General features: G+C 46.1%; 2 protein-coding genes and 1 long non-coding RNA gene across 4 annotated transcripts in view; 1 reads left to right on the top strand and 2 right to left on the bottom strand.

Annotated features, from left to right (window-relative positions):
• Positions 1–12,454: 12,454 nt before the first annotated feature.
• GOSR1 (golgi SNAP receptor complex member 1) lies at positions 12,455–89,134 on the bottom strand. Of its 2 annotated transcripts, none has more exons than XM_066599540.1 (9): positions 89,074–89,134; positions 78,594–78,708; positions 76,558–76,645; positions 71,698–71,805; positions 66,451–66,542; positions 62,700–62,774; positions 35,069–35,098; positions 25,729–25,811; positions 12,455–16,189 (listed from the first exon to the last, which is right to left on the bottom strand). In XM_066599540.1, exons 1-9 carry the CDS (start codon positions 89,102–89,104, stop codon positions 16,065–16,067), a joined length of 747 nt encoding a protein of 248 aa, XP_066455637.1. In that variant the 5' UTR covers positions 89,105–89,134; the 3' UTR covers positions 12,455–16,064. The 2 variants fall into 2 exon arrangements, with proteins under 2 accessions (XP_066455637.1, XP_066455636.1); XM_066599539.1 differs by having other exon boundaries at positions 78,588–78,708.
• Positions 89,135–122,408: 33,274 nt separating this feature from the next.
• BLTP2 (bridge-like lipid transfer protein family member 2) overlaps positions 122,409–144,179 on the top strand; it is a 75,420-nt gene continuing 53,649 nt past the window's right edge. Inside the window, exons 1-4 of the mRNA XM_066599542.1 lie at positions 122,409–122,454; positions 131,179–131,290; positions 138,413–138,545; positions 143,722–143,771. Of these exons, the coding sequence (XP_066455639.1) occupies positions 131,223–131,290; positions 138,413–138,545; positions 143,722–143,771 (251 nt within the window). The 5' untranslated portion in view covers positions 122,409–122,454; positions 131,179–131,222. The remainder of the gene's footprint in view (positions 122,455–131,178; positions 131,291–138,412; positions 138,546–143,721; positions 143,772–144,179) is intronic.
• Positions 126,810–131,180, bottom strand: LOC136625393 (uncharacterized). The gene is made up of 3 exons (XR_010792543.1): positions 130,670–131,180; positions 129,709–129,816; positions 126,810–127,275 (listed from the first exon to the last, which is right to left on the bottom strand). It is a non-coding gene; the product is annotated as an uncharacterized lncRNA (long non-coding RNA).

Raw genomic sequence — 144,179 nt, forward strand, 5'->3', positions numbered from 1 at the left:
AGTCACATCATCTTTTCATTGCATGTAGCAAAATAGAATTCGTAAGGATTCATGTTGTCACCCCAAGAGAAATGCAAAATCCAGGTTTTCCTGTCATCCCTCTGCAACCTCTTGGTGGCAGAAAATCTACAGATGGTACAGATGAACTGTAAGGCTGGGTTCACACGGGACGGAAATCCCGCGAAAATGTTGCGGCTTAGCCGCACTGAAAAACTGCAAGATTTCTGCGGGAGAGCCGCAGCTTCAAAACCTGTGGCATTTCCCCGCGGGTTTTGGAGCGGTTCAGATGCCGGCATTCCACTGAGACTTTCACTCCCCATAGAGAGGAGTGAGGCCGCAGCGGACAACAAAAGGATTGACATGCTGCAGAATTCCGCACCGCATGTCCGTTTCCACCCAGCTTTTCCGCAACAGATCAGCCGCCCCATGTGACGAGATTTTAGCAAAATCTCATCCACATGGCTGGCTAATCCCGGGATTAGGAGCCATGGGCGGAACTGCCACCCGAAAATTCCATGGCAATTCCGTCCTGTGTGAACCCAGACTAAGGGCGCCCACCCACTGGCGTTTTTTTTTCCCTGCGAAATTCGCAGCATTTTTTTTCTGCAGGGGTCTATGGGACTTGTAATGTTAAAATCGCGATCGCACAAAATCGCAATTTACCGCGATTCGCGGTAAATTGCGATTTTGCGCGATCGCGATTTTAACATTACAAGTCCCATAGACCCCAGGAGAAAAAAAAAGGTGCGAATTTCGCAGGGAAAAAAAAACGCCAGTGGGTGGGCGCCCTAAGGGTGGTTTCACACAGGCAATAAAATTGCGCGATGCGAGAGTGAGTAAAAACGCAAAATTATGAAACCAATGATTTTCAATAGGTTCCTTCACATTAGCAATGTTTTCTCTGTTATGTTGCAAGAAAAAAAAATTGCAGCATGCTCTATCTTTTGCGTTTTGCGATTATTTTTATTTTTTTTATCTCCAATGTTTTCCTATGGACCCTTCTTTTTATCACATCACAAAGCATGAACTTCCAATTTTTGTGCAATGCGATGCGTTTGTAACATGAGAAAGTCCTATTGACTTCCATGATAAAGAATCGCACAATTTTATCGCAGGCAGCAGCGATGTGATACAAGAATATTCTTAAGAAAAAGCATCTCTGATGCTTAAAAATCATGGGAACAAAAATGCGATTTTGCCACGATTTTCTTGCGGCAAAATCGCGAGCGCCTGTTTTAACCAGCCTCAGACTGCTCTCACTCAGCCCAATTTTTACATCTTTTTGCTGAAGTGGCAGAACCGCAATTCTGATGCAATTTTGCTGCGTATTCTCTGCAGATTTAATTCCCTTAATTATGTGAGGGAAATTATATCTTATATGATTTAGTTTAGTATTTCAGTCTAATTTCGACTATGTCTGCAGGCAGAATTTTCTGCAGAGGAAATTCTTCAATCTAATGATAATGCAAATTTTATCTTACAATGTTAATGCAAGTGTTATCATTATTTACCATCACCTAAGAGAAAGAGACAAAAACACCAAGAGACAAGAAAAACAAGTCTATTATCAGCACAATGGAGCCAGCAGAAGAGATGAGTCACCAGAGCGTGATCATTCTTTACACTTCATAGGAAAACCAATTTGAACCAAATAAATGATGTAACTAAGTTTGGCTTTGTAACACCCCTTTCTGTTTTCCCTCCAGGCCGACTTATTTGGTGTATAAAAAGTTGTGTGAATATACAATAAACCAGATAATCTCTTGGTAACACATCCATCCCATTGTGTTGTGTAAGATGATTTTCCCCAAGCTCCTACCAACCACATCCAATATGGCACCCACAGTATATCTAGGAGCACGGTTGGGCTAACAATTAAATGAGTGAAATCCATAGGGGATGAATACAATTTTGTGTGGTTCTGCCACCATTGATTTGCTGCAGATTTTCCCATTGCAGAAAATCTGTAGCGGATCCACCATGTGTGAACATACCTTAAGGCCATCATCACACATACAGGATGCACAGCTGAAATTCTGCAGTGTTTTCAGTACAAACCAAGCGGAAGGGATTTAAAAAATCCCCTTCACATCTTACAGATATTTTCTGACTAATCCATTTATGTAAAATGCGGCGGATTCTGATCCTGCAGCATGTCTATTTAGGCTGCGAAATCGAGCTGCGGAATTGAACTCTTAAAATAGAAGGGTTGAATTCTGCAGCTGTTACATAAATGAAAAAATGGCTAAATTCAGACCATTCAGGTACGCATTTGGTCACTGTGGAATACATGCAGAATTGATTATAATGCAGAATGCCTGTAGAGATTCTGCCACATGAGAAGGAAGCCAAGGGTGCCTTCACACAGTCGAGTGTGATATGGGTTCAAGAAACTAAAGAACGATATTGCACTCTTAAGGGTGCCTTCACACTGGCAATAAAATCATGTGATTTTCTCATGATACAAGATTGAGTGAAAATTCAGAATTATGAAACCAATGATTTTCAATGGTTTCATTCCCATTTGCGATATTTTCACTGATGCTATGTTGCAAGGAAAAAAAATCGTGGTGTGTTCTATCTTTCTGCGATGTGCTATTTTTTATCTCCCATGTTTCCCTATTGAGTTTATCGCATCCCACGAACTTGCGTTTTTTTGTGTGATGCGACCTTAATATTAGAAACTCCTATTGACTTTCGCGATAAAAAATCATGCAATTTTATCGCGGGCGGCAGCGGTGTGAAGCGAGATTATTCTCAAGAAAAAGCATCAGTGACGCCGTAAAATCACGGGAACAAAGCTGCGATATTGCCGTGGTTTTGTAGCGCCGATATCACGGTCGCCCGTGGGGGAAAAGGCCAGACTCCTATTGTCTATTGCGAGAAAAATGCACAATAAATCTGCAGTGGCAGTGATATTTCTGCAAGAAAAAGCATCACTGATGCTTAAACATCTCGTGAGCAAAACTGCATTTTTGCCGCAATTTTCTGGTGGCAATGGAAGCCGACTGTCCCGCAGATATTCTGCAATCATCATTGCAGAATGGCCGCAGGAGCTGCATCATTGCCATAGCGATGGCGCGGCATCCTCCCAACTGCGCATGTGCCGGTCAGCGCTCTGGCTGGTACATTTGCAGCAGAGGAGGCCACGCCCTCGCCATAGCGACAATGCAGTGTCCTCTGTACTGCGCGCATATATCTATGTTACAAGTTCAGCACTATGGAGCAATTCCAGCAACCTCATTGGTTCTGATTCACAATTCCAGCAACCTCATTCATTTTGATTCACAATTCCAGCAATCTCATTGGTTGTTTGGCTTGTCTGATTCAACCTCATTGGTTATTTGGGTTCCCTGATTCAACCTGATTGTTGAACTGGTTGTTAGTGCCGAACTTGAGTGTAATATAGATACATGTGTACTGAGCATGTGCCGGCCGGAACATTTGCAGCAGAGGAGAAGACACCGGACAGGTAAGCTGAGGTCACCAGCTGGACACCGGGTCGAACTCTGCTGCGGGAATCCCGCATGCAGGTTCCGACCCACCCGAGTGCAGGTGGCTTAAGGCTGTGGTGTTTGTAGCGGATCTGTTGACAGATTTAACCCTTGTATTTCAAAGTTTGAATTTCGCAGCATAAACGGACGTGCTGTAGATGTAGAATCCGCAGCATTTTTCAAAAGCATTGCAGATTTGTTCCCAGATATCCTCTAAAGCATGGAAATGCGATTTTAGAAATCTCCTCCGCATGCCTTACAGTGCAAGTGCTGCGAAGTTTCCACTGTGCTTCTGACAGCAGACATTCTGCAACATTTCCACTGTGCATAAGGTTGGCCGCATGATTTTCACCTGATGCGAGAGTCAGTAAAAAAAGCAGATTATAAAACCAATGATTTACAATGGTTTCATTCCCATCTGCGATGTTTTCACTTGGACAATGTTGAAAGAACGAAAAAAAAAATCGCGGCACGCTCTTTTTGTGATGTGCGATTTTATCTCTCGCGTTTCCCTATGCAGCCTCCTTTTTATCGCATTGCAAGAATCGATACGATGCGAGATTATTCTTAAAAAAGAAGCAAAAAACATCGCCGTTACCCAAAAATCATGGGAAAATAGACGCGCTTTTGACGTGATTTTTTTTTTACGGCAAAATCGCGATCGCCCGTGTGAACCAGCAGTAAATCAGCACCTAAATGGTGTGGATCAGCTGCAAATTTTAACCCTTATACTTCAAGGGTTGAAATCCATAGAATAAATAGACAGGCTCCGGATTTAAAATCCACATTTTTCAAAATCACTGCGGATTTAGTGTGGAGATTTCCTGCTGCATGCGCAGGTGATTTCACTAATCTCCTGCAACGTGGCTTGTACTGTACGTGGTACAAAATTTCCGCAGCATTTACACTGTGTGTGAAGCCACCCTTAAGCCTCCTGCACACGGGCGGGTCGGACCCCACATGCGGGATTCCCGCAGTGGAGTGCTACCCAGTGCCCCGCCGGTGTCCCCTGCGTACCTGTCTGGTGTCTTCCGTCAGCGCTGCAGATGTGCCGAACGGAACTCCATTGCGCATGCACAGTAGCCGTCGGCGCTAGGCGATGACGTGGATCCCGTGATACTTCCGCAGTGCTCACTGCGGAACAGACGGCTTCCATTGACTTCATTGCTTTGTGCATTCACTGTATGAATTGGCTAGTAGCGGTGAGCTATGGCCACCGTTCAGCCAATTAAAAAATCCCTCCCCCACACAGAGATGGCTGTGAGTTTCCTTCCCCCTCCCTTCCCCCCAAAGCAGGGTAGGGCTTACTATCAGGGTAGGTCTTGCTTTCAGGGAAAGTTACAGAGCAGAAATTCTGCTGCAAATCCACCCAATTTGTATCCTCCCCTACTCCCGTCTGGATGACCAGGTTGCATTAACTCAAGAAAGATTAGATCATGTTATTGTAAAAACCGGTGAGAAGAATGAAGCTCTCCAATTATCGGAGCATTAACGCGGCGTACATTTTTGTAAACTATCCTATTAAAAAATGGCAGACAATTAAAATGCTCAGTTCTCCATTATCGTCAGAAGTGTTTTCTTCTTCTGCACGTTGCATTCTCCACTTCAGATGTTGATTCTGCTGAAATATTGCAGAAGGTCAGCGCCGCAAAGACTCAGTGGTGGTTTAAAAGGCTGTAATGAAGACAGACTACGGTGACATTTCGCTTTTGCATGTGTTACGATCAGATGAAGTCATGGAAAGGCTAGGCATCTATCTTGTGCCGTGTGCACTACTGGTGCAAGAAATTGATGTTTAAGGTCGAAGATCCTGAACAGACGCAGGCCCTTGCTTACAATATTTCTCCTGAATGTCCTTCTGGGATACAGCCCCTAAATCCTGGGGTCTCAGAACGGTATACCAGGAGCTTTTAGAGCCTATTAGTTTTGTTTTTTTTTGCATCCTACAGAAGTCAATGGCTCGCAATAATTTGTCATAAAGAAATCTGGTCACAAAGGCTAGAATAAAGCACCAATAAGTACTTCTCATGAGGTCTATGCAACAGGGGCTCTGGTTAATGAATAGTTGTGTGTACAGGCTATACCGTATAAAATATTGCTCTGCATTGCAGTTCCAGGATACCATCCAACCGCTGCGGCCTCTGATCAGCTGCAGTGGTAGGCGGTTTTCACAAGACCAGGAGGACCATGGGGATGCAGCGCTGGATCAACGGTGCCGAGGGCAGATAAGTAGTAGTACTTCTGTTTTAACACATTTGGATCTATGTTTAGAAAATGGTATCGCATCCGGACAACCCCATTAAGGGAATGATAGAGGTAAAAAAAATTAAGGACACTGTTCCACTGTAGCTGGGGTATCCATAGGGCATTCAGTTTCTCTGAACCCAAGTCCTCATGTACCAACAGAGCATGATTTCCTTGGTTGTGTAATCTTTGTCAGTGCCTCTCGAAACGACTTCTCTCTATAAGATATTCCCAAATGAAGACTTGTTCGGGGTACCTGATGACTTGAAAACCCTGTCGTAGTAGAGTCTAACCCTTCAAAGCAAGATGTGAATACCATCACCACTAGAGATGAGCGAGCGTACTCGGTTCGAGTGTTTTTGCACTCGACCACCGCTTTTTCCGAGTAACTGACTACTCGGACGAAAAGATTCAGAGGGGAGTGTGGGGGGGGGGGGGGGGGAAATCTCCCCCCTGTTCCTCACTGCTACCCCCCACTTCACCACGCCGCCCCCCGAATCTTTTCGTTTGAGTAGTCAGTTACTTGGAAAAAGCGGTGCTCGAGTGCAAAAACACCCGAACCGAATACGCTCGCTCATCTCTAATCACCACCAGAAGAATAGTTCAATTTAGAAACACAACGTCTTCCCATAAACGCCCATTGGATCCGATGCAAGTAACTGAAGAAAACGAGGAAAAAGAAAACAAGGAGAAACATGTAGAACTCTAGTTTATTATTAAATTACATAACAAAGCTTTTTTTCTTTATTACAGACAGGATTTGCACATTAGGTGCAGAAATGGGAAAATAATTACAAGAGCAATAAAATATAATTAGTTTCAATGAGCAATTTGTAAAGCAAAAAAATAAGAAAGTGCTATAAGATGGGAAAGATTATATACAGGTGGATACTTTGGGTTCGGCTATCCCTTCTTAATGCCAACACTAGGATTGGTGAATAAATTAATTGTCACCCTTTATAGGAGACCACACACATACATGGTACATTGGATTACTTCTACCATTTGTGCCAAGCTATAGCCTTTCATTTCAATAAGAGCTACTATATAGGACCTGTAGGTTCTTGCACATTAGCATTTTGTAGGGTCGCTTCACATATTATATTTTAATGGGGATTTCCCTCCAGGATAAATGGAAGAAATTCCAAGATTTGTTTCCCTACACTTTTCTTCTTTATATGAAAACTGATCCACAAATAGCTTCACTATTTGTCAACCATTAAGCTGCTGTTACACGACCACTAGCGTTTTCCCGACAACTGCTGGGCTGATCCTACAAGAGCAGGTGCAGCCCAGCAATTAGCGCTATTACACTAGCGTTAATGGCACTTGTGTAATAGCACTCTTAGGATGCATTAGGTGAAACTATTAGTTGTTGCTAGATTTGAGTAGCTGAATCGATCAACCTATTGATTTCTACAGACTGGGGAATCTGCAAATCAAGCTGGTTTCAGATAGTTGAAATACGGACCTCCAGGAAGTTCTACTAAACCAAACTTAGTTCACTTTAGGCTTCTCTGGTAATCAAAAATTGGGTCACTACAAGAGGTCTGGGTATTGCAGTTGTAATACATATGCTAGAATGTGGTTATATTATGGCTATATGAAACTGGCCAAAATTCTATTGGCAAGCGTATTCATGAAGCAATCTGTATTGTTGACCTTAAAGCAAACCTGTCACTATGAAAATACAGTCCTATCTACCGGCATCACATTACAGAGCAAGGGGAGCAGAGAAGATGGATATATAGTTTTGCGGGAAAAGATGTAACATAACTTATAATGAACTGATTGAGCTCCCTTTCTATGCTCACGAGTCCAGTGATCACTCTTACTCAATGATTGACAGATCTCTCTCTATGGCTGTACATACATAGATAGCGGTCAATCACTAAGTAGGACCATCCACAGGGCTCCTAAGCATAAAAAGAGCAAGAATTTCAATCAATTAAAAGTTACACTAAATTGTTTCCCACAAAACTTTGAACCTACTTAGCTCCTCCTGCTGTATACTATTCTGCTGACAGATTGGACTGCATGTTCAACGTTTCCTTCAAACAGTATTCCCATCTCAGCCTTTTATGGCCAAGATGGGAAAACATAGCCGCTCTGTTACAACAATATGTCAGAAAGATTTGAACAATTCTGCAGTGAATGGGAGTTTCAGAAAATCGGTAGGCTAAGCTTTATCCATAGACTCTGGCCAGGTGGCCAGGGCAGGGGTTTCCCATTTTGGCAATGAAAAAGCCCAAAATGGGAATACTCCTTAAAGGGAATATATTGCAATCCCTCCCATGTTCCCCTCCTTATTAGGGCTTATTCATATGCATTATGGCTCAATTATCTCTCATACAAATGATGACATCCAATGACATTTTTGGAGCTTAATATAAGGGTTTCATACAGTTCAGTAATACGCCTGTCGGAAGACTCCCTTAAGTAGTACAAGCGATACTACAATCCCATAAACCTGTGGAGCTTCCATAAGATCCAGTCATAATATTTCTAGGGCACTACTACCATCTTGAAAGAATGAAATGTATTGATTTGAATTTGTACTTCTCTTACAATGTTGAAATTCCAGTGGCAGGTAATAACTTTAGCATGTTTTACTCTTGGTCTACTTAGTCTGTTTAACGCGGCATTCACAATTTCTATTCACCTTTGTTCTTGGGTCAGTTCTCATATTTGATAGAAAAAAGAAAAGTGTACAGAATAGAGGATTTGCTGAACACTATGTGAAGGATGCCTGATAGGGAGTAGTATGGCGGCTTGTGTCAGTTCTCCTTGTACTTCACTACAGTGCTGCAGTTTACAAATGCCATAAACACTTGGACATAATACAAGTTACAGGTCCCTATACATGGTGGCAAAAGAAACTATCTTAAAAAAAAAATTTATACTACAAAATTGTAATCTCTCCCCCCCCCCCCCCAAAAAAAAAAAGTTTTACGTTTTTGGTTGACAATCGCTTTAATTTTTTACCTATTCCACTCCCCTCTGTTGAAATACTGGGATGCTTAAATCAGACATTGAAAATTTGGTCACATTTCAACCGAAGTCCCTCGACAATGTCCATGCAGGGATACAGTGAATTATTGCCTTCACATTTAATTGCCTACACAAGCTACCACTAGATAGCACAGGACAACAGAAGTGAAGGAAGTTTTCATTTATGCTCACCCATATAGCAATTTCTGCCTTATGGTGTCCAGTGCCAAAAGTGGCCAGGGCAACGCTGTAATTTCAGCCACGTGATCCCTATTATACGAGTTTGTGTAAATGAAGACCACAACATGGCTTGCTATCAACTATTCAGGATAATCGCAATTTCTATAGGATATGATTGTCAAGTGATAGAATTGCATGAAGTGAAAGTTGCAACCAATATTTGGTGGCAGATGTAATCCAGCTAAAATACAGTAATGGAGCACAGCATGTTTGGCTGCTATCAGTTTCTCCCATACAGCCATCTTCAGACATTTCTATAGCCACCACTCACCTAAGGCTGCATGTACACTATGAAACTTCAGTTTTCTCCGATTTCTAATTACCAATATGAGAACAAACTGCAGTTCAGGGAAGGGAGACATTCCCACAGAAAGTTTTTTAGGAACTTGTTTCTACCCCTTGCAGGGTGTTGTTCCAATATTTGGTAATTAAGGACCCAAGTGCCCATGAAGTCTAAGGCTAGGGCTACATGGCAACTTTGGTCCCGCAACATCATGTATAACGGCTTATAATGACTAATGCTATTAGACTATTAGCTTCATTCTAGAGAATGGTGAAGACCCCAAGACCCCCAATCACCGAAGAAAATTTCTGAAAGATCTATACATCACCACAAAATTTCTTTAGCTGGAGAGCTTTAAAAAAAGGGTTATTAAGGGATTGTAAAAACTCACCTAAAGTAGGGGAATCAGAATAGCCACTTCCGTCTGATTTCCGAAGAGCGATCTTGTGGTATTGTGGTTCCCCCGTTGTCAGTGACATCATCAGTGAAGGTCTGTTTCGATAGCCCCCTTCTATCATGGATGATGCAGAGATAGACAGAGGATCAGGCTTAGTTATTACAGTATAATGAACTGACAGCCAGGCCTTCAGCGATGACGTCATCAACAACGGAGAATCCGTAATACCTTGTGTCCGCTCGTTCAAACTTAGCCGGAAGGGACTATTCCGACCCAACTACTCTAGATGAGTTTTCACAGTCCCTGGATGACCCATTTAAATCTCACGTTTTCTTGAAGCTCTAATGTTCACAGTCACAGTTGTAATTAAAAAGATTCTGTCAGCAGTTTTACTGATGCCAAACTGCTGATAGATCTAACTAGGGACAGGGGAGAGCAGTGTATTCATACTTGTGGCCACCATTTCATTGAAAGCTGTACCTAGAAATAAAAGTTTTAATCATCCATGGGACGCTTCGGGAATTGCTGTGAGAGTGGGACTACTCTCTGAAGAGCCCATCGCTCTATCAGATCGATAGATGTAGCAGTCTCCAGACTGGACGATACAGCTGTCAATCAGAGCTGTTCAGCAGCTCAAATGACAGAACAGAGAGCACTTCAAGAAGTAGGTCCGACCTCATGGTACTTCCCAAAGTGATGTGTGACAATTAAAACTTCAGTTTTTCGGTTCAGCTTCTACTGTAGTTCTGGACACAAGTATGAATAAATCCCATTCCCTGGCCCCTTACCTAGAGCTGTCAGCAGTTCTGTATCAGCAAAACTGCTGACAGACTCCCTTTACCAGGGTAGTCCGGGCATTTATTCACTTGCAGTACTGATGACCTATCCTCAGGATAGGTCATCAATAGTTCATTCACTGCAGCAATACCGGATGTCCCTATTGTGGGTTGCAGCTAGTAGTGCAATAGAAGGTATAGCTCAATGGGAGTTATACCTTCTATTGCACTACTAGTTATAACCCACAATACGGACGTCCAGTATTGCTGCAGTGAATGTGGGGACGGAGATCAATATGTCCGTATTGAGGGTTGCAGCTAGTAGTGCAATAGAAGGTATAGCTCAATGGGAGTTATACCTTCTCTTGCACTTCCAGTTCCAACCCCAATGTGGACGGATCTGTCAACATCCGGCCCGGCTGAAGTGAATGCAGGGGCTGGGGTTTCCGAGGGGCAGACCCTGTCACTACTGATGACTTATCCTGAGGATAGGTCATCAATATTGCAAGGCGTTAAATGCCCAGAATACCCCCTTTAAAAATAAATTCACATTGACAGGCTACTGTACGAGAATAATGTAACCGGAGACTTCAGAACTTCTATGTCCCCACATAGCCCTAATGGCTAATGATGGTATAAGAGCGATTTACTTATTTTCTCTGTTACATCTAAAAATAAAAAAGCAACTTTACAAATGGCTCCGTACAATTCTGGGCGCACAGCCCCTATGCAGACTAATGTGTCTTTATGGTGATAGACTACAACTAAGACCTGTGTACACTGAACCTGCATTTATGTGTTACTCCCCTACATCAGTACCTTCTCCTACCAGAGGACGACTGGAATCACATATGCAGCTTTTTGAGCCAGAAGCAGATCGAAAAAGATGGAAAAGATTAAAGAAAAGACATTTTTCCATTTTGTATCCACAACTATATTTGGAGCAAAAAACTGCATGAAAAATCATGTATTATTTCAGCCTAAGGCTATAAACACGTGCAACAAAAACATCCATTTCCACACTACTTGAATAAGCCCTTCCACATGACTGCAGGAAAAATTTGTTTGTAGTCTGTAGCCATAGAAGCACATAGAATGGCATAGGAGCTGTATACCTAAAAGAGAAGTATCTGACAGGATACTAGATCACCTCAGCTTAGCTACAAAGCATTCTACTAGTATTTGCTTTTGCCAACAGCTGGCTAGAAACAAATCTATTTGCTGTTAGTATAAAAACTATATCAGATTCCAAAGGACATTTTCTCTGGAGTAATATGGAAGCAATGTGTTACTATTACCAATTTTTGGTGAACTTTATCATAAATGAGCCTAATGGAGATGTGATTTTTAGTTTGGCTACTAAGGACATATATATGTTGATCTCAAATCCTCATTAGTTGCGCCAAATTAAATAACACATAGATGGTTTGTGCAAAAGCTCAATTATCACTCAAACGATTAAATAAGTTGTCCAGTCTAAACATGGCCCATTTAAGATAAGAAAAGGAATGCTTTTTTTTTTTTCTTTTCCGGACACAGCGCCATACCTGTTAATCAGTTGTGTATGGTATTGCAGGTCAACATAAATTTAAATTTATGGGGTTGGGTCAGAGCTGAAAAACACAACATATAGCCCAAGGACATGGGAGGAGGAAAAAAAATAGATCCTTTTATCGAATAGTGGACAACCCCTTTAAAAGGGAGTCTGTCAGCTTGAAAATACTGTGCAAACTGTAGACGTCATGTTGTAGAGCAGGAGCGGAGCAAACCGATATATAGTTTTATGGGGAAAGAGTCAGTAAAACATGTATTTTACTAATTTAAACCTCTGCACCTTCTGAGGTGAACAGTCCAATGGGCGGCGCTATCAGTGATTGACAAGAACCTGTGCACATACAGGGGTAGCTGTCAATCACTGATAGCTCCGCCCATTGGACTGTTCAGCTCAGAATGTGTAGAGCTTTAAATGAATAAGACATAAGTTAAACTGACTCTTTCCCCCATAAAACTATATAACAATCTGCTCAGCTCCTCCTGCTCTATGACATCATGCCTGCAGTTTGGATGGTAAATTTGAACTGACAATCCCTTTAAATACAGGGAGGGGCACATTATTTTTAATCTTCTGGAGTGTCAAATCTACTTTGTATTAGGTTTTATAGATTTTGGCACTGGAACCTCTGCAGGTTGCTAAAATGAAGGGTTTTCTGCAGCAAGTCTTCAAACAGGTATACATCACATGCAAGAAGAAAAAGAAAAAAAATTCCTTTAAAACTGCCCCCCTGTACCACAATCATCTCCGTGTGTCTCTAGGAATGGCCAGTCCTCTCTGCAGAACTAATTAGTTATATGTGCTTAGTATCTGGGTACAATGAGCCAGTGAACACTCTGCTAGTAGAGTACCGAATCTGCTGGAGTAAACTTAGCCTCTATGTATAAAGCTTGACAATCAATAATCTAAACTTAAGGGGAAAAATATAATTTATTACTGTGTTTTATGCAACTTTCATATAAGTAGTTGCGCTCTTTAGGCATCCTGGAGGCACGGGGACAGATACATTAAATTACCTCTTTGTCTAGGCTTGAACAGATACAGAACATTCCTTCTTACAGGCAGCACATCATATAGCAATGTAGGTTTGCTTCTGTGCTTTCAGCTAGTCTTGGAGTTAGTCTTTCAATGATACATGTAGATCTATTTCTCTCCATGCAGATCTTCACAAATTAAAACAAACGTGGTCTGAATCTAATCCCTCAACCTAATGCCAATTTATTAAAGGACAGTAACATGAAAGCGCTATATTAATGACCAAATACTTGGAACTCCTGTAGTTTTACTAAACGGACCTTACATCACCATAAGGCTCTGTAGTGGCAAGTGAAATATTGGCCCGAGTTTCTAAGCCCGATATCACGCTCACCCGTGTGAATGTAGCCTTAAAACGACACTCCAGTTTTAGGACGGTTCTGTCCCAGGACTGGAGGCTGAAGGGGTATCTTAACGATACTTTATCTTCTTGTCCTGCCCGTCTTCCACTGGACCGTGCTTTGTTTTCGAGTGGCCATCATGTAATAGACCCTGTGAAGTGTTCAGCGCCGATCATAAGAGCAACTACAGTGATCTGGTAGTCCCAACACGACCAGTGCACTACAGATGCTCTGGTCATCTACAGATAGCTTGGCCACCTGAAAAATGGAACCGGTGGAGCGAAAGGCCAGGAGGAGAAGATACAATATTGACAGGATACCCTCCAGTCAGAGATCTGTCCCGAAACTGGAGGGTAAATTTAATATGAACACTAAAATGTAGCATCTGAAATACCCTAAACTTGTCTACAAGAGAAACACATAAATAGCTCTGTAATACACTTTAATTTTGGAATAGCATCCATTAAGGGACACCTATGCAGCATTATAGAATACCCAGGTTTGTCTTTTTTTTCCCCTTAACTTTTCCCCCCAAAAAAAATATATCCCAGAGGGAAGAAATCTGCCCTCTAGTCCAGCCGTTCCTTTGCTGGAATATATGCATGTTTTGGGCAAAAAGAAAAAAAATACATAAAAAACAGACACATGACTTTGTGCAAATGCTCTTAAAAGAGGTTACTCCACCAAAATCATTTCTAACCTATCCACAGTATAGGTAATAAAGGACTGATTGCTGGTGGTACAACCAACCACTGGGACCTCCAGGGATCACGAGAAAGGATCAATGGAGCAGCAGTGTAATGAGTGACCACTGCTACATTCACAGTCTATGGAGAGGGCCGTGCGGTATGCTTGGCCATCTCCATCAGCCCCATAAATGTGAATGGAGTGATGGTCCCACATGCATACCGCTGCTCTATTCACAATCTTATGGTGTGCTGTTTCTGTGATCCCTGGGCGACCCAGTAGTCGAACCCACAGTGATCATATGCTTACAGGGGTTTTGTAACTTTTGATATCCTCTGGATAGGTCATCAATAGCAGATCGGTGGAGATCTGTCCACTCCCATTGATACCAACGGGAGTTAAGCCATCTATTTCACTTCCGACCTTGACCACTGACCTGGACATCCAACCCCGTGTGTCAGGGTGGGAAGTATAACTGAAATCAATAGGTGCAAAGCTGTCTATCGGAGTGAAGCCGCCTATTACACTTCCAGCCTTGTGGACATCTGGCCCCGCTGCACTGGCAGTGTATCGGAGGATCCGCTGATCGATGGAGATTTTGAATGACGGATCCCTGACGATCTGCTATTGATGACCTAACCTGACAATAGGTCATCAATAGTAAAAAGTGCCAAAACCCCTTTAACATTTATCCTGTGCATAGGCGGTAAATTATTTGGGGTGGTAAATTATAACATCCTTAATAAGCACCGGTGATCCAACAGTAGAGCAACTAATAAATCGGGTTCACTGTTGCTTCCCTACACCCTTTCAGAATACACTGTTTTACAGCAATTTGAGTCGGAAGCGCCAAAGAGAAAAAATAACCTGCATTTGGCTGACAGATTAACAAGGCAATTAGAAGGAAATTGTATTTCCCATTTCCTATTACGCACTAGTATTGCAATGGCCGTAAAGTAAAAATGTAATGTTACCAGTTTTCCACCAAGATGATTATTAACATACATTTTTAATTAAAATGGGTATAGTTACTGTACATTTTTACTTCTGTAATGTCTGGTCAAACACGGACTGTATGGTTACAGTATAAATAACCGATATCTACTATCTCCTGGAAAAAAAAAATCACTAAAAGGAGAACTAAGCCAAAACAATGGCGTCGACACCATTACACTGTGCCTCCTCTGTCACCACAAATACATATAGATGATGTTCCCACAAATGACGTAATCTGTGATGTGTGGATATTGGAGACTGCCATGTTTGCTCTGCATGCTTTGGTAAGAGTTTTAGCAGTCCTTAGTAAATTGGTTATATACAGGTCTGGTATAATTGGAGATATCCCCATACACCTCAATAAGATTTGCGCTAGTAATATTAGTCATGAGGCTACCTACAGAACCTTACCGGTCTGCCTGCCATACAGTACATTATAAGAGATGTGTCCCTAGTTTAAATGGCAAATTTAGACGCCATAAGGACTAAGACTACATGGTGACTTCGGCTGCAACCAAAGATCGCAGTAACCTTATGATATGGCGATCTCATAAATGTCAATGCAGGTCGCTGTGCAACTAGCAAGTAACTGTGAATGCAACCACAGATGGCGAACAATCCAACTGTGACTTGCATTGACTTTATCGAGATTACTAGATTGGAGGATTGCACTGCGATCTTTGGTCACGTGACCCCAAAGCCACTGTGTATTCCTAAGCTTTACATCGGATTAGTGGTCCTTCAGGGTACGATTTCAACCATTTCCTATCACAGACAACAATGAGCCTCTTACAAATTGCAAAATTCGATACGTACGTAGAAGGTTAGATGACAATGACTATGTACAGCTACTGGTCTGCAGCATGGACGCTACCAGTACTATAGCCTGCCAATATAAAAGGTAAAGTATTCCTGTAATATCCCCACTCCCTTATGTACAGTTGGTGTGTGCAGAGCTGCAACTTCCATGGTTTTCTCCATCCTGACGTTGCTGCTCCTCTGGTTTGTGGCAGAGTCTGTGTCAGTTATCAATGGAAAGCATAAAGTAGCAGCAAGATAGTGCAAATGCCGATAACAGAGCCCAAGATGAGAGAATCCCGACGCTTCCGGAGGTTAATCCTCTGGATGAGACTGTTCACTGCAGGGAAACGATCTGTGGAGCGGGGTTAAGGACAGCAACTAGAAACAGGCATCAGGCATTAGACATGAATGGTTCTAAGACATAAGTTGTCCACACTGGTTTCCATAATACTTACTGTACATGCACTCATCAAAGACACTAAGGTCCTAACAGCTGGACGTCTCTTTGATGCACTGGTACATATAGTATCACCGTACATTAAATTGTCATGACAGTCAGCACTTCCAACAAATAAAACAAATGTGAAGGTGCTATAGCTGCGACAATACAGTAACAAAAACATGCTTCAATACTCTTACACATTTAATATCTGAATAAAATTGCACAACTGTTGTTTATACCAAGCGCATAAAAATGTAATTTTGATCAAAGCATGTGGGCCCATCTCAGGGGCTTACCTAAAGGCTCAGCGGCCCGGGTGCAAAAGTTCAGCTCCCCCCCGCATGTGACAGCAGCAGCACAGGCAGACACAGCAGCTTCCGTTCAGCAGGTGGCAGGGGCAGCACATGATCACATGATCACTGCCGGCCCATGTGACTGCCTCCCTCCTCCACCCTCCTGCTCTTCCCTGCTTCCTCTCAGGCTGGCCGTTCTGCCTACTTGTGATTGGAGCCTTGCTGCAGACAGAATGGCCAGCCACTAATGCGCTGAATGTGCATATGTGTATAGCGGAGGGCGACCTCGGGGGCCCCCTGAGGGCAGGGGCTGGGTCGCCACTGCGACCCCAGCAACCCCTAACGCTACACCTATGGCCCATTTGCTACATCCTTATTGGATGGGTTGGTGTACCTTCACATTTAATTTGTTGGAAGTGAGGTTGTTGCGTGTACATTGTAGAGCAGTGGCTGCCTTCACTTTTGCCGTGCACCCTATTTGCCCATCTGTCCCAAGTGCTTTAGTGAGAGTATATAGACAGGTATCCTGCTTTCACATTCATTTGAAGGCTTTTTGTCAAAAGAGAGGTATCTTTACTTAGGAATGCATCTATTAAAGTTTACCTGGACGCGGCAGATGGTCCTCAGTTTTGATCAAAATGCAAGAATCCTGCATTTTTATATGGTTGGTGGAAATAACAGTTGTGCAATTTTATTCAGAACCCCCAAATACATCTGTTTTGGTGCGGCTGATACTGTGGAGTTTGCCATCTATCCATCTGCATACAATCAAACAATCTCTGAAGACAAATACATTTTCATCCCTCATTAAGTATATGAATGAAAAAGTGCAACTTTGCTCGTGTTCTGCTTCAGTGTTGCTCATCATATCTTTCCTAATAGTGGTGACAGGGAACTAAAAGGGAAGAATAGCACAGTGGAAATACGTCGCTGGTTACTGTTCAGTACACTTTCCCATTAATAGCAAAAAAAAAAAGAGGTGTCAGCAAGACAGCTGCTGAAATATTTAGTACTTTTCCTGGATCTCCTTTCATTAACATGTTTAGGAGTAATTAAACCTATGACTCCTGACTCTCCATTGATTAGTCTGCTCACGTGCCAAGAAAAAAAACTCAAAAAACAATAAAAGCCACCGATGAGAACATTTGTGTAGTAGTAGCAAAATTTGTATATGCAATATAGCATTAAACAGTAATTACTACATACTAAATAACTGAAATGGTGGCTAACTTTTTAAACAACATGTGCTTATATGATAGCCAATGTGATAACTAGAAAAAAACTATTCTTTAATCTATAAAGGCGATTTTGTGCTGAAAAATCCTTAAAGTGCTGTCCACTAAGGATTTCACCTCCTCCTAAGTTGCTGCCAGCTGTGAAGTGTATCCCTGTAGCCAGCTGAACAGGAAGTGGAGGAAGTGGGGACAAGTCATCCTGTTCGCTACAGTCTAATGAGAGCAGTGGGGAATAAGAGACACTTGCAATTAGATGTTCTGCTGTTGCTAATAGTGAGTTATTAGATACTATTTATTCACATCTCCACTGCTCACTACAGCTATACTTGGTCCTCCCTGATAGAGAGCAGAGTCTGCAGTTCTCTGTGCATAGCCTATGGAAAACAGCATAACAAGAAAGGCTCCACCAGTTCTAAGAGACCAGAGAATTACAGATATAGGATGTAAAGGGGGAAAATGGGAAAAAAAATAGAGGATAGAAGTCATATAATGGCCAGAAATAGTGTTATTTATATGGTGCATATATATGGCAGCTTAGTTTTAAAGTCATCTTAAAAGGGGTTTTCCAGGCAGCGCCCATTGTCAGTGCCGGGAAAACCGGTTTGGAGCGGAAGCCACTGCTCTGACCTCTGTGTAGTGGCCAGCGCTTGAAATTGCAGCGGGCGCTGCCAGGATAACTCCTTTTAAAATCAAGAACTGTACACTCAATATTTGTTGCCTCAGCATCGCTATCATTGCAGTCTGAGTCTGCGGATATACCTGTAAGCTTTGACATCTAGGCACTGAATTTTCTTTTTAAATCTATTTTCACATTCTCTATTGGATTTGGACTTGGCTAGTCCAGGATATGACGATTGTTATTTTACACCACTGCAGTCTAGATCTGGCTTTATGTTTGGGAGATATTTTGTTGAAAAATATACGTCAGTTCTCTTGCAGACCGCAGCATATTTTTGCTGTATTCTGTTTACCTTCTACTTGCAAGCTTTAAAGAGTACCTGCACTTTGTCTGCAGTGTTCAGCACCTCCTGACGACTAAAGATGGCGTTATATGAGGGGAGGGGGGGAGTGCAGGCACTAGAGATGAGCGAGCATACTCGCTAAGGGAAATTACTCGACGGAGCATTGCCCTTAGCGAGTACCTGCCCGCTCGTAAGAAAAAGTTCGGCTGCTGGCGGGGGAGGAACGGAGGGGAGATCTCTCTCTCCCTCTTTTCCCCCCTGCTTACTGCCGCAACTCACCTGTCACCTGCGCCAGCAGCCAAACCTTTTCTTCCGAGCGGGCAGGTACTCACTAAGGACAATGCTCGATCGAGTAATTGTCCTTAGCAAGTATGCTCGCTCATCTCTAGCAGGCACTCCTTAAAGTGCAACTGTCATAAGACAAATGCTCCTACCATTTTTTTACCTTTAGTCTAAGCCTTCCTTACAATATTTTTCATCATAACATGCACAGATATTTAGTACGATGCACACAATTTACCTTAGTGAAAATTGACATTGTTGGAAATATCTCTCTTTTGCACAGAAATTATTATTGAACCACTTCCCTACCAATTACTTATCACAGCTAATCCTAGTAACATGCCACAATATTATAAGATAGAAAGACTCTTAAAACCTTCCTGCCTTAAGGCATATATGTACGCCCTGGGTGAGAAGGTGTTCCTGCGAATGGGCATGCACTTACCTTGTATGGATGGTGAGAGCTCAGAGGTTGAACCCATGGCATCCGCAGCAGGAGCTGCGGTGACTGACAGCCAACCTCACGCTGCAACAGCTGGGATCAGTGAGAACACCAATCCCCGCTAACAAACCCCACAGACCCAATGTCCACAAGCAAAATGGATTTAAGAAATCCGTGCGGGTGTTCCGCACGCGTGATCCGCACCCATAGGGAATCATTAGACACCCGCTGGTAATTAAATATCTGCAGATGTCATTTTTCCCTGGCGCACGGATTGCACGTGTGGGAAACCACCCACTGCATGCTCCATTTTCTGTGGGTTTTCCGCACGGACAGCCCCTGCGGCTTCTATTGAAGCTTTTGGAGGCCGTCAGGTCCCGCGGCACACCTACAGCTGTCAATGCATCCGTGGGACCGCGGGAGTTTAAAAGGAATGTGCACGGCGCATGTGCACGGCATGCTGCCGCCGCCCCCCGAGCACATCTGCCGGGCCAAGGAAAGAAAATCCGGCAGCAACGGAGGGGAGAACCGCAGCATCAGGAGAGGTGAGCATAATCGATTTTGAGGCCTCATGTCTGCGGGAAAAGAGGGACCCACTGCAGGATTCTGCATGGAGAATCCGTGTGGGCCCAAATTTCCCTGTGGACACGAGGCCTTACATGGCACGATCAATGTTGATTATGGCATGTAAATAGTTCACAGAGGGATGGCTCTCCCTCTGTGACGTCATCAGCCCTCTGTCATATAATTATGAAAAGCCTGATGGGTTGCCATGGCAACTAGGCACTAGTCAATGGCGTCTGGGTCTGCCATGGCTTGTGATCGCTATGATAAGTACTGCAGTGTACTATCAGAGCGATCACAGCGTTGCAAATTCAAGTCCCTTACAAAGACATAGAAAGAAATAAAATACTTTCTTGCACACTTTCTCTTGTTTAAAAGAAAGAAAAAAAAAGTTAAACATACACACTTACTATCATGACATCTGTAAAATCCTGTACAATAAATTGAAAAAACACAGCAAATGCCATGAAAGAGAAAAAAAAAAAAAACAAGCTACAAGGGAGCAAAAATGCTCATTTCCCCTCTCCACCAAAAAAACGCAATAAAAGCAATAAAAAAAGCCATACGTTCTCCAAATGGTGCCAATAAGAACTACATCTTGCTCTAAAAATACAAGCCCTTGCAGGGCCATATTGAAAAAAAATAAAGTTACGGCTTTTGAAAAGTAGAAATGAAAATCCACCAAAAATAGTCACGTCCTTAGGTCCAGAATAGGCCGTGTCACTAAGGAGTTAATGATGATCACTATCCCTGACTACAGTTTACTCTTTAATAATTGTTATGCATATGGTAATATCTGTAAAATTCTATAGAACCAAAAAGAGAAAAGTGCAATATACTAGAGATGTACAGCAAATGTCTGAAAGGCCAATTTGAAGTGTGAAAATACAAAATGTACATTACTGTCAGAACAGCATATATAAAAGTTATATAGTTATGCTATAGTTGTGGTCAAAAAGATTTCGGCTGACAATGCAATTTGTGAAACTGCTTACTAACACTCTGAATGGAAAACGGCTCCCTGAAGGCTTATTTTCCACCAACCATATGTGAGGGATTGAGAGTGCAAGAGAAAGACTGAAAAGTCATTTCATAGAAGCAGTGCAATCTCTGAACTACCTCGAGTCACAATGTTCCAAAACAAGGCATTCATTGCCGGAGTTACTGCTGCTGATGGCTACTGAAACCAAACTACAGAGCAACTGTTGGAGCGTGGCAACACGTGTTTGATGTAAAGTGTGCTGGTTTTAGGTCTGTGTCACTTAAAATCATGTGAAATCTCTGCTTATTTTTATTTAGATTTGTGTTTTATATCAAGTCACAGTGGGTTTATAGCTTATACATTGTAGCTAGATTTGTCTTTCCTAGAGTTTTGGAAGATTATCCTGTTATACCCCGTTTCCCTGAAAATAAGAACATAGCATGATTTTCCAGAATTTTTGAGGATGCAAAATGATTTTTCAGGCTTTTTGAGAATGCTTGAAATATAAGCCCTACTCCAAAATTAAAGGGGTTGTCTCGCGGCAGCAAGTGGGGTTCAGCACTTCTGTATGGCCATATTAATGCACTTTGTAATATACATCGTGCATTAAATATGAGCCATACAGAAGTTATTCACTTACCTGCTCTGTTGCTAGCGTCCCCGTCGCTATGGATCCGTCTAAATTCGCTGTCTTCTGGCGTTTTTAGACGCGCTTGCGCAGTCCGGTCTTTTGCCTGGTGAATGGGGCCGCTCGTGCTGGAGAGCTGGTCCCGCGTCATCGTAGCTCTGCCCCGTCACGTGTGCCGATTCCAGCCAATCAGGAGGCTGGAATCGGCAATGGAGCGCACAGAGCCCACGGTGCACCATGGGAGAAGACCCGCGGTGCATCGTGGGTGAAGATCCCGGCGGCCATCTTGGAGAAGGAAGAAAGAAGTCGTTGCACAGCAGGGATTCGGGTAAGTAATATATATATATTTTTTTTTAACCCATCCCTTGGGTTTGTCTCGCGCTGAACGGGGGGCCTATTGAAAAAAACAAACAACCGTTTCGGCGCAAGACAACCCCTTTAAGCCCTGCTAACAGTTAATTAAAAAAGTCAATTTAAATAGTGTCCAGGCAGCTATACATGTAAAAAAGTTAAGCCTTTTTGAAAACAAATTAATATAAGACAGTGTCTTATTTTCGGGGAAAACGGGGTATTAAAAGTACCGCATATACTTGAGTACAAGCAGAGATTTTCAGCACAAAAAATGTGTTGAAGAAGCCCTCCGCGGCTTATAATCGAGGTAAAAAAAAAAAAGCAATACCCACTTCTCAGCCAGCGTCTGTGTCCCCGGAGGTGCGGCAAGCTACTTCAGACTTCTCCCCGCCGTCATCTCCCTGGCTTGGTTTTCAATTCCCCCGCCGTCAGCTCTGTTTAACTAAGCGCTGTGATTGAATCGAGCGCCAGCCAATCACAGCCGGCGCTCGATCATTCACAGCCATTCAGTGAATGACATCACTGCATGGCTGTGATTGGTTTATCAAGCGCCGACTGTGATTGGCTGGCACTCGATCCAATCACAGCGCTTAGTTACACAGTGCTGATGGCGGGGGAATTGAAAACCGAGCCAGGAAGATGACAGCGGGGAGAAGTCTGAACCAGCTTGCCGCACAGCCAGGAAGAGCATCGCACCGGGGACACAGACGCCGGCTGAGAGGTGGGTCTTGCGTTTTTTTTTTACTTAGTATATACTCGAGTATAGCTAGACTTATACTCGAGTCAATACGTTTTACCAGTTTTTTGTGGTAAAACTTATTGACTCGGCTTATACTCGAGTATATACGGTACATATATTGTTACATTTAAAAAAAAAAAAAAAAAAAAAAAAAACTGACTTTGGTATTGTGTTCGATCTCTAGTGGCCTGCATAGGTGATTAATTAAGGGCAGGGTTACCTAATTAAGGTCTGATAAATTGCACTTGCTGAACTTGCTGAGTCCTTTCCAAACAGAGGATTCATTGCAGGAGTTACCATTTCAACAAAACAACAGAGTGACCGCTGGAGTGCGGCGACATGTGCTTGATGTAAAGTGTGGATGTTTTTAAGTGTGTGTAACTTAAAAGTCGGGGGACTTTAAAAGTGAGTCACATATCCATGTACTGCTATTTTTCCCTTAATTTTTACTTAATTACTTAATTTTTATCTGTACGATCCCCAATTAGAATGCGATTCATGATTGACAATGTTGTCCAGTGTACATCTTGCGCCATGTACGCAGTCGTTGAGAACAGCGATTTCAGGGTGTATATTGCTCTATGAAATGGGAGCATGTTGCACATTTGGAAGCCCAGGTTCTGGATCTAAATGTACAGCTTGCATGATGGAGATTTATTAGCAACCTGGAAAAGGTTTTCTGCTCATTGAGCAGGGACTCGCTGAGGCAGATGTGGGGCTCAATGGTAGTATGGAAGTGCAGGCAGCTAGTTGGGTGACAGTTAGAAGGAAAGGTGGAGGGAAGAGTGCCAGGGAGGCTAGTCCTGAACTGGCACACACCAACAAGTTTGAAAAGTTGGCAAATGAGGGGAGAGCTATTACAAGATTAGCAATACTCCAGCATGACATTGCCTCTGACCGCCAGGGGCATGTCTACTCTAGTACAAAGGGGAATAGGAGCGCAAGGCAGACTAGACAGGTCTTGGTAGTGGGGAACTCAATTATTAGGGGGACAGACAAGGCAATCTGAAACAATGATCGGGATCATCGGTGTGGTGTCTTCCTTGCGCTTGAATTTGACACATCACCGGGAAGGGCTGATGAGGATCCAGTAGTCATGTAACCTATTGGCACAAACTACAAAGTTAGAAGTAGGTGTAGGGTCGTAAAAAGGATTTCAGGGAACTAGGATGTAAGCTTAGGGCAAGGACCTCCAAACTAGTATTTTCTGAAAATACTATCTGTGTCACACCCAGGAGGTTGGGGATTTAAAAAAGGGTCTCAAAAGTTAGAGTAGGAAGGAGGGATTTGGGTTCTTGGAGAACTGGATTTGGAGACTTTGTTGTTGGCTACAGGTTTTATCATTGGGATGGGCTGCATCTCAATGGGGAGGGTGCAGCTATGCTGGGGGAAGAAGGTTGAAGGAGTGTTTAAAGTAGGGACTGGGGAGGGCAACCCAAGAGATAGAGCAGAAGACAGTGTAGTGATCTGAGACTTAGTAATGACAATGAGAGTGGATCAGTGAGAGGAGTTAGTAGAGTTAGAACTGTCGGGATACACTTAAAATAAAAATTACCAAAACTTTCTCAACTGTATGATGACTAATGCTAGAAGTCTGACCAATAAGGTTGACGAACTGGAAGTAATTATGTCTGAGGAAAACTATAACATAGTGGGAATAACAGACACCTGGTTGGATGAAAGCTGTGAATGGGTGGAGAACTTAAAGGGGTTGTCCCGCGATAGCAAGTGGGGTTAAGCACTTCTGTATGGCCATATTAATGCACTTTGTAATATACAAGGTACATTAAATATTAGCCATACAGACGTTATACACTTACCCCCTCCGGTGCTGGCGTCCCTGTCTCCATGGCGCTGACCAAAGCCGCCTTCTCCCTGGATTAGACGCGCTTGCACTGAAGGGGCCGCTCCGGCAAACAAATGGGAATTTTTTAGAAGCATCTTAAATACTCACTGTGAGCAGTTCATACCTTACAGGAGTAAAAGGGTTATGAGTAGGAGAAAATGAATGAAGATGTAAAGGGTGCAAAAAACAGCAAAAAGAAAGTGTTTAAACTACTAAAACAAGAAGGCAGTGAAAAAGCACTGAAAAGCTTTAAGTAAAAATAGTCAGAGAATGACTGAGCAGTGTTTCACCCAACTAATAAGCCGCTCCTAAAAGAACTTTTCCTCTATATCGTTGCTTGTGAATTGTGCCAGACATGGGTAACCGTTAAATATTTAGCTTTTACTCAAATTCCACTTTAAGGGCACCTTCAGACAACCGTATATCGTCCAGGTGCCGATATACGGTGTCCCTCTCTACAGGGGGAGGAGACTGGAAGAGCCGGGAGCAGTGCACTGAGCTCCCGCCCCCTCTCTGCCCCTCGCCACTATTTGCAACGGGAGGGGGCAGAGCTAAGTTTTGTAACTTAGCTCCGCCCCGTTCCGCCCATTCCCATTGCAAATAGTGACGAGGGGTGGGAGCTCAGTGCACTGCTCCCGGATCTTCCAGCCTCCTCCCCCGGCAGAGAGAGACGCCGTATATCGGCACCCGGCCGATATACGGTCGTATGAAGGCGCTTTAAGGCCTCCAACCCCTAGCGATATGTTTTTTTTTGCGATACGAGAGGGAGTGAAAACACATGATTATGAAACCAATGATTTGCAATGGTTTCATACTCATTTGCATCGTGTAGACTCAAGCCTCGCAGCGCTAAGAAAAACCTGCGCTACTGCCCACTGTATTCAATGGGGCTGGCGGCAGCGCTGGCCCCATTGAAAACAATGGGCAATAACGCAGGTTTCTCTTTGCGCTGTGAGGCTTCATTGCACACAACACAAATGAGTATGGTTTCATAATCATGCGTTTTCAATCAATCACTCTCGCATCGAAAAAAAAAACCTATCGCTAGGGGGTTGGAGCCCTAATGTGGTTGTTCACCTGTACAAATATGGATATATACAACTATTATCATGCTCATAAGGATACTAGCCAACGTATTCATCCGGCTTTGTATGGATTTCAACAGTCCCCTCTGCGATGTCATATTTTCTTTTGTAGCCATTGCAATGCTGCAAAGATAAAGAAAGCATTTTATCTGGCGAAATAATTATTCATTTAGCACGAAAGGAGCAATTATGTGAAAATGCTTCACTTGTCAGACAGAAAACGATTCTATAGCCTGTAACAGAATTTATCTCAAGACAGATCCAGAAGCAGTAATGTGCAAGGTTGTATCTTCTAGCAGACATCGATGGCCAAGTGTACAATATTACAAAAGATCATAAAGGGTTGTCCAGTTTAGAAAACCAAATCATTATTGAAGGAATCTTTCTAACAAGTAGGGATTATCTAAAAGGAGAACCCCTTCGAATAGGTAAGAAATTATTAAACTGTATTAAATTAAGTATATGGATCAGATGTATGGTTCATAATGTAATAACTATATAGTTAGGGTGAGGTATAATGTGAATTCAAGCAATGCTGCAGAAGTACTTTTTACTCCTTGGATAGACATCAACATAGTGGCCCACTTATACAGTGCTTCCCCAAAAATAAGACCTATCCCGATAATTAGCCCTACCCTGATTTTCAAGGGGTGCAATCTTCAGGCTATCTAATCCACCGCAGAGCATTGGTAGTGTTAGACTACCAATGCACTATACCTGCTCTCTCTTATTGGCCAGAGCTGTTCATGTGAGTGGCATTGGCCAATCAAAGGGCAATGCACAGTGTGCATTGGGTACATAAAAAAAATTGCTGCAGACATCTTGGACGGTCGGAAACAGAGCCTGAAACCAGTGGATGGGAGGGGAGGCAAAGAAGAACAACTACAGGTAATATAACCACCTTCCCCTTTGGTCCTGTGACAGAATTTGGTCCTAAAACCGGAAAGTTGCTCAAAGAGAAAGGATGGAGAAAAGGAGAAACTGTCAATCAGACAAAATAACAATGGCAAATGTATGGAAGTTTGGAAACAATCAAAATACTAACGACTACCTCTGTCCGTGAGTGAGTTACAGGTTACTAATATAATACAGTGAAAGGGATTGGAGTTGGTCACAGTTTCTAAACCAGCAGAGCCGTGAGCTTGCAGGACCTGTGAGGAGGTCACCATCATGTGATCAGTCACCGGGGCTCTGAGCTCCGCTCCTGATCCCATGGCGTTCACATCATCACAGGTCCTAAACCAGCAGAACCAGACAGCAGCCATGTGCTTACAGGACCTGTGATGAGGTCACAGTCATGTGATCAGTCAATGGGCCTCTGAGCTCTGCCCCCGATTACATGGCGGCAATGTCATCACAGGTCCTTCATCCCTGTCCACTGAATGAGGCATTTCCTATGGTCAGTCACCGGGGCTCCACATGTCTGCTGTCCAGCTCTGCTTGTTTAGCACCTGTGATGACGTCACCTACATGTGATCAGGAGCGAAGCTCAGAGCCCCGGTGACATCACATGATGGTGACATCATCACAAGACGGTGACATCATCACAGGTCCTGTAAGCACACAGCTGCATTCCGGCTCTGCTGATTTAAGACCTGTGATGACGTGACCGTCATGTGATCAGGAGTGAAGCTCAGAGCCCCTGTGACATCATCACATGACTGTGACATCATCACAGGTCCTATATGCACACAGCTGCAGTCCGGCTCTGCTGATTTAGGACGTGTGATGACGTGACTGTCATGTGATCAGGAGCAAAGCTCAGAGCCACGGTGACCTCATCACAGGTCCTGTAAGCACACGGCTGCTGTCCGGCTCTGCTGGTTTAGCAACTGTGACCAACTCCAATCCCTTTCACTATATTAAATTAGTAAGTGGCGCATTGCGCCACCAGAAACATTGGTGCTATAATTTCCTAATAATTACTAGTATGTTACCATATAGAACAAATGAGGATTTGAATAAACTACTGTACGTAGTGTATATATTTAATTTATCCTGATTACAGCACAAGAACTGCTTAATCACCACTACAGAAAATATTTAGGGCTGCATTTAGCTTAAACCCATGCCAGGACAAGTTGCTACGGGCGATATCTGCAGCCAAGTTCTTCCACATAATAAATGACCTAAATCAAATGTGTTCTTGACTTCCACTGGCCAGCAGTTATTCTCCCAGCTAATCTCTGCAGTGTCCCTGGACTCATTACAGCAGTTATCATTGTAGCTGAACAGGTCTGCCCAGCTTGGATCCAGAGTGCTGCTGGCTTACGTAAAGAGCACCCCAGGGACACAATTATAAAACCTCATTAGGAATATATCCTGGGAGGGAGTGCTTTTAACATCTGAAAAGCAGAGCTCAATAAAGTAAGGCAGGCAAATGCTTGTAGCTTTCAAGCCCGTACATTAGGGAAGGGGATAGCTTTACTTTCTGCAAAAAAAAAGTGCAACTTCTCATCAAAAAAGGAATTACTGAAGAAAGGGATGTGCGCAGTTTGGGAACAGAGCAGCATTGGGTAGAATACCTAATAAGCAAAGCCTTACATAGTTGGAATTCCCAACCGTATGTTGTGCTGAGCAATGTGCGTACAAATTATCTCTGACCATTTAGCATCCTCATTGTCTACACATCTGGGAATCGGCAAACTTTTAAAGTGTGTTAACTCCTTAGCCCAGATCTTTTTTTTACATCTCTTTTCTTTAAGAGCTGCTAATGATCAATTATATGATGTGATATGAGTGAGATGATTTGTAGTATATAAAATTAAAGTCTCTTTGCTGACCAATGACTTTGGCAAATGTGCATTCGGGAAGGCTACTTAGCTTGAAGGGATTTCCCATAAAGAATAATTATTACCTACCCACAAGTAGATGATAAAATGATAAGATAGCTGGGGCCTCCACTAATTACTAGTACACAGGGGTCCCCTGCTCCTCCTCACCAGTATTTTTGCAGGGTTTCCATAAATCCTATAGTTTAATGGATTGGCAGTGCGCAGGAGATGTGCCAGGAAGAAGGGACGGGGGACTCAGGGTCCTGTACTAGCGGCCTAGGAGGGACGGGGGACTCAGGGTCCTGTACTAGCGGCCTAGGAGGGACGGGGGACTCAGGGTCCTGTACTAGCGGCCTAGGAGGGACGGGGGACTCAGGGTCCTGTACTAGCGGCCTAGGAGGGACGGGGGACTCAGGGTCCTGTACTAGCGGCCTAGGAGGGACGGGGGACTCAGGGTCCTGTACTAGCGGCCTAGGAGGGACGGGGGACTCAGGGTCCTGTACTAGAGGCCTAGGAGGGACGGGGGACTCAGGGTCCTGTACTAGCGGCCTAGGAGGGACGGGGGACTCAGGGTCCTGTACTAGCGGCCTAGGAGGGACGGGGGACTCAGGGTCCTGTACTAGAGGCCTAGGAGGGACGGGGGACTCAGGGTCCTGTACTAGAGGCCTAGGAGGGACGGGGGACTCAGGGTCCTGTACTAGAGGCCTAGGAGGGACGGGGGACTCAGGGTCCTGTACTAGAGGCCTAGGAGGGACGGGGGACTCAGGGTCCTGTACTAGAGGCCTAGGAGGGACGGGGGACTCAGGGTCCTGTACTAGCGGCCTAGGAGGGACGGGGGACTCAGGGTCCTGTACTAGCGGCCTAGGAGGGACGGGGGACTCAGGGTCCTGTACTAGCGGCCTAGGAGGGACGGGGGACTCAGGGTCCTGTACTAGCGGCCTAGGAGGGACGGGGGACTCAGGGTCCTGTACTAGCGGCCTAGGAGGGACGGGGGACTCAGGGTCCTGTACTAGCGGCCTAGGAGGGACGGGGGACTCAGGGTCCTGTACTAGCGGCCTAGGAGGGACGGGGGACTCAGGGTCCTGTACTAGCGGCCTAGGAAGGACGGGGGACTCAGGGTCCTGTACTAGCGGCCTAGGAAGGACGGGGGACTCAGGGTCCTGTACTAGCGGCCTAGGAGGGACGGGGGACTCAGGGTCCTGTACTAGCGGCCTAGGAGGGACTCAGGGTCCTGTACTAGCGGCCTAGGAGGGACGGGGGACTCAGGGTCCTGTACTAGCGATCGGTGGAGCACCAAGTGATATAACAATTTTGCAATTTGTGAAAAATACACTAGGTCCTCCAGCATACTAGTATTTGTTTCATCCATTTGAAGTCCGATTAAAACAAGACCGTATACACACCACAGAGTATTCTAACGCATACAAGGACTGCGAGAAAGCATTCATGGAATACACTATTTTACCAGATCTATGGATGAGATTCACCCCAATCGATCAATGGGGTTACAAAAAAAACGTTGCAAAAAAACGGACAGCCTTCAGATGCCATCCGTGTGCAGACTTTGTGTTGTCTGCTTTTCTTAACCCTTTCCAATCCAATTTGTATCCTGGTTTTCCTAGGGGGGCTTACTCTTTTTCTGCTGTTATACAACAGCACTATCTGCTGGCTAAAGCCAGTACTGCATGAGGTGACACGTTGGATAGGCTCCGACAGCAGAGAGGTTGGCAATATACAGTAAGAGAACCCCGACGGACGTCTTCCAACATCGGAGCTGTACAGCCTTAAATCATAATGTCTTTAGATGTCGAACAGTGGATTGGAAAGGGTTAAAGGATGCAAAAAAAAAATTGGGTCAGTATCAGTTTTGTTGTTTTTTTTTTGCAACTGTGAAAAGTAGATGACCTAGGGCTACCAACACACGGGTGAGCGCGATATCTGGCCAAGAAACTCAAGCCAGTATCGCGCTCGCTTGAGTACGTTTTCATGCAGATGCGAGGCGTTTTTCGGGCATAAACGTCTCGAATCACTTCTGTGAAATAGCCCCCGTCACGGCTTGCAGACGCGTTAGAGGATTGGCAAGTGTGTCCCATTGATTTAAATGGGAACCCTTGCATAGCACGTTGTGCGATGTGTTTTACTGTCCCGTTGAAAACAATGGGCAATGCGTTCCGAGGAAAGTGAAAAGATAGGGCATGCAGTGATTTTTTTCCTCCACACAGTGATGTGGGAAAGCATCGCTCACATATATGACTCCATTATAAAGAATGGGGTTCATGTTCACATGAGATCTGTGCATAAATCTCACTCACGTTTCTCAGCTCTGTGAAACCGGCCATACCAAAGTAAAAAAAAAAAAAAAAAAAGACGACACAAAGTGCATGCGGATGCAAAACGATGGAAAAAAACGTGTTTTTTTTGTTTGCAAATGCAAATACTTGTAAAGACTTAGTGAACAAAACAAGCGACGATGCATAAAAGTTACACTAAAGTCGCATGCACCAATGAAACCTACGACTGGGAATCAGAAATATCTCTGAAAGCCTACCCTTAGACTCATTCGGAAAACAAGACAAAAGTTACAAAAAAATGGAACAGACTCTAAACAGTAAAAGATATTATTTGACTTATTGGGGCAAAATTTATCAGAAACTAATATTAATTAAACATCAAAAATTGGTGATAGACGCAAAAGGAGATGCCTACTTGATGCACGGAGAAAAATCTATGCTTTAGGCCTCATGCCCACGGCTGTGACAGACTCCACCAGTGGAATATCGCAGCGGAGTCCGCCACAGGCTGGACTAGGTGGACATGGTCTTCATTCGGCCTTACAAACTATGTTACGACGCTCCCCAAAACCCTCATACTCACCCCATCAGATCCGCTGCGTGAATCCTGTCTGCCAGCCAGTGCGCATGTGCAGTACAGCGTATACGTGCCTGCAGTGGCCAATGATGCGGCTGGTGGTGGGCGGAGACAGGTATTCACACGATACTTCCACTGTGCTTACAGCCGAAGTATAGCATGATGGCCGGCTTCCACTGACTACAATGGAAGCCGGCTGTGCCTATTCCCGCAGCAAATAGAACATGCCACGGTTTCTTTCACGCTGCGGAATTCTGCAGTGTGAGCATTGAGCTATTCAGTTCATTAGAACCTATAGCTCTGGGATAAAGCTGCGGATTTCCGCCACATAAAACACGACAGAAATTCGGACGTGGGCATTAGCCCTTACAGGCTGCAGAGATGTAAATCTTTAAAGGGGTTGTCCCGCGCCGAAACGGGTTTTTTTTTTTTTTAAACCCCCCCCCCGTTCGGCGCGAGACAACCCCGATGCAGGGGTTAAAAAAACAACCCCCACAGCGCTTACCTGAATCCCGGCGGTCCGGCGTCTTCATACTCACCTGCTGAAGATGGCCGCCGGGATCCTCTGTCTCCATGGACCGCAGGGCTTCTGTGCGGTCCATTGCCGATTCCAGCCTCCTGATTGGCTGGAATCGGCACGTGACGGGGCGGAGCTACACGGAGCTACACGGAGCCCCATAGAGAAGAGGAGAAGACCCGGACTGCGCAAGCGCGGCTAATTTGGCCATCGGAGGGCGAAAATTAGTCGGCACCATGGAGACGAGGACGCCAGCAACGGAGCAGGTAAGTAAAAAACTTTTTATAACTTCTGTATGGCTCATAATTAATGCACAATGTACATTACAAAGTGCATTATTATGGCCATACAGAAGTGTATAGACCCACTTGCTGCCTCGGGACAACCCCTTTAACTGCATCCGACATAAAGCCACACAGAGATATCAAATAGAATAAATAAACTCTGTGCTTTGTATACAATGAAGTATTCCATCAACAAAGAATTGAAACTGACCCTTACTAAACGGAGGGGTCTGATGGACCTACAGAACCCCCAATGTGGAAGCCAGAGGTAGAAGGACCAGGGTACTGGGTAGATTTTCATCAGGGAATACTTTAACCCTTTCCAGTCCAATTTGTATCCTGGTTTTCCTAGGGGGCTTACTCTTTTTCTGCTGTTATACAATGGCGCTATATGCTGGCTAAAGCCAGTAGTGCATGAGGTGACACGTTGGATAGGCTCCGACAGCAAAGAGGCTGGCAATACACAGTAAGAGAACCCCCAAGGGAAGTCTACCAACATCGGAGCTGTACAGCCTTAAATCATAATGTCTTCACAGGTCAGACAGTGGATTGGAAAGGGTTAATAGCGACAGGCAACATACAGGTAGACAAACCAGGTGGACATGCAACACATTTCGGGGTACATATCCCCTTTTTCAAGCATGAAGTTTCCATTCTATGTTGATGGAATAGTATATTGCACACATAGCACGGACCTGAGGGCAGGAGTTTATTTATTATAGTCAATATCTTGCCATCTGGAACCATTTGCTTTGGATTTCAGCGCCTCCCAGACTTCCTACCCAGTTTGTGGACACTTGAGGTCTCCCAAGTGCTTCCTCCATTTGGCATAGAGGGACTATAGGTGTGGTCCAGCTGGTTCCCCCTTGGGTCCAGCTTCCCCACCAGGTGAGTCCCCACCAATATATTTCTTTTTTAACATCTACTTGCATTATTTTATACTTCCGAGTCGCTGTCTTAGTTACATAATGTTTTTTTCTTGCTACACATAGCTATTAGACTGAAGTTAATGAAAATGGGCTATTTCAACCAAAACGATTATTCCCCAGGTGAAATGTAGCAAAAACCATCTGGAAAGGAGTCGAGCCCATCTGAAATTTTCCTCTGATAACGAGATGAAAGAGTTTTCATGCAGTAACGATCTTCCTTTGATATAACGTTGTCAGAAGGATCTTTCATCCATTGTCCAGTGACATTAACATGTATGGCTAGTGTAAACGGCCGTGAATCGGAGGATGTGGCCCATCTATCCTGCTAGAAAGACTAAGGCGCCGGTCCACGGCAGTGTATTCACCGGCGGTAAACCGCCGGCCAAAGCTTTCCATAGCATTGCTATGGAAAGCGACGGCCCCTGTCCCCGATTCTCCGCAGCCAGCCTATCAGATAGGGATGACCGGCAGAGATTTGGCGGCAGCTCCTGCTCCCGAGAGGTGACCTGCCGCAGGACTTCGCAACGCCAGTGGACTGCCGGCCTACCAGGGAAGGAATATACATGAAACGGAGACCAAAGAGGTCTCCCTCGCACATATTAAACTCTAAAGTTCCTACCCAATTTTGCCTTGGCTTAGGTCTATATTCCATTGTCTGCGCAGAAGAGAGAAACTTAGGAGGGAAGCAGCGCTGGACAGCATGGAGGGTGCTGAAGAGACAACCCCACTGTATACACAGCGGGTTTCGGCTGTCCTTGACAGCCGACTACCGCCCATGACAGCCGCGAGCAGCATTCACACTGAAAACAACTGTTAACCCCGTTCAATGTTGCTGTTAATTCTGTCAGCGGCATTAAAATATCTTGATTAGATGCCCCCCTCCCCACAGTGAGATTGCCGTTTGGTTGTCAGGGCAGCCTGAGGCACATCTCGAGAGACTGCAGTATAATATATGTTTGCAAAAAAAAAAAAAAAATTTGTAGAAATGAGTAAAATAGAAAAAAAATTTAAAAAAGGTAACAAAACGAAAAACCTTTCCCTATATTTATGATAAAAAACAAAAACACCTGAAAAACATATTTGACATCACTGCGTCCATGATAAAAGATCTATTAACCCTTTCCAATTCACTGCCTGACATCTTCACACATTCCAAAGGCTGTACAGCTCAGATGTCAGAAGACATCCGGCAAGGTATACTTATTGTACATTACTGGCTGCTCTGTTGTCGGGGGCCTCTCCAGCATGTCCCATACTGCAGTACTGGCTCTAGCCAGCAGATGGCGCCATTGTATAATGGCAGAAAGAGAAAGCCCTCTAGGAAACACTGAATCCAAAATTGGATTGCAAAGGGTTAAAGTAACGCATTAATTATCCTGCACAGTGAACATGGTCAGAAAAAAAAATACACAACACCAAAATTGTGCTTTTTTTTTGGCCACCTCATCTGCAAGAAAAATGTAATATAGAGTGATCAAAAATGAATATAAACTTTAAAGTGGTACCAACAGAAACATATGGAACATCCAGCAAAAAACTAGCCTGCATACAGCCCCATCAATGGAAAGATAAAGCTATGGCTGTCAGACGATGGCGGCAGAAAATAATTTTATTATTTTCAAATTATATTTTATTTTTTGAAGTAGTACAGCGAAATAATTTTTAAAAAAGCTATAAAATGGGTCAACACCGTAATGGTACTGACCCACAGAATTAAGTTATGTCATTTTTCTCACAGCGTGCAGCTTGTACATATATAGCCGTACAGGCCCATAGTAGGACTACAGGTTTTTCCCTAATAGGCAATTACAACAAGAACGTTGCCAGATTCGGAGGACCTCGTCAGATTTTGGACTATGATGCTCCCGGGATCAGTGATCACCATTATAAAGGGCACTTCAGTACTGAAGAGGTTAACTGCATTGCTAGTGGTGGTACATGGCGTACATTTTTATCATGGGAAGGGGTTAAAGCACATTAACATAACACATCGGGATACTTTACTTACCTTATAGTTTCTTCTATAAGACGATCAGAACTGTAAAAGAAGAACAAAATAAAACAATGATTATTCAAATGACATTGATTCCTCCTGTAAATTAGGTTTTTGGATAAAAATGTATTGTGGTATAAAAAGAGGTATATCAGGTCCAAGAATGTGATGTAAACCGCGCTTTACTCTGTCCTGGAGTTTTGTTATTTTCCCGGTGATCTAATAAAGTTTTCTTGTCATTACACAACTTATAAATAAAGAATAAAGACCACTTCTTATAAAGGATTTCTGACAGAATATTGGTGATTCTTAAGCTCCACGCACACCGCCTTTTTTCCTTCCGATTTTTGGACCAAAAGGAAATAGCGCATCCATTAATTTGAATAGGTGTATGCATATGGGATGGTTTGTTTTTTTAAACGCGGATGAACAGTCCGCATTAAAAAAAAAATGTATAAAAAAAAATTTAAAAATTTGCTGCATGTCCTATCCTTGTCTCATTTTCGGACAGGAATAGCATATGTTCTCCCAGACATTACGCAAATGGGATGTCCGTATGCTGACAGATGCGAGTTACGCCCAAGAATCTCAGGAGCAACTTTTTTAGTAGTCTATGCACCCCTAGAGTAGGACATTAAACACTAAAACAAACAATTTTTAATATGGTTTCCAGCAGCCAGACCAATGGCAGAAGCACACGAAATACCATCATCATCATACAGTCCTCCTTGAAGGCAGTAATATGCATGCATGAATCCGGCAATAGGGGCAAATCCCTGGCTCAAGCAATGGATTACCCTTTTGCCCAAACCCTAGGGGATCCCAAATAAAAGGCATCACTTAAATCACTTGATCATCATTGTGGCACTTAGATGCAGCATCATAAACTTTCCTTTTAGGGGTTTGTCCAGTCGTAAACTATTGATGGCCTATCTGCAATACCAAACCTCACCACTGCGGTCGGAACGGAGCAGTCTGCAAAAGTCCCCTCAGTGCACAAGCGCACTAGCCCGGATAACAGCTGATCAGCGGGGGAAGGGGGGGGGGTTCTCTGGCGACAGATCCTCACCAATCAACTATTGATAGCCATCAATAATTTACAACTGGACAGCACATTTAACGATGTTGTCTGACGAGATTGAAGACAGTAAAATAAAAAAACTTTACTACCACTTAAAAACAAATGCAAAAAAAAAAGTTAAGCAGCAATTACACCAAACGTGTGCTGAAGAAATTCAAGTTCCAAAGTTACTGACAAGCAGAAACAATGTGTTTTATGGGTTCTCCTCGCACCAAGACTGCTGACGTCTAATAATCAGACCGAGCAGGAACTACATGATGGCTTTCTACCGCATGAGTGTATTTAAGCTTTCTCCTTGTCGGTCCAGCAGTTGGTAAGCCTATCCCATGTCATTTGCTATGCAGCAGCCCATTGCAAGACGGTGAAAGTATGCAGGCAAAAGGCATTACTGAAAGTCATTAACATTAACCGCAATGGTTCTAGCCATGCCAGGAACAAACCTAATGGATTCTCTTACCCCTCTAAGGTAAAGGAATTAACATATGCAGCTGCAACAATAGGAACGTCAGCTGCACTTAACTATCTGGTGATCGGGAACTTTCTGAAACAATCTACCTAGAAGCTAAATCATCAGATATGTCCACAGTGAATGGAGAGCTTCAGGGATAGCATTACATGCAACCTGGCAAGCATAAAGCCCAAATGCACTAAACATTAGTTTCTTAGCATTTTTATGAAAGTATGTAAAAACTGATGATTTGCCAAAATAAAATCAATCAAGGTAAAGAAGATTTTTTTATCATTAGTGTGTATTTTCCTCTTGCAGGCAGGGGGAAAACCTATAGAGAATGGCCAACACTAGAGATGAGGGGGACTTGTTATTTGTATAGCGCCAACTTATACAAACTTATTCCGCAGCGCTTTCAGGTAATTTATGTATTACCCGCCAGCCAGGTACTCATTTTATCGACCTCGGAAGGAAGGAAGGCTGAGTCAACCTTGAGCCGGCTACCTGAACCACGCAGGGATTGAATTCGCAACCTTCAGGTCGTGAGTGAGAGTTTAACACTCTGCGCCACACGAGACTCCTAATAGTCACGATTATTTAAAGTGCATCTACAATCCCGAGAATGCCAAACTACAACTGCCAGCATGCCCTAACAGCAGACGTCACCAGCTTTATCGGCCACATGTGTTTCATAAATTTATAGTACATGCCAAGATAATAAACATTGTAATATAATGCAAACTTTTTTCTCCACTAAGCAAATGCCTCATCCTCCCTATATCCGGCACCTGCATTGTAACTATCCAGAATCTCTGCGCTCACTGAAAACCCACAAGGGCACTATAAAAGGGAGTTTTCACTGAGGGATCAGGTTACATAGAGCAGTGCTTCAGAGCGACTGTATGAAAAGCTCCAGAGAAATAAAAGATTGAAACTAACCTGGAATAGTGGACTCGCTCTATTATAGGGTGGTTCATACCAAAAGCCAGGTATGCTTATATGTAGAGTCTCTGTTGGGTAGAGGAGAGACCGCAGGTATGATAGTCCATTTGCATGCATTAGCAAATAAGCAACTCAATCTGAGCACAAATCCATGTTTTGAAGTGTAACTTTGATTCTTAGTGCAGGTGGCTTTCCGTTGCACAGGTCAGTTCTGGTTCTGGTCCAACCTGCACGCCAACTACAACCTTGGCGGCATCCTGGGTGTTTGTTCCCTTTTTTCTTATTTCTATCTCGCACTGGAGAAAGCTACTCTGACCCTTGAAACACGTTGCAGTATTATGCCCATTGTACCTCCTATTGTATATAGGTCTACTTTAAGAGGTGCCGAGCGCGGTCTCTTTTATTCCCATTTCACGATAGCGCTAAAACGGGGCTGTCTAAGCTTGATACTTCCTGGTCCAAGCTATTAGGTAGGGCTCAGGAGCAAAATCGGCTGCTTGAGTAAGGAAGAGTACTACACATACTGTAGCGGTATAAGAGCTCTCATAGTATAGAAGTTTTATATTTTTGAGGAAAAAGCAAAACTGAGTGTGGCTGCTTCTCTTTACTAAAGGCATAGCTGTAGTTTGTCACCTGATCTTGTTGAAACCAGCAAACCATCAGTAATCATCTAATATTTATAAGCGTCTAGCACACTGACAGTACCATTCCATAACCACTCTATTTGTACTCACTTAAGTAGCCATCCATAGATGCAATGATTTAAAAGGCAAAGTTCCCTTGCCAGTCCCTTCTAGGCACAATTAGCACTTCATATAAACTTCCGTGACAACTATAGTTCTGAGGGGGTGGAGATTAAACGTCACCCAATGACTAAAGTCATATTCAGTGTGTCAGAATTGGACAATCCCATTAAAGGCTCATTTTCATAAATCAAATCACTTAGATTTAAGCAATTATGAGCATTAGTAATCAAGAAATTGATTTAAACAGATATAGTGTAATTCTCTGCTTCCTCTGCGGAGGCACTATAGGGAAACTAAAGATTTACCATCAAGTTTCCCAACAGATTACACCTGAGGGTGACCCTTTGTGACCAGCTTATTGTCAAGGGACCCTTCCAACAACAAGGGATTGTCCAGTGCAGCTGTCTGTATATAGAGGTCTTCAACTTATAGAGAAGATTCAGGTTTGGCTTATATCTTCAGTCACGTTGGAAGCCTTGTTAGACGGTCAGAAATGTACATATAGGGAAGCTACCTTCCAATAGACGGGACGGTAGAGATATTACACCCTTTGCACACCAAATTTCCCCAGGGGAGCATTGGATGGTCGACAAGCCTCCTTACTCCTACTTGGCACTCTTCACAGGGAGCAGTACCCCTCCCAACTTTAGCCTAGTCATCACACAGGGCAGAGTGTGGCAAAAGGCCAGACAATATGAACCCTAAATTTGAGTATATTACAAACATTTTTTTTCCCTAGCTAGCATCTACAACATATAGAACTGAAAACCTTCCCCTGCCTTTATCGTTAACCTGTTGCAATAAAGCAATTTAGCAATTATAGCTCTAAATGGAGAGCTGGTCAGTTTTAAACTTTAATGGACGGCGTACATTTAACCCTCATTTCCACAGTTGAGACATAAATGGACAAACACTTACAGAGTGAGCCCGAGCTAATTTGATTTCTGGTAAAATTCTGCACAGGTTCTAACCTGCTAGCAGCGCTGTAGTGCTGTGGACCGCGGCCAAGTATGGAAGGAGATGGGAAGAAAAAGGATTAAAAATATAAGTGTTGACAGGTCAGTGCTTCTAGCTCTGTGCTCCGCAAGGTCCAAGATGAAGCAGATGGCCACAGCTTGGAATCTGCAAGCGAGTGACCTGTAGATCAGCAATGCAGCATTTACTTGGTAATAAATGTGATATACAAGATCTGACACCTGGCGAAGCTGTAATGAAGCAAAGGAGGAGGCAGGATTATGTTAATCTATAAAAAAAGAATAAAAAAACATCAACCTTAGCAATAAAAGTCTGGAAAAAACTCTTTGGAATTTTTTTTTTCTCATGACAGGGCTAAAATTATGTAAAAATTCCATCCATGCAGTATCAATATTTGGGTAAAAGACCTTGATCCCCAATTAAAGGGAACTTCTCAGGGAAGCATAAAGTAGTGATATTTTTCAGAACTTAAAGGGTCCTTTTATGTGAGATGATTGTTGGGCATTAAGGGACAAAATAGTCGTCCTGACGATAGTCATTATCACACAGCAGCGATAATCGTTAAATGAATGGAGGCGGAGCGGGCTGTAGATCATTCTGGCCACCCGCCTTCATTCACAGTAAACAGGCAGTTGCTCATAGATGAACGACTGTCTGTTCACACGGGCCGATCGTCGTTTGATTCTTGTGCCTGCAAAAACTGAACGACGAATGAGAAGCAAGAAATTATTGTTTGTCGTTGATTTGCTGGCACTGCTTACACGGAACGATTACTGTTCAGATTGGCCTGATTCAGTGATAACCTGAACGATAACGATTACATGTAAGTAATGAAAACTAGCGGCACTTTACCTAGTAAGTGACAGACCACTGGAATCAGCATGCGTGTCCCTACCTCATGTATCACTTCAGGGAAGGGGGTAAGTAAGGTATGAAGGACGTGACAGGTTCTCATTAAAGGGGTTGTCTCACGGCAGCAAGTGGGGGTATACACTTCTGTATGGCCATATTAATGCACTTTGTAATGTACATCGTGCATTAATTATGAGCCATACAGAAGTTATTCACTTACCTGCTCCGTTGCTAGCGTCCCCATCTCCATGGATCCATCTAATTCTGATGTATTCTTGCTTTTTTAGACGCGCTTGCGCTGTGCGGTCTTCTCCCCTTCTGCTCGGTCCAGGCACGAGCGGCGTTCTGGCTCCTCCCCCTTCTACGCATCATCGCGTAGCTCCGCCCCGTCACGTGTGCCGATTCCAGCCAATCAGGAGGCTGGAATTGGCAATGGAACGCACAGAGCCCATGGTGCACCATGGGAGAAGACCCGCAGTGCACCATGGGAGAAAACCGCAGTGCATCCCTGGGAAAGGACCGGCAGCCATCTTGGGAGAAGATTTTTTAAAGTCCTTATTCGTCGGATCGGTAAGTAGCAAGCAGCTTAAAAACCGCTTGCTACTTACCGATCCGACGAAATAAGGGTAAGGTAAAATTTTGAGGTAAGGTAAAATGTTGAGGTTTGCCGCGAGACAACCCCTTTAAAGACTTAAAACAAACAGGTTCTTCCCGGCCCCTCCTCCATACACAAAGACAAAACTCAGGTACAAAAAAACTCATTAACAAAAACCTAATAAATAAATTCGAAAGAAAAAAAAAGGATGTTATCACCATCAGTTTGTGGGATAGAAGAGGTCACAAAATGACAAAATTAGCCGAGTTTTTGCAAGTGTACCAGTCGTAACAGAAAATCAACCATGTATTAGTCAGGACAGGAAAGCAAGCTGTTGGGGAGGCTTGTGTTGGTGTTTTATCTGCTCTTCTGTAATTTGGGTGCTGCCAAATTCCAAACTTTGTACAAAATGACCCATTCTGGCAATCTTATCTAGCCTGAACAGTGACAAATATGTTGATTTAAATCGCATACTAATACATGAGCACATAGCCAAAGCATGGAAACTTGATGTGCAATGTAAGGGTGTCCCATATATGGCAGCGAAAGGAAGGCAAATCACCCGTTTTCTGCTAAATATAAAGAAATAACTTATGGATGACAATGTCAGACTGATTCGGGGCACCGTATTGATAATGCTTAGTTGACCATTTTTTTAAATACATTTTCAGGAGGAATAAACACAAATTGAATAATGCAAAGTTTTAAAGGGGTATTTCCACAATTGACTTATCAAGTATCCTCCGGATAGGTGATAATCGTGTGATTGATGCGGGTCTCACCGATCCCACTGATCCTGGGAATGTAGGCCCAATGTCCTCCTCGCTGCACACCGCCACTACACTTAACTTTATGGGACTACTGGAAATAACATAGTGCCTGTATTTTTATATCTCAAGCAGCTGCAAAAAAAAATGAAGTCACACAATGCATGCTTGACTGCCACTCTATTCAAGCTCGTCCTCACTGTGGGGGTGCAGTAGGGAGAAGAGAGAGACTCCAGACCCCCCATTCTATAGATCGACGGGGGTCTCATTAGTGAAACCTCTACTGATCACCCTATCACATATCCTGAGGATACATGATTAAGCCCTTTAGTGGCACGCCCGGAAAATCTCCGGGCTTGCTGCACTGACCATGCAGTTAAACCCTGGAAGATTTCTGTGGACAGCTCAAGTGCTGAAATGTGCAGAGCACTGAGCTGTCATCTGAAATCTTCCGGGGTTTTTACTGCATTTCCTTGCCATAATATGGTAATAATAAACCTGCCACCGAAGGGAATTAAGTAAATTCTAGCACAACCCCTTTAATGTTTCATGGCCATTTCAAGGTCCTCTGCTTAGTAGCTGAATTTCAGTTGCAAGAGGCAAGTTGTCCATTGAGGGTTTATTTTATTTCCTTTTTTAGGCAGCATTTAAGGTTTTCAAATCTTCTCAGTCAAGCATCCCAAAATTCCTATACACTACTAATCCACAAACAGTCAAGAAATTAAAATTTGAGCATTAATACTTATTAGCTTGCATGCCAAGACTTTTATTTTTATCCATATAACAAGACTAAAAAAAAGAACATAATGACTTGACTGCATAATCCCTTTTTCAAATTCAAGGACATTAAGATACGAGACTATGACAAATATACCAATATTCTGCCAAGCAGCGTTATGTCCACAGTTTAAGACTGTAAGGTATACGATAGCGTTAACGAGACAGTCATAATTCACATGTGGAGACAGTGCAGTAATTATCGGTGTCTCATTTAAGGTCATAATCTAATTAAAAGACAAAGTCTAGATTTCTGTTCCGAGACCCATATAGGAGACCGGTCTTTTCAGACCAAGATTTGATTCTTTGTTCGGAGAAATCTTGGGGTGAACAGGTTAAAGCGTACGCCGTCACGAGGAAATTGCTTCAACTCGCATCAAATGGGTAATTTCTAAGACGGAGGCCTAAAGAAATCGTGCTAGTTCTCATTTGTCTGCAGAGCTGGGAATCTTGGAGGATAAAAGAAACGCTTGGGAGAGATGAAAGAGCCGGGCCTATCCACGGCTGGGTTAAGTAAAAATGTTTATAATTAGGTGGAAGCTCTTGTTCCCTTGAGCTTTCGGCTTCATTAGTACACCGCTCCTAGGGTTTGGAGACAACTTGCAGCAGTGATGTGTTGTATTTCTTCTTCAGTAACTTTTGCTCCCAGCCAAGTAAACAAAAACTTTTTTTAATTTTCTTGTAAATCCCAAAGTAATGCGATTAGTAAATATTTAACATACAATACCATAAGGGAAGTTTCTGCATTTTTAGGTAAATGCTGCATTTTTTGTGTGATTTTCCTGGCATTTTTGTTTTAGGTGACTTCTCAGAATAAACTGAAGTTTGTGCTCATGAGGATTTGCACTACGCTATCTTACCCAAAGTAATTGAATACCTGAGCAAGAATCAAAAGTAGCATTTACATGGTAATTCTTCATGGCATACTTTCTACTAATGTCTGATACACTTTAGCTGGTATTTCCCTCCATTCATCCTGCAAATATCTGGGGAATTATCTAAATGAAGATGCATTGACCACTTTACAATGGTGCAAGCAGGGTCGTCATTGGACAGTTGAGCAATGGAAGATGTTCTATGGAGTGACGAATCTGACTACTCCATTTACAAATCAGATGGATTTACCTGGGTGTGGAGAACCCTTGGGGAGCTCCTTTGGCCCCAGTGCGTTGTGCCAACAGTTAAGTACATTGGAGGTTCTGTTATGGTCTTGATCCATTGGTTGGCAAGAACCATGAACATGGAGGTGTACCTTGACATTCTACACAACAATGTGCTGCCGGCAATGTGGCAATATTCTGGGAATGATTCCAACAAAGACAAAGCACCTCGTCACAAATCCAACACTGTTTTATGTTGGTTTGAGGATGTGGATATTCCACGATTAAACTGGCTGCACAGAGTCCTGACCTGAACCCCACTGAACATCTTTCGGATGAACTGGAATGGTGGGTCAGGAAATAAGAAGTGTCCATTATCATTGAGAAAAACTCACCAGACATTTTTAGGATGAATAGAGGGAAATACCAGCTGAAGTGTATCAGATGTTAGTAGAAGGTATGCCACACAAAATACGGGATGCCATTAGGTCATTATCCTAATACTTTTGGTAGGATAGTATATTTCTGGCCTTCATTGGACTTGTATCCTAAAATTCTCAGCAGTTTTCTCCCTCTTGCAGGCGTCACTTTGAATTCTAAGTTTACCTTGAGCTGATGTGTGGACACTAGATACTATATTGTCTTCCATACGCTGCACATGAAGAAAAAGGATTCTGCTCCCTAACTTACTGTGTCACTCGGAAGCAGCATATAGAACATTAAAGGGATTTTCTTGGACTTCAACTTTTTATAATCTATCCTGAGGACAGGACATCAATAGTGATCAGCAAGGGTACGCCACCTGGGACTTCTGGTGATCAGCTATTATCCAGGCCGCTGTCAGTGTGAACACAGCTGAAAGAGGAGATCACAGTCCATATTGCAATGGCCTGGGTTGGTGTTGCATTTAATGCACTGGGAATTACCAGCCTAGCCACTGCAATGTGTATGGAGCTTTCAGGTTCCAATCCTGCCCACGCTGACAGCAGGCCAGATAACAACTGATCATCGGTGTCCCAACCGGCACCCTCCTGATCAACTACTGACAACCTCTGCTGAGGAGAAGTTTCAATAGTTCAGTACCAGACAACCCTTTTAAAAGGAGAAATACTGAACAGTAATGATATGAAGCATTATACCCAATTATATGCTCCTTGGTTTAGGATTAAAAATCCTTACAAATTCTAAGTGTTTTAACCCTGTTAATAATAATTGGTGCTCCCCTTGGTCATTCCTACAGTAGAGCATCACCTCTAATCTCCAACACTCCATTTATTCTTCAAGCCACAATCAGCACATAATCCTCAAACATATAAATTGCACAATAATGTCAGTACCGACTTTGACAAATGTTTTCAACTATTGGGAACAAACTGATCAATTTCCTGCAGCAAAATATAAATTGAATAGTAAGTTATGTAAAAGTAATGGACTGCCGGAGCTGTAAATCACGGGAGTCAATGTGACAAGAACACAAGTCTGCAAAGCATCTTAAAAAAAGATGAAAAGCTCCATGACTTTAAGATAAATCCTTTCAATATTGTGACGAGTCATCACTCAGGACTGGTGTACGAGGGGGCGGTCGGGTCGTGTGCAGGCGGTACAGCAGATAGCACAGACACAAACCTTACCAAACTAGGACCTCAACTACATAAAGCCTGAATATCTAATATACCTACTCCAACATGGCGAATGTAACCATAAGGGAGAATGGATTGTTCACAGTTCCATGAACTAAGTTAACCCCTCAAGGGCATGGCCCCCTTTTTTAGGGTTTCTCCTCCCCTCTTTCAAAACATTGCAACTCTTAATTTTCTGTCGACATAGCTGTCTTTTTTTAGTGTGGCGGGTTGAATTTTTCAATTGTACTATTTAATGTACCATATGAGCAAAAAAAACTTCTAAATGGGGTGAAATGCAAACAAACAAAAAAAAAACAAAACACACAATTCCACTATCTTTGGTGGGGTAGCAGTCTCGTTTTTACAGCATACACACTGCCATTAAAATGACGTGAACATCCCGCAGATCAGCACGATTAGGACGATACCAAATTTATCTAGTTTTTTTTCCTGTACTACTTTTGAAAAATAAAAATCTTTAAAAACCTCTGTCGCCATCTTCTGACCGCCATAAAACTTTATCTCTCTGGGACTATGGCTTGTATTTTTATTGTTACCATGTTACAGTACATATGAATTTTATTAACTTTTTTCTTGGAGATATGGTGACCGAAAAAGTGCAATGCAGGATTTGTGGGGGTTTTTCTGACGACGTTCACTGTTCGGGATAAATAATGTGTTATTTTAATAGATCGGACTTTTACAGACATGGCAGCACCAAAGAGGTTTTTGAAAAAAATCTTTTTCATGTAATTTTGAGGGGAAAAAAAACATATCTTTAACTTTTAGTGGCACCTAGGTTTACTTTTTCTTTTGACCCTATACGGACTTGAACTTGCAATTTGATTGCTTATATCATATACTTCAGTATTGTGGTAGATGGTATTTCAGCTGGCATTCTATAAGCACAGCACATAGGCCTCATGATGTCATCGAAAAGGACCATCAAATGCTGATTGGGGCATTTAAAGGATTAACAGCTGCGATTAGTGTAGGCGCTGATCAAGACCGTTATGGGCTGGTGTCAGCTGTCAAAGAAAGCAGTCATCCATGTGTATTGTGCAGGATCGACTCCTGGTCCCGCTTCCTATAAACCCAACACTTTGAGGACATATATGCATGCCCTTTAGGGTAAATGGGTTAAAATTACACCTCTGAATTCAACTGCCGCATGGGTGCAACAACCAGAGACAGCTTCACCGGGCGAGGTTAGGTGGATCTCCATTCTCGAGATATGTGCAGGTGTCGACATTTAATGCATAGCCCGTACACATGCATACATTTGTAAGATGGCAATACCCCATTAGAGAGGTCTGTTGAATTTAATGGGAGCCGTGCCCCGGCACCAACTTGGGCCGCTGCACTAGGTCAGTGCTTTCTGCACTATTCTTAGTGACAGTGGTGCCAGGAATCAGTTGATCAGCGTAAATCCTGAGCGGCAGACCCCGATAATTACCTATATATAACCTGCCCTGAGGACAGGTCATCAAAGAGAGAAATTCCCTTGAAGTCCCTTACAAAGGTGCCATTATAAAATAAAAAAAAAAAAAAGAAAAGACAATGCTTTTTTTTTTTTTTTTTTTTTTTTTTTTTTAAAATAACATTTTTTTTTACCAGTTTAGTGGCTCACGGCCCTCGGTGACTCGGTTTTACTGTTTAATGAGTAAAAAAAAACTAATGGGAATGAGCCTGCAGTACCATTTCAGGATTACCATTTCAGGATTAGCCCGATTAGACGCGCTTGCGCAGAAGGGTCTTCTGCCTTCGGCTCGGTCTGGCACGAGCGGCATTCTGACTCCGCCCCCTTCTATGCGTCATCGCATAGCTCCGCCCCGTCACGTGTGCCGATTCCAGCCAATCAGGAGGCTGGAATCGGCACATGTGACGGGGCGGAGCTATGTGATGATGCGTAGAAGGGGCGGAGCCAGAATGCCGCTCGTGCCGGACCGAACAGATGGGAGAAGACCCTACTGCGCAAGCGCGTCTAATCGGGAGATTAGACGCTGAAATTAGACGGAGCCATGGAGACGGGGACGCCAGCGCAGGGAAGGTAAGTGAATAACTTCTGTATGGCTCATATTTAATGCACGCTGTATATTACAAAGTGCATTAATATTGCCATACAGAAGTACTTAACCCCACTTGCTTTCGCGAGACAACCCCTTTAAGTTATAATAATGTATTACAACATACACTGAACGGCCACTTTATTAGAGACAGCAGCCTTGTCATGATTGGATCTTTCCTATATAGAACTGATACATGTGACCCTGGAATGAAGCATAAAAGTAAGTTTCCATGGATGAGTTTCAATTAGAATCCATATAGAAAAAAAATATGGGAAAATTGAGCCATCTGAGTGACTTTGAACGAGGCCTGGTCTTCAATGCTAGACGAGCTGGGACCAGTACCTTGTGGGGTTCCTGCAGCATCAAGAGTATACATAAATGGTGTGAAGAAAATAAAACATCCAGCAAAAGTGGATCCCGATGATATAAGCAGTTTAACAATGAAAGGGGTCAGAGGAGGATGTCGAGAATCGTTCTGATGAATATGCGGTACAACGTCAAACTGTCTGAACGCACAACTTGTCATTCCTTCATACGGATGGGCTATAACAGCAAACAACCAGCTTGAGTCACATTGCTGTCTAAGAGAAACAAAAAGACAAGAAAGACTCCAAGGGATAAACCGTGCAAAAATTTGATCACCTGGCGACATGAATCCAGGTTTTTGCTGCACTAGGCTTATATGTTAGTATTTGGCGGAGGTAGCATGAATCAATGAAGCCTTCCTGTTGGATGCCAATAGTGGTGGTGGAGTAATAGTGCAAGGACCGTTTTCTTGGCACCCACCAAGTCCTCTGATAACTAGTGGATGAACACTGTGATGAATTGCTGTGGTTCCAAAGGCCAAAGATTGGGTGTCTCTAATGAAGTGGCTATTTAGTGTTTTCGATTAAAATTACACCCCTTACTAGTTTAGTGACCCATTGAGCAATTTTTTCAAGAGAGCAAATGAGTCGAAGGCCAAATTCACAACATATTACTGCTGCAAATCCTGGCCTGATGGCCGATCTCAACAACAAAATTGTGGCTGTGCTAGTGTGAAATTGGCTTAACCCCTTGAGTGGCGGGTTTCCTACCACCCTGTCAGACCCACCAGGGCAGGTTTTTTAAAATGGTCTAATCATTGAATTTCAACTAATTTTGCAGTTGCGTCTCAAGAGCCATAACTTTTTCATTTTTCCATTGACATGGCCATATGAGGGCTTGTTTTTTGCGGGACAAGTTGTGATTTTTTTTTAACGGGGGAGGAAAAAAAGAAATGGGGGAAAAAAGAAAAAAAGGGGCCATGTCATTAAGGGGTTAAATAATGTATTAAGTTCTTTCTCTGGGTCATTACGACGCATGGATACCACATGTGTGATTGTATTTTTGATTTTTTACAAAGTAAAGGGAGACAAGTGTTTTTATTATTTTTTTTATAATTTAACTTTTTTTTTATTTTTTTAAATTTTTTGTCCCTTTAGGGGACTTCCACAGGGACCCATCAGGACCCCCTGATCACATTCCGGGGGTCCGATGGTGACAGCCCTTTACATGCTGCAGTGACAGCCCTTTACATGCTGCAGTCACATAGACTGCAGCATGTAAAGGGTTAACACAGCAGAGATCGGAGGTTTTCTCTGATCTCTGCTGTTAGAGCTGGTACCTAGTTGTCCTCTGACAGCCAAGCAGCAAGCTCTCCCTGCCACAGAGACCATCGGCTTGCTTCTGACAAGCCGATGGTCTCTATGGCAACCTGTAAACAAAGCAGGAGATTGCTGGCACATCGGCAATATCTTCTGCTGGTTTTTCAAAGTTCTGCACTGCTCTGTGTGAGTCTGTGCAGGCAGAGCACACTGTCACAGCTTGTGGCATTGTGCTCTGCAGCTCCCATAGTGATACATAGCCTGGAAATCTTCCGGGCTATGTTGCTATGAGCAGTGGAGCTCGTCCCGGAAAATTTCCGGGCGTGCCACTCAAGGGGTTAAGCAGCGAGTTTCTTACCACCCTGTCGTGCCCACCAGGGCAGGTTTTTTAAATGGTCCAATCATTTAATTTCAACTAATCGCGTTCCAAGAGCCATAACTTTTTCATTTTCCCATTGACAGCCATACGAGGGCTTGTTTTTTGCGGGACAAGTTCTACTTTTTGATGGCATCATTTTTGGGTATATATAATGTATTGCATAACTTTTGTAAAAAATAAAAAATAAAAATTCTATGGAGATTGGAGGAAAAAAAGAAATTCTGCCATTTGTTTTTTGGATTTCATTTTTACGGCGTTTAGCATGCAGAATAAATAGTGTGATAATATTATTCTCTGAGTCAGCACGATCCCGGCGATACCAAGTTTATACAGTTTTTTTATGTTTTACTATTTTTGTACATTTAAAACATTTTTTTCTCTTAAAAGGTTTGCTTTTGTGTCGCCACATTCCAAGAGCCGTAGTAATTTTATTTTTCCATTGCCAGAGCTCCAGAAGTCCGTGTTTTTTGCAGAATGAACTCTAGTTTTCATTTATCTAATTTTTTGGGAACATGTAAAATTTTGATCACTTTTTATTCCATTTTTTTCTAGGGGCAAGATGAACAAAATCTGTAATTCTGGCATGTTTTTTATTTTTATTTTTCACTGCATTCTCTGAGCAGTATAAATAATGTATTTAAGTAATTCTACAGGCCGGTACGATTATGCCAATACCAAAATGTAATATTTTTTTTTTCTTTTCACGACTTTTTCACACTTAAAAAAAAAAAAAGCCATACAAGTTTAAATCACCCTCCTTATGCCATATGAATAATAATAAAATCTAAATCATAAAAGAAAAATACATATTTCGTATCGCTGCGTCCGTAAATGTCCGATCTATCAAAGTAGTGCATTAATTTACCCCACATGGTGAACGTAGTCCGGAAAAAAAATAACGCCAGAAATGCACTTTTTCAGTCACCCTGTTTCCCAGAAAAAATGCAATAAAAAAAGCGAACAAAAAGTCGTATGTATCCGGATTAGTGCTGATGTAAACTACAGGACATCTCGCAAAAAATGAGCCTTTGCTCAAGTACATAGACGGAAAAATAAAAAATTTATTGCGCGCAGAAGATGCAGCAGAAAATAATTTTAAAAAATTATATGTCTTTGAAAAAAAAATACAAGTACTACAGCAAAAAAAAAAAAAAACTATACAAGTTTGGTATCGTAGTAATCGTACTGACCCATAGAATACAGTTATGTCGTTTTTGTTGCAGTTTGTGTGCCGTAGAAACAAAACACACGGAAAGATGGCGGAATGTCATTTTATTTTCACTTTACTCCACTTAGAATTTTGTAAAAGTTTTTCAGTACATTATATGGTACTATAAATAGCACCATTGAAAAATACAACTCGTCCCGCAAAAAACAAGGCCTCATACAGCGACGTCGATGGATAAATAAAGAAGTTACGATTTTTCAAACGGGGGGGGGGGGGGAGAAATGGGGGAAAAAAGAAAAAAAAGGGGCCGTGTCATTGAGGTTAAATAATGTACTAACTTCCTCCTCTGGGTCATTACGACGCACGGATACCACATGTGTAAATTTTTCATTTTTTTACAAAGTAAAGGGAGACAAGTAGAGATGAGCGAGCACCAAAATGCTCAGGTGCTCGTTACTTGGGACGAAATTATCGCGATGCTCGAGGGTTCGTTTCAAGTAACGAACCCCATTGAAGTCAATGGGCGACTCGAGCATTTTTGTATATCGCCGATGCTTGCTAAGGTTTCCATTTGTGAAAATCTGGGCAATTCAAGAAAGTGATGGGAACAACATACAAAACGGATAGGGCAGGCGAGGGGCTACATGTTGGGCTGCATATCAAGTTCCCAGGTCCCACTATTAAGCCACAATAGAGGCAAGAGTGGGCCCCCCCCCCCCCAACAATTTTTACTTCTGAAAAGCCCTCATTAGCAATGCATACCTTAGCTAAGCACCACACTACCCCCAACAAAGCACAATCACTGCCTGCATGACACTCCGCTGCCACTTCTCCTGGGTTACATGCTGCCCCCCCCCCCGCCCCCCGCAGGACCCAGTGTCCACAGCGCACACCAAACTGTCCCTGCCCAGCCTTCAGCTGCACTCATGCCACACCACCCTCATGTCTATTTATAAGTGCGTCTGCCATGAGGAGGAACCGCAGGCACACACTGCAGAGGGTTGGCACGGCTAGGCAGCGACCCTCTTTAAAAGGGGCGGGGCGATAGCCCACAATGCTGTACAGAAGCAATGAGAAATAGAATCCTGTGCCACCGCCATCAGGAGCTGCACACGTGGGCATAGCAATGGGGAACCTAAGTGCCACACACTATTCATTCTGTCAAGGTGTCTGCATGCCCCAGTCAGACCGCGTTTTTTTTATAAATAGCCACAGGCAGGTACAACTCCGCAATGGGAATTCCGTGTGCACCCACAGCATGGGTGGCTCCCTGGAACCCACCGGCTGTACATAAATGTATCCCATTGCAGTGCCCATCACAGCTGAGGTAACGTCCGATTAAATGCAGGTGGGCTTCGGCCCACACTGCATGCCCCAGTCAGACTGGGGTTCTTTAGAAGTGGACACATGCAGTTACAACTCCCTGTGGACCCACAGCATGGGTGGCTCCCTGGAACCCACCGGCGGTACATAAATATATCCCATTGCAGTGCCCAGCACAGCTGATGTAACGCTAGCTTTAATGCAGGTGGGCAAAAAATTAATTGGATTACACTGTAGGCGAGGGCCCCAAAAAATTGGTGTACCAACAGTACTAATGTACGTCAGAAAAATTGCCCATGCCCAACCAAGAGGGCAGGTGAAACCCATTAATCGCTTTGGTTAATGTGGCTTAATTTGTAACTAGGCCTGGAGGCAGCCCAGTTAAAATAAAAATTGGTTCAGGTGCAAGTTTCAACGCTTTAATGAGCATTGAAACGTATAAAAATTGTTTACAAAAATTATATGACTGAGCCTTGTGGGCCTAAGAAAAATTGCCCGTTCAGCGTGATTACGTGAGGTTTCAGGAGGAGGAGCAGGAGGAGGAGGATGAATATTATACACAGATTGATGAAGCTAAAAGGTCCACGTTTTTGATGGTGATAGAGAACAATGCTTCCATCCGCGGGTGCAGCCTACGTATTGTTTAGGTATCGCTGCTGTCCGCTGGTGAAGAAGAGAAGTCTGGGGAAATCCAGGCTTTGTTCATCTTGATGAGTTTAAGCCTGTCGGCACTGTTGGTTGACAGGTGGGTACGCTTATCTGTGATGATTCCCCCAGCCGCACTAAACACCCTCTCTGACAAGACGCTAGCCGCAGGACAAGCAAGCAACTCCAGGGCATACAGCGCGAGTTCAGGCCACGTGTCCAGCTTCGACACCCAGTAGTTGTAGGGGGCAGAGGCGTCACGGAGGATGGTCGTGCGATCGGCTACGTACTCCCTCACCATCCTTTTACAGTGCTCCCGCCGACTCAGCCTTGACTGGGGAGCAGTGACACAGTCTTGCTGGGGAGCCAGAAAGCTGTCAAAGGCCTTAGAGAATGTTCCCCTGCCTGCGCTGTACATGCTGCCTGATCTCTGCGCCTCCCCTGCTAACTGGCCCTCGGAACTGCACCTTCGGCCACTAGCGCTGTCGGATGGGAATTTTACCATCAGTTTGTCCGCCAGGGTCCTGTGGTATAGCATCACTCTCGAACCCCTTTCCTCTTCGGGTATGAGAGTGGAAAGGTTCTCCTTATACCGTGGGTCGAGCAGTGTGTACACCCAGTAATCCGTAGTGGCCAGAATGCGTGTAACGCGAGGGTCACGAGAAAGGCATCCTAACATGAAGTCAGCCATGTGTGCCAGGGTACCTGTACGCAACACATGGCTGTCCTCACTAGGAAGATCACTTTCAGGATCCTCCTCCTCCTCCTCAGGCCATACACGCTGAAAGGATGACAGGCAAGCAGCATGTGTACCCTCAGCAGTGGGCCAAGCTGTCTCTTCCCCCTCCTCCTCATGCTCCTCCTCCTCCTCAACGCGCTGAGATATAGACAGGAGGGTGCTCTGACTATCCAGCGACATACTGTCTTCCCCCGCCTCTGTTTCCAAGCGCAAAGCGTCTGCCTTTATGCTTTGCAGGGAACTTCTCAAGAGGCATAGCAGAGGAATGGTGACACTAATGATTGCAGCATCGCCGCTCACCATCTGGGTAGACTCCTCAAAGTTTCCAAGGACCTGGCAGATGTCTGCCAACCAGGCCCACTCTTCTGTAAAGAATTGAGGAGGCTGACTCCCACTGCGCCGCCCATGTTGGAGTTGGTATTCCACTATAGCTCTACGCTGCTCATAGAGCCTGGCCAACATGTGGAGCGTAGAGTTCCACCGTGTGGGCACGTCGCACAGCAGTCGGTGCACTGGCAGATGAAACCGATGTTGCAGGGTGCGCAGGGTGGCAGCGTCCGTGTGGGACTTGCGGAAATGTGCGCAGAGCCGGCGCACCTTTCCGAGCAGGTCTGACAAGCGTGGGTAGCTTTTCAGAAAGCGCTGAACCACCAAATTAAAGACGTGGGCCAGGCATGGCACGTGCGTGAGGCTGCCGAGCTGCAGAGCCGCCACCAGATTATGGCCGTTGTCACACACGACCATGCCCGGTTGGAGGCTCAGCGGCGCAAGCCAGCGGTCGGTCTGCTCTGTCAGACCCTGCAGCAGTTCGTGGGCCGTGTGCCTCTTCTCTCCTAAGCTGAGTAGTTTCAGCACGGCCTGCTGACGCTTGCCCACCGCTGTGCTGCCACGACGCGCGACACCGACTGCTGGTGACGTGCTGCTGCTGACACATCTTGATTGCGAGACAGAGGTTGCGGAGGAGGAGGAGGGTGGTTGAGTGGAGGAAGCATACACCACCGCAGATACCACCACCGAGCTGGGGCCCGCAATTCTGGGGGTGGGTAGGACGTGAGCGGTCCCAGGCTCTGACTCTGTCCCAGCCTCCACTAAATTCACCCAATGTGCCGTCAGGGAGATATAGTGGCCCTGCCCGCCTGTGCTTTTCCACGTGTCCGTTGTTAAAGTGGACCTTGGCAGTAACTGCGTTGGTGATGGCGCGTACAATGTTGCGGGAGACGTGGTCGTGCAGGGCTGGGACGGCACATCTGGAAAAGTAGTGGCGACTGGGAACTGAGTAGCGCGGGGCCGCCGACGCCATCATACCTTTGAAAGCCTCCGTTTCCACAACCCTATACGGCAGCATCTCCAGGCTGATAAATTTGGCCATGTGCACGTTTAACGCTTGAGCGTGCGGGTGCGTGGCGGCGTACTTGCGCTCCAACATTTGCGCTAGCGACGGCTGGACGGTGCGCTGAGAGACATTGGTGGATGGGGCCGAGCACAGTGGAGGTGAGGGTGTGGGTGCGGGCCAGGAGACTACCGGTAGTGCCTGTGTCCTGAGAGGGGGGGTTGGATCTCAGTGGCAGGTTGGGGCACAGGGGGAGAGGCAGCGGTGCAAACCGGAGGCGGTGAACGGCCTTCGTCTCATCTTGTGGGGTGCTTGGCCATCATATGTCTGCGCATGCTGGTGAGGCTGGTGGTGGTGGCTCCCCGGCTGATCTTGGCGCGACAAAGGTTGCACACCACTGTTCGTCGGTCGTCTGCACTCTCAGTGAAAAACTGCCAGACCTTTGAGCACCTCGGCCTCTGCAGGGTGGCATGGCGCGAGGGGGCGCTTTGGGAAACAGTTGGTGGATTATTCGGTCTGGCCCTGCCTCTACCCCTGGCCACCGCACTGCCTCTTGCAACCTGCCCTGCTGCTGCACTTGCCTCCCCCTCTGAAGACCTGTCCTCAGTAGGCGTAGCAAACCAGGTGGGGTCAGTCACCTTATCGTCCTGCTGCTCTTCCTCCGAATCCTCTGTGCGCTCCTCCCTCGGACTTACTCCAATTACTACTACCTGAGTGACAGACCACTGTGTCTCATCGTCATCGTCCTCCTCACCCACTGAAAGCTCTTGAGACAGTTGCTGGAAGTCCCCAGCCTCATCCCCCGGACCCCGGGAACTTTCCAAAGGTTGGGCATCGGTCACGACAAGCTCCTCCGGTGGGAGAGGAACCATTGCTGCCCAATCTTGGCAGGGGCCCGAGAACAGTTCCTGGGAGTCTGCCTGCTCCTCAGAATGTGTCATTGTAATGGAGTGAGGAGGCTGGGAGGAAGGAGGAGCAGCAGCCAGAGGATTCAGAGTTGCAGCAGTGGACGGCGCAGAATTCTGGGTGGTCGATAGATTGCTGGATGCACTTTCTGCCATCCACGACAGGACCTGCTCACACTGCTCATTTTCTAATAAAGGTCTACCGCGTGGACCCATTAATTGTGAGATGAATGTGGGGACGCCAGAAACGTGCCTCTCTCCTAATCCCGCAGCAGTCGGCTGCAATACACCTGGATCAGGAACTCGGCCTGTGCCCACACCCTGACTTGGGCCTCCGCGTCCTCGCCCGCGTCCACGTCCTCTAGGCCTACCCCTACCCCTCAGCATGCTGTATTACCAGTAGTGCAGAAACAGAACGCTGTAATTAAATGTGCCGCTTATTGGCCTGTGGTTGGAGGCTGACTTCCCTTACGGAACGCACAGCAGAGCCAGGAAACACTTTTGCGCACACCTGTAGTGAGACGTAGGTGCGTATGACTGAGCTAGTGGAATTCACAGCGCAGAAGCAGTCAAGTGGCCAAAGGCCAGTAGTAGGCCTTAAGTATTTTGCTTCTATTTTTTTAAAATGCTGAGCTGATACAGAAGACAGATACTGTAGGCAGCGTATAATATTATGAATACTCTTTCCCTCTGGCGGGATGACGGCGATCATGTAACAGAGACAGCAGATCCAGGAAACAATTTTGTGCAAGCCTGCTGTAACGCTTAGCTGCGTATTAATTAGGACTACTACCCCCAGCAGATAGATACTGTAGGCAGCGTATAATATTATGTATACTCTTTCCCTCTGGCGGGATGACGGCGCTGATGTGACAGACAGCAGATCCAGGAAACAATTTTGCGCAAGCCTGCTGTAACGCTTAGCTGCGTATTAATTAGGACTACTACCCCCAGCAGATAGATACTGTAGGCAGCGTATAATATTATGTATACTCTTTCCCTCTGGCGGGATGACGGCGCTGATGTAACAGAGAAAGCAGATCCAGGAAACAATTTTGCGCAAGCCTGCTGTAACGCTTAGCTGCGTATTAATTAGGACTACTACCCCCAGCAGACATGCAGTAAACTGAAGACGGTCACAGGCAGCCCAAATATAGTATTTTTCCCCAATTTTTTGGAAAAAGCCCACTGCCTATATAGCCTGAATATCTCTTTCCCTGCCTCACCAGTAATGGCCCTATACTCTGTACAATGACTGCAGACTGCGGACGCAATGCTCTGCACGCCCGATATACAAAAAAAAAATTGTGCAACACTGCTAAAAGCTGCCTCAACAGTACTGCACACGGTCAGATGTGGCCCTAAGAAGGACCGTTGGGGTTCTTGAAGCCTAAAATAACTCCTAACGCTCTCCCTATAGCAGCTCCGGCACCAGCAGCACTTTCCCTGATCTCTGTCAGAATGCATCTGTGGCGAGCCGCGAGAGGGGCCGATTTATATACTCGGGTGACACCTGATCTCGCCAGCCACTCACTGCAGGGGGGTGGTATAGGGCTTGAACGTCGCAGGGGGAAGTTGTAATGCCTTCCCTGTCTTTCTATTGGCCAGAAAAGCGCGCTAACGTCTCAGAGATGAAAGTGAAAGTAACTCGAACATCGCGTGGTACTCGTCTCGAGTAACGAGCATCTCGAACACGCTAATACTCGAACGAGCATCAAGCTCGGACGAGTACGTTCGCTCATCTCTAGATACAAGTGATTTTATTTTTTTTTATAATTTTTTAACTTTTTTTTTTATTTTATCCCTTTAGGGGACTTCCACAGAGACCCATCAGGGACCCCCTGATCACATTCAGGGGGTCCGATAGTGACAGCCCTTTACACGCTGCAGTCACAGACTGCAGCATGTAAAGGATTAACACAGCAAAGATCTGAGGTTTTCTCTGATCTCTGCTGTAAGAGCTGGTGCCTGGCTGTCCTCTGACAGCCAAGCACCAGCTCTCCCTGCCACAGAGACCATCGGCTTGCTTCTGACAAGCCAATGGTCTCTATAGCAACCTGTAAACAAAGTAGGACTTTAGAAGCAGGAGATTGCGGGCAGATCAGCAAGATCTTTCTGCTTCTGTTTTTCAAAGTCCAGCAGTGTTCTCTGTGGGTCTGTGCAGGCAGAGCACAATGCCACAGCTTGTGGCATTGTGCTCTGCAGCTCCCATAGTGATACATAGCCCGGAGATCTTCCGGGCTATATCACTATCGGCAGTGAAGCTCGTCCTGGAAAATTTCCGGGCGTACCACTCAAGGGGTTAAGGGATTTGCCGCTCTCTGAATAAGTCTGTTGGTTGGCGTTAAACTCTTAAGTCGTCATTTTTACTTATTTCAAAGCATCAATATGTACTTTAAGAAAAAAAAAACTTCAGTAGAGAATGTGGGTTTTTTTTTTTTCTTGGACCAAAAGTAGTTATTCTTAGTATAAACACACAAAAATATTATATTTTTTTTTTTCAACAGATGCTCTTTATGTGACATTAACAAATTTTCAGACACATGAAAAAAATACAGACTAAAAAAATAAAAAAAATAAATAAATATGAAGCAATTAAATCCCAAAAGACATAAATCATTAAAAAGATGCATTTGATGTATATCCTAAAGTCATACAGACGTAGCACTTCCACACTTCCACTCCTTGCACTAAAGTACATTTTAAAGTGTCAGCTCTGGAGGCTGCACAATAGTTACAGCTCACAGGCTTTAGATGGAGTGGTCATTCTTCTTCGTTACAAATGGCCCTCTTCTATAAATCATGCATATTGGCTTGTCAGCTTATAAGGAGAATGTATTGGGAAGAAGCCTGAAATAGACGGGTGTAATATAAAGTGACAACCGGTTTCTGAGCTGCAGATGAGCTGTGCAAATTGCCTGATTTGTCTGATACACTGCAATAGAAAAGTGAAATGAAACTGCATGTGTAGGCTGAACTAATAGGTAACTTGTCAGACTGTCAAGAAAAATTGGGCGAAGAGCGACTATAAGTTAATGCGGTCATATATCCGGCAGCAGAATATCCTAGAATGAGTAGTAGAGACATTTACTTAATATTCATATGGCTAGTGGCAAGTGTGAATTAACGTCTAGAGATAGCAAATGAAAGATAAATAGGGGCAATTACCATATTTTATGACTATAAGATGCAGTTTTCAGCAAGATTTTATCTATGTTTGCGCCTTGTTGTCCAGAGGCAGGGGGGTCTGATAAATCCAGAGACCCCTGACAGCTGCCCTAATGATCCAGCAGCATGCTGACACAGCGAGATGTCCGATCGCCGGGAGAACTTTGTAGACATACATACTGCAGCTGCACAGTCCTTCTTCTCCCTGCCTGATCAGTGCAGGACAGGGGCAGTCCCCTCCCAGCAGGTAATGCTGGAAATCACTGATATATCCCCGTCTCAGAAAATCCTTTACACATATACACAAAGGTCATTGCATTAGGAACACATAGTCAATAATGCGTAGGCCCACATTTTTGGGCGATCACGGTTTTCAGATGTCATGGAACAGATTCCACAAGGTAGCAAACAGCTCCAAACACGCAACTCCACCCATGCCTGCTGCAGCAGTTCTGTCAGCTGATGCACATTTTGCAGCTAAGTGGAGGCAGATCTCAGAACCCTTTCCAGAATATCCCAAACATGTTCAATGGGGTTAAAGTCTGGTGAGTCTGGGGGCCAAAGCTGTGTGGAAGACTGTTATGTTCCTCCAACCACAAGCTAGTGATCCGAGCTCCATGACAGAAGAGTGTTGTCCTGCTGAAAGATGGCACTGGGTGGGGAAAGAGGTTTCTGAAGATACTGGTGCAGCTGGTCAGCTAACAGGTCACTGTAGAGCTCCCCATTCAATGTTTGTGGGGATTGTGAAGATGACCAACAGTCCTAGGCCATGCCAGGAAACCGCTCTGCAGACCATGACGCAGCCACCACCGGCCTGTTGAACCCCAAAGGTGCACCCATGAAATACGGTTTCATGCTGTTTACACTATATGTGGACCCAGCCATTTATATGGTTCAGCAGAAACCAGGGCTCGTCACTCCAGCAGACTTTCTGCCATGTGTCCAAGGTCATTATTCCTGGGGCAATGCGAGGCATGGTTGGCGATGGCACGGTCATCAATGGCACCCTTGTTGGTCTTTGGCTATTGAACTCAAGTCAACAAAAGGTATGCAACGTGATCATTGTAGACATTTGTCTAACTTCCCTGCTGTTATACTGTTGGGTCAGTAGGTCCACTACGGCAGATCATTGCTGAGATACCGGACGTGCCACCCGATGCATTATGTGATCTTCTGTCGCATATCTGTCTGTGGTTCAACAAGTCTTGGTACACTCTTGATATCGTGGTTCGGGAACAGACAACAAGTGCGACTGTTTCGGAAATACTGGCACCACACCTTCAGGCACCAACAATCTCAAGTTACCACATTTACCCTTGACTGCCGAATGTGGTCTTCTGTTGCGCAGAGGAGAGGTCAGCGCGTTATCTGAGAGCAGATTGTGACGTGGCCATCACGTGGTACCGTGTTACTGATCACATGATGTCCCACGCTAGCTGTTCCTAATTCCCTGATCTTCAGTATATATGGGGGAGGGTGGAGGAGATTTTGTGTATTCTTTGTTACTTGGATACAGAGTGCTCAATGAACGTGCATCCTAATATGCTTATCGGAATAGGATGCCTTCACAACAGCACCTTCACCAATAAGAAATCGCAACAAGTTCCTTGGCACTTAGGACCTAGGCGAATTAACCGATCAGGCACCCACTATCAGCATTGCAATACACAAGGGTATGGAGCGGAAGCTGCTGCTCCGACCCCTGTGTAGTGGCCGATGCTTGTAACTGCAGGTGAAGCTCTCATTAAAATCAATGGGAGCTGCACCCGCAGTTTACAAGCACTGGCCATCAAACGAAAGTGGAGCAGCAGTTTCTACTGTGTATTCCTGTATGTTTCCTTGCCCACAGCGGGCACCCGATCAGCTGGCTTCCCAAGCGGTATCCTGAGGATAGGTCAACAATGCCATTCCCCTGGAAAACCCCTTTAACAGGAACTTCACCCATAGCAGCTTCACAGTTTCCCACCTGAAACATTCTACAAGGACGAGTTAAACCAAAGATGTAAGATATTGACATAGAACACCTATTGATCGAGCAATTACCCTCTATTACCTTACCTTGTACTCCAAAACATGATGGTACAAAGTATCCTGGCCCCAGGCAGAGACTCAGCAAGAAAGTACACAACCGCTCATGATCCACTTCATCTACTTCAAATTAACAATCTACATTTTAATTACTTGGAAATGCTTTGAGAGCATTCCTGGCTGAATTGGAAACTGCTGAATTCATGTTGTCCGTTAGGACAGTGACTGGCCGGAGCGCTGACACATACACAGTGCCCCCTCATGACGAGAGGAGAGAACTGCAACTTTACCAGCAATCGTGCTGAGAGGTAAAGAGCTTTTCATAATGCATTATAACATAAGGAAAGAGAAAGTTGGTTAATTACAAGAAGCAAACAGTGCGGTTCGCTTACTGGCAACAATTAACCAAGAATTGTCATACTGTGAAGAACATGCACTCCGTACGGAGGCGGCCCGGCTCGTGTCTTCTTGGGCATTTTCAGCAATAAGGTAAGAACATTGAAAACGAGACTCCAGTTCTGGAGCCGTGTTAATTAGTAGATTAGGACATTATTGCTTCTGTGAACAGTTTTAGGAAGCAGCAGGGATCACAATTATCATGTTATTAAGGGGAATGTATCACTGCATCAATAATGTATCATTATATGCTGGTTAATTAAAAATATACATGGAAACAAAATATCTTTTCCTAATCTGTCCTTATTTTCTGCACAAGATTGCGGGTACGGCCATCCTGCCCGAGCTGCTGGTCTGACCTACTGACAGCAAACAATAGCAGAACGTCTGCCCCCAACAACAAAGTGGGGGGGGAAAAAAATCATAAAAGTTATTTGATATACTATATGTCCGCCAGAACGGAGCCATTAAAAGAATACAGCACGTCCCACCGATAATAAGACCTCATATGGATACGTTGATGGAAAAACTGTCTTATATTCAGGGGGGCGGGGGGGGGGGCTTTTACTCACCTGGTCCGCAGCGTCCCGATGCCTCCCGATGGTGTCTGGCGGCGGCGCGGTGTCCTTCTCGTCTTACGGATGCCTTCTGCTGGCGATGTCATTCACTGAATGGCTGTGATTGGCTCATTGGGCGCCGGCTGTGATTGGCTGCCTGCGCTCGATTACCCAATCATAGCGCTTGCTTTGCTGGAGGCCGGGTATTCAAAGCCCCGTCGCCAGCAGAAGGCAGCTGTGAGACGGAGGAGAACATCGCCAAGACACCGCGGACCATGTGAGTATTATTTTTTTTTGTGGGGCACCCAAGATAGGTCCTATTTTCAGGGGAGGCCTTATATTTCAAGACTCCCCCAAAAACCCAATAGGTCTCATTATCGAGGTAGGACCTATTTTCGGGGAACGCGGTAGGTCCTACAAGCGCCAAAAAACTAATTTATGGGCTCATAGGACCAGGTACGCAGAGTCTGGGGGCGATATACTCACCTGCCACCTTTCCTGGTATAGTGCTGTCAGCTATAGTGGGAGATCATTCTAGCACAGGCTCTTTGACATGTCTAGATGTCATTGTCCAGGGAGGGAGAGTGGATAAGTGGTGATTATCCCCTATTCTGAACGACGATTGCATTTGAGACAAAAAAGGTACCTGGACTATTATGGAGATGCGTAGTTTTATGGGATAAGATGACTGTTGAGAAGTGAATTCTACAGAACAGAAGGCATCGGACTATCAGTCCTCATGTGAAAACTGCAAGCTTTCAGGATTTTTTTTTTAGTAAAGGTGACTTAAACGGGGCGACTATCGGGCACATAAGCTCCTCAACAGCCGTCCCAGCAAATATCGCTCATGTGCTTTTACTCAGGAGCGATAGTTTCTGATATATCAGAATTACCATACCAATCTCCAAGCTGAGGAAGAATAGACTATACCCACAAGCAATTTACTAATTCACTCGTACCTTAATTTTGAGTCAAATAATCAATGTTGGCTGTATCAAAGTAAATTCTGGTGGTCAGTGCGCCTTCCCACCCCATATTCATCCATACAAAAACCAAAAGAGAAACATTTTACATGCTGCTTCTTGAATAACAGAAAACAGCATCTGCAATACCGAGATACGGTTTTCCATTGAGTAAGTGGTTGGAAACAAAGGCTCCGATTGTGATGACCTATTACTTTCGAGGAAGTCCCTATTCTTGTAATGAGATCTCTTCTATTCTTAAACTTGCTGAAAGTGTGTTTTGCTGTAAAGCATGAACTCTCTGCACTGCATGCGTAGCTGCTGGATCAGCCTATTGACTACTAGATCTTTGTGCAGAGCAATAAGGCCGTGCAAAGCAAAAATCTATACGGTCCACATTAACTGCGTATGTTTCAGGACTGACTGAATGGCAGCATTTTATCCTACCTTCTGAGGTGCTCGTGTTCTTTAAGGAACAGCTCCGTTCTCCTGTTGTTAACGCCTGAGCCCGTTTTGTAAGATCTGTAAAAGCAGAAAACACCCAGTTTACTCACATGCCTCCACCGCCATCCAGCCTCATTTAACGAGAGAACGCTGAAAGCAGTCTCTATAGGTACATTACCAATTACTGTAGCTTTTATAGACACTTTCATATCTCATACTAAGAAAGTTTGCATATTCTCTATTCGTACTTTGGTACCAGTTATGTCACAAAGAGAACAACAGAAAATGTAAAAACTGAACACAAATGTCCACGGGTAAATTCGCGTCCGCACGGATTCCCCATGCAGAATCCTGTAGCGGGTCCCTCCTTTCCTGCAGACATGAGGCAAAAAAAAAAATAGATTATACTCACCTGTACAGACATTCCGGTTCCAGTCCTTCGCGGCCGGATCTTCTTTTTTCCTGCCCGGCAGATGTGCTCGGCATGTCCGCAGAGTGCCGCAAGCATGCGCCGTGCACACTTTTTTTTTTTAACTCCTGCTTTCCCGCGCTACGGACGCAGTGATAGCTACAGGTGTACCGCAGGATCGGACGGCTTCCATAGGCTTCAGTAGAAGCCGCGGGAGCCGTCCATGCGGGAAACCCGCACAAAATGGAGCATGCTGCAGGTGATTTCCCGCATGTGCGATCCGGGCGGCAGGAAAAAAATGACATCCACAGGTATTTAATTACCTGCAGTTGTCCAATGATTCCCTATGGGCGTGGATCACACGTGCACGGGATACCCATGCGGATTTGTTAATTATATTTTGCCCGTGGACATTGGGCCTAAATCATATAGATCAGATAAGATGCCCAACTAATGAAGTACAGCTGCAAGAAAGAAAAAAAAATGTTATATAATATTATATATACCCTTTGGAAGGACCTGGATTTCTACCCCAATTACTAATAAAATCTGGTCTGATTGCTATTTAAGTCACGGTTATAGACATGTACTGTTTATGTCTTATATGGAGTACATTAAAACTGTGTTAATGACTTCTCCAAGAGCTAATCAGCAAAAGGTGTTTTAATCAGGCCAGTGACACACCATTGTATTTCGTCCACGTTTTTAGGTCTGTAATACGGAGGTATGTCTCAGCCCGACCCGAACTCGGAGCATCAGAGGAACCCGTGACACTCAAAGTTTGGGTCAGGAGATCCACGGTCTGCCAGAAACACACATCTATATTATGGATGCAAAAACATGGCCAATACAAGGTGGAGTGTCACCCGCCTTAAGAAAAGACGATTGGATGTATGGGTTTCACAAGCGCTTTGCCCATTAAATAAAGGCACACACAACCTGGTTACTGACCAATCTGGAAATACGTAGTATTGCAATTTATGGTACTTTTACATGGCACGACTGTGAGAGGCTTAAATGTCAACAGCTGTCCCTATGACTAGCAGTCTTGTGCTTTCACGCAGTCATTCTGTGAATGAAGGCAGAGCGCAGCGGAGATCTCTTCTGGCCACCCACCCTCATTCACTGTAAACAGGCAGTTGTTCAACGACTTCCTGCATACACTGAGCACAAAGTCACTCACTATTTGCTTCGTTTCAGTGAGCTGAAACGATAGCCTGTGTAAAAGTACCCTTTGCCGTATTGATTTGCACTGCAATACCAGATAAAAGTGGAGCCGTTTCTCGGGAAAATAAAAAAACTATTTAAACTGCCTAAACATAATAGAAAAAAATTTGCCAGTTGGCAGATTTCATCAAAATTAGCCAACTGTTGTGTGAAAATATCTGTCGTGGGGTGAGGTATTGGGGACATCCCTCCATAAGATATTTGTTAGAAAGATTGTTGGCCATTTTTGGACGGATGCGATGTCACTACCCAGCGGACTGATGGTATGTAAAGTGGACTGTGGTGTTGCAGTAAACCTCTGATCCTCACATCAGCATTGCAATTTCCTTTCATGGCAGGAACCACAACACTGTTAGATCGGCCATGTCTCATTGACTTAAAATTGGGGTCATTGGCTTTCACCGAGGTATCTATAGTTTTAAAAGGAAAAACAGGGCCGTATGCAGCTCTATTTTTACCATCAAAAACTGTGGAATATACGACAGAGCCCAAGTGCATTTAAAATAAATTTATATTCTAACAACCAGCAAAGAAAATGGATTTTCCAAAATATAACCATAGCTAGGAAAATACCTTTAATGTAATGGAAAATAATTAGTCACATACAATTCCAGTGTACCTACATATACAGTGGGTCAGGAAGGGTAAAGTGTCTCCCTAGCACCAGAAAAGTGTGGGGAGACCCATAAGGACATGCATGCTCCTCTGGGAAATTTATGCAAACTGGAAAATTTTATGTAGTCAAGGTTAGTTCAGAGGAACCGAGGAATAAAATATGTTTACACATTGGAGCGTTAGGTTCTTCTCAGGCTGCATGAACCGATGTCCCTCTGCAGAATGTGCCACTCCTCCCACTCTCCTCATTTAGGACCTAAAGAATGCTTGCGCTAAATTTTAGGCTTGAACGACACCGGGCGGGAAGTTATATTACATAGGGGTGCGATTACTTTTCCAATTAGCATTGAATAATCGAGTTGTGACCCTTTTACTTTTCCTATTTAGGACCTAAAGAATGGTTGTGCCAAATTTCATGTTTGTACGGCACCAGGAAGTTAGAAAATTAGATTAGGTTCATTACATAGGGGTGCCAATACTTTTGCACTTAGCATTGAATAATTGAGTTGTGATCCTTTTACTTTTCCTATTTAGGACCTTAAGAATGGCTGTGCCAAATTTCATGTTTGTATGACACCGAGAAGTTACATTACATAGGGGTGCTAATACTTTTGCACTTAGCATTGAACAATCAAGTTGTGACCCCTTCACTTTTCCTATTTAAAACCTAAAGAATGGTTGTGGGTCAAATTTCATGTTTGCATGACAGCGGGAAGTTAGAGAATTAGATTAGGTACACAGGGATGCCAATTTTCAAGTTGTGACACCTTTACTTTTCCTATTTAGGACCTAAAGAATGCTCCTGCCAAATTTCATGTTTGTACGACTTCGGGAAGTTATGTTACACAGGGGTGCCAATACTTTTGCACTTAGCATTGAATTTTCAAGTTGTGACCCCTATACTTTTCCTATTTAGGATCTAAAGAATGCTCCTGCCAAATGTCATGTTTGTACGACTTCGGGAAGTTAGAGAATTAGATTTGGTACATTATACAGAAGTGCCAATACTTTTGCACTTAGCATTGAATTTTCGAGTTGTGACCCCTTTACTTTTCCTACTAAGGACCTAAAGAATGCGCCTGCCAAATTTCATGTTTGTACGACATCGGGAAGTCAGAGAATTAGTGGCGAGTGAGTCAGTCATTGAGGGCTTTCACACACACACACACACAGTATGTATGTATGTATGTATGTATGTATGTATGTATGTATGTATGTATGTATATATATTCCCCTTAAATACAGATAGCGCAATTCTAGCCGACTTGTTCACTGGGTTTTCTAAGTTACCACATATAGTCTATACGTAATACCACCATAAACTACATATACGTCTGCTGCTGAATAATACCATAATGCTGTGTAGAAGTCAGTACTGAAATAACACAAAAGGAATCCGGAATGTTCTATAATATCACAGCCATAAATCTTTGACAAGAAAGCAGCACTCAGCACTGACCACCGGCCATCTGCTCGGGCTCTCCAACATCATTTGTGACTTACTCAATATCCTTCCGCACCGATCCCAAGAGGTCTTCTCTTTCTCGAATTGCCTGGAAATTAGCTTTTGTTTTGTGAAATTCATGTGTGTAATCCTGTAAGACAACATTCTCATCTATTAATAAGTGGACTGCAGTATTAGTTAATAGCAAATGTGCAAGTACACAGATAAATATGTAATAAGGACTCAATCAGAACTAGGAAGCAATTTGAATGCAGAATTATGAATGCAGCTCTGTGCTACAATACTTGCTGTAATTTAACTCCTTAGTGACGGCCAATACACCTTTTTACTGACCTCACTAATGGACTTTAAACCTGCATATACATCTTTGTATGGCTTGACTGGCTACTGACAGCCAGACTCCTGCTCTAACTGTGGAAAAACCTCAGATCCTGGCAGTTTAATCCCTTGCATGCCACAATCAATAGCAACTGCAGCATGTAAACAGATTACGGGGGCAGCGGGCTCCTTCTGTTCTCCATTGGCACCCCACAATGTGCCAATGGGTTCCTGTGGCAGCCGGAGGTCTGACAAAACCCTCCGTGTCCGCCATGTAACTAAGCCTCCGGCAGAGTCTAATGAGATAATGTCGTAGACATAGTAGAATGCACTACATATGTAATGCAATGTACTCCCAGTGATTGAACAATCGCATTTTCAAGTCCCCTTGAGAAACTGCAAAATAGTGTCAAAAGAAGTTTAATAAAAAAAATTTTTAAATCCAGTTTAAAAAAGGAAAATACACATTTCTTGCCCACAAAACTCTTTCAAATACCTAAATATTTTTTAAAAAGCAAATAACGACTCAAACAATTCAATTGTTATTTATTTCGCATGATAAACCATGAAAAAAAAAAAAAACACTCCCCAATCTAATGGAAGAATTTCGAAAAATTCCAACAGGTCTTCAATTTCAAAATAAATCTCCAGAAATCAGAGGCTTTAAATATATCACTACCACAAGCATTACAAAGGTCCCTCCCTCTTTTCCTCATTTCAGTTAAAATGGGCCCAGGAGATCGTCACATTTTTATGAATTTAGATCCCAAGGAACTTGGATGAGCTTTATATGCGCAATTTTGCCCCAATTCTCCGAAATATCTGAGAGCACTTGACCCGATGGTCCGAGGGCCTATGTACGACATGGTTTGGTCGCTGCGCGATCTATAAAATAAGCATTTTACCATGCATTTTTTATCTTTTTCAGACCCTCTTAATTAAAACCCCAGGCCATTTCTTTAAATCTCTCTCCTCGGACTTCATCAAATTTATTTGGGCTAATAATCCGGCGAGACTAACGTGCCCAATTCTCCACCTACATAAGTCTCAGGGGGGAGTGAGCTTACCTGACCTACAGCACTACTACCAGGCACCAATATAACAGCGGGTCCTGGACTGGTGCAGACATGATTATGTGAATCAATGGGTCTCCGTTGAACACTCCTTTGCTTGCACTCCCCTCGGCCTGCTCCCCTGGGTGAAGCATCCCATTAACATCGCGGACTCACCCCACTATTGGACCTATGCTTGTATCTGTAAGAGTCTATTCCCCGCAAAAGGCTCTCTCTCCCTCTCCCGATTTCCCTATATTGGGAAGCCCACCGTTTCTTGCAGGTCTTTCCGCAGGCCCATTCAAAACCTGGTTCCTTGCTAGTAAAGACCAAGCTATCTCCTATCAGGGCCGGAGTGGGCCTCTCGGGTGAATCTGTCGACCTCTGACCCTGTCCCTTTTGGGGATGCATGCAGATTGCGCCAAGAGAATTCTGCAGACCATTGAAAGTACACGTTTGGGGTCTGGCCCCGTTCATCACTCTCCATCAGTGTTTTACCGCTCCTGATCTCACAGCCTCAGGGTTATAACCCCCCCCCCCCCCCCATCTGATCAAATGGGAACAGGGTTGATCCGTTTTGCTCTTCGGCCCAGGTGGACAGGGTGCTTGAGTTCACGCACAGATCCTCAATCGCTAGCAGATATAAGGAAGCAAGCTTTAAAGGGGTTGTCCGGCCAGAAACATCATAGCTCATTACTTCTGTTTGCCCATTTCCATGCACTTTGTAATATACATTGTGCATGGAAAATGAAGCAAACAGAAGTTTTGGACTTACCTTTAGGGGTGCCCCCCCCTGTGTTGACCCTCGGTCGTCCCAGGTTACGACAAGAAATCTTCTGCATTTCTTGTCGGGCCGGCAGCAGCTCTCGTCGGCGCTGGAACGCTCCTCTTCCCTTCCGCGCATGCGCAGTCCTTTTTTCTTCTGCCGGGACCGCGCTCTTTACCTCATCATCGCAGGGGACGCGCGCCGCCGGTCGGCGCATGCGCAGTACACTCACTTCCTGGTTTCATATACCAGAGCGGAGTGAGTGACTGCCTGCCGCTGTCGGGACCGTCGGGACTTTAAAAGTATGTGAAAGGGGAGAAGGGGAGTAGGGGAGAAGGGGAGAAATGTTGGAGAGATGGATGGATGTGTGCAGGGGGGGGGGCAGTGATGTGTGTGTGTGTGTGTGCACGGACCGGCTGACAGAAGTCCCGGGGGAAGGGGGGGGGGTGTGGAGTGGGAGAGATCGATGGATGGATGGATGGATGGATGTGTGCAGGGGAAGGGGGGGGGGGGCAGTGATGTGTGTGTGGTGTGCACGGACCGGCTGACAGAAGTCCCGGGGGAAGGGGGGGGGTGTGGAGTGGGAGAGATCGATGGATGGATGTGTGCAGGGGAAGGGGGGGGGGGGGGGTGCAGTGATGTGTATGTGCATTGACCCGGCTGACAGAAGTGTGGGGGGGGGGGGGGGTCATTGTGAGAGGGGCACTATGAGGGCATGTGTGTGTGGGGAAATGTTTTACTTTACTTTAGCAGGGGGCGGGGCCTGGGCGGGGAGAGACTGTAGAGCAGTTCAATAGAGGTGGGCGTGTCGTGGGCGGGGCTAGGACGTGAGCTGAGGGAAATCCTGCCTTTTCATGTCTTACTACCATCGGGAGCGCGCACACAGAAGAGGGGGGGGGTGGCGCAGGGCATGTGAGAAGGCAGCACAGAGGCGCCATCTTTGAAAACTGCAGAGAAGATCAGTCTAAGGTAATAAACTGACATTGCAGCTGATCTGCCGGCCAGTTTGAGCCCTAGTATGCTGTCTGTTACTATCCTTACTGAAAGGGAAGCAGCAGCATTATAAAAATTTTTACCCTGTGTGGCCGGACAACTCCTTTAAGTTTCTCTCGGGATGGTACAAGATACCCTCCAAACTGCATAAAAAATTCTCTACCAATGTGCCGGCAATGTGGTGCAGAGGTAGGCATCCTCCTATACATTGTTTGGGGGGATAGCGCCCTAAAATACGCAATTTTGGGAAAGCAGTCCACCTCACAACCTGCAAAGTTTGCATCTACAAGTCCCTGAGGCCCCAGCACTATTTCTTATGCACCTCTCTGATCTCCCTCTACACACACACACTCTATACTCAATCACCTAATTAACGTGGCTTGCTTGAATGCCCGAGCTTACTGGAAATCCTCCTCACCACCCTCGCTGGCGCACTGGATCCAAAGGGTGGAGGAGATTCAATGGATGGGCCCCGTGGGCTAGCTTTCAACATACACAAGAATACCAAGTAGTATTAGGATCCATTTAAAGATCCCACTTGGGGAAAAGGAGGGATGGAGAGAAGATGAGACGGAGGAATGGATTTTGGCTTTCTTGATCTTGGTAGGTGGGCTCCTGTCGGAATCCCGGTCTTTCCCAGCTCCGCTCCCTCCAACTCACCCCTTTTTTTGTTGTTGTTGTTGATTTGTGTTAAATCTATTTTTACTTATTGTTCACATTGTGCTTTCTTACCCTCCCGCTTTACTTTATACTACCGTCTCTGTTTTATGACCGATCCCTTTTTTTTTTTTCCTCTAGCTTAGGTAATTGGTAGAGATGTCTCCTGACAAATGGAATCCCCACATTCTTAAAGGGGTTGTCCCGCAAAAGCAAGCGGGGTTCAGCACTTCTGTATGGCCATATTAATGCACTTTGTAATGTACATCGTGCATTAATTATGAGCCATACAGAAGTTATTCACTTACCTGTTCCGTTGCTAGCGTCCTCGTCTCCATGGAGCCGTCTAATTTCAGCGTCTAATCGCCTGATTAGACGCACTTGCGCAGTCCGGTCTTCTCCCTTCTGAATGGGGCCGCTCGTGCCGGAGAGCGGCTCCTCGTAGCTCCGCCCCGTCACGTGTGCCGATTCCAGCCAATCAGGAGGCTGGAATCGGCAATGGAACGCACAGGGGGGGGGGGGGGGGCTATTGAATAAAAAAAAAAAAAGAAAAAAAGTTTCGGCGCGGGACAACCCCTTTAAGTAATAGAGGTAAATCCTGTCGGCTCATTTACAGTCACAGTGCAAACCCGGAGGTTATATTGAAAGCCTCATGTCCATGGGTGGATTTGATTTGCAGTTTAAGCTGCCCATAGGGAAGCATGGGCGTCTGCACATCAATTTACACATGCGGATCTGTTTTCCAGATTCCGCATGCAGACAACAAATCGCAGCATGCTTCATTTTAGTGCGGCTTCCGTGTGGAAGGCTTCCATTGAAGTCAATAACACGGCGGAAAGACAATTTCCTGATTCCGCAGGAAACCAGGAGTTTAAAAAAACCAAAAAAAAACCAACAAGACTGTACTGCACATGTGCGCCGTCCGGAACTTCCATACACATCCGCTATATAGAAAAAAGAAGACAGGCACAGGTACTCAGGGTCCTCAGCTGCGGGCATGATCGGATTTAGCTGCGGGCTCCCACATGCGGAATCCGACTCACCCGTGAACATTAGTCCCAAGTCCGGAGAATTTTACCATTTAGTAACTCTTTGCCAGAGCTCGCCATGATTCGTAATTTATTGTTTGATTGTTCTCTCCTTAAATTCCAAAGTGTTATTTAAATTCCCTAGTGGGATTCTTGTTTTTATTGCTTTTAACAAAAAAAAGGAAAAAAAAAGCTTTCAAATTAATGAAAAAAATAAAAGTTTTAAGTAGTGCGAGAATTGCTATTTTTCTTCCGTTTGCCTCCCAAAAAACACAAAAATCAATTCCAAACAAACAGGAGCACATTGTCCAGAAGTTGTGTTATTGCAGCTCAGCCCCCTTCAGTTCAACGGAGCCAAGGAATAATACCAGACAAATCTCCTGCACAGACGCTTTAGAGGACAGTGCCATTAATGTAAAAATACTGCATGTTAATCATGGTCGTCAGCGTGCTTCGGTTTATATTACTCACCTGCAGTATATCTCTGTGTCTCTGCAAAGTGTGCATTAGTGCTGCATTTATCGATGTTACTCCAGCTGTACTGCTGTATTCGGCCATTTTGTCATTAACCCCAGTAAGCTGAAATAATACAAAATAAGTTTAAAAAAGTTTGAAACACAGCAAATCAGTTTACATATATGGTCCGCTCTAAAAAAAAAACAAACTAGACGTGGTATTACAAAGTGCATTCAAGTTCTAAAGTCTCCTCATAGAAATATGTGACACATTCAAGAAGACAAGGGTATTCTCCGGGGATGAGTGCGACAGATGGCGGCACCGTCCAGCGCACAGAACCCACGTGACAGCGGATGGTGTTAGAAGCGTTATCAATACTTAAATTGGTGACGCTCAAGTTTCAAGAACAGGCAGTAGCGATTTGTTTTCTTCACTTGCGTGGAATGATACCCATTGGAATGCATCATCAATTGAGTGAGACGTGGTGAAGATTTCATGAAGAACGCGGGTTCATGGGTGCAACTATTCTAAAAAGGCTGAACATCAAGCGAGAACAAACCAAAAAAAGGCCTCAGCCGCTCACCAGACGGCCCGACAACATGACTCCGAGAGTGGAGCAAGCGGCTATGGAGTGTGAATGACTGTGGAAGAGATGGCCTGCAAAGTCCACATTTCCATAGGATCTGTGCCCACCATCCTGTGTGAAGACCTGAAAACCTTCCTCCAGGGGGATGCTGTGAATCTTGACTGAACTTAATAGGGCTGCGAGTGTGGCAATGTGTCAGGAGATCTTCACACATGACAACGGCACGAATGCCTTAAGTAAGCTCTGCACACCCCATTTTCACAACATTGACGCCATGATTGCACTGCCGCTGTGAATGCTTCGTTCCCAGCGGCAATGCAATCATGGCAGTCAATGTTGTGAAAAATGTGTATGTCAAGAGGGAGACTATATTGAAAAGTGACAGTAGTTTTAGAGTTCTGGGGTAAGTAGGTTTAAAAAAAAAAAAAAAAACAGGGCGACCGTAGAACTTGAATGCACTGTGTACTTATCTATCTAATTTCTGCCATTGGAACTCTGCCTGCTGTTGCATTAATATTGCTATATCCTGCACACACAGGCTGTTTCTAGCACCCGGCTTCCTTCAAAGCTGTCAAAATGAACTGTAACTGCTAAACAGTATAAGGTAAAATGCTAATCATATGAAGAGTGCAGTTTTATACCGTAGATAAAGCAGTGTGTGAACAGTACATGCTTCCAATCAGATTGAGGACCCCTCATTAGGTATTGCCCATTTTAACAGCCTTTGTTCGTCTGGAAAGTCTTATTGCAAAAAAAACTTTTATATGTTTACAACATTATTCTCGTACAAATCAAGGATACAGGGGGCAAGCGTGACCTCCCACTAAAAATGTTCTAAAACAGCATTTTAAAGGGAATGGTAAAGACCCCTTTAAGGTCTCATGCCCACAGCTGAGGTGGATTGCGACTGTGAAATCCTGCAGCGGAATCAGGCCCTGTGCCCCGGTATTGACCCCCGCATACCTGTCAATTGCCTTCTCTCTCTGCTCTGCGGATGTGCCGGCTGGCGTGCCACCACACATTGCGGAAAGTCATGCCGGCGATGACGCAGATCCCCCGCGACTCGCAGCAGGACAGACTGCTTCCATTGACTGCAATGGAAGCCGTGCGTGCAAGCCTCGCACTAGAATAGGACGGAAGTTGATTTTCGCTCATGGGCATGGAAAAGCATTTTCCTTGCATGTCCTATAGGAATTATTTGCTGTGGGATCTGGAGGCGAAAGTTTGCTTGGGATCCCGCAGTGCAAATACGGCCGTGGGCATTGGGCCTAAAGTAGACAGCCGTGTAAGAGTATAGTCACACAGGGGAGAAATGCTGAGGAATTACCACCACATTTACAGTACAAACCAGTTTGATGAGATTTAACAATTCTCACCCACATGCTGCGGAAAGAAGAACCCTGAATATGTTTGAAAGCTTGCTGTAACATCATGTATTTTTGTTAGCCATTAAAAGGTATCATATCTACAAGATTACTTGTTTTTTTCTTACTGAGAACAATCACATTTTGCGGAAAAATTCCACACAGAATCCACTGCAGAATATATATATGCTGCAGATTTTTAAGAATTCATGGTCACAGACGGAGCGGGATACGCCGGCGGAGTACCGTGGTGGTAAACAAAAAGTCCCCGCTGGTGATCGCGGATAAACACATTTTCCACTGTCTCCTTTATTAATGGAGACCTCCCCTGCGGAAAAACGCGGTGAAATAAAACATGCCGCAATTTTTTTTCCCCGCAGCGGAAATCAGCAGCAGAATCACGCATGTAAGCATTGGCAGCAGGAAAGCTATTAGGCCTCCCTCACACAGGGTGCTTTCAGCAGCGTTTTCAGCCCTGTTCTAAACGCTGTACAAGGCTCCCATTCATTGCAATGGGGCTGCTCACACAGGGCTGAAAACGCTGCTTTGAAAAACGCTGCGTTTTGAAAGCGCTGCATGTTCTATTCTTGGGCGTTTTCAGCTAAGTCTCCCATTGAAATGAATGGGCAGCGTTTTCAGCTTGGCTGAAAACGCAGTGTTTTGCAAAGGCCCTGTGTGAGGGAGGCCTTAGGTTCAATAGAACCTAATAGCTGTGTTATTCCGCCACGGGGAATGCGGCAGAAATCCCTCTGTCGGCATTAGCCCTAAATTCAAGCTATATCAATTGTTTGCTGTGGATTTCACCCATTGCGATACAAAAGGTGAAAACTGAGGCACATTTACACAATAAGCTGCATATTTGTCTGCAGTGGATTAGCAACGTACTTGCTGCTATGAAAGATGCACAGCAAATCCGCCCAGAATGACCATACCCTAAGGTTAGGTACAGATACAGTGAATTATTTCGACCCCAGAATCTGCAGCAAATCCGCAATAAAATATGCATGTTTTACAAATGGATTTTATCTAGAGATGAGCGAACGTACTCGTTTTGAGTAATTACTCGATCGAGTACCGCCATTTTCGAGTACTTCAGTACTCGAGTGAAAAGTACTCGGGGTCGCCCGGGGGGGGGGGGGGGGGGGCGCAGTGGGTGAGTGGGGGGTAGCAGCGGGGAACAGGGGGGAGCCCTCTCTCTCTCCCCCCCACTCCCCGCTGCAACCCCCCACTCACCCACGGCGCCCCTCGAATTTTTTCGCCCGAGTACGGAAGTATTCGAAAATCGCGGTATTCGGGCGAAAAAGGGGCATGGCCGAGTACGCTCGCTCATCTCTAATTTTATCACATATTCGGCTACATGGAGACTTATTTTCGTGTGACCTTCCAATTTTAACTATCAAGCGGTAGTCCAGGGGAATACTGCAAGTTTTATTCAACTGCCTGCACTCCTGTGAACTGCAGCTAAAGTGACCTTCAGTTGCAGGACAAAATTTTGCTCCGAAACCGAAGAGTATGGCTGATCCACAGGTTTCGAGTCATCTTTCTGGTTAGCCAAGACAGCCGCAACAATTCCCAACCTACCTAATGCACACTGTACACTGCTCTCTGAACAGCTCTGGCCAATCAGGGAGCAGGTATAGTAGTCTAACACTACCTTTTCTCCTTAGGGAGAGCACCTAGAAGGTGAGTGAGTGAGGAGACTTTTAAGGCCATTCATGCTCCTCTGGGTAATATGCAAATAAGGGAGATGGAATAATACCTCTGCAGCGCCACCTATTGGAAGGCAGGATTCCTGCAAGTCAATGTTAGACTCTTTATACAAGTCTTGTAACAATGACTGGCAATTGAAAGCCAAGCCAGAATCCATTCACAGACAGCTGTTTCGGGGGCATTTGCCCCTCATCAGTGTGCAGTAGGTTTCTGGCTTGGCTACTGCACTCTGATGAGATGCAAACACACTGAACAAGCTCCTTTTTCTTTTTTTTTTTTTTTTTTAACGACAGAACCCCTTTAAGGCCCTTTTACACTGAATCATTATTGTTCAAAAAAGTATTTAAATAAGTGCAAATGAACAAAATTCGTTCACTCATTGGCTGCGTTTAAACTGAACCGTAATTTGTTTGCTTAAAGGGGTTGTCGCGCTCCGAAACGGGTTTTTTTTTTTTTCAACCACCCCCCGTTCGGCGCGAGACAACCCCGATGCAGGGACGTAAAAAAAAAAACCGCTCAGCGCTTACCTTAATCCCCGCGCTCCGGTGACTTCTATACTTACCGGCTGAAGATGGCCGCCGGGATCCTCTTCCTCCGTGGACCGCAGCTCTTCTGTGCGGTCCATTGCCGATTCCAGCCTCCTGATTGGCTGGAATCGGCACGTGACGGGGCGGAGCTACACGGAGCCCCATTGAAGAAAGCAGAAGACCCGGACTGCGCAAGCGCGTCTAATTTGGCCATTCGACCATTTTAGACGGCGAAAATTAGGCGGGCTCCATGGAGACGAGGACGCCAGCAGCGGAGCAGGTAAGTGAAAAACTTTTTATAACTTCTGTATGGCTCATAATTAATGCACAATGTACATTACAAAGTGCATTAATATGGCCATACAGAAGTGTATAGACCCACTTGCTGCCGCGGGACAACCCCTTTAATGTTCATTTTACGCAGGCATGAAAAAAAATCATTGCTTGCTCGTTCGCTAATCGTTCGGTTTAAATACAGACTGTTCAGTCGGTCTCATTTACGAGCGAACAGGACAACAATTTATCTGCGTGTATAAACAGGCTGCACGTGCTAACTCTGACATTGTTTACTCATTCGAATGATAAATGGTTTGGCGTAAAAGGAGCCCGAGTTGGATTGTGTTTGGCGATAATGATGACTTACAGAACAATCAGACCACGTTTTATCAATGCAGAACAAATAAGATACCTTTGTGAGGAGCTGTTCAATTTCAACAGCCATGGTTTCAAACATGTGATCCTGACTTGATCCATTGAGGAGCGGAGTTGTATCAGAACTGTAGGAATTAAAAGCACAAGTCACATTTTAAATCTTAAACTGATAAACGTATTTCAGAGAAGCCGAGAAGTCAAAGAAAAACAGCAAATCATCCCATCATTGGAACGGATTTTGAGCGATCATCTTTGCATGTAAATGGGGCTTTAATATGTGAATTTATTAGGACCGGCATTTAAATCACTGATCTTATTAAATTATCCCACAGAGTTGCATAAAAAGAGGCTACTTTCTGCAAACTAGCATATCATGAGCTTTGTAAATGGCAGACTTGCACGAAAAAAACAGAATCAAATCATACTGCATCTTGTTTATTGATCCCAGCTGTCTTTGGTTTGATCTATTGGTCCTTCTTACAAAAGTCGTATAGCAGATGACTCTAGATTGGGTCCTACTGTATACACAGCAAACACTAGCTTTACGTTGACTCATTTAAAATGCAAGTTAATGCGTTTAACATTATTAAAATGTAGATGTAGAATTACAAGACACCTTTCACTGAGAATATTCCAAAATCAGCAAGTACATGCAGATTCGCTTTACTGCTGAAGGATTGACTCAATGCATCCTACATGCTATCAATACAGCGTAGTGCGCCGGCGTTCAACACTGTTTATCTGGCTGTTGAAACGTCACTGTTTGTGTTTTTATTACTCTGCATCTTTAATAGCATGCAGTGTTTTTAAAAAGTTAAAGTATGCCTGGTCCTCATTTATTTAGAAAGTTTTTGTCACACACTGCAATTTTCTATCTGGCTTAGGCTGGGCTGACGCGAGCGCAATACTACCACATATTACGCACGTGTGATACGTGGTAATTCGCAGGCAATAGAATACATTGCCATACGCTGCTTCGCTCACATTTGCGTGTAAGAATAGCATAACATGCAAGCACAAAAAAGAATGCAGAATATTTTATTATGCTGTGAACTAGACGCTAGAGAGCCAATTGTTCTCTATGGGTGTGTAATCAATGCCGCACATACGTAGTTACGTTGTGTATTGGACACGTATATTTGCACCAGAAATAGAGCGGAAAATTTAATTTAAAAAAAACAAAAACAGGAAGACTTGCATGGCGGCGTGCGTGAGATACGCTGTCATGCACAGTACAATATCGCTGCCATACAGGCTGATAGGCCGGCTCCACAGTGGTAAAACCCTGCATGACCCACGCAGGGTTTTACGCATATGGACGTGTGAGCTCATCCTTAGGCTGCCTTCACACGGGCAAGAAAATCGTGTGAGTTTGTGCATAGGGATACGCACAAAGGTGAACTTATTCTTTTGAGTGGAGTCATCTACGAGGGTTGTTTTTCTGCATTGCACCGCGATGAGCGAATACCTGCAATACCTGCGTAGGGGCAGCATTTCGATACGGAGCCCAAAGAAGGGCACTGTGTCATATGCAGATAAATAGTGCACGCTGTGATTTATTTCTCCTGTGTATGAAAATGCTGTGTACACACGCTGGTGTGCATGAAAGAAAAAAAAAAGTGCATTGACTTTCATCGTCTCCATTCACTGCATATCACACGGATAAAAACGCCTGTTTACTTTAGCCCCTAGTTTAAAGTGTATTTTCATTTCAGACACCTATGCCATAAATGTACAGAAATGTGCAAGTAGCAGTGAGCTAACACTGGTTCTGTAATTTCGGAGATACAGGAACAGCATGGCGCACTGTGCTACGCTGCTTCTGTACCTCCCATTCACTTTCATAGACATTCCGGAAACATCAAAGAACAATCTGCTCGGCTGTTTTTGCAAAAACCCAGACACCTCAAGCACCGTGGATGCGGCGGAACGGGGTGAACAGACAAGATGCAAAGCCCTAAATATATGCCCACAACGGTGAATTCAAAGGAATTACTAATAGAAAAAAAAAACTGATCTAAATGAAAGAACAAGAAATAAATTGATAAAAACAAAATGAGGTAGTACCTATACCTGTCGCGTCTTCCCTCTCTGGAGTTACTGTGCGAGTAGCTTGTACACAGCTTGCTAAAGGAAACTAATTTGAGATCTAGCTCGTTTTCCAGTTGTCTGGCCTGCTTCCTCAGATCTGTGAATGAAAGAGAAGAAAAAGATATTACCACATACTTCAATGTGTTCTTAAAGGAGTTTCCCACTTAAAAACATTTATCTTCTATCCGCAGGATAGGGGAGAAGTGCCTGAACAGTGTTGGCCCGATCACTGGGGCACACAGCAGCCCAGACATCTGTAAGCAGCAAATGCCCAATGTGAATGAAGCGGTCGAGTGTATGCATGACAACTCTCCATTCACTTCTATGGGCTCTTCCTCTGTTCCATAGAAGTGAATGAACCGGTGGTCATGCATGTGCAGATGGGGCATTCTGGGTGCACAGATCTCGGGATCCTTGGAGGTCCCAGCATTTAGATCCACAGTGATCAGACATTTATCCCCTATTCTATAAATGTCTTCAGTGATAAACCTCTTCAAGGCTGATCAGAAGACAAACTATTATGGTATGGTCCCACGCGGCATAAACCATATGTGGCCAAAACCCCACCCCCCCACAAGGACCAGTGGCTGGAAGATTTGGGCGTCAGTACTGCCCTTCACCGACAAAATCTTCTGTTTACTTGCCACCATGGAGGAAGGGGATGGTGGTTTCCGTTCACATGCGGTTCAGGCAGTATGGCACCGCACCTTTAAATAGGGCAAAAAAAAACAAAAAACAACAGCTATTCTCAACGTTAAAATATTATCAGCACATTTCATATAGATGAAAATCAAAACTGAATTCTTCTGGAAAGCGTCAAAACCAGAGCCAAGTCTACTCAACTGCAGCCAATGAGTCTAGAAACTTGCATTGGGCTGACCTTTCCAGGCTGCTTTCTATAAAAGTCTATAGCATTGTGGCAATTTCTGTGATAAACTGTAATGAAGCGAAACGCCAATTAATTACTCCCTTATAAAATAAGATTACACCATCTTCTCGCATCTCAAGGCTCCGATATGTAAAAAGTCAAGTACATGAACTTCTCAGCAGTTATCTGTTCGCTCGTACTCATCTCTCCTTTGTTCAGGTCGCACTGATGAGAAAGTCGCTTATGAAACGTTTCATGTGTACAACCACAAATACTTGATATATCAGAGCAATGATCAGCAATGACTTGTTATCCAGAGAGCAACTGTACCCAAGAAAAGAGGGGAACCAGCTGATTCAGAGGGATTATCTCATGAAGTCCTAAAAGGCTGCAATACCAAACTTTAGTAAAGCAAAATTTGATCAGCTTAGAACTACTATCGGTAACATTAATTGGGACAACATCCCCAAAAATATCAGTACAGAGGAAAAATGGGAAAAGTTCAAAAGGATCCTAATCGCCTCATGTGAGCAGTTTATTCCCTTTAAAAATAAAAGAATCTCAACTAAAAGGAAACCAATAGGCCTCTACAAGATGGTAAGAGGGGCAATAAACGAAAAAAAGAAAGCGTTCAAACTACTAAAGCAAGAAGGCAGTGAAGAAGTGCTAAAATCATACAGGGAAAAAAACAAAATATGCAAAGATACGATCAAAATTGCCAAGGAGGAGGCAGAAAGACTGATCGCCAAAGAAAGCAAAAACAACCCAAAACTATTTTTCAACTATATTAACAGCAAAAGGATTGGCAGGGAGAGCGCTGGCCCTTTAACAAATAATGCAGGAGGAATCATTGAAGATGATGGAGGGAAGGCAAATCTATTAAATAGTTTCTTTTCAAGTGTATTCACAAACGAAAAGGAAATGCCACACGAGATACAGCGGAATAAAATAAACCCCTCGCAAAATATGTCATACCTAACGCAAGAGGAAGTGCGGAACAGATTAAAATCGATAAATCGCCAGGCCCAGATGGAATACACCCAAGGATACTAAGGGAACTAAGTGATGAGATAGCTAGGCCGCTATACCTAATATTTCTAGACACTATCAAGACCGTTGTTGTACCATTGGATTGGCGCATTGCCAACGTGGTTCCAATTTATAAAAAGGGGACCAAAAGTGAGCCTGGTAACTACAGGCTGGTAAGTCTCACCTCAGTAACGGGAAAAATTTTCGAGGGGATTCTGAGAGACGCCATCGATGAGTACCTCAAGGAGAACAAGGTAATAACTCCTCACCAGCATGGATTCATGAAGGGTCGCTCATGTCAGACAAATCTGATCAGTTTCTACGATGAAGTAAGCTCTAAGCTGGACCTGGGAGAGTCTATTGATCTCGTATATCTGGACTTCTCTAAAGCCTTTGACACCGTGCCGCATAATAGGCTAATATACAAAATGAGGCAGCTCGGACTGGGCGAAAACGTGTGTAAGTGGGTAAAAAATTGGCTCAATGATAGAAAGCAGAGGGTGGTAATAAATGGTTCATACTCTGATTGGGCCATAGTCACTAGTGGGGTGCCACAAGGTTTAGTATTGGGCCCCATTCTGTTCACTATATTTACAACGACCTGATAGAGGGGCTGCACAGCAAAATATTAATATTTGCAGATGACACAAAATTATACAATATAATCAATGCAACGGAGGACAATGTGCGGCTACAAACGGACCCAGATAAGCTGGGGGCTTGGGCAGAAAAATGGCAAATGAAGTTCAATGTTGATAAATGTAAGGTTATGCACATGGGCAGGAGAAACGGATGTCACCAATACACACTAAATGGGGTACTGCTAGGGAAAAGTGAAATGGAAAAAGACCTGGGGGTACTAGTGGATTGTAGACTAAACTGGAGTAACCAATGCCAGTCAGCTGCTGCAAATGCAAATAAAGTTTTGGGATGCATTAAAAGAGGTATAGGGGCGAAGGATGAGAACATTATCCTCCCACTATATAAGGCACTTGTCAGGCCCCACATGGAATACTGCGTACAGTTCTGGTCACCGGTGCTCAGGAACGATGTCACAGTGCTGGAGGGGGTTCAAAGAAGGGCAACTAAACTAATACATGGAATGACGGAACTGGAATACCCAGAGAGGCATCAAAACTGGGATTATTTACCCTGGAAAAAAGAAGGTTAAGAGGCGACCAAATAACTATGTATAAATACATGAGGGGACAATACAAGGATCTCTCCCAGGATCTGTTTATACCCAGGACTGCAACGGTAACAAGAGGACATCCGCTACGTTTAGAGGAAAGCAGGTTTCATCACCAATATAGAAAGGGGTTCTTTACTGTTAGAGCAGTTAGACTGTGGAACTCTCTGCCTGAGGAAGTGGTGATGGCAAAATCCTTAGAGGAGTTTAAAAGGGAACTTGATGTCTTTCTGGAGAGGAAGTATATTATAGGTTATAAATCTTAGGTTAATTGTTAATCTGGGTATACAGGCAGGTAGGAACTATTAGGGGTTGATCCAGGGAACAGTCTGACTGCCATTAGGGAGTCGGGAAGGAATTTTTTCCCAAAAGGGCTAATTGGCTTCTGCTCTTGGGGTTTTTTGCCTTCCTCTGGATCAACAAAACAGGAGGATAGACAGGCTGGACTAGATGGACAATGTCTTCATTCAGCCTTACGAACTATGTTACTATGTTACCAAGCCTCACCACTGCAGAGAGAACAGAGCTGTCCGCTTCCTGCAAAAATCAGCTCAGTGCACAAGCACATTGGCCCCGAGAACAGCTGACCGGCAGGGGTCCCTGGTGACAGACCCCCACTGATCTACTACAGATAGCTTATCCTGAGAATTTTATTCCCTGTGGTCATTCTTTTGAAGAGAAAAACAGTTCAATATATTAATGGCAGCAGTGTAAGGTTATATTCCCACCGGATGGTGTGGTGTGGTGTGGTAGGCAACGACGGCACCCAGTTAATTCCAGTTACTACAATCCTTCCCAACCATGAGAGCTTTCATACGAGCATCTCCTCCACCGAGGCGACCTGTTTAGGCCCCCAAGGAGCACTTGTCACGAGTCATCCGAGAACCAGTGCAGGAATTACTCTGTTCCTGGGATCCCTGAGGGTCTTCATACAAGCGATTCCACCACAACTGCCTTCAGGACCAAAGCAGCAGTAATCATGAGCCACTTGTATGAAGACCCCCTAGAGAACAGATAAGTATAACCTTTGAGACTTGGGTAAGGACCTGTTTTTGGAGTAACGGGAGCTTGTTCAGCTTTTCCGCGGAAAGTAACGTTAAATGAATTTTGCTGTTTGAAAAAAAAAAAAAAAAAGTGCACTAAGAGGAAGTTGTTGGAGTCAAATGCAACTTTATATGAGTGATTGTAATGATAATATATGGAAGGGATTACAATCTTAGAGCTAAAGGATGTTTATTGCGGAACACTGGATAATTCAGTCAGGCTCTGGTACCCTCGAGCCACTACTAGGGGTGACCAACTATCATATCTGACAGCTCCCTGGATCATCACACCAGCAGGGGGCAGTGTGTCGCTCCACAGCAAGGGCAGGATTGCTGTGGATTCATTGCTATAGACTTATGTGGTTCCAGTCCATAGGGGTCCAGGTTTCTCATTCACTAGATCACGGCAAATGAAGCAACAGTGTTGGGGTGTTAATGGCAGAACATGGCATCATATTTCCTTCTGCTAAGCGCCAGGAAATGGTCCTGGCAGAGACAGCGTTCTGTAATGAAGGTGCCACCTGTGTCTGGATGGTGGATGATGAAACTGCTGGATCTGCTTGTGGGCAGATTAGATGACCCTCTCTACTGGCGGTCTGTCTGGGCTGTCCAGAGCCCGGTCGCCATGTGTGCCCTCATGTAATCGATCCTCCCATCACCTCCTAACAGCTTGGTCAGAACTGCCTAGACGGCGGGCAAATCTTCAAAGCAACCATCCTACTTCTCTCACTCTAGTGATGACCTTCTCTCAAAGCCCGTTAGCTGGGCCGGAGGTATTCGAGTGTGTCAGAGAGAAATGTCTAGTGGTCAACAAGAGGTCCACTACACAAAAGTGGTGTCTCAGAGCCTTTTCATATAGCAACAGGGGAAAGCACTTTGCTGCCCTCTGCTGGCGAGACGTGGTGTCTCATCAGAGCACAACTAATCATTTACCCATCTGCCCGAGACATAACTGCTGGCCCAGTTTTGCAGCAATCCCACAATTCCATCCGGCATTCATGGGTCTCGGAGACGGGCTAAGAGCTGACTGCAGGTTCAGAGGGGCACATTGTGTGGCAGATATTCCACCAGTCTCACCTGGGGCACGGCATCTGCTTTGGGAAGCCATGACATTTCTTCAACATCAAGGACACGTGGAACGCCCGTATATCAATGCAGATATTCAATCACGTGTTTATGTACAACCATAATATCATACAACACATGTTCGGTTAGTACAACTCTGGGGGTCCGGCTGTTGTGGGCATTGAAACCTATCCTAAGAATAAGACCGCCTGCAGACGGCCGGGTTGGATCCCTTCTTGCAGCGGGATCCGACCCGCGCCCCCTGCAGGGACCAGTGGGGGTCTCACCTGCTCCTGCGGTTCTGGCTCTGTGATGTGCCGACTGCAGGCGCATGCGCAGAGAGGAGCCGGCCTGTCACCACCGACATTTCTGTGCGGGCCTCTGTCAGACCCGCACAGAAATAGGACATGCCGCGATTTGTCTTCCGTGTGTAATTTCACACGGACAAATCGCGGCCGTCTGCCTAGGATTGCGTTTTCTAATACAATCCTATGGCAGTGGCCATTGGTGGAAATTCTGCGGAAATTCTGCCCGTGTGCAGGGGGCATAAATTCTACATAATTGGCCGGATCAAACATGTTCTATAGTTCTGCCTGTAAAAGCCACAGAAAGATCCCCAGAGATAAAAGCATGTTCCACGTTCAGCTAATCAGGACATTTGGGTTTAGTTTTTTTTATGGAGAATGGTTGCACGGCCCATATGGGGTATACTGCTGGGGCACTCAGTACGTGGGAGCCAGAAGAGTCAACGCTGTCATTTGGGGGAGCTTGGTATTCACAAATAGGGGTTTTTTTTTTTTTTAAGGCCGCATGCACTGGGGCGGTCAGATTCCGCATGTGGAGCCGGCAGCCAAATCCGACCCTGCACCCAGCCGGTGTCCGCGCGTACCTGCATTCTCTACTCCTTTTCTATACTGCAGATTCTCCGCACGGCTCGCCGTCGGACATGCACAGATTTTTTTTTCCAACGCTTGCTTTTCCTGCGGAACCCACGACCCATCCGCAATGTTAATTGTGGCTGTGCTGTGGATCGGACGGCTTCCATTGATTTCAATGGAAGCCGCCACGAGGAATCTGAAGGAAAACGGAGCAAGCTGCGATTTTTCATCTGAGAGCGGAACCACAATTGTGCTCCGCTCGTGTGCATGAAGAATCATTTTCACACTGCATGCTATGGGCGGTATTTGCTGCGGAATCCAGAGGCGGACGGCCGCTCTGGATTCCGCAGTTTAAATCCGCCCATGTGCATTCACCTTTAAATCTCATGTGAGTTTTGTGTGTGGTGAGACTCGCGTGAATAGGAATTCCATTCTGTGAGGTTTAAAAAAAATAAATAAAAATCGCTGCATGTCCTATTGTTCCCGCATTCCTTGGAACGCATCGCCCATTGTTTTCAATAGGACATGTATGTGCGAGTGCGATGTTTCCAATTGAGAATAAGGGGAAACACTTGCTGATCCTCCGATGTGCATTAAACAAGCGCCGGAGGATCAGAATTTCAGAGAAGTGATGCGAGGCGTTTTTGCTTAAACGCCTTGCGTCCACAAGTAAAACGCACGTTGACAAGCGCGATACTTCTCCTTCCTGTTGCATCCACGAATCACTCGACTGTGTGAAGGTGGCCTACAGGGTTATCAGAGAGAGGGAGCTCCCCTGTTAGTACATGGGCCACGTGCAATACAGCTGCCACGGCACCTGGAGGCCTAATAGTGGTTTCTGGGCCTATTACGCCTGGCAATGTGAAAGAATGCAGATAGACTGTAATACAGAAGTATTGCAGAATGTTTATTATCTGAGCAATCATCAGATCCCATGGTCAAAAAAATTATAAGTACAAAAATATTTAGGAAAAAAATATATGAACTTAGTTGTTTTTTGTTATTTCAGAAAAAAACTATTTTAAACAATACACAATTTGTATCGCTGCATCCATAAATACCAAATATACAGCAACATTATGCTGTACAGCGAACATTAAAAAATACATTAAAGAAAAAAAAACAAAACAGAGCCAACATTTTGTTCTTTGTGCCTTCCAAAAGGCGCAATAAATGTGATCCCAAAATTGTATGCGCCACACGATGGTAACAATTAAAGCTGCGGCTCGTCAAGCACATTTTATGGATGGAAAAACAAAAAACACAACAACAATTTAACCTTATTCCCCCACAACAAAAAAAACCCTCTGCTCTACAGCTCGCCACGCAACCAACAAACCCGCATTGCCATGTTGACAGAAGGAAAAATAAAATAAGCCCCCCCCCTTCCCCCCTTCCCAAAAGGCACATCCTTAACCCCTTAGTGACCACTACTACGCCTTTTTATGGCGATCACTAATGACCTCTAAACCAGCGCCTACATCTTATTTAGGCAGTGAGTTGACTGACGACTTGTCCGGGTTACTGTTCTCAGGGCCTATTCACACAAACTATACTGTCACGCGAGTTTTATGCGATGCGCACAAAACTCGCACAAATATGAAATCCATTCTGTTGTCTGTATTAATTCACACGAGCAAAAAAAACAAAAACCAAAATAAATCGCAGCACATTTATCTTGGGGTGTGCCCTCAGAATGCCTTGCCCATTTTCTTTTACAATGGGACATTAAGGGGGAAGGGGGTTCACATGGGGCGGAACTGCCACAAAATTTCCGTGCGGACCCTTCGAAAGGAAATTCCGCTGCATTTACAGTAGCAGCAAAGTGGATGAGATTTTGAAAATCTCGTTCACAAGCTGCGAAAATAACTCAGACAAAATTCGCAATGAAACTCTCTTCAAAACCCGCAGCAAGCGCTGCAGGTCTGGAGGCAGGCGTTCCGCAGCTAAATGTCCGCTGGTAATCAGCCCCACGTGGGCCGAGCCTAGAAGACACAGCGTGACATGTGCATGCAAGTGCAGGGTGAGGTTTCCCATTGAAGTCCGTGGGAACCAGCTGTGATCCTCTGACGTGCGAGGATTGTAATCCCACGGAAGCAGTGTGGTTTTTAGCTAAAAAACGCTTCACATCACTGTGAAAGTTGCCCATTGGCGAGCATGATATCGAGCAGAATTTCTCAATCCAATATGGCGCTCGCCCGTGTGAATGTAGTCACTAGCCACAGTGAATAGCAATTGCAGCATGTGAGCAGATGACAGGGGAAGGGGGCTCCTTCTGTCACCCATCAGCAACCCACAGTGCAATCGCAAAGTGCCAATGGCAGCCCTGTCTGCCATGTAACTCAGCCTATTAGGCCCTGTCTCCTACAGAGTCACTGTTAATAGAATGCACTATATAAGTAATGCAGTGTACTATCCAAGCAATCAAATGACAGGGGGCTGAGCTGGATGGACATTTACCTTTTTTCGGCCTAGCATATTATGTTATATTTCTATAGCTCCCATTCACTTCAGTGAGAGCTACGAAAACCACGCTGGGCTGAGGCGCTTGGCTGTCCCCATAGGTCTGGCCGAGTGCCGGTAACTACAGCAGCAGTTTTTCATTTCGGTTATGAAAAGCCGAGGTGTGAAAATCCCTTTAAACAGGTGTCCCAAAAACCCAGGATAGAGGATCAGTATCTGATGGTTGGCTACCGACACCCGAATGTCCCGTATGATAGAGTACTCCGCTATCTCCCGCTGTCCATGGAGATGAATGAAGCGACGGTGCGCTCGCACGACCACAGCGGCAGTCATACGGGAACACTAGGGCGGCTCTCACACAGGCGCTTTTTGCTGCGTTAATTGCGGAATAACACTCCCATTGAATCAATGGGGCCTCGCAGACATGCGTTCAATCGCGGCGCTGGACGGTGCCTTGATTTTCGAGCACTGTCTGCTCCATATTTGTCCGTTTAGCGCACCTCATCACAATGATGGGGTGCGCTAAAACACGCTCCTTGCAGTGAAAGCAATAGTAAAATTGCGGCACAGCGCCCCGTTTGAAATCGCGGCACTTTGTCGCATTCAAGTTTGAGAGTGGCCTGAGGATCCTTATTCTCATGACTGGAGGGGGTCCCAGCATTCAGACACCTAAACCCAACAACAGTTGCTTTAATGGGACACCCCTTTAGGCTGGGTTCACACAGGGCGGATTTGCCGCGGAAATTCCGTGTGGAATTTCGCCGTGGCAAATCCGCATGCGGCCGCTAATCCCGGGATTAGCCAGCCATGTGGACGAGATTTCTCAGAAATTTGCCGACCGCAGCATGTCTATTTTTTTTTTCCGCTGCGGCCGCGCTCTCCTCTATGGGAGCATCGGCCGCAGCATTAGAGCGAGCGGCCAGGCCGCTCCAAAGCCGCCGTGGCGGTTCTGCCGGTGGAAATGTCACGGTTTTTCGCTGCGGCCAAACCGCAAGATTTCCGTCGGGAATCCGCCCTGTGTGACCGTCGCCTTTAACTTCTCACCGCTTCCAGATCTCAGCTTGCCATCAGTGAACGGAAACTTTCTTGCTTACATCCAGAGGGCAAAAACCTGTCCTGCTGCCATTACAGCAGTGAGTCCAAATGTATCAAGTCAGCAGGACAGGGAGGTCATCGTGAGAACGCGAGGGTTTCCACTAGCTGATAGCAAGCAGAGCTCCTGAAATAAGGGATTTAAACCCCTGTGAATAAACATTATCAGCGTAAAATAAGCCATAACAGCGGGATGACCCCCCGCGGCAGCGACGCATCTGCTAGGTCCATCCCTGGTTTAAAATGACTGGCGTACGTCTACATTTACGGGTTTCCCTGCAGACGCAGCAAACACCGCTTGAACCGCTCAGGAGGTGATCAGGGCTCCGCTGTTACCCATCCCGCTCCTCCCATATCAGGATACGGTACCAGGAGCAGGCACCGCACAGCCGGGTTGTAGTAGCGATGCGGCCAACGACCCCACCAGCTAATGAAGTGTTCAATGCACATGTAAATTATTAGCAAACGGTTTTAAGCAAACCACACGGCGAGCGCTACATGCGAACGGACATACAGCGGCCGTATAGCGCCATTTTTAGGTAACAGTCCACAGACTACAGTAAAGTGTGTGGAGAGGAGACGTCAAGGTGTTACAGAGACAGCCGGGCCTCTAATAAGCCCCACACACCCATAATATCACAGTTTCACTTGTGTTTCAGACATGTAACAGCTCTGTATTAGGAAATTCTTCCATGCTGAGGTTTATTTTAACACCCTGAAGGCTAATATCACTCCCCTGGGGGTACACCCGCGTACCCTGCGGCCCAACCACTGCCCCCCGGCATAGATCTCCCGTTATATCCGCTTCCGCCTGCCTTCAGGGTCCGTTCCTCACCTTCCCAGTAGTTACTGCTTCCCGCCGCCATCTTTGTTGTCCAACGTCACCCAGTCCGGCGAGTCACTGATAGAGACGAGAGAGCTGAGCTAGACGGCCGCTGTGATGGGCCGAAGAGTGTTCAACCCAGAGGCTGGGAGATAGCGACACCTGCTGGCAGATTCAAATATTGCTGCTTCGTTGCCAGGGTGACGAGCGCCGTACACATGACTATGACTTTACATGGTTTTCTGTGGTTAATATATCAGAGCAGTGACAAGCAAGCAGAGTTATTACTTGTTATTAAAAGTGACAAAATAAGCATTTCCTTTCGCATTGTCAGATAATGTAAATGACCCTCATAACATAATAATTATCATGCGCACTGCGAATACAAACATTTTGATAGCAGATATTGAGAACACGGACATTTTCATTTTTTCTTCCCCGTTTTCTGTACGGTATTTTCCTCAGGATAGGTCCGCAATAATGGGAGCTGTCTGAGGGTTTGTTTTTTGCGAGGCGAGTTTTATCTTGCAGTGGTACTTTTTAATGACCCATATAATGTACTGAAAAACTAGTGAAATGGGAAAAATACTAAATTTCGCCATCTTGTTTCTATGGCATACAAACTGCGACATAAACCACATGATAACTTTATTCTATGGATCAGTGCGGTTATGACAATACCAAATTTTGGGCCTGTTTATATTAGGCCGGGTGAGAAAATCGCACAAGATTTCTACGTTGCGAGACGCACAAATTTCGCACAAATATGAAGCCCATTCTCTTGAATGAGGTGATACACATGAGTGATGCAGGAAACAAATCGCGGCACGTCCCATGTTGTGCACGCTCTTGCAATGGGACCAGCGGCAGCATCGTTCCACATCCCAGGTGCACGCAGTGTGAGGTTTCCCGCTGAAGACAATGGAAGAAAGTCCACGATTCTCTGCCCTGGCTGATCATTTCTTCCCCAAAGTGATGCGAGGCGGTTTTGAAATAAAAGCGCCTTGCATTTAATGCAACTCGCATGTTGGCGAGCGCAAAAGCGGGCCTTGAATCAATTGCTTTCGTCCCCGCAGCGATGCGAGGTTGTTTACACCTGAAAACGCCTTGCTTTCATGGGGCTTTCATATGGAGGCGAATGTGAAATCAGCTCTATGAAGGAGCCCTCATATGTTTTTTTTTGCTGTACTACTTTTATAAAATATCTTTGGAAAAACACAAAATTACTTTCTGCCGCCATCTTCTGACAGCCATAACTTTTTTAAATTTTTCGGTTGACATAGTTGTGTAAGGGCTCTTTTTTGCGGGGTAACCAAAAAAGGGAAATTCTGACGTTATGTTTTTGTTTTTCTAGACAATATTCACCATGCGGGATAAATATTGCATTAGGCCTCCTGCACACGAGTGGAAATTCCGCGGCGGGATTTCCCGTGGAATTTCCGCCGCTGGAAGCCTGCATAGGATTGCGTTAACAAACGCAATCCTATGCAGACGGACGCGATTTGGCCGCGCAAAATATCGCGCGGCAAACAAAACGTGGCATGCTCTATTTCTGTGCGGGGCTCGCAGACCCACGCATAGAAATGTCACTCACCCGCCGCCGGCTCCGGTCTGCGCATGCGCCGGCTGCCCAGCAAGCCGGCATATCAAACAGCCGGAGCCGGCGGGCGCGGGTGAGTACGCGCTGGTCCCTGCAGGCGCTCAGGTCAGGTCCCGCAGCGAGAATTTTCGCCGCCGGATCTGACCCGCCCGTCTGCAGGCGGCCTTACTTTGATATGGATGCAGGAATACCAAATATGTTTTCTTTGGTTTGTTTTGATTTTTTTATTTTAAAATTTTAAATATGAGAAAAGGACTAGTTTAAATACAAAAAACAAAAACATAAAAACTTTTTCATATTTAAAAAAAAAAAAAAAGATAATATTAGACCCCTAACTTTATTAAAGGGGTTGTCCCGCGCCGAAACGGGGTTTTTTTTTTTTCAACCCCCCCCCCCCCCCCCCCGTTCGGCGCGAGACAACCCCGATGCAGGGGTTAAAAAAGATCACCGGAGAGTGCTTACCTGAATCCCCGCGCTCCGGTGACTTCTTACTTACCTGATGAAGATGGCCGCGGGGATCTTCTCACTCGGTGGACCGCAGGGCTTCTGTGCGGTCCATTGCCGATTCCAGCCTCCTGATTGGCTGGAATCGGCACGTGACGGGGCGGAGCTACACGGAGCCGGCATCCAGCACGAGCAGCCCCATTGAAAAAAGAAGAAGACCGGGACTGCGCAAGCGCGGCTAATTTGGCCATTAGACGGCGAAAATTAGTCGGCTCCATGGGAACGAGGACGCTAGCAACGGAGCAGGTAAGTGAAAAACTTCTTATAACTTCTGTATGGCTCATAATTATTGCACAATGTACATTACAAAGTGCATTAATATGGCCATACAGAAGTGTATAGACCCACTTGCTGCCGCGGGACAACCCCTTTAAGACCCAGATCAGACAACAAAATAATATTCAGTCCCCAGTCCAGAATATATACAGTATTTAGGCTGGATTCACACGACTGTATTTGCGCATGCAATGCACAGTGAATAGAACCCATTGTTCATTTACATAAGCGTATTTTGCATGTGCAATTCTGTTGCGCAATAAAATATGCCGCATGTTCTATTACCCTGCGCATTTATTTGCACAAGGAAATAGAACATATGAAACTGATTAGGCTAATTATTTGCAAATTATTTTTCAAATGCGAAAAGTACAGTGATAAACGCAGTTGCACACTCAGGTATGCAACGCCCAATACGCAAATATGCATCCACTCGTGTGAATCCAGCCTTAGGGCTCCATCACAATGGCGAGCTGGATATCGGGCCGTGATTCCCGCAGGGATGAGGGAACTAACAGGAGTTTACAGCGAGACATTCAAAATGTGCTGTTCAGCTGTCAAGAAATTCCCCATAGCAGGGAGAAAAGGAATTCCTCTCCAGGGGAACCTCTCTCTCCCTGCAGTGGGAGAGAGATTTCTAAAGGAAAGCCCTAGAGGAACTCCCTTCTCTGCAGGGCTTCCCTTTATCTCAGCCAGGATTCCCCTGCAGGGGAGAATAAGAAAATCCCTGTAGCAGGGAGAGAGAAGGGGCGGGGCTAGAGGGCTTCCTGAGTGCGGGGGCAGATGAAGCGGGGCCCTCTAGCCCCGCCTTCTCTCTCTTTGTTAAGAGGGAAACCCTGGGAGAACCCCTTTAGCCCTGTCTTCTCTCTAGCCCTCTCCCTCTAGTACAGCCTTCACTCTAGCCATGCCCCTGCTCTCTCCTTGCTATAGGGGTATCTCGAAGAGCTGGGGTTCGCCTGCAGGAGGGAATAAGGAAATCCCCGGCAGCGCGGGGGATTCAAGGGTTATTCAATGTAGGCATCCCATGGCCACTGAGCCATGGGATAGCAAGTATAGCACATACAGCTGCACAATGAGGGGGCACATTATACAATGAGCTCACTGAGGAATTTTTAACGAACAGAAGCTCAGGGACCTTCTGCAGTGACAGGAAGAAGGCAGCACATTGTCTGTCATTTGTAAGTTCATGATAGTGGTGAGAGGGGCCCTTTGGCCTGCTAGCGTATGAGCTCCACAATTACTGCCCCTATTGCAACCAGCCCAGTCAGTGTCTCAGATTGCCTGGGGGCCCCCTAGGGGATGGTGGCCCTGGGCAATCACCATTTTGCTGCGTTAAAACGCTGGAAATCGCGACCATCTGAAGCATTAGATTCCAATGCATTTGTTCAGACGGGCAATTTTCCGGTTCGTAAAATCGGCCAGCCGGAAAAGATAGTGCACACCAGACACTACGTCTTGTGTCATGTCTGCAGGCCCATCCCTGCATAATAGCGTGCGTCCCCTGCGTGCGGTTTTACACTGAAAAGTTAAACAAATCAGCCATTTTGAGGAAAACCACAGGCCACATGAGCCGAAAAGCCTCATCCCTGGGATGGCGGGAAATCCGAATTCTGGTCCAGCATGATTATGATGGGGAGCATGTTCCTCATCTGCATCCCAACTCCCACATAAAGGATCCTAAGGAAGGTTACACAAGTGATGGAGAGGAAGTATGGGACCATCCAGATGAGAGAACGGCTCCAAAAGACGTAGAGCGACCTCAAATCGAAGGAGCTGGACTGCTTGCGGAGCATTCATAGATAAATTGGGCACCTGGAAAGAGGTAGGCCGCATGGGTGGGGGATGTAACAATCGATGGCACATGTGATCGCTGTGTGCATGATTTTTGGTGACCATTTTATTGAAATATCAGTGAGGTATACAGTCAATCATATTTGCGTTGAAACATCTCTTCAGTCAACCAGCAAAAAGAAAGAAACATTGAAAGTAAACTAACATCGGCACAATACAGTATCGTCGGGTATCCAACAATACCTGTGTTTTCTCCTTTAAGTATTTATCTAGTTTCTTCCTTGGGCAAACCCAAGTCAGATGTGTGTGCCTTCTGTCTTAACCTTTATTACCGTAATGTATTCGAATAACAAAAGTTTTAGTGTAATTAGGTTTCTGAGGGAGGGAGGATGGTCCTCACACCCCGGCTGAGTGGTTCATGTCAGCGCTTCCAGCCCTGACATCAGCCTTGCTAGTGATGAGGGAGAGAGAGATAAGATGGGGACAACAGTGGGTGAGAGAAGAAGGTGGATATAGAGGGGATTTTCGGTGAGGTAGGGGAGGGGGTCCCTTGTCGCCCTTTATGGGCCATGGTGGGTAGGGGCATGGCCGGCCGGCCAGCGGCGGCCTTCCAGATACGGATGTCATCTGTCTTGTTAACTTGTGGTAGCTTTGTTTAAGGTTGGGGCACACCGTTCGTTACCCAAGAGTTGAGTTTGGAGGATGAGCGAAAGCTTATCCAGGTCGCCCACGTGGCATAGTGTGCACAGTATTTAGAGTCGTCCCTTGCCCTCAGTTCTTCCATATGCATAATGTCATCCATGGCTTTTACCCACATCAGGCGTGTAGGGGCTTCTGTGGTGTTCCACAGCTGTGGTATCACCGGTCGTGCTGCTAGGAGGAAGAATCTAAGTACTCCCTTCTTGTTTGATTTTATAGAGCCTGGTTGGATGAAAAGAAGGGCGATCTCTGGGGAAAGGGATATTTTTCCAGCGGTGAGGGAATTGTATAGGGCGTTTATCTCCGTCCATAACAGAGACACGGGGGCAGGACCACCATATGTGGATCATCGACCCTAGACTGTCCAGACATCTCCAACAGTTACCACTGATGTTGGGATACATTTTAGCTAAGCGTGCCGGGTAGCGGTACTACCTAGATCGAATTTTATAGTTTAGCTCCTGGTGTCTGCCAGAGATTGACATTTTGTGGGTCATGATTAGCGATTTGACCCAGTCACCTTCCTCCAGGTGTCGTCCCAGCTCCCTTTCCCAGCCTTTTTTTAATCTCGTCTCAGTGTCTTGCGCGTCCCCCGTTATCAGCATGTCGTAGACCACGGAGATCTCCCCTCTCCTCTCAGGAGACATCGCACATAGCTCTTTGAAAGGTGTGGACTGATGCATTATCTCTGAGGTCTGGCCCTGTGTTTGGATGAAGTGGTTTAGTTGCATATTTTGGAATCACGCACCGGCTACCAGGGCTCCCTCCCCCACTATCTCTTCTATTTATTTGATCCTGCCCTCCCTCATTACATCCCGGAGTCTAGGGACCGGCGTCTCCAACCTGTCTAGGAGGGGCAAGCCCCGTGCACCCAGCGGGAAGTCTGGATTACCTACTAGTAGAGATGAGCGAACGTACTCGGTAAAGCACTACTCGTCCGAGTAATGTGCTTTATCCGAGTATCTCCCCGCTCGTCCTGAAAGATTCGGGGAGCGCCGCGGAGCGGGGAGCTGCAGGGGAGAGCGGGAATGAACGGAGGGGAGATCTCTCTCTCCTTCTCTCCCGCCCGCTCTCCCCTGCTCCCCGCCGCAAGTCACCTGTCAGCAGCGGCGCTCCCCGAATCTTTCAGAACGAGCGGGGAGGTACTCGGATAAAGCACATTACTCGGACGAGTAGTGCTTTACCAAGTACGTTCGCTCATCTCTACCTACTAGTGGTGTCCAGGGGCCTGGTATTGATACCAGTCCTGTTCTTACTGCGAAGCTGTCCCACTGCTTTAGTATGGTACCTAGGAATGGAGAGACTGTGATCCCCCTTCTCCCCAGGTTCCCTTTCAGCCAGAACACTCCCTGGGCTTTAAATGGGGCTGAGTCCTGCTCGAGCTCCACCCAGCGTTTTGAGGCTCTCCGTAGCATTATATCAAGCACACATTTACTTATTGCTGCTTTATATTTTGTGAGATCTGGGAGTCCCACTCCCCCCATTGTCTTCTTTTGTGTTAGGACTTTGTAGCTTAGCCTGGGTCTAGTATTGCTCCAAACAAACCTCGTCAGCGCTCTTCTCAGTCGCAGAGACTGAAACAGGTAGAGGAATCTGGGGAGGGCGTTCATTTTGATTGTGTTGATCCTGCTGAACCATGACAGGTTTAGAAATCGCCACCTCCCCAGGTCCCTCTCCAGCGACGTGCAGAGGGCCCCGTGGTTGAGATTAAATAGATCGTCTAATTTGGAGGGGATATGGACTCCAAGGTATTTGATATGGTGCTCTTTCCATTTAAATGGGAATCTGGATTTTAGCTTGGTGGTCTCTTAGGGTGGTATGGTTATATTTAGGATTTCCAACTTGTGGATATTTATTTTAAAGTTGCTAAACTGGCTATATTTTTGAACTCCTGTAGTATGGTTGGTATACTGTTTTGGGGGTTGGTCAGGTATATAAGCAGGTCGTCCGCAAATTATGCTATTTTGTGTTCAGAATGTGGGGTTTGAAAGCCACTTATGCCTGGGTTTTGTCTTATCACATTTGCAAGGGATTCCATGGCTAACACGTATAGGGTGGGTGATAGGGGGCAACCCTGTCTCGTGCCATTGCGGATATTTACTGGAGTTGAGAGCCTGCCATTGATCCGAATCCGTGCCGTAGGACTGTCGTATAGGGCCATGATCCAGCTACGCAGCCTGGGTCCAAGGCCTATTTTTTGAAGTGTGGCCTCTAGGAAACCCCAGTCTACCCCATCAAACCCCTTTTTGGCATCGACCGAGAGGAGGCATAGGGGCATTCCTTCCTGTTGGGCTCTTCCAATCTGTGACAGGGTTCGTACGGTGTTATCCCTTGCCTCACGGCATGGGAAAAAACCCCACTGGGTCTCCATGTATCAGCCCTGGCACGAGAGGTTGTAGTCGCGTGGCAATTACGTTTAACAGTGAGATAGGCCGATAGCTCCCACACTGAAGTGGGTCTTTGCCAGGTTTCGGAATCACTGTTATGGTTGCTTACAGTGGGGTGGGAACGGGGAGGACCTGGAGATCGCGTTAAATGATTGGCAAATAAGGGGGACAAGTAGGTCCCCGAAGGATTTATAAAATCTAGGTGTGAAACCGTCGGGTCCTGGGCTTTTACTGATTTTGAGTTTCTGGATTCCCTCCAATATTTCCTGCTCCGTTATGTCAAGCTCTAGTGCCCCTGACTCCTCGGTGGAGACAGGGCCCGGGGCGTACTCATCCAAGTACGATGCCATTCCCGTGTCTCCGGGTTTCCCGTGGGTCGTCCCGCCGTCTCCTATATTGTAGAGGTCTTTACAGTAACTGTGGAAGCACTCAGTTATTTCTGTGCTTGTATGAACTTCAGGGAAAGTAAGCGCAAAAATGTATGAGTGTGCTTCCTGCGTTTTAAGCGCTCTCGGCAGCCAGGCGCTGCACTTATTTCCATATTCATAATATCCCCCTCTCAGTTTATCTCTGGCACAGAGGGAAGTCTGGTCCATCAATGCCAGAATTTGGTGGCGTAGCGAAGAGATTTCTGCCCTTAGGCGGGCCGTTGCTTTTGTTTTATTAGCTTGTTCTGCGGTGTCTAGCTTTGTCAACAGGTCTGTTAGTTTACCGGCTCTCTCTCTCTTAAGTCTGGCGCCATGTGAGATAAAGATCCCCCGAATGACACATTTCAGGGCCTCCCATTTAATGGGTCAAAGTGCAGTTTCATCTGTTTTGTGGATTTCTATGAAGTTTTCGATAGCCTGTCGTATTTCGTTTAAGCAGCATGCATCTCCCAGCAGATTATCGTTCAAACGCCAGTGGCGTTGCCCGTTTCCCGTGTCTCCTTTCGCTAGGGCCCCATATACCGGTGCGTGGTCTGACCATACAATCCTACCAATCGAGCTTGTAGGCGCTAGGTCTAGGAGAGCATGCAAGATATATAGATAGTCCAGCCTACTGTAGCTGTTGTGTGCGTAGGAATAGTGGCTTAAGTCCTTGACCTCTGGATGCAGAATCCTCCAAAGATCAATGAGTTTAAGGGCCATAAACTGTCTCCGTAGTCTACGTATAGCCGCCAGGGAGACACCAGACTTATCTGATGACGAGTCAAGACGCGGGTCCATGCATACGTTTAGGTCCCCTCCGAGGATAATCGCGGTTTCTGAAGCAAAACGAATCAGTTCTCCCAGCACTCGGATCCCGAAGGCTGTTTGGCCTGAGTTAGGAAAATAGACATTAGCTAATGTAAGCACTTTAGCTCCTAGATCTATTTTTAGGAAGAGGTACCTGCCCTCCGGGTCTACCTCGGATGCCAGGAAGCTATAGGGGAGGTTTTTGTGTATGGTTATGGAGACTCCACATGTTTTTTTGTCGGGGTAAGTACTATGATACCACTGGGTATAGTGTCTATTGTTGCATTTCGGAACATTGCCGGTTTTGAAGTGGGTTTCTTGGAACATGGCTATTAGGATGCGCTTTTTGTGTTGGTGACCATTTTAGATCGCTGTTGGTGCGATTTTTGGACAACAATTTTTGGAGTTTTTGGATCCTTTTCCCTGCAAGCGCTCTTGTTTCCGAGCTTTATGCTCCTTGCTGGGAGCATTGGAGACATCATGGGCAACAGGGATTGTTTAAGGAGGGACACATAGTGTCCCCATTGGGTTTCTATTCTAGTTTAAATTAATGTCTGGGAGAGATGTATGGAACAATGGCCAGTGTGCTGATCTCCTGCATTTTAGTCATATCACTTGCCCTAGTATGGAGTTCACCCAACACTATATAATTTTGGCCTGCCCTATATTAGTTACAGCGCCAGCTTTATAATTGGTGGATTTAAGCTTGCCACGGATTATTTGCCAATATCTATCCATTTTTGACACTGTGTCTGAGGCAGTGAGGCAATTATATGTGGGGGTTCTAACGGCTCGACGGTCACCTCTTAGGCCAAGCATTTAACTGTTCATGTATTCCTAATGTTGTCTTCACTTTTGTCCCAACAGAAGAATGCGGGCACAGGACAAGACGTGGGCAGCCAGCCCCAGCTGTGGAGAGGCCACCCTGACCTCAGACCCATTCAGCAGCACCTGGACCTCACAGGTTGGGCCTTACGATGTGCACAGAGATGACAGAATAGAGTCCAACTCTGTTTAAAAAATCAAGCCCTGGGAATTAAAACAGAGCAATGTAGTCAGGGCAGCCTGTTCTCTTAGCATCCCGCCATCCGTTCCAGGGCTGTTGTGGACAACATCTACCTTTTGGGGAGATTTTGTGAGCTTTCCGGAGGGGCTTCCAGATTAGGCAAAGGTTGCCTTGGTAGTTGAAGTGGGAAAAGCCAGAGCTTTGACTTCGTTACAACTCTTATTAATGCAGCCCAACTCACAAGCTGTCCCTAAACTTTGCAAATCCTGGTGAACCCCCTTTTTTGTTTAAAAATAAGAGTCAAGTGGCTCAAACATTTATTTCTACAACCAGTTAACATGGAAATACTCTGGTCTCAGGCTTTGGCCTCTTGCTCCTAAAATGTTGGAAAGATTCTCACACCGAGAAGGAGCTAAAAAACATAAGCCATGTTATCAACCGCTGAACCCTGAAATATAGAAAAGATAGGTTTCACATTGCGTGTTTTGCATCATTTAGGAATTGGGCCCTGGGAGAGAATATATACACGGTATTGGTTACTAAGTTAGCCATTTTCTACTCCTATGCCCAGATGTGTGGGAACCTGAAAAGAAACTCCTACATATATTTAAGGCAGTGCCAGTTTGCCAATTTAGTTTAAGCTCGCAACCAGTGTCAAGGGTCCTTGTAGTTTTGCGAGTCCCTAACTAAACATGTGTCAATAAGTTGCTATCCATACAAAAAAATCAAGGCCTAGCCAACTTTAAAAAATAATTAAATAATGCTCTCTGGAGAGATCGGCTCATCTGCTTCCTCGCAAATGGTCTGACTGCCATGGAACCACTCCCTGAGGTATCAGAAAGTAGTCTGCAGAGTTGTCCCAGACTCTGAAAACACGTGTGGCTAGTCTTCCATACAGTATTGGCTCCTCCACAGCGTTCGACAGGAGAGTTGTTGGTTGAGCTTCCTCTGAATTCCAAATAACATTGTTGTCCCAGCAAAAATGATGCAGAACCACACAGGCTCCGCACACACATTGTCAGGGTACAGCTGTATGGCACTGTGGAAAACTCACCACCTGTTGGTGAGAATCCCAAAAGGCAAACTCCACAAAATGTGAGGCGGTAATTAAGTACCCGCTTCCTAATGTCTATGTCCCTGCAAGCAAAGGGATGCTGAACATAAGTCAACAGACCAATTCCTGCATCAGCCACAAGGACAAACGGGGTAGGCTGACCTGTTGAGCGAGGAAGAACCCGTGGTTGTGGCAGGGGAAGCTGCTGGGCAAGAAGCCGACAACCCATTCTGGAAACCCTGAAAATGTGAGCATCTGCAGAGCTTCCTAATGCCCCGATTTCAGCCAGCTACCGCCAATAGCACCACCGAACAAAAACCGCCTAAATTGAAATACTTGGACCCTAAGCATAGCGGCTTTTTGAAGCAAATGTGCTTTCCATCCAGCACCCCAACGCAGTTTGGATACTGCGCAGCACCTAGAAATCCCTCGGCGACGTCCAACCAATCTTGACCAGAGGGCAGAGCTATCACCAAAGGCACCAGACGTTACCAAAGCACATCACAGGTCTCCCTGGCAATCCCAGATATGGTAGATATGCCAAGCAGAAAATGAAAATGCAGAGTAGCAAATGAGGAATTCCTTGTGGCAAGGAACCTGCGAGAAGATGGGGAAGGGTACAGATATTACAAACAACGCACACTTCTCCAGGCTTTTTATATACACCCTTTATAATTACATTTCTAGGCAATGGTAAAAAGAAACACGTTTTACTATGTCAAAAACGCACATTAGCACTGTCTGGGCTCACAGTGGCTGGTTTGGGGTAAAAACCGCAACAAAAACTGCATTGGTGAAACCATGTGTGTTTTTACTATGTTTGGTGAGGTTTTTATTGCAACCAAACTGCCCCGTGTGACTGGAGTCTATAAACCAGAAGGAAAACGATATGGCAAAGAAAACACATAAGAGAAGAGTTGGTATGTCTGTGGGTAATACTGGAAAGCACCTCCACCAGAAGCTTATGGAACTGCAGGACTGACAAGGGACTGAAGGTGATGAACTTGTCCGGATGGCGCCTCAAGTCCTCGTAATGCCCTATACCAGTGATGGCGAACCTTTTAGAGTGCCCAAACTGCAACCTAAAACCCACTTATTTATCACAAAGTGCCAATACATCAGGGGGCGGGGCTTATCACGACGTATAATTGTACCCCCGTCGTTCTAAAAAGGACAGGGCCGCTTCAAAATAGACAGCGTGCAGATTTTGACTGCTTTTTGGATGCGGAAATACTGCAGAATGTCCTCAGGGGAAATTTCTGTGGAAAATTCTGCAGCATTTCTGCATCCAAAAAGTAGTCAAAATCTGCACGCTGTCTATTTTGAAGCGGCCCTGCCCATGTCCGCCACATGTAAACATTCCCCACCACACAGCAGCCCCAGCGGTAATAGTGACACCCCCCCAGCAGCCCCAGCGGTAATAGTGACCCCCACCGCACAGCGGCCCTTAGCGGTAATAGTGACCCCCCCAGAGTGATAATAGTGACCCCCCACCACACAGCAGCCTTAGCGGTAATAGTGACACCCCCCAGCACCCCCAGCGATAATAGTGACCCCCACCCAGCAGTAATAGTGACCCCCACGCTGCAGCAATAATAGTGACCCCCACATCACAGCAGCCCCAGTGGTGATAGTGACCCCCACATCACAGCAGCCCCAGCGGTGATAGTGACCCCCACCCCACAGCTGCCCTAGCGGTAATCGTGTCCCCCACCCCACAGCGATAATAGTGACACCCCCCCAGCGGCCCCCAGTGCATTAGGGACACCCCCCAGTGGCCCCCAATGTATTAGGGACACCCCCCAGCGGCCCCCCAGTGCATTAGAGACGCCCCCCAGTGCAGTAGTGACACCCCCCCCAGCGGCCCCCCAGTACATTAGGGACACCCCCCAGCGGCCCCCCAGTGCATTAGGGACACCCCCCCAGCGGCCCCCCAGTGCATTAGGGACACCCTCCCAGCGGCCCCCCAGTGCATTAGGGACACCCTCCCAGCGGCCCCCCAGTGCATTAGGGACACCCTCCCAGCGGTCCCCCCGTGCATTAGTAACACCTCACAGTGCCCCTCCCGAGACCTACATACTTACTACCTCCTCCTCCTCCTCCTCCTCCTCCTCCTCCTCCTCCTCTAAGCTCAGCTCCTCTTCTGGTCAGCGATGGTCCCGGCATGCATATTAACGTTTTCTTCACCACTTCTGCCTCAATAGGTAATTCCCAGCAACCTGATTGGTTGTTTGGTGAATCAGCCAAACCAAGCAACCAATCAGGTTGCTGGGAATTGCTGATTGCTGCAGAAGTGGGGAAGAAAGTGTTAATATGCTCCCGGCACACATTCTGACACACACGCTGCTGGACACCGCCCCCTCCCGGCGGAACCAAGTAGTAGGAGACGTCGGGGCAGGGGGGAGGGGGATTCCAGCTGCAAACTGAAGTCAGTGTGTGCCGGGATCAGCGCGGCTAGCAGTGCCGTTTGTGAATGCCGGCAGGGGAGCCGCGGCCCCTGCTGGTATTCACAAGTGGTGAGCGGCCGATGTGGCGCGTGCCAGCAGGGAGGGCTCTGCGTGCCGCCTCTGGCACGCGTGCCATAGGTTCGCCACCACTGCCCTATACGGTCACCCTGTGACACCAGAGGATGTGCCCAGAACCTCCTAGTTCTCCTCCTCCTCCGCCGCACCATCCTAGCACTATTACTAGTACTGGGAAGGTTACTAGGAAGGATTCTAGGCACCTCCTGCGGTCTCCGACAGGACTTCCCAAATCTGCGATGCAAAAGAATATCATCTCCCAAAGAAGCCATATGTCCAAGCTCAGAAACGATCTTACAAATCCAGGTAGAACCAGAAGCAACGCTGACTGGAGCACCACCACACACGTTACCCGTTTATAGCAGCTTGCAGTGGGCTGGCCAAGGATTCACACTTCCGTGCATTACTTCTGCCCATTTCACATAATTCGGTCAGCGTGTTTTTTAGACGTGCTAATATGCTCGTATTAACGGCCCATTACATGCTAATTAACCCATTCCAATCCAATTTTGGATTCAAGGTTTCCTAAAAGGCTTCCTCTTTTTGCTGTTGTACAACAGTGCCATCTGCTGGCTAAAGCCAGTGGGTGTGTGCCAAAGAGGCCCCAACAGCAGAGTGGCTGGCGATAGACGGTAAGAATACCCTGTCTAACGTCTTCTGACATTGGAGCTGGACAAGCTTCAATCAGAATATAGGAAGACATCAGACAGTGGATTGAAAATCGTTCATTCATCTGATTAAACTGTGCATCCAGGCGAACGTATTTAGCCATACACTTGTGTAAAAGAGGCTCAATACACAGTGTTTCTCCAGGCCCAGAGGGTCGTTTTAAAGACCGAAATGATGCATATTTCACTTTAAGGCCTACTTCCCACGCGCACACATGCACCTTTTTGCGCTATGAGTGAGGCTTTTTTGTGCAAGTTTTAGCGTGTTTTACTGCACCTTTTCTGCAGACAGGACATGTTTTTTTGCATGCAGAATACAAACATGCACCGCTTGAAATGCTTGATTTGTCTAATGACTTCCAGATATGTTCTCTTACCAGTGGAATTGCGCAGTGTTCCACACATCTCCTTGAGTAACGCACGCGTATTTCCCCCCCCCCCCCCATTGACTTCTATGTGGACCTTTGGTGTGCAAATACGCAGAAAGAAAGACAATGTTCTATCTTTTTTTGCGTGGCTGAAAATGCGCACGCAAAATACGCACGTGAACAAACCCATTGAAATCAATTAATTCTATTCCCTGCGTATTGCACGCGCAAATTTTAAGTGCACAAATACGTCTATGTGAGGGAGCTGTAAGGCACACGGTCATTAAAAGAGTTGTGCCCGACATTCTTGGGCGCAACTTGCTTCGGACATCCCATCTGTGTGCTGTCCAATGTGCTGAACACAGGACCCTGACACAAGCTAGTCTCATCCAAGAGGAAGAGCTGGCTATCTCAGTGAATAGTTGGAGCTGGTTTATATTTCATCTATCTGGATACACAGTAGACACATGGCCAATATATTATTGTTCTTATACTGTATTATGTCAGCATATTAACTTTTATTTGTATTACTAGCTTGACCCGATTTTGGAAAAATGGTTGTTGTGAACTTCTAAATCTGCTTGGCTAGCTGATTATTCAGAGTGTCACTTTGTATTTGGAGCAGATATGTAATATAAATCAACTGTCTGTCTCTATGTATATCTATCAATCTCTCTCTGTCTATCACTCTCTCTGGCTGAGCAACGCATCACTCTCTCTAGTGGCGCTGTTGCCTGAAGCACAGCAGCGCTGAAAGAGAGAGAGTCTATCTCTCTCTCATATCTATATCTATCTATCTATCTCTCATATCTATATCTATCTATCTATCTATCTCTCATATCTATATCTATCTATCTCTCTCTCATATCTATATCTATCTATCTATCTATCTCTCATATCTATATCTATCTCTCTCTCTCTCATATCTATATCTATCTATCTATCTATCTCTCATATCTATATCTATCTATCTATCTATCTATCTATCTCTATCACTTTCTTTCTATTTCTCTCTCTCTCTGTCTTTATCTATTTCATATCTATCTCTCTATATCTATCTGTCCCTCGGCGGAGGAGGAGCCATCACAATAGAGACCGGTATGTGCTGGCAGTACAGTATATACAGCCCCATCTGCTCCCAGCTGTGCTCCGGCCTGGAGGTTAGACAGTGGCATCTCGGGCACCCTGTATCTATCTATCTCTATATTGATATCTATCTCTCTCTATATATATGTATCTCTTTACTTCTCTCTATCTATCTATCTTTTCATCTCTCTCTCTCTATATATATATATTGTTAGGATTAGCGTTTAGGATCGGTAGCAACCTGGGCATAAGCAGTCAGAGACAGTGACACACGGGATAAAGTCTTTAGTCCAGGCTTCGCCTGGGTTTATTTCAGTGCAAACAAAGCAAACTCACAGGCCTTAGCATCAGGCCAACATAAAAAAAACTCCTGCTCGTCTGAGCACTTACTAGACATAGACCGTCTCTGTCTACACACTTGCAAACCAATGGTTCCTGCGCACAGCTAGCCAGGACTCTCAGACCTGCTAAGGTCTCAGCTCTCCTTCTCCAGGACCTGTAGGCCCAGGCTTTATAAGGCCTGGTACCAGCCTCACCTGGTACATGGGAGTGGCCATCCCACCCTTCGCTTTGACCACTCCAGGAAAAGCCGGCCCGGATTATGTGGCTTGGAGCCACTTACACACTACAACGTGTCAGTAACTTAATGTAACTGACACCATACTGCCGGCTTCCTCCACTGAGCCCAGGCTGCTCGGTGGCACGTATCTGCCCAAGTGCTCCCTAAAGCCGCATAGGAGAGCATCCTAGGTGAAATGTAACGGCCCTCCAGCACTTTGCCGGTCACTGTCTCACAAAATATATATATATCTTTCTCTCTCTCTATCTCTCTAAATATCTATCTACCTATCGATCGATCTCTCTATCTCTCAGCAGAGGAAGAGCCGTCATAATAGAGGCCGGTATGTGCTGGCAGTACAGTATATACAGCCCCGTCTGCTCCAGGCTGTGCTCCAGCCCGTAGGTTAGACAGGGGCTTCCTAGGCACCCTGTATCTATCTATCTATCTATCTATCTATCTATCTATCTATCTATCTATCTATCTATCTATCTATCTATCTCATATCTATCTATCTATCTATCTATCTATCCAACAGCGCACAAGTAGTAAGCACTTTTCTGAATTAGTACATGTGTCATTTTTTACGCATTTTGTGGCACAAATTTGCCACAGCTCATGCTGATTAAAAGATTTTTGATACTACAGGCCCATGCACCTGAGTTGTCTATAGGGCTCATTATCTGAGGCTGTGTGCATGCTGTTGTAATGATCGGTTACATCTTCAATAACGTGTTTTGGTTTGAATCATAAGGCTAGTGATGAAAACAAACGCCGACTCAAACAGCGGGGACCATCATATTGCCATTTGCTTAGGAATAATGTAGAGCATATGGCATACTCTCCCCTATGGCTCATCTCTTTATACTGGCTGTATGGTGCTTTATTAGTCACCTGACAAACTTTAAGCTCAGGAAAATACTTCGGAATTGGTGATGTATATCCACGCCATTATGTAATGGCATTACTAGTTAAATGGGTTTCCCCAGCTATGTTTATTGATGACCTATCCTCAGGGTGGATGTTGGAGCTCTCTCCTGTATACTATAATATACATATGTAGTAGAGAACTCAGATGAAGGACCTCTCTTCTGCATAGTGTTAGAAACATATGTCAGACCTCGCCCGCTATGGGAATTATGCAGGGAAATCTCAATATCAGACGAGGTCTGACACTGGATTGGAAAGAGTTAAGGCTAAAGGTCCCTTTACATGGGACGACTGTCGGGCAAACGATGCCCAACACTTGTCCCTGTGTCTCCGCACTCCCGTGCTCCTGCACAGGAGCTAGCAGAGCTGGCTGGTTCATGGAGCGGCCAGCAGGGGAGAGGGGCAGTGCAGGAGATTTCTCTCCTCTCACTCCCCCGCCCCTCTCCATTGAGATAACACAGCCGCCGTTCACTACTGAATGACCGCTGTTTAAGCTGAACGATGAGCTTCATCGCTCATTTTTTAGCTTAAACTGACGCTGTTTAGTAGTGAACAGTGGCTGTGTTATGTGAATAGAGGGGGGCGGGGGAGCGAGAGGAGAGAAATCTCCTTCACTGTCCCGCCCCCTGCTGGCCGCTCCGTGAACCAGCCAGCTCTGCTAGCTCCCGTGCAGGAGCACAGGAGCGCGGAGACACAGGAACGAGTGTCGGGCATCGCCCCTGTGTCTCCGCGGGGGACACGGCAGCGGTGGAGGGTTTTAGTAGTGAATGGTGGCTGTATTATGTGAATAGAGGGGGGCAGGGGAGCGAGAGGAGAGAAATCTCCTGCACTGCCCTGCCCCGCTGCTGGCCACTCCGTGAACCAGCCAGCTCTGCTAGCTCCCGTGCAGGAGCACAGGAGCGCGGAGACACAGGAACGAGTGTCGGGCATCGTCCTTGTGTCTCCGCGGGGGATATGGCAGCGGCGGAGGGTAAGTTAATTTTCTATATTTTTTTACACTAAAATTTTTGTTTTTCAGAGAAGTGCTTATATGTAAAGTCCTTCCCTGAAAAACAATGCAGGGGTGCCAGCAGACCATTGTTTTCAATGGAGCCACCGGCAGACCATTATTTTCAATGGAGCCGCGGCTCCATTGAAAACAATGCACGGACCTGCATTCACGTGTGTTTTTGCACGTACATGGGTGCGCACCTATGTACGCACCTATGTACGCACAAAAACATGCTTGTGTGAAGCCACCCTTAAGCCACAATGAATTGTTCAGCATGAGTAACAGTTAAGGTTGGAAGATGCAGCATACTACACAATACCCTCAGAAATTGCTGTTAGGGTTTGTGCCACCCGCAGCACTGTTGGTACAGACTGACATCATTTTTAGCCTTAGGTATATGTTGGAGGGTGTGCGTACTGACATTTGGGGGGAAAAAAAATAAAAATAAAAAAATATATATATATATTAGTGCAACATGCCTCTCTCTCTTTAACTTAATATAAGAACTTAATATAAGATGCCTTGTGCTGCAGAGGGACAAATAACCTGAGACTTAAAGGGGTTGTCCCGCGCCGAAACGGGTTTTTTTTTTTTTCAACCCCCCCCCCGTTCGGCGCGAGACAACCCCGATGCAGGGAAGTAAAGGAAGCTTAAGCTTACCGGAGCGCTTACCTTAATCCCCGCGCTCCGGTGACTTCAAAACTTACCGCTGAAGATGGCCGCCGGGATCCTCTGTCTTCGTGGACCGCAGCTCTTCTGTGCGGTCCACTGCCGATTCCAGCCTCCTGATTGGCTGGAATCGGCACGTGACGGGGCGGAGCTACACGGAGCCGCTCTCTGGCACGAGCGGCTCCATAGAAGACTACAGAAGACCCGGACTGCGCAAGCGCGGCTAATTTGGCCATCGGAGGGCGAAAATTAGTCGGCACCATGGGAACGAGGACGCCAGCAACGGAGCAGGTAAGTAAAAAACTTTTTATAACTTCTGTATGGCTCATAATTAATGCACAATGTATATTACAAAGTGCATTATTATGGCCATACAGAAGTGTATAGACCCACTTGCTGCCTCGGGACAACCCCTTTAAGCTGCAGGAAGAGTCTATTGAATGTTGCTTTAGCTCCATCCCTTGCTGAAGGAAACCCGATCTCTGCAGATGAAAGAAGAGCGGTCCCCAGACACAGGTAGCACACAGTACAAGCATAATCTCTTTCAGATTTTCTCCCTTCATCACGAGAGAAAAAAATATTTTTCTGGTCTGTAAATGAAAAAAGCAGATATGGCATGAATGTATGATAACTCGACAGGAGGTGGCTAAAAGTACATATTGCATGGCTTGTTCTAAGTCTTCTCTTCATTGATGGTCTACTGGAAGGCTCAATATCTATTAAAAAAAAGCATAAATTATATCAGAATAAAGAACTGTAAATATCAAGCCATATAACCACAAGAGCAGAAGCTGCATAACCAGGCATAGGGGAGCAGAATACCTTATAGGAAAGGTCTGGCTACAAGGCACAGAGACCCTGGGTCAGCTCTATAAACTAATACACCAACCCCCACAAGTATAAGGGAGGCAGCACTATAAGAAGAGCATCAGATATCAGACACAACGAAAAAAGGTTTAGTACCGTGTTAGCCAGTAGAGCAAAATGTGATTATTCTCAGTGAGAGAAACCAAATAATCTTGTAGATATGATACCTTTTAATGGCTAACAAAAATACCTTATATTGTTTTTGTATCTTGGGACTATGACTCCACAAGAGAAGGTGAGAGGAAGGGGTAAGGGAGAGAAGGGAAAGGTAAGGGTGGGAAGGGGTTGCCAACAAGCAAACATAAGCATTAGGTAAAAAGAAAAAAGTTTGGTGCGGTGTTAGCCAGTAGAGCAAAATGTGATTGTTCTCAGCAAGAGAAACGACGTAATCTTGTAGATATGATGCCTTTTAATGGCTAACAAAAAGGCAAGATGTTATAGCGAGCATTCAAACCTACCTAGGGTTCTTCTTCGGGCTTAATGGAATAGATCCGAAGGAGCATAGATTTATATCTACATACATATGAAAAGGCACAGACATGGTGTGATTAATTTACACTTACAACAATACCAGAACAGTATGAGTAGAGGAGTTTAATAATAATAAGTCCAATGATGAGGGATGTGAAAGTTTAATGGTCTCTAAATTGGTGTTAAGGGGTCCAATGATGAGGGATGTGAAGGTTTCATGGTTTCTAAATTGATGTTAAGGGGTCACCAGGCCAGCGCGTTATCTCCGCTATAAATTTCTATAATCTCCAATGCTGCATGAAGCCACTCCCAATGAGAGTGTCAAAGATTGTTAAAATCTTGTACTCCTAAATTCTTCTATGACATTGAGATTTGAAGTTGCCTTTTAATATAGTAAACTTCATATGTTCTATGTTGTGTCCATGACTAAAAAAATGATCAGGCACAGGTAACTCTGTCTTTCTTTCTTTAATTGTGTGGCGGCGAGACCTCATCCTCGCTGTCAGAACCAGCAACTCTCGGAGCCGCCGTGCCCACACTACCGGTCCTGCCACCCGGGTTACAGGAGTGCGGCGTAGGGGAGCCCCGGTTCTAGTGATCTCCCCTGGCCGCTGTAAAACTGGTCGCCGCCGGGTTGCTAGGGAGGCAGCAGGTGCTTCTCTATTTCCTTGACTACCAAGCATGCTTCCTTGGTAACTGTCTGTTCAGCAAGGCTAGGGACGTGTCCCCAGCACCGCCTTGATGGGCCCTGCTGCTGTCAGGCTCCCCGCCCCAATCAGCTGCTGGGGCGGGAGTTCTGACAACATTTAAATGTGTGTTTTCCTTCCAGCCCTTGCCAGTGTTAGTTTGGTTCTCCAGCTGCACCCGCGTATATTTTGACTGCTCTTGTGACCCCGGCTTTTCTGACTTCTGCTTTTGGACTCTGAGTACGTTTTTGCCTTCCCGTCTGTACTGCGTACCCTCCTGTTGCCGACCCGGATTGTCTAACTATTCTACCGTTTGTTTGTCTTCAGTGTCTGTTTGTCTAGTGAGGGTAGGGACCGCCGCCCAGTTGTTGCCCTGGGGGTTAGCCCAGGGGGCAAGTAGGCAGGGACAGGGGTTGCGGGATTTCTCAGGGACCCCCATATCCCGGACACTGTCCTGACACTCGCTTTCAGTTTTTGTCCTGTTTCTCCAACATAAAGACCCTCAAAATGACATTTACTGCACAGGAACGGGTACAAAACATCAGACAGACATGGAACATGTGAATGTCCCCAGGATCTTATAGTCCTGTTGTGTGTTGGGGATTTGTATCTTGTTTGCGGTCAGTATATGTGAACAGGTTTTGCAGCTCCTTGTATTACAGGGATAAGTTCCTTTTTGTATGTCAGAGGGCAATGCACTCCTGATAAGGTTCCTCAAATTTGGAGGTTGCCTGTAACATAGGAGGGGAGGGTGCGGGAATTTGGTGTTCAGACGGTCTTCCTTGTGTAGGGTATGATGGAGTTTCTTTGCGGTTTTCCTTAGTACATCTAGCTGCGGATTGTAGGTCACTACTAGAGGTATTCAACCATTTTCTTCCTTCTCCTTGTATTGAAGTAGTTGATTTCTGGGTATCCTGGTGGCTCTGGTGATTTGGTCATCAATTGAGGTAGGATGGTAGCCCTGATTTATAAATGTCCTTTTAAAAGGACATTTTGAACATCTTCCAGCTTATTATGAAGGAATTATATTTCATCGTGTAATTGTTCCACTTCTTTCTCGGGAGATTCTAGTACAGTAGTGGCATTGCCCATGCATTCTTCAAGAGCTGATGTTCTTTGTCCGAGGTCACAGATTTCTTTTCTGAGTTTGGCAGTTATGTTGGCTAATGTTTTTGACAGTTCTTTTTATAATATTGCTTGTATTTGGGTCAGGAGAGCATACGAGGGAGGAGTGGTTGTAGATTCCAATGGATTAGGACTCAATGGGGGTGAATTTAAAGAGAGTGGAAGATCTTCAGTAGATGAACGGGAGGAATCCTCTGGGGGGGGATTGATCTGGGTAAAGCTTTGTATGTTTGTTTTGTTGAAGAGCAGGAACTCTGGTTATATCTACTGGATTTTAGTTGTGAGGGACTCATTGTTGGTATATTTTAAATAGCCCACTTAATGAAAGGGGGAATGTAAGAAAAAAGGAGTCTCTTCCACTAAATGTCCTCTCTTCAAGGTGCTTGTTGCAGGCACAACTTCACCAGGATGTCATAATCCTATGTGGGCCATATTGTAGTCCGTTTTCAGCCTCCAAAGTTGAGAGTGTCAGGTTAGTTAAGCATTAATCAAGTTCATCGAGTATTAGATGAGTGGTATTTTCATAATTAATCTTGAATGATATATAGGATCTGTTGTCATATCAGATCTAGCCACTAGGTGGTAGTAATGTCTATGTGCTGTTGAATGGATAAATACACTTTTTAATCCTGGGTGACTTTAGTCTACTAAAAGGGACAATAAAAATTTGACATTGCTCTGGACGTTAGGTAGAGCAGAAGAAGATTTTTTTTTTGTCTTCTGTGTAGAATAGCGAGAAGATATCCACTGAATATAGTCACTTTTAATGCTGGTTGTGACAATATATGGGGTGCAAATATCTGTAAATCACTGTGGTGAGTTTATGGTGACGTTTACCACTTTGTCGCATTAAATCTTCTGCCAGGCTTGTATAATTAGCACAGTCGGGATAGAGGAGCAGTTTACATGTGTGTTATCCCTTGGTTTCGATTAAGCAGTTTGCAGACATGGCCTGCAGGTGGGACCTGGATTGTGAGGGGGCACTCCAAAATGTTTTCCTGCAGCAGCATTTTGCAGAGGAACTCTGCTCTAAACAGTGATGCATGTTGCAGCTGAGGGTGAGGTATTCGGGAAAGGTCCAACTGAGGATACATATATATCCTTGTAGGTAGAAAAGAAAACACTGGAATATATACATTTATATAGATATAGTTATGTGCCTTTCTTTTTATATGTATACTAACTTTATTCTTATATGTACTAACTCTATGAAAAACTTAATACTTCGCCTTATACCAGATATTCCAAAGGCCTTGCCAGGCGAAGACAAAATGTATTTTAAAACACAGCAAAGAAGAACCAGACACAAGGCCGTGTACTTGGCCGTTTTCCCAGAAGCGCCATATCTAGATGAAGACCGTTCAACTATGCATCTGAACTTTCACTGTCTCAGGCCGGAAATCCGGACTTTCCATATATGGTTATACGGTGGAGTTGAGCCAATGAGCCCATCACCCATTTCTAGTTATGAGACCAAAGGGTATAAGATCCCATGTAATCTGTAATAAAGGGCGCAGTCATGTCCCCGTGTGAGGAACTATACCAGACCTCCGTGTGGTGTTTCTTCTTTACCGCCGGCAGCGGGGCGGGCCTGATTGGTGCTGTACTTAGAATTTTCTCTGACACAACTGAAGACCTTTCGATCTGCCTCTTGAGCAGCAAAGATGGCAGAAGCAACCTCCACTCCGAAGTTGCCATAGGGAGAGAGTCCATGGACCCCAAAAGGTCCAGGACACAGAAGGAGCCTGGTATACCTGAGTCTCGATGCCCCAATGCTGAGTCCCGATCCTTGGCAGAGCCAGTCTGAGTGTCGAAAGGTGGCGGCCGCTTACCCCCTCAGCAGTCTGAGCAGAAAGTGCAGAGAGCAGAGGCCGCGGTACCCAGCCACCTAAGGAGGTATCCCGCCGTAGTCAGGCCGATCCACAGAGATCCTCCCAAGTTAGTCCCCAGAGTTCAGGTAAATCTAGGGGACACTCTGTCCCAATCTTCCTTTACTACACCATTGAGTCCCTTTATACTGAGGATTCTTCATAACAGTGGAAACAGCCTTTCAAGCATTTCTCAGGCTTTGGAGCCAAAACCTTTTTTGCAATGGCTGCAGTGTATCCAGGTGTCTTTTCATTCCAATTTGAAAGTGGCAGTTGTCAGTTGGATCTGGTACGGACCATCAAATCTGGGTTCCAAACTTATCTTTGTATGTCTTTTCATGTTAACACAGTCTCCTGGATGCAAGTTTTGTAACCCCTTTTTTGCCTCTGCATCTGGAGTCAAGGTAAATACACGTTTATGAGTGGCAGTCAATTTCTGGTGCAGAGCATTCACACAGGAGGTAAGGTCCCCATCCTGGGTCTGGAGCTGTTGGGGAAAATATAGGCCTGTTACAGGGGCTCTACCAAACAAAGCTTTATATGGGGACAGCTTAGTCTTCCTATTAGGCATAGTGACTTGTCTCCTCCATGGCTTTCTGTATTTCCAACTTCAAGGTGTCATTTAATCTTTCTACCTTACCAATATTCTGGGGGTCATAAGGAGTGTGTAACGCTTGAGTAATTCCTAATCCCTATAGGATAATATGAAGTGTCTGGCCAGTAAAATGCGTCTATTATTTTCTATGGCTTCTAGTACACCATATAAACTTAAAGGGGTTGTCCCGCGCCGAAACGGGTTTTTTTTTTTTTTCAACCCCCCCCCCGTTCGGCGCGAGACAACCCCGATGCAGGGAAGTAAAGGAAGCTTACCGGAGCGCTTACCTTAATCCCCGCGCTCCGGTGACTTCAATACTTACCGCTGAAGATGGCCGCCGGGATCCTCTGTCTTCGTGGACCGCAGCTCTTCTGTGCGGTCCACTGCCGATTCCAGCCTCCTGATTGGCTGGAATCGGCACGTGACGGGGCGGAGCTACACGGAGCCGCTCTCTGGCACGAGCGGCTCCATAGAAGACTGCTGAAGACCCGGACTGCGCAAGCGCGGCTAATTTGGCCATCGGAGGCCAAAAATTAGTCGGCACCATGGAGACGAGGACGCTAGCAACGGAGCAGGTAAGTAAAAAACTTTTTATAACTTCTGTATGGCTCATAATTAATGCACAATGTATATTACAAAGTGCATTATTATGGCCATACAGAAGTGTATAACCCCACTTGCTGCCTCGGGACAACCCCTTTAATTCAGTAATTTCTTAGCTGTAGTTTTGGCATTGGCATGTTGTACCGGCCATGCCTCCAGTCAACCTGAGAAGAGGTCTATGCAAACCAATACAAACTCCCACACACCTACTTTAGGCAGTTGTATGTAGTCAATCTGCAGTTACTGGAATGGCTACTCTGACCTTAAAATACAGCAAGGAGGTACTTTGGCAAGTTTGCCTGAGTTGAGTCAGGCGCAAGTAATGCAACCGTGCACAAACCTGGTATGGTGGGCTTATTAGTGGGTAATTATGATTGGTTTTATTTTTTAGCTCGGACGTCAGTGCCCTTGGGCACGATTTGTAGTAGTGAGGTGCTGAATAACACACGGAGCCAGATATTTTGCTTAACTTGTAGTAAACACAGTGTTTTTATGAAATCAGACAGGCAGGTGAGGTAATTCTCTTCAACACACACAGTGATTAACAAATGATATACAATTTTGCAACAATGAAGATACTTGTGTCTAACACATTTATATACTGGGAGCTTACTCTGAATTTCTTTTCGCCATCCCTCTTCATATTTACATCTCTTTATCTCTCTCTCTTCATCTCAGCTCTCTCTCCTATCTCTCCTCTACTCACTGTCACCGCTGACTCTCCTTTGTTTGCTCTCCTGTTTCTCCCTTTTTTCTCTCTTACCTTCTTCTTCTGCCCTTCCTTCTTCTGCTCTGCCTCCTGCAACAGTTGTCTCTAGCTCTTTATTGCCCTTGTGACCTGACCAGTCTGTCTGCAGCCAATCACAACCTATTTGGTTGCTAGGCTACTTTCATTATCTGAGTCTCTAGGTATTTTTTCTATCTTGTGCAGCTGATTAAAAATGACCTAACTGGTTGCTAGGTTACCTGCATCCCTTGTGCAAAATGACTCAGAATAAACTCCTAGGGCCGGTTATTATATCACTGGTCCCCATAGCTAAACAGCGTTATGTAGTACCCTTTTTCAAGCCACTACATCATTCACAGCATTGTTGAACCCCGGGATAATCCAAGCAAAGTGAGTTTGTCCATGGCTCAAATGTGACATCATAGAGTAGAGCATTCGGGGAGGCACAGGTGTTTGCCTTTTTTCCAGACTTCCCTCTCATCTGGCCTGCACCCTTTTAGTGCCACTCCTTTTTTTCTCCCTTTGAGGCCGCCTTCACATAGGCGTATTTGCACGTGCATGAGCATAGCATTTTCGCAGAATGCACAATGCTTTTTGCGTGTGCATCTGCAGATTTTACTGTACTTTTTGCGCCCACAAACATGACCATTTGCGTGTGGCAAACAAAGACGCACAGATTAAAATGACTAATTAGTCTTAATGAGTTCCAGATGTGTTCTTTTTCCAGCGGAATTATGCAGTATTTCATGCATTTTCTTGCGTATTTTACGTACATTTGCGCACCCAATTGATTTCTATGGGGATTTTTTGATTTACCCAATGATCCAACAAAATTTCTTCTGCTTTACAAAGCTGCAAAATTGAATTTACCTCGAATTGGTGTAGACGTTAACAGTCTTAGGGCTTATTCACACGTCTGTATATCAGCCGGGTTTTCACACCCGGCCGATATACAGTGTCCCTTTCTGCAGGGGGAGGAGGCGGGTTGGGCTGGGAGCAGTGCACTGAGCTCCTGCCCCCTCTCCACTATTTGCAATGGGTGGAACTTAGCTCCACCCCCGCCCCTCCCATTACAAACAGTGGCGAGGGGCAGGAGCTCAAGGCACTGCTCCCAGCCCAACCCGCCTCCTCCCCTTGCAGAAAGGGACACTGTATATCGGCCGGGTGTGAAAAACGGATGTGTGAATAAGCCCTTACCTTTAGCCATTTTACAAGCTTCAGCTAAGCCTCCTGAGCCGACTTCCCAGTAGGGAGTGCTTTCTACACAGTTATCTCGTTGTGGGTTACTAGAGCAGAGCCTGTTTTTGCTTGTTCATTTTCATGGTATCTGGATCGATCTACAAAAAAACCAAAATCTGCATTAGCACTGGGGTTTTCAACATTTTTAAGACCCCTGGTCTCATTTTCCAATAACGCTAAACAGTCATGCATTTGATGTTCACCCTCTATTTCCCCCTCTTCTGAATTCAATGGAAGTAGCTGGATTCAAGACCATGTATCTTTTGATTGTGATGTGAGAGGGGTCCAGCAAAAAAATGCCGTACTTAGTAAGCTTAGCTTGTGAAAGATGTTTAGTCTGTGTTCTATGAAGTATTTCCAGTGCTGTATGTGGAACCATGACTGCTATGGAGTGAAATTGGGTTGTCTTCAATGATGAATCCAGGTTGTGCATTGACGATTGCTGTGTTCATGTCTGGAGACCAAGCAGTGGTCACTGCTGGTGTGATTGTCTGGGGGGCCATCGCATATGACAGTCGGTGTCACCCCTAGTAGTGGTACAAGGGACAACGACTGCTCAGCGATATATGTTAAGGACATCCTGCAGCCACATGTGTTCCTCTCATGGCGGCTTCCAAGAGGCATCCAGCAGGATAATACTCGGCCGCACACACAAGGGGGTCACAGGAATGTCCCCACAACATTGTCACACTTTCGTGGCTGCCCAGTCACCAGATGTATTACCAATAGAACATGTATAGGAACATCTGGGATGCCAACTTCTGTAGCCTACGGGTTTGCATGACCTAGAGGTTCAATTACAGCAAATGTGGACAGATATGTTGCATGCCATTCCAGTTCACATCTTGTATCTAAGCTAGAGGCGGTATAACAGGGTACTAGAGCCTCCATGCCTGCTCGTATCACATCTTGTATCCAAGCTAGAGGCAGTATAACAGGGTACTAGAGCATCCATGCCTGCTTGTATCACATCTTATATCCAAGCTAGAGGCAGTACAACAGGGTACTAGAGCCTCCATGCCTGTCCGTATCACATCTTGTATCCAAGCTAGAGGCGGTACAACAGGGTCCTAGAGCCTCCATGCCTGCCCGTATCACATCTTGTATCCAAGCTAGAGGTGGTACAACAGGGTACTAGAGGCTCCATGCCTGCCCGTATCACATCTTGTATCCAAGCTAGAGGCAGTACAACACGGTACTAGAGCCTCCATGCCTGTCCGTATCACATCTTGTATCCAAGCTAGAGGCGGTACAACAGGGTCCTAGAGCCTCCATGCCTGCCCGTATCACATCTTGTATCCAAGCTAGAGGCAGTACAACAGGGTACTAGAGCCTCCATGCCTGCCCGTATCACATCTTGTATCCAAGCTAGAGGCGGTACAACAGGGTACTAGAGCCTCCATGCCTGCCCGTATCACATCTTGTATCCAAGCTAGAGTCGGCACAACAGGGTACTAGAGCCTCCCTGTAAGGGGTCAGTTTTATGCAATAAATTATCCTTTTGCTCTGATATTGTAATCATTTATATCAACATTACAGTGACACATATAAAGTTTCATTGGATTCCGACAACTCCTTCTAGGGGAGGGATTAATTTTACATAGAATTTTTTTAAATTAAATAGAAAAATGTCTCCCTTCCCCCTTCTGATGTGTTCTACATTCCCTTGTGAATAAAATATGGCTATATGAGATTTCCAAATCATTGCATAAAACCTTCACATCTATGTTTGTACTTCTGTTGTAGTAGTTAGTCTCTTAAGTGCAAATTAATCACACTATGGCCGCCTGCAGACGAGCGGGTCGGATCCGGCAGCGAGAATTCTCGCAGCGGGACCCGACCCGAGAGCCTGCAGTGACGAGCACGTACTCACCCGCGCCTGGCGGCCCCGGCTCTTTCATGTGCCGGCTGCCGCGCAGCCGGCGCATGCGCAGACCGGAGCCGCCGGCCGGGTGAGTGCGAGCCCCACACAAAAATAGGACATGCCGTCTGCATAGGAGTGCGTATTGTAATGCACTCCTATGCAGACTTTCAGTGGCGGAAATCCCGTAGGAAATACCGCCGCGGGATTTCCGCCCGTGTGCAGGCGGCCTATGTCTGTGCCTTGTCATAAGTATGTGTGGGTGTGTCTATATATACCGTGTTTCCCCGAAAATAAGACAGTGTCTTATATTAATTTTTGTTCAAAAAGTTTTTTTTTTACATGTATAGCTGCCTGGACACTATTTAAATTGACTTTTTTAATTAACTGTTAGCAGGGCTTAATTTTGGAGTAGGGCTTATATTTCAAGCATCCTCAAAAAGCCTGAAAAATCATTTTGCATCCTCAAAAATTCTAGAAAATCATGCTATGTCTTATTTCCAGGGAAACGGAGTATATATTATATACACACCTCTTTGGATCCATTTGAGGAAGGACCCTGTGTGGTCCAAAAGCTCGCATTAACATCATGTATTTTTGTTAGGCATTAAAAGGTATCATATCTACAAGATTACTTGGTTTCTCTTCCTGAGAACAATCACACCATATTCTTTTTTTTCTGTACATTTATTTACATTTTACACAGTGTCTCAACTTTTTTGGAATTGGAGTTTTAAAATATCCATGTACTGCTGAGGCCAAAAGTTTTTAGACCGGCATAAATTTTGTTTTTTCTCAAACTTTACTGCTTCGGTGATCTTTCAAGCCGGTTTCACACAGCCGAGAAACTTGCGTGAGATTTGTGCATTGCAAGACGCACAAATCTTGCATGAATATAAACCCCATTCCTTTGATTGGAGTCAAACACACGAGCTGCATGTTCTATCTTTTCGCATTAGTCGGAACACATCGCCCATTGTTTTCAATGGGGCAGTAAAACACATTGCCATAAAAACGCACGTTGGCGAGTGCAATATTGGGCTCAGTTTCTCGGCCTGATATTGCGCTTGCACGAGTGCAGGTAGCCTCAGTCAGATGTTTCTATGTTATACCGAAGTACAATTATAAGCATTATAAGCAAGATTTTCAACGTTTATGATCAAATTTAAGCAAAGGGCCGGCTCCCACGAGCGTATGCGTAAAACGCTGCATATATTTCACCACTCTGTGAGCTGATGGTGTGCAGGCATATGGCTGTGTAGGACAGCAATTCTGCACTGCGCACGACATCTCCCACATGCTGGCATGCGCAGTTTTCTTTTTCATTTCCCGCTTTGTCTCTTGGGGTTGTTGGATATAAATACCGCACATACGCAATGTAATGCATATGTATAGCATTTGCCCACGGAGAACAATAGGGCTCTATAGCGGGTAATTAAAGGGGTTGTCTCGCGGCAGCAAGTTGGCTTATACACTTCTGTGTGGCCATATTAATGCACTTTGTAATATACATCGTGCATTAAATATGAGCCATACAGAAGTTATTCACTTACCTGCTCCGTTGCTAGCGTCCCCGTCGCCATGGATCCGTCTAATTCTGATGTCTTCTTGCTTTTTTAGATGCGCTTTCGCTATGCGGTCTTCTTCCTGGTGAATGGGGCCGCTCGTGCCGGAGAGCTGGTCCTCGTAGCTCCGCCCCGTCACATGTGCCGATTCCAGCCAATCAGGAGGCTGGAATCGGCAATGGACCGCACAGAGCCCACGGTGCACCATGGGAGAAGACCCGCGGTGCATCGTGGGTGAAGATCCCGGCGGCCATCTTGGTGAAGGAAGAAGAAGGAAGAAGGAAGACGTCGCAGAGCGGGGATTCGGGTAATAAAATTTTTTTTTTTTTTTAACACAGCCTTTGGGGTTGTCCTGCGCCGAACGGGGGGCCTATGGAAAAAAAACATGTTTCGGCGCGAGACAACCCCTTTAATAGTAAAATAGAACATGCTTATTATATACAATAAAAATAGAGATGAGCGAGCATGCTCGTTTTGTGCAATTACTCGAACGAGCATCGCTTTTCGAGTAACTGCCTACTCAGGCAAAAAGAGGGTGGCGTGGAGTTGCGGGGGGGGGGGGGGGGGGCGGGAAGAGATCTCCACCCTGTTCCCCTTCGCTACCCGCCCCCACCCCCCCCCCCCCCCCCCCCCCCGCTCCACCCCCGAATCTTTTCGCCGGAGTAGGCAGTTACTCAAAAAAAAGCTATGCTTGTTCCAGTAATTGCTCTAAACGAGCATGCTCGCTCATCTATAATAAAAAACACTCCTGTGAGTGGGTTAATGAAAATCAAGGTACTTTCATTGCGTCCATTCACCGCGTATTACGCAGTGTAATACGTGATGAGGTCACACGCGTGTGAGCCTTGCTAAAGGCTCAGTATTTATAGTATTGACCCTTATTTTTTCAAAACTTCTGCAGTTCGCCCCAAACTGTGGATATCAGCGTCTGGGCCAAATCCTGACTGATGCGGCAAGCCATTCTTGCCTAATCCATGCTCGGCATTTATGACAATTTGTGTTTTTGATTGTCCGCCCATTTTTTGAGGATTGACCGCAGGTTATCAGTGGGATTGAGATCTGGGGCGTTTCCAGGTCATGAACCCAAAATTTCAATGTTTTGGTCACTTAGTGATCACTTTTGCCTTGTGACATGGTGCTCCGTCATGCTTGAGAAAGCATTGCTCATCACGAAGTTGCTCCTAGACGGTTGGAAGAAGTTGATCTTGGAGATTTAAATATTCTTTATTCGTAGCCGTGTTCTTAGGTAAAATTATGGGTGAGCCTGCTCCAAGGAGAAGCGACCCCCCCACATGAATGTCTCAGGATTAGAGATGAGCGAACGTACTCGGATAAGCACTACTCGTCCGAGTAATGTGCCTTATCCGAGCACCGCTGTACTCGTCTTGAAAGATTCGGGGTGCTCCGCTGCTGACAGGTGAGTCGCAGCGGGGAGCGGGGCAGAGCGGGCGGGAGAGAAGGAGAGAAAGATCTTACCTCCGTTCCTCCCCGCTCTCCCCTGCAGCTCCCCGCTCCGCAGCGCGTCCCGAATCTTTCAGCACGAGCGGGGAGGTACTCGGATAAAGCACATTACTCGGACGAGTAGTGCTTATCCGAGTACGTTCGCTCATCTCTACTCAGGATACTTTACTGTTGGCCTGACACAGGACTCGAGGTAGCTCTCAGCCTTTCTTCTACGGACTATTGTTCTTCCAGATGTCCCAAATAGTCCGAAGGGTGCTTCATCAGAGAATAACACTTTCCCCCAGTCCTCAGCAGTCCGATCCCTGTACAGTACTTTCTATGGGGATGAATGATCGGTAATATACTGGTTTGCCCCCATAGGCTGGGTTCACACGGGACGGAATTGCTGCGGAATTTCCGTGCAGACTTTCCTCATGGAAGTTCCGCCTGCAATCTTCAGCCTGAGACTTAGCAACAAAGTGGACAAGATTTGCAAAAATCTCATCCACACGCCTTCGGACAGTTCACTGCGGCCAAGCTGCGCTAAAACTGACATTCGCGTGGAATTCAAAGCCACAGTATGTCAATTGTATCGCCGTTTCTACTGCGGGCTCTCTTCTCTGTATTGAGAGATATGGCCGCTGTGGCATAAGCCGCCTTCAAAACCTGTGCCAAATGTCTTGGGACTTCAGCTGTGGTAATCTGGTGGAATTTCTGTGCGGTCCCGTTGTGGACATTCGGCGAGGTTTCCGCCTTGTGTGAACCCAGCCATAAGCCGGCTGTACATCTACCTGCTCACACAGGGAGATGGTTCGGCGATCAGTGAGCATTTTTAGGCTTGTGTGGACGAGACGATTACCCAATGGCGGTAGATCGTTGGCCAACTTTATGTGGTCGGCGAAGGAGCCTTTAGAGGAACGCTCGGCCTGCTAGACCCGTAGGAAATGGAACATTAGAGAAATGTATGTAGGCACTGCGAACATCAGATTACAGCGCACCAATACTCAGGCCACCAATGCACAATTGTCCTGTCAGAGCGCCTATAGATTCCTGGCAGAGACGCCTGTGGATTCCAGTCACCATGACTGACTATAAACGCAAACCAGCATAAGTCTCATTCCTGTCAGAGGCGCCTATAGATCCCTGTCTGTGTTTATAGATTCCTGTCAGAGGCGCCTATAGATCCCTGTCTGTGTGTTTATAGATTCCTGTCAGAGGCGCCTATAGATCCCTGTCTGTGTTTATAGATTCCTGTCAGAGGCGCCTATAGATTCATGTCAGAGCGTCTACAGATTCCTGTCAGGGGCGCCTATAGATCCCTGTCACCGTGACTGACTATAAACACAAAACAACCAGCATGAGTCTCATTCCTGTCAGAGGCGCATGCAGATCCCTGTCAGAGCGCCTATAGATTCCTGTCAGATGAGCCTATAGAGCACCAGCCAAGGTGCCTATAGAGCAATGTCAGAGCCCCTATAGATTCCTGTCAGGGGTGCCTATGGAGTCCTGTTGGAGCGTCCATAGATTCCTGTCAGAGACTACTATAGATTCCAGACAGAGTTGCCTATAGATTCGTGTCAGAGGCGCCTATAGATTAATGTCAGCGGCGCCAATAGATTCCTGTCAGAGATGCCTATAGATTCCCGTCACCATGACTGACCATAAACACAAAAAACCAACATGAAGGTCTCATTCCTGTCTGTATGGCGTGCGCCCTCCGCCATGGTGCCCGCACTGCTGGGGAGGGTGGCTGTTCCTCAATGCTGCACGCAGCCGCTCGCCCTCCGCCATGGTGCCCGCACTGCTGGGGAGGGTGGCTGTTCCTCAGTGCTGCACACAGCCGCTCGCCCTCCGCCATGGTGCCCGCACTGCTGGGGAGGGTGGCTGTTCCTCAATGCTGCACGCAGCCGCTCGCCCTCCTCCTCCTCACATGACGCCGCTCGCTCGGCCCCCTCTCACTTCCTGTTCCCGGGATAGTAGCGGCCTCTCCCCCGGAGGAGGAGGGACCTCCATGCTCTCCCGGATGCATATTACCAAAGGAGGCCTGAGTTCTCCTATGGGGCCGATTCAGCCAATCAGCTGGCTGGAATCGGCACCACGTGACACAGCGGCGTGCCCGCGCATTGCCGTGCACAGGATTGTGCTGCCTGAGTTCTCCTGTGCGGCCGATTCAGCCAACAGCGGCGTGCCCGCGCATTGCCGTGCACAGGATTGTGCTTTGCCCGCGCTTTCACATGTTCAGTGCCTTGCCATGCACTCGTGTGGACACAGGATTGTGCCTTGCCCGCGGTTTACATGCCACTCGTGTGTGGCACAGAGAGTTATTGATTTGGCAGGTATTTTTTGTGCTTTTTGGCAGGTATTTTTTGTGCTTTTTGGCAGGTTTTTTTTGTGCTTTTTGGCAGGTTTTTTTTGTGCTTTTGCCAAAGGTGATTATTTCTTTTGCGCACGTGGATTTGCCAGCGGAAGTTTTACATCTTTTGCGCAAGTGGATTTGCCAGCGGACGTTTTACACAGGACTACTAAAAGCCAAGGTAAGCTGCTGCATCTGCTCATTTAATTGCGCTCTTACTTCCCCTGCGCGCATTGGCGGAGAGGCGGCCAATTCTGCATGCCGCTGCATTGTCGCCGCGATCCCCAGCATGCCGCTGCATTGTCGCCGCGATCCCCAGCATGCCGCTGCATTGTCCACGAGCGCGATCCCCAGCATGCCGCTGCATTGTCCACGAGCGCGATCCCCAGCATGCCGCTGCATTGTCCACGAGCGCGATCCCCAGCATGCCGCTGCATTGTCGCTGCGATCCCCAGCATGCCGCTGCATTATCGCCATGCCGCTGCATTGTCCACGAGCGCGATCCCCAGCATGCCGCTGCATTGTCGCCGCGATCCCCAGCATGCCGCTGCATTGTCGCCGCGATCCCCAGCATGCCGCTGCATTGTCGCCGCAATCCCCAGCATGCCGCTGCATTGTCGCCGCAATCCCCAGCATGCCGCTGCATACATGGTCGCCGCTGCATTGTCCACGAGCGCGATCCCCCAGCATGCCACTGCATTGTCGCCATGCAGCTGCATTGTCCACGAGCGCGATCCCCAGCATGCCGCTGCATTGTCGCCGCGATCCCCAGCATGCCGCTGCATTGTCGCCGCGATCCCCAGCATGACGCTGCATGCATGGTCGCCGCTGCATTGTCCACGAGCGCGATCCCCAGCATGCCGCTGCATTGTCGCCGCGATCCCCAGCATGCCGCTGCATGCATGGTCGCCGCTGCATTGTCCACGAGCGCGATCCCCAGCATGCCGCTGCATTGTCGCCGCGATCCCCAGCATGCCGCTGCATGCATGGTCGCCGCTGCCTTGTCCACGAGCACGATCCCCAGCATGCCGCTGCATTGCTATGTGTGGAGACGCGGTTACCAGAGATTTGTGCGCTGTGCGCTGCTACGTGTGGAGACGCGATTACCTGAGATTTGTGCGCTGTGCGCTGCTACGTGTGGAGACAACACCCAAGATTTGTGCGCTACGTGTGGTGAGTACGTCACCTGAGATTTGCGTGACGCCACCTGACGCAACCTGTCTTTTTTTTGCAGATTTGTGCGCCTTATTGCAAAATAACGTGTGGAGAGGATCCTGACGTTTGGACGCGTTTCGAGAAGAATTTCGCTTCGCTCGGACACCATCTGACATCACTCAGCGAGGTAAGCTGCTGCATCTGCCAAATTTTTCATTGCTTGCATATGCTCATGTGTACATGCATGCGTGCCTGTATGCGTACATGCCTGTATGCGTACATGCATGCATGCCTTATGCGTACATGCGTGCCTGCGTGTATGCGTACGTGCGTGCCTGTATGCCTATGTGCGGGCATGCGTGCCGTATGCGTGCGGGCATGCGTGCCGTATGCGTGCGGGCATGCGTGCCGTATGCGTGCGGGCATGCGTGCCGTATGCGTGCGGGCATGCGTGCATGCCTTATGCGTGCGGGCATGCGTGCATGCCTTATGCGTGCGGGCATGCCTTATGCGTGCGGGCATGCGTGCCTTATGCGTGCGGGCATGCGTGCCTTATGCGTGCGGGCATGCGTGCCTTATGCGTGCGGGCATGCATGCCTTATGCGTGCGGGCATGCATGCCTTATGCGTGCGGGCATGCCTTATGCGTGCGGGCATGCGTGCAGGCATGCGTGCATGCCTTATGCGTGCGGGCATGCGTGCATGCCTTATGCGTGCGGGCATGCGGGCATGCCTTATGCGTGCGGGCATGCCTTATGCGTGCGGGCATGCCTTATGCGTGCGGGCATGCCTTATGCGTGCGGGCATGCGTGCCTTATGCGTGCGGGCATGCGTGCCTTATGCGTGCCGTATGCGTGCGGGCATGCGTGCGTGCCTTGTGCGTGCGGGCATGCGTGCGTGCCTTGTGCGTGCGGGCATGCGTGCGTGCCTTGTGCGTGCGGGCATGCGTGCCTGCGTGCATGCCTGTGTGCGTGCGGGCATGCGTGCATGCCTTGTGCGTGCGGGCATGCGTGCCTGCATGCATGCCTGTGTGCGTGCGTGCATGCCCTTGTGCGTGCGGGCATGCGTGCATGCCCTTGTGCGTGCGGGCATGCGTGCATGCCCTTGTGCGGGCATGCGTGCATGCCCTTGTGCGTGCGGGCATGCGTGCATGCCCTTGTGCGTGCGGGCATGCGTGCATGCCCTTGTGCGTGCGGGCATGCGTGCATGCCCTTGTGCGTGCGGGCATGCGTGCATGCCCTTGTGCGTGCGGGCATGCGTGCATGCCCTTGTGCGTGCGGGCATGCGTGCATGCCTTGTGCGTGCGGGCATGCGTGCATGCCTTGTGCGTGCGGGCATGCGTGCCTGCATGCATGCCTGTGTGCGTGCGTGCATGCCTTGTGCGTGCATGCATGCCTGTGTGCGTGCGTGCCTTATGCGTGAGTGCGTGCCTTATGCGTGAGTGCATGCCTTATGCGTACATGCATGCCTGTATGCGTGCGTGCATGCATTATGCGTACATGCGCGCATTATGCGTACATGCGCGCATTATGCGTACACGCATGCCTGTATGTGTACACGCATGCCTTATGTGTACACGCATGCCTCTGTGTACACGCATTCCTGTATGCGTACACACATGCGTGGCTGTATGCCTATGTGCGTGCATGCGTGCCTTGTGCGTACAGGCATGCGTGCGTGCCTGTATGCGTACAGGCATGCGTGCGTGCCTGTATGCGGACATGCACGCGTGCCTGTATGCGGACATGCACGCGTGCCTGTATGCGGACATGCACGCGTGCCTGTATGCGGACATGCACGCGTGCCTGTATGCGGACATGCACGCGTGCCTGTATGCGGACATGCACGCGTGCCTGTATGCATGCATTTATGTATAGATGCACGCATGCGTGTACATGCATGCAGATGCACACATGCATGCATAGATGCACGCATGCATGTATGTATGTATAGATGCATGCATAATTCTTCTGACCTGGTTGGGGGAGTAGTGGTCATTGTAAGTGGGTTGAGCGGATCTAGGAATCAGTAATACTGGTGGGATGTGACTGTTAACCTGCTGATTTCTCGTCATTTCCTGCAGATCTGACGTCCTTGAGAACGGGAAGGCTGGCAGACAGTGAAGAGACCCTCGTCGTTCAGCAATCTTTAAACCCTTCTTTTAATGCACTGTTTTTTCCCAGTGACTCCCTTGTTTTTAATACGCTTTTTAAAAAAAATAATTATGACGGAGGATCCTGAAAAACTGCGCAATATTTTACTGCAATGCATTAAACAGAAAAGACCCATAAACACAGCCGCCTTTTGTCTATGTCACAAAGGCTGCTAGGTGTCATAATTAAGGATGAGCGAGTATACTTGCTAAGGTACTACTCGTTCGAGTAATGTGCCTTAAACGAGTGTCTCCCTGCTCATCCTTAAAGATTCGGGGGCCGCCGTGAGGGAGAGCGGGGAGGAACGGAGGGGAGATCTCTCTCTATCTCCCCTGCGACTCACCTGTCAGCCGCAGCGGTCCCCGAATCTTTATGGACGAGCAGGGAGATACTCGTCTAAGGCACATTACTTGAACGAGTAGTGCCTTAGCGAGTATACTCGCTCATCCTTAATTATGACACCTAGCAGCCTTTGCAAACTTGGATTGGTGGAGGAAAACTAAGTGTTCCTCAAAATTCTGAAAAGTAATGTTAAATTTGTACGTCTCCTAGATGGAAAAAATAAATGTACAAAAGTTTTAAACCGTGCATCCAGAATAAAGTGAACAGATGGAAATCTATATGTTCGCAGAGATTTGTACAGAATGTTGGCACTTATTTTATATATGACATTTGACAATGTGAAAAAATGAAAATTCAAAATTGTGCAAAGTAGCAATTTTAATAAATATACACAACTTTTAACAGTCCTTTTTTACTACCTAACAGAAGTACAACAAGGGGAAGAAAACAATGTCACAGTCACTTGGATATGCAAAACCTTTACGGACTTATGATATGTCAAGTGACACATGTAAAGTTCCAAGTTTTCAGTCTGTCACTAAGGCGCAAACAGGCTTGTTCTCTAAGGGGATAAATAGCTTAGTGTATAAACTGTGAACCGACTAACGAGGGACAGTGAGCAGCATCACATGCAACCTGACAATCTGCATCGTACTGCTCCATCAGATCCTGATGATGGATTTCCATAGCAGGTGATGGGCCATTTCCAGCTTTTAAGCGTCCTCCGGAGCCAACATCTGGGAACTTTTGGCTCTCTGGTGATTCAACTCTGTGGTTGTGAGCACCGGAAACGGTTACCACAGTGCAGTATTCTGACCAAAACGTATCAGCTGACCTATAACGAGGAAGAAAAAAAAAATTAACCCTGCCTGCAATTGGCTTAATTCCGTGGGTTTTCCTAGTTCTTGCACTGTCCCTGCTTTTCTTCACTCCTACTTTAATAGATAAAGACATCGTATTTGGACAATTGGTATGTTTCTCCGAAGGTTGGTGCAGTATTGGGATGGAAGCTGTACGTTTGCTTAAAAAAAGGAATTAAATGCTCAAATCTAATGTTATGTCTTTTTCGCCCAATAAGACGAATTTAACACAGCAAGTGTGTGAGAGAGAGAGAGGGGGTGGCTGAGTAAGTGGGTGAGCATACATGCATGTATACATACATGCACGCATACAGGCATGCATGCACACAGGAACGCGTGCGTGTACGCATACAGGCACGCGTGCGTGTACGCATAAGGCATGCACGCATACAGGCACGCGTGCGTGTACGCATAAGGCATGCACGCATAAGGCATGCATGCACGCACATAGGCATACAGGCATGCATGTACGCATACAGGCATGCATGTACGCATACAGGCATGCATGTGTGTACGCATACAGGCATGCGTGTACGCATACAGGCATGCGTGTACACACAGGCATGCGTGTACGCACAGGCATGCGTGTACGCACAGGCATGCGTGTACGCATAAGGCATGCACGCATACAGGCACGCGTGCGTGTACGCATAAGGCATGCACGCATAAGGCATGCATGCACGCACATAGGCATACAGGCATGCATGCGTGTACGCATACAGGCATGCGTGTACGCATACAGGCATGCGTGTACGCATACAGGCATGCGTGTACGCATACAGGCATGCGTGTACGCATACAGGCATGCGTGTACGCATACAGGCATGCGTGTACACACAAGGCATGCACGCATACAGGCACGCGTGCGTGTACGCATAAGGCATGCACGCATAAGGCATGCATGCACGCACATAGGCATACAGGCATGCATGCGTGTACGCATACAGGCATGCGTGTACGCATACAGGCATGCGTGTACGCATACAGGCATGCGTGTACGCATACAGGCATGCGTGTACGCATACAGGCATGCGTGTACGCATACAGGCATGCGTGTACACACAGGCATGCGTGTACGCATAATGCGTGTACGCATAATGCGTGTACGCATAATGCGTGTACGCATAATGCGTGTACGCATAATGCGTGTACGCATAATGCGTGTACGCATAATGCGTGTACGCATAATGCGTGTACGCATAATGCGTGTACGCATAATGCGTGTACGCATAATGCGTGTACGCATAATGCGTGTACGCATAATGCGTGTACGCATAATGCGCGCATAAGGCATGCACGCACGCATACAGGCATGCATGTACGCATAAGGCACGCACGCATAAGGCATGCACTCACGCATAAGGCACGCACGCACACAGGCATGCACGCACGCATACAGGCATGCATGTACGCATGCACGCACGCATAAGGCATGCACGCACGCATAAGGCATGCACGCATGCCCGCACGCATAAGGCATGCACGCATGCCCGCACAAGGCACGCATGCCCGCACGCATAAGGCACGCATGCCCGCACGCATAAGGCATGCCCGCACGCATAAGGCATGCACGCATAAGGCATGCATGCCCGCACGCATAAGGCATGCAGGCACGCATGCCCGTACGCACAAGGGCATGCACAAGGCATGCACGCACGCATAAGGCACGCATGCCCGCACGCATAAGGCACGCATGCCCGCACGCATAAGGCACGCATGCCCGCACGCATAAGGCATGCCCGCATGCCCGCACGCATAAGGCATGCCCGCATGCATAAGGCATGCCCGCACGCATAAGGCATGCCCGCATGCCCGCACGCATAAGGCATGCCCGCATGCATAAGGCATGCCCGCACGCATAAGGCATGCATGCCCGCACGCATAAGGCATGCACGCATAAGGCATGCACGCATGCCCGCACGCATAAGGCACGCACGCACACAGGCATGCACGCACGCATACAGGCACGCATGCAGGCACGCATGCCCGCACGCACAAGGCATGCACGCATGCCCGCACGCATAAGGCATGCATGCCCGCACGCATAAGGCATGCACGCCCGCACGCATAAGGCATGCACGCATGCCCGCACGCATAAGGCATGCACGCATGCCCGCACGCATAAGGCATGCACGCATGCCCGCACGCATAAGGCATGCACGCACGCATAAGGCATGCATGCCCGCACGCATAAGGCATGCACGCATAAGGCATGCACGCATGCCCGCACGCATACGGCACGCATGCCCGCACGCATACGGCACGCATGCCCGCACATAGGCATACAGGCAGGCACGCATAAGGCATGCATGCATGTACGCATACAGGCATGTACGCATACAGGCACGCATGCATGTACACATGAGCATATGCAAGCAATGAAAAATTTGGCAGATGCAGCAGCTTACCTCGCTGAGTGATGTCAGATGGTGTCCGAGCGAAGCGAAATTCTTCTCGAAACGCGTCCAAACGTCAGGATCCTCTCCACACGTTATTTTGCAATAAGGCGCACAAATCTGCAAAAAAAGACAGGTTGCGTCAGGTGGCGTCACGCAAATCTCAGGTGACGTACTCACCACACGTAGCGCACAAATCTTGGGTGTTGTCTCCACACGTAGCAGCGCACAGCGCACAAATCTCAGGTAATCGCGTCTCCACACGTAGCAGCGCACAGCGCACAAATCTCTGGTAACCGCGTCTCCACACATAGCAATGCAGCGGCATGCTGGGGATCGTGCTCGTGGACAATGCAGCGGCGACCATGCATGCAGCGGCATGCTGGGGATCGCGGCGACAATGCAGCGGCAAGCTGGGGATCGCGCTCGTGGACAATGCAGCTGCATGGCGACAATGCAGTGGCATGCTGGGGGATCGCGCTCGTGGACAATGCAGCGGCGACCATGTATGCAGCGGCATGCTGGGGATCGCGGCGACAATGCAGCGGCATGCTGGGGATTGCGGCGACAATGCAGCGGCATGCTGGGGATCGCGGCGACAATGCAGCGGCATGCTGGGGATCGCGGCGACAATGCAGCGGCATGCTGGGGATCGCGCTCGTGGACAATGCAGCGGCATGGCGATAATGCAGCGGCATGCTGGGGATCGCAGCGACAATGCAGCGGCATGCTGGGGATCGCGCTCGTGGACAATGCAGCGGCATGCTGGGGATCGCGCTCGTGGACAATGCAGCGGCATGCTGGGGATCGCGCTCGTGGACAATGCAGCGGCATGCTGGGGATCGCGGCGACAATGCAGCGGCATGCTGGGGATCGCGGCGACAATGCAGCGGCATGCAGAATTGGCCGCCTCTCCGCCAATGCGCGCAGGGGAAGTAAGAGCGCAATTAAATGAGCAGATGCAGCAGCTTACCTTGGCTTTTAGTAGTCCTGTGTAAAACGTCCGCTGGCAAATCCACTTGCGCAAAAGATGTAAAACTTCCGCTGGCAAATCCACGTGCGCAAAAGAAATAATCACCTTTGGCAAAAGCACAAAAAAAACCTGCCAAAAAGCACAAAAAAAACCTGCCAAAAAGCACAAAAAATACCTGCCAAAAAGCACAAAAAATACCTGCCAAATCAATAACTCTCTGTGCCACACACGAGTGGCATGTAAACCGCGGGCAAGGCACAATCCTGTGTCCACACGAGTGCATGGCAAGGCACTGAACATGTGAAAGCGCGGGCAAAGCACAATCCTGTGCACGGCAATGCGCGGGCACGCCGCTGTTGGCTGAATCGGCCGCACAGGAGAACTCAGGCAGCACAATCCTGTGCACGGCAATGCGCGGGCACGCCGCTGTGTCACGTGGTGCCGATTCCAGCCAGCTGATTGGCTGAATCGGCCCCATAGGAGAACTCAGGCCTCCTTTGGTAATATGCCTCCCGGATCGGTGTGACAGTGGCCGGGGTTCCCGGGTAGCACTATGCCCGTCCTCTCCGCGGTGCTTCTGGCGCTGCTGCTGCTAGCGGTCTGCGCGCTGCTGCTAGGACGGTGGGTACCGGGGCCGCCGGGGGGAGCTGTCAGACGTGGCGCTGAGGTGTCACTGCTGGGGCAGACTGCGGCCGGAGGCATCTGTAATGCTGCCGGGTGGTCTCATACATGCCACCTGCCCCCCCCCCCCCCATACATGCCACCTGTCTCGTCATAAATGTCCCCCCATACATGTCACCTGTCCATTTATAAATATCATTTGTCCACTTATACATGTCACCTGTCCCCCCATACGTGTCACCTATCCTTTCCATACTTGTCATCTGTTCCCCATACATGCCCCCCCTATACAAGTCACCTGTCCCATCATACTTGTCATCTATCCCCGCCATACATGTCACCTGTTCGCTTATATGTCACCTATCCTTTCATACATGTCATCTGTCCCCTCATAGGAGTGATCTATCCCCTTATACAGGTCACCTATCCCCACATACATGTCATCTTTTCCATTATACATGTCCCCTCCCCCTCATATATATCACCTGTCCCCTGATACATGTCCTCTGCCCCCTCATATATATCACCTGTCCCCTGATACATGTCCTCTGCCCCCTCATATATATCACCTGTCCCCTGATACATGTCACCTGTCCTATCATATATATCACCTGTCCCCTGATACATGTCCCCTGCCCCCTCATATATATCACCTGTCCCCTGATACATGTCCCCTGCCCCCTCATATATCACCTGTCCCCTGATACATGTCCCCTGCCCCCTCATATATATCACCTGTCCCCTGATACATGTCCCCTGCCCCCTCATATATCACCTGTCCCCTGATACATGTCACCTGTCCTATCATATCTATCACCTGTCCCCTAATACATGTCACCTGTCCTATCATATATATATATATCACCTGTCCCCTGATACATGTCACCTGTCCTATCATATATATCACCTGTCCCCTGATACATGTCCCCTGTCCCCTGATATGTCAGCTGCCCTATCATATATATCACCTGTCCCCTGATACATGTCCCCTCCCCCTCATATCTATCACCTGTCCCCTGATACATGTCCCCTGCCCCCTCATATCTATCACCTGTCCCCTGATACATGTCAGCTGCCCGATCATATATATCACCTGTCCCCTGATACATGTCCCCTGCCCCCTCATATATATCACCTGTCCCCTGATACATGTCACCTGTCCTATCATATCTATCACCTGTCCCCTGATACATGTCCCCTGCCCCCTCATATATATCACCTGTCCCCTGATACATGTACCCTGCCCCCTCATATATATCACCTGTCCCCTGATACATGTCCCCTGCCTCCTCATATATATCACCTGTCCATTGATAAATGTCACCTGTCCTATCATATATATCACCTGTCCCCTGATACATATCAGCTGCCCTATCATATATATCACCGGTCCTCTCATCCATGGCACTTGTCCCTCTATACATATTATCTATCCCCTGTTTCCCCTCCTACATACTTGTCACCCGTATCCCCCACCCCCATACGTCCTGTCACCTGTTCTTTCCTGTACATGCATTTCACCTACCCCCCCGTACATATGTGACACCCGTCCTTCCCCTCTCCGTGTGTATGTGTCACCCCCGTCTCCCCCTACTCTATGCGTTGCCTCCCCCCCCCCCCTGCATACTGTCATCTGCCCCCCTTTCCCCAGGTATGTATGAATTGCCTGCCCTACTAAATCCCCCTACGCCCCCGGCCATACCTGTCACCTGTCCCCGCCCCCGGTCTGTACATAGCCTCCTGCCATTCTATACTGTCACCTGTTTCCTATTGTACCTCCATACATGACTCCTGTCCCCTCCATACGTGTTTTCAGTCCCCCGCCCCCCTACAAGCCCCCTATCCGATATAAGAAATATCATCACTTACTGTAGGGGAAAAATCCCCCCTTACTAAGTATCCAGAAGGCGTCTTACCAAACGGCCGGCGTGTGGGTGCGCCCGGCTGTCATCTGGGGGCGCTATATCCTAGCCCCCTGTGTGTCAGTCGGCCTTCCCTGGTATTACAGTTTTAGGGTGCAGAGGAGAGGATGTTGTCCTGCATGGAAATTCACAACGCCCCCATCTATTGTAGTGCCACCTGGACTCCCTTATATATATAGAGCGCGCGGCTGCAGTTTTTGGCACACCGGTGTGGCATAATATATGGCAGCGACTGCTTGTATTTTGGGATGTGGGATATCTGAGGTGTAATTCTACGCAGCATGTACCCGCCCTCCCCTCACACACTGGGCTGTGCGCAGCTTATTGACACAGGGCTTACTGTGGTATGTGTATGGCGATTACACAGCAGAGGTCACATCTCTCATTCTTCACTATTAGGTTGGGTTTTCGTGCCGAGGTAGCTGCGTGCGACCGAACCCTCCCCGCTCATGGTGACCAATGGATGGAAGAGTGTGCTAATAAAAAGACCGGTAAAACCTGGCAGCCATTGCCCACCGTGGGTTGGCAGCATAGGTTACCACATTGTAGAACATCAGCCTTCATCCCTAAAGAGACCTTCTAGTTTCGGGACAAAGTTCTGCCCCGGGACCGGAGTGTGGAGGGGTATCTTCCTTTTTTCATGCGCACCAAATTCTGCGTGAGAACATACCTTTAGGACGACCAATGCTCTGTAGCTGCTTTGTCATTGGTCAGCGCTGCTCACGTGATCAGCGCTGGCCAATAATGGAGCACTTCACAGCGTCTTATTAGATTGCTGGAGAACGGCAGTGACAAAGTAGCAGAACGGAGGGGCAAGAAAACAAGGTAAAGTAAGGGAAGACCCCTTCCACCCTCTAGTCCTGGGGTACAATGTGTGACATTGTGTCTAAGAATTGTCAATGGGGCCACACTTTACTTAAAGGGGTTGTCCCGCGCCGAAACGTTTTTTTTTTTTCAATAGCCCCCCCGTTCGGCGCGAGACAAACCCGATGCATGTTATAAAAAAAAAAAAACGTCCAGTACTTACCCGAATCCCCGCGCTCCGGCGACTTCTTCACCCACGATGCACCGCGGGTCTTCTCCCATGGTGCACCGTGGGCTCTGTGCGCTCCATTGCCGATTCCAGCCTCCTGATTGGCTGGAATCAGCACACGTGACGGGGCGGAGCTACGAGGACCAGCTCTCCGGCACGAGCGGCCCCATTCACCAGGGAGAAGACCGGACTGCGCAAGCGTGTCTAATCGGGCGATTAGACGCTGAAATTAGACGGCACCATAGAGACGGGGACGCCAGCAACGGAACAGGTAAGTGAATAACTTCTGTATGGCTCATAATTAATGCACAATGTACATTACAAAGTGCATTAATATGGCCATACAGAAGTGTATACCCCCACTTGCTGCCGCGGGACAACCCCTTTAATGGAGACACGACAGTCACAAAAATTCCAGAACTTTTGGATTTTTGGGCATAAATCGCATGTGACTTGTCTGCGAATAGATCTGCCAAATCACAACCCTAATGCCGGGCTCACACGGCCGTATGCAGAATCTGCTTGCGGAGGTCCGCGGTGGATTACAGCTGTAAGCCCAGCCGTGATTCTGCGTACGGCCGCATAATTATATGTTTTATGACCGTGTACTCACATAGGCAGTCATGCGCAGTACAGCTTTTTTTTCCTGTTTGTATTTCCCGTGCCGTCGCTTCCGTATGGGCCGCCGGTATATCTGTGACCATAGAGTGCAATGGGCTCTATGGTGACGGATTCTATTTTCCGTGAGCGGATGGCGCAATTCCGGCCCACTAATGTAAGCGGAACCTAATGCATTGGATTGATCCGTATATTACCGCGGATCAATCCGTAATTACTATGTGCCCGTGTCATACCCTTCTAAATTGCAGACATCTTGCACTCCTTTTTTGGGTTGTGCGACTTATCTGAGACTTGATGTCACATGACTAAAGTCGCCCTGGCCTTAAAAGAGTTGTCTCATCTCAGAAAGTTATCCCCTGTTCTGACAGCTGGGACCCCAACTGATTCCAAGACTTCAGCCCCAGTGCTTCCAGAAGGGCTGAAATCTCTAAATCAGTGGAGGTTCCAGTGTTTTTGGACCTTCATCAATCAGCAAGTTACCCCCTATCCTGGGGACCTTTTATGGCCATTTCTGTAGTTTTTTTTACCATTAGATTGGGTTTCTACACTGAAGAAACCACATGTGTCCGAAATCCCACCTACCTACCTACAGTCACCAACGGACGGAAGAGTTTGCCAATAACAAGCCGAAATGAACTGGCAAAACCTGGCGGCCGTTAGCCGGTTACTGCAGTGTAGAACACCCGTCTACATCCGTAAGGCCCATTTGCACATTCATTCCAGATCATTGTCCTATGTAAGCGTGCCCTGCGATCAACCGACAAAGGCATTTCTCCGTGGAAATAGGAATGTACAGCCTACAGTAAGGCCAATTGTATGGGGATGAAAGTTTACCGAGTGCTGATCAACATGTTACCTATTTCCCTGAGAATAAGACCTACCCTGAAAATAAGCCCTAGCATGGTTTTTCAGGACTTTTGAGGATGCTTGAAATATAAGCCCTAGTGACAGTAAATAAAACTTTAAAATAGTTTCCAGGCAGCTATACATGTAAAAAAGTTAAATCTTTTGGAGCAAAAATTAATATAAGACACTGTCTTATTTTTGAGGAAACTTGGGTTTATTCTTGATTGCTGCTCGTTACCGGCTGATCTCTCGCCATGTAAGTTATGCCAGAACTACGCTACTACTTCGTTGAAAATCTTCATGAAAATCTCAATATCGCATTGCAACATTGTATCTAATAGTTGTCGATGAGGGTTGCTTTGTGTGCTGAGCCTTATGCCGCTGCAACATGACAGTTGCAAAGGAAATGCTGAGATGGATTTTCGGCCACAACCCGAGTCTGCGGTCATAAACTGGTAGTTTTGTTGGACAATCAAATTGCAGCCCTAAAACCGTCACGCAACAGCAGATTGGAAATAACTCCCACAAATGGTTGCGTGACTCGTCTGAGACTTGGTGTCACGAGACCAAGGTCACTGTGTAGCCATGGCCTTAAAGGGAACCTGTCAGGTCCTTTAAGCTGCCAGCGCAGTATATTGACAGTCACTCTGATTTCAGCAGTCTGTCACTTGGGTTCACACTGGGCAGATTTGCTGCGGTTTTGCCGCGGATTGCCGTTGCATATCCGCACTGCGGCAAAACCGCTGCGTTTGCAGTGCAATGCAGCACAAATTAGATTTGCCAAAAAGCTGTTCTCACAGGCCGGATTTTTTCCGTACAGTCGCAGTGCGGAAATGCAATTGCGTTGCAGTTTTAAAAGATGCAGCATGTTCATTCTTTGGTCTTTTCCGCAGCGCTTTTTTGTCCATAGACCTCTATGGACGCAGCCAAAACCGCACCAAATACGTGACAAAAAGTAGAAAAGCGCTGCGGAAAAAAACGCTTGCGGATTTTTCCGCACGAAAATCCGCAAGCCCAAATTAACCTTTGAAGCATCAAAACCGCAACAGAAAAACCGCGACAAATCAGCCCTGTGTGAACCCAGCCATAAAGTTCAGTACGGGAGTTTTGTGAAACTTTTAAAAGTTTGCAGCGTCGGCCTGAGTTGAGTCCAGTGATGATCAGACATATTTAGATATTCGCTACGTCTTGCTCACTTTCCCAGGTGGCATCAAAACTTCTTCGTTGCTGCCCCAGCGGTTTCTGGAACTGCTGTGAACTAATTGTATCGCTGATCGAAGTTCTATAGCCTTTTTCTCGTAGACCTTGGAAGCAATAGTGATGAGACTCGTGCATCGCCTGTTCTGGACTTTTCTCCTGCATGCTTTTAGCTGTACTGGGAGAGAAAATGTATCTATCATGTATACATAGAACCACAAGTGTGTATCTGAGCAGTAGCCACACATCCTCTTCCACTGTAACACCTTGCATATCCGTCTGACACCCTGCATACTTGGCATGTACCTGTGACCTCATTGGTTGCTCATTTTCACAGAAAGTGAATGTGTGAATCTTATAACCACTACCGGTAGTTACTTTAAAGTAAATGAACTTTTTTTTTCTTTTCTCTTCTATTTTTACCTTATACAATCAGGTAACGTTTTCTATGCTGTAGATGTTTTTACAGGAAGAACCTTTAACCCTTTCCAATCCACTGTCTGACGTCTTAAGACGTAACTACACTGACATCATGCAGTTTTCGTTCGCCCGTCGCTCATCGTTGCCTGTCAGTGTGCTGAAAGTCAACGATGAGCCTTATCAGGGATTCACAGCGGGATACAGCTGGTACTATTGTTTCAGCTGTATGCCGCTCCCTGATAACGAGCTGAGTATGAAGAACAGAGCGGTCCAGCTCTGTTCTCCATACCTAGCACGGAGCGCTCTGTGCAGAAAACATCTGGATGCAGAAGACAAGTGGGGAGACCCCGCCTGTCTTCTGTATCCTCCGCTCCGAGCGCTCAACTGTATAACAGCCGGGACCCGGAGCGAGGGAACAGCTGGAGAACTCTTGAGCGACATCTTTTGAGCGATTATCGTTGTGTCTAAATGGGCCCTTAGTGCTGAAGTATCTTCACACGGTGGATATTTGATACTGCTTCCATGGCAAGTCTGCATCCCATTACTTTCAATGGGAGTCCGCACCATCGTCTATACAGTGCGGATTTCAAATATGTATGCAGAAAAAAATAAGTGACACTTTTTGATGCAGATTCCGTGTCGTTTCTGCACGAACTCCGCATTTGGAATTGCACACATGGATTTGCTCATTTAGAAGGACTAAATCCGCTTGTAGATTCGCAGCCACAAAATTGGTTTTAGAGGTGGAATCCACGCTGAAAAATCCATGTCGGATTCCGACGGGTGGACATACTCCTTTTCTGTCCTGTTGAAATTTAGAAGTTTGTGGTCTCCAGAAAAGGTCCAAAAGTTATTTGCCAACTCTTATTGTCAACGTTAATCAGTGATGCATTGATACTTCCCTATAGCTGAGTGACAATTACTTAGAAAGCTTCAATCGTTCTCACCCAGCTTTCCCAGAAACAGATTCAATCAATACTTGACACAATGTAACAATTCAAGAGATTGTATTTACTGTTTACAATGTATTACTCATGGTGCTGTACCCGTAACATGTAATAAATACTCATGTCCCCTATATAGATGGCTGCTTTATCGCCTGGCCAGTAACTGGTGTCAGAGGAAACTTGGAGCGGAATTGAAAATTGGAAGTCTTGGATTCTTATGGTTCCAGAACATTAGCTTGAAGTTTGGGAAACAGCAACAGCAAACTCTGGTGAGCGTACAGAAGATAGACGGCGGAAATAGAGCTCCTGGTCCGTCCAGTCTGCCCTCCTGTTATTTCCTCTTTATTTCTCTATGAGGATAGATATATGTTTATCCCAGACATGTTTACATTCAGTTAGGGTGACTACCCACTTGCGTTTTTCTTGCACGTTTTTTTCACGCGATTGTCTATGGGACTTTCTAATGTTAAAAACGCATTGCACAAAAATTGCAAAGCGCCAACTTGTGATGTGTTTTTAACATTAGAAAGTCCCATTGACAATCGCATTAAAAAACTCAGCGATATCGCGTGAAAAAAAGGCACAAGAAAAACGCAAGTGGGTATTCACCCTTACTGTTGACTATCCAACCATGTCTGCTGGAAGTTTCTCCATATATCCACTATTCTTTCAGTTAAATAATATTACTTTTGATTTTTACCCAACTAATCTCAGATTGTGTCCCTTTGTTCTAATGCTTAACTTCCCTCCGGAACCTTTTTTTATATCTTTATTATATCTAAAATCTTCCATCATTACCCCCTTGTCCCAACTTTCCTCCTGTAACATATATAATGGTTTCCATCGTGTCCCCCCTCTCCCTTCTCTCCTCCTGTACCATATATAAAGGTATCCATCATGTCCCCCCTCTCCCTTCTCTCATGTAGCATATATAAAGGTTTCCATCATGTCCGCCTCTCCCTTCTCTCCTCCTGTACCATATATAAAGGTTTCCATCATGTCCCCCCGCTCCCTTCTCTCCTCCTGTACCATATATAAAGGTTTCCATCATGTCCTCCTCTCCCTTCTCTCATGTAACATATATAAAGGTTTCCATCATGTCCCCCCGCTCCCTTCTCTCATGTAACATATATAAAGGTTTCCATCATGTTCCCCTCTGCCTTCTCTCCTCCTGTAACAGATATAAAGGTTTCCACCATGTCCCCCTCTCCCTTCTCTCCTCCTGTAACAGATATAAAGGTTTCCACCATGTCCCCCTCTCCCTTCTCTCCTCCTGTAACATATATAAAGGTTTCCATCATGTCCTTCTCTCCCTTCTCTCCTCCTGTAACATATATAAAGGTTTCCATCATGTCCCCCTCCCCCTTCTCTCCTCCTGTAACACATATAAAGGTTTCCATCATGTCCCCCCTCTCTCACTTCTCTCCTCCTGTAACATATATAAAGGTTTCCACCATGTTCTTACTCTCCCTTCTCTCCTCCTGTAACATATATAAAGGTTTCCATCATGTCCCCCTCTCCCTCCTTCTCTCCTGTAATATATATGAAGGTTTCCATAATGTCCTCCTCTCCCTTCTCTCCTCCTTTAACATATATAAAGGTTTCCATCATGTCCCCCTCTCCCTCCTTCTCTCCTGTAATATATATAAAGGTTTCCATAATGTCCCCCTCTCCCTTCTCTCCTCGTTTAACATATATAAAGGTTTCCATCATGTCCCTCTTCTCCCTTCTCTCCTCCTGTAACATATATATAAAGGTTTCCATCATGTCCTCCTCTCCCTTCTCTCCTCCTGTAACATATATATAAAGGTTTCCATCATGTCCTCCTCTCCCTTCTCTTCTCCTGTAACACATATAAAGGTTTCCATCATGTCCTCCTCTCACTTCTCTCCTCCTGTAACATATATAAAGGTTCCCATCATGTCCTCCTCTCCCTTCTCTCCTCCTGTAACATATATAAAGGTTTCCATCATGTCCTCCTCTCCCTTCTCTTCTCCTGTAACACATATAAAGGTTTCCATCATGTCCTCCTCTGCCTTCTCTCCTCTTGTAACACATATAAAGGTTTCCATCATGTCCTCCTCTGCCTTCTCTCCTCTTGTAACACATATAAAGGTTTCCATCATGTCCCCCTCTCCCCTCTCTTCTCCTGTAATATATATAAAGGTTTCCATCATGTCTCCCTTTTCTCCTTCTGTAACATATATAAAGGTTTCCATCCTGTCCCCTCTCTCCCTTCTCTCCTCCTGTAACATATATAAAGGTTTCCATCATGTCCCCCTCTCCCTTTTCTCCTTCTGTAACATATATAAAGGTTTCCATCATGTCCCCTCTCTCCCTTCTCTCCTCCTGTAACATATATAAAGGCTTCCATCATGCCCTCCTCTCCCTTCTCTCCTCCTGTAACATATATAAAGGTTTCCATCATGTCCCCCTCTCCCTTCTCTCCTCCTGTAACATATATAAAGGTTTCCATCATGTCACTTTTCTCCCGTCTCTCCCTCCTGTAACATATATAAAGGTTTCCATCATGCCCCCCTTCTTTCCTTCAGTCTGTACAAATGAAGTTCTTTAAGTCTTTACCGGTGTAGTATATCCTGTGATAGGAAGTAAAATTCCTGTTCTTCCCATAAGTACATTTTCCAGCAAGCTTTTAGAATGTTAGGTAGATAAAGAAAATCCCTCATGGACTCGGTTTGTCATTTCCTTATTTCCTGTGCTTGGTGTTCCTGTGACGTGAATGTTCTTGTTTTCTATCTTTATTGAGTTTGTATACAGCAGTGTGAGCCAAGTCATTGACCTGTGTTCTGAAATGCAGCAGATATTCTCTTCTACACCACATATTACTTTTATTTAAAAATGTTTTATTTTTTTTTGTAATTATATGCACTTTGTTAAAAAAAAAATCCAGCACCTAAAAGGAGTTGTCGTTTGGCTGCAAAAATGGGCATGCAGTTACATCTCAGGCAGATATGCAAATGATTATAGTTGTGGCGTGATTACATGGACGGTCTTGCCAGCTGAGGCCTGCAAAAGGGTTCCACCCTTGGCCTATAAAAAGGCTCTCAGAGGCTCCTTGTGTGTAGTGACCTCTTTTTCCACTTGTGTAGAGCTTGTTGACCACTAGACGCCTCTACGACACAATTAAAGGGATTTCACCCAGTTAACAGAATTTGAGAGGGGGTGCAATATCAGTAAGTGAGAAGCTGGATGGTCGTACGAACCAATTACCCGCCACCTGGTCCGTTCTGGCCAGACTGCTAGGAAGTGTTGGGACCAGTGGATGCTTGAGGGCACACACACAAGGTGACTGGGCTCAGGATGCCCTCAACAGACCATTAGTAGGGAGGATCGTCTGATCGACCGACAAGCACGAGTAGCTCCAACTGTTTCGTGATCCGCCATCCCGAGACAGGTGGCTCCATTGTTACAGGTCCTGTATCTATTGGAACAATTTCCAGGCATTTGGCTGAAGAACATTTGGTCTCATAGCGCCCATTACTTGTACGGCCTTTAGCACCCTCCTACCTCCATTTGCTGTGGTGTTGTGAACAACGAAACTGGACTGCTATGGAGTGGACCAAGTTGTCTACGGTGACAGATTCCTGGTTTAGTTTGGTCACTGACGTTGGCCATGTCCGTGTCTGGAGACCTCGGAGTAAGCGCCTCAATCTTGCCTTTTGCTGTGAAGCGGCACACTGCCTCCACTGCTGGTGTGATGATCTGGGGGGCCATCACATATGACAGTCGGGCACCCCTAGTAGTGGTATGAGGGGCAATGACAGCTCAGCGATATGTTCCGGACATCCTGCAGCCACGTGTGTTCCTCTCATGGCGGCTTCCAGCAGGATAATGCTCAGCCACACACACAAGGGGCTCACAGGAATGTCTCCACATTATTGCCACACTGTGGCTGCCCGTTTGCAAGATTTATCACCAATAGAACATGTATGGGACCATCTGGGACACCAACTTCGACATCCTACAAGTTTACACATTCTAGAGGCTCAGTTGCAGGAAATGTAGACCGATATAATGCAGGATACCATATGGAACCCGTATGTCTCCATGCCCGCGTGTATCGCATCTTGTTTCCAAGTTGGAGCCGGCCCAACAGGATACCAGAGCCTCCATGCCCGCCAGTATCACACCTTACATCCAAGCTAGAGGCAATACAACAGGGTTCTAGAGCCTACATGCCCGTCTGAAACACAACTTGTATCCAAGCTAGAGGTGGTACCACAGGGTACTAGAGCCTCTATGCCTGCCAGTATCACATCTTGTATCCAAGCTAGAGGCAGTACAAAAGGGTACTAGAGCCTCCATGCCCCCATGCATCACATCTTGTATCCTAGCTAGAGGCGGTACAACAGGGCACTAGAGCCTGCATGCCCACCAGCATCACATCTTGTATTCTAGCTAGAGGCGGTACAGCAGGGTACTAGAGCCTCCCTTCCAGTGTTCAGTTTTCTGCAATAAAGTTTCCTTTTGCTCTGATATTGTAATCACTTATTTCAACATTACAATCACACATAGAATGCTTCTAGGGGAGGGATTAATTTTACTAGAGCCTCCATGCCCATCTGTATGACATCTTGTATCCAAGCTAGAGGCAGTACACAAGGTACTAGAGCCTCCATGCCTGCCCGTATCACATCTTGTATCCAAGCTCGAGGCGATATAACAGGGTGCTAGAGCCTCCATGCCCGTCTGTATCACATCTTGTATCCAAGCTAGAGGCGGTACAACAGGGTACTAGGCCCTCCATGCCTGCCCGTATCACATCTTGTATCCAAGCTCGAGGCGATATAACAGGGTACTAGAGCCTCCATGCCCGTCTGTATCACATCTTGTATCCAAGCTAGAGGCGGTACAACAGGGTACTAGAGCCTCCCTTAAGGGGTCTGTTTTCCACAATAAATTATCCTTTTGCACTGATATTGTAATTACTTACTTATATCAGTGCTACAATCAAACAGAGAAAGTATCATTTGATTTCGACAACTCCTGCTAGGAGATGGATTTTTTTTTCTTGCACTGAGTATATATTTGTTTTGAGTCGTTACATATTATACAATCTACCTATCTGGAGGACCCTTTAGAGTAATTAAAGCTTACTAACGGAGTCTTTTTAGTCACTACTCCCTTACAGCAGCAGGTTCCAGGTCTGACCGTATCTATATATGTCCCTGTGACAGGGCATACTGTACTGATCACAGCCGTTGGGCTCCATTCACATACCTCTCTTACCGTACACAGACAAGAATGCAGGTGCTTTTTCCAGATCCTTTTTTGATGCGGTTTTCACTTCTACTAATCTACCCTGTGTGAATGCACCCTTAGTTTTTTATTATTATTTTTTGGAATTTTTTTTTTGTGTTTCTGAAAAACTAGGTAAAAAAATCATTGAAATATTTTAAAGCAACGTCTATTTACTTATTTTAGGAAATTGACAGCATCTGGATCTCTAGCAAACTGCTGAACCATGAGTTACCGTAAGTAATGCTTTTGAAACCTTTAGTTTTAGGAGACGTGGGGAAAAGTTCTGTGATGTGAATGAGGAAAGTCCAGGATTACTAGGCAAGAAATACATATGTTCAATGTTTATATATAACCAGAACCGTTAATCGTCAGACACGCAATATGCGCAATAGTATAGAGTTGGGATATATACGTTTCTGATGTTAGCATCATGTGAGCACCCATGTAGCCAGAACTTTCGGAACACTGGTTGTTAATGCAAAGGGAAAAGTTCTGAGAGACATCTGTAGTAGAGGAACAAGCAGATCATTGGATCCGTGTCATGTGTTCCTGAAAAGGCTCACACACAAACTTCTGTAACTTAGTCATACAAACTTAAAGCGACCCTCCGATTTTGGGGACAGAATTCTGTCCGAGGAATG

Source organism: Eleutherodactylus coqui, chromosome 4 (genome assembly GCF_035609145.1).
Source record: "Eleutherodactylus coqui strain aEleCoq1 chromosome 4, aEleCoq1.hap1, whole genome shotgun sequence".
Taxonomy (NCBI): domain Eukaryota; kingdom Metazoa; phylum Chordata; class Amphibia; order Anura; family Eleutherodactylidae; genus Eleutherodactylus; species Eleutherodactylus coqui.

What these genes read in the sequence shown, in the direction of transcription:
- GOSR1 (XM_066599539.1), bottom strand. Translation starts at nt 89,104, where the DNA reads ATGGCGGCGGGAAGCAGTAACTACTGGGAAG. An exon ending in AAGCAGTAACTACTGGGAAG is followed by an intron (nt 78,709 to 89,073) that starts GTGAGGAACGGA and finishes TTTCATTCACAG; the next exon opens with ATCTGAGGAAGCAGGCCAGA. An exon ending in GAACACGAGCACCTCAGAAG is followed by an intron (nt 35,099 to 62,699) that starts GTAGGATAAAAT and finishes CTTCTTTTACAG; the next exon opens with TTCTGATCGTCTTATAGAAG.